The 143,552-nt window shown below is 44.7% G+C and overlaps 2 protein-coding genes and 1 pseudogene across 3 annotated transcripts; 2 read left to right on the forward strand and 1 right to left on the reverse strand.

Annotated features, from left to right (window-relative positions):
• Positions 1-23,422: 23,422 nt before the first annotated feature.
• Marchf6 (membrane associated ring-CH-type finger 6) lies at positions 23,423-87,224 on the forward strand. Of its 2 annotated transcripts, none has more exons than XM_057789595.1 (26): positions 23,423-23,667; positions 40,254-40,350; positions 41,326-41,399; positions 42,959-43,102; positions 45,482-45,554; positions 47,796-47,964; positions 51,330-51,519; positions 53,235-53,296; positions 53,995-54,027; positions 55,556-55,607; positions 56,593-56,651; positions 58,665-58,745; positions 58,970-59,038; positions 59,121-59,195; positions 60,168-60,302; positions 61,289-61,408; positions 61,593-61,693; positions 63,432-63,569; positions 65,592-65,793; positions 68,953-69,022; positions 73,043-73,239; positions 75,229-75,363; positions 76,715-76,804; positions 78,972-79,104; positions 81,004-81,139; positions 83,900-87,224. In XM_057789595.1, the coding sequence occupies exons 1-26, from the start codon at positions 23,649-23,651 to the stop codon at positions 83,988-83,990; spliced, it is 2,745 nt and encodes a 914-aa protein (XP_057645578.1). In that variant the 5' UTR covers positions 23,423-23,648; the 3' UTR covers positions 83,991-87,224. The 2 variants fall into 2 exon arrangements, with proteins under 2 accessions (XP_057645578.1, XP_057645579.1); XM_057789596.1 differs by having other exon boundaries at positions 73,058-73,239.
• A 2,066-nt stretch (positions 87,225-89,290) lies between these two features.
• On the forward strand, positions 89,291-97,835 carry Ropn1l (rhophilin associated tail protein 1 like). Its single transcript, XM_057790025.1, has 5 exons — positions 89,291-89,555; positions 91,342-91,465; positions 92,464-92,625; positions 97,057-97,232; positions 97,686-97,835. The coding sequence occupies exons 1-5, from the start codon at positions 89,425-89,427 to the stop codon at positions 97,747-97,749; spliced, it is 657 nt and encodes a 218-aa protein (XP_057646008.1). The 5' UTR covers positions 89,291-89,424; the 3' UTR covers positions 97,750-97,835.
• Positions 97,836-110,365: 12,530 nt separating this feature from the next.
• LOC130887670 (elongin-B-like) lies at positions 110,366-136,773 on the reverse strand (annotated as a pseudogene).
• Positions 136,774-143,552: the final 6,779 nt, after the last annotated feature.

The raw sequence follows: 143,552 nt of genomic DNA on the forward strand, positions 1-143,552 counted from the left end.
CATACAGTTGGGCAGAGAGGCGGCACACTAGGCGAAAGCTAGATTGTTGGTCCTGCTGCCGCGCGTCAGGCGGCAGAGCAGTGCCACAGGGAGCACTACAGAAAGGCTGCAGCCTTCCTCGCTCCACCGCTCTAGAGAGCACATTCCTCCCATCTCACCCAACCTGGGAACATAGCAAAGGGAATTTTAGGAACTACAGCTCAGTCTACGACAGGGGACGCATTGCCAAACTGCCGCACCATGGTGGATGCCTTAGCGGATCCTAACTCTCCCGGTGGGGGATTAGGAGGCGCAGTCTCCGGAAGGAGCTCAGAATAGTGTTAGTGCCCTGAAGACGGAACCAGAGTACAGAACCAGAAATAAGGTGGTGATAGCTCTACTGTACTACCTTATCTCAGGCTCGCGGCTGCCCCAGGGACGTCTGTTATGTAACTCACCCAGTTTAGCATGGTTTTGTTCTGTCTGACTCTATGCCTGGAGACAGATCAGGCATGCCCAAATGCTCTCCCGTACAGCTGGTTCACCTGCAAACAGAATCCTTCATGAGCTAGTCCGATGTGTCTGTAGTGGAATTACATACTGCCTTGAGACTTGCCTGAAATAGACAATAGGTATATTTTAGGGTTTTTTTTTTTTTTTTTGCTGTTATTTTGTTTTTGTTGTTCATTTTGTTTTGTTTGTTTTCTTTGTGTTTTTGAGACAGGGTCTCACTAGGTAGCCTAGATTGGCCTGGAACTCACTTTGTAGACCAAGCTGGCCTCGAACTCACAGAGATCCGCCTGCCTCTGCCTCCCGAGTGCTGGGATTAAAGGTGTGCGCCACCACCGCCGGGCAAAAGATTTATTTTTATTACGTATCTGAGTGTTTGTGTGTGTGCCATGTATGTGTGGATGCCCACAGAGAAGAGCATTGGATTTCCGGGAGCCGGGAATCACCGGAGTGGGTCCTGGGACTCGAACACAAGTCCTCCGGAGGAGGAGGGGCGAATGCTTTTAACCACTGGGCCATCTCTCCAAACCCAATGTCTTACTTTTAAACATCAGAATAACGAAAAGAAGCCACCAAGGTGTTACCACCTAGAATGACTGAAGTCCTGTCAGAGTCACCAATTCTTTCTGGGGCCGGCTGGGGGTGGGGGTAGGGGCTGTAACACCGGAAGTGGCTGCTTTCTGGCGTCAGCTGCTTCCTGTCAGGCTCCACTGGAAACCCATCCCACAGCGAATAGTTAATTAAAGTCAGTGCTGGTTCCTGGATGAGCTCTCCCAGTTGAGTGAGCACCAAGCTTTGGGGTCGAACTCCGCAGTTGCTGCAAGTTACTCTTGCAATGTTGATTTTTCATTAGGAAATAAGGAACCAAATTCCAGGGACGGATGAGTCCAAGCTGAGTTAACAAAGGAACAAGGGCAAAGTTAAACAAAACTGCTGACTGTGCCAGCCCCTGTGAAGACCACAGCCCTTGATCACAAGGTTAGAAAAAGAATTCCTTCTGAACCATCTCTCCAAAGAAAACTGAAACAAATCGGAAGCGGCACCTTCAGGGTATCTGGGGAAAGTACCTGAGGAGAGCACCCCCACTTCATCTGTTCCCACTTACAGGCTGCAGCTGAAGAGAGGGACTAGGAAGTGCCACCCCCACGTGCAGGACAGGCATGGGGGGGTGTTGCTTATTTCTCTCTCTCTTTCTCCACCTCACTTGTCACATTTCTATTTTAGGGAAATAGCTGCCATGCTTTCTTGGTGTGGCCCCGTGGGCTTATATGGCATAGCATGGGTCTGATTGCAACTCCTGCTCACACCTGAGATGCAGAGGCAGTATCACAGCCAGGCCTCCCTCTTCCAGAAGCAGAAACCTGACAGTCACAATATACAACAATGTTAACGGTTTCACCCCACTAAGATTGGGGCGAAATTTAGTGATTATCGGTCGGTATCTGAAGTAGGTACTGCTTTTACTAAACCTCCCCAGTGAAAGTGGCTTTGGAAATGGACAAGAGACTTTGCTGAGTGTGGCTGAGAGCCTTGGATAACCTCGGCAGACTTCCCGTGCTTGCAGGAAAGCAAGGCCTAGGCTCTGAGAAATGCAAGGATGGGCCTGGTGGTGGTGATACCTTTAATCCTAGAACTCAGAAAGTAGAGGCAGGCAAATCTCTGTGAGTTCAAGACCAGCCTGGTCTACAGAGCGAGCTCCAGGATAGCCAGATAGCCAGGGCTACATAGAGAAACCTGTCTCAAAAAACAAAAAAAAGAAAAGAAAAAGAAAAAGAAAAGAAAAGAAATGCAAGAATGGGCTGTTCTAAAGCAGCCACTACTGAGCAGTGCTATCTGCCACAGCCATGGGGACAGAAACAGATTACTGGGTGCTTTACTGGGGACATTTCAAATCAGAATGTTGGGATTTGCCTGTTTCCTCCAGTTGCTTCAAGTAAGATGCTGATGGGGACACTTCAGCAGAAAAAAACAGTTGGCACTGTACCTGGGGAGACCTGGACAAGTGTCTTCACCCCAGATGACAGACCAAAATAAGGCCATCACCAAAGTCTAACCTGGCAAGCCAATGAGTTTATTGGGTGAGAGGCCATTTATAGAATCAGAAATAACTCACAGGCAGCTGTGTCATGAGAAGCCCACCCCAGCATGAGTAACAGCTCATAAACACTGAGTGCTGAGCTCAGTGTACCACTTAGAGACAGCTCAACGGGTTGGAGAGTCCCTTGGGGCAACCAGTCTGGTCTGAGTCACTTCAGCAGTCCTTACTGCTTATCGGACTTGGGGGCTGATGAGCTGTGATGTGGTCAATTTCAGGGACTTCCTGGGAGTCTTTAGTTGTTTACTTGAGTCCGAAGAGCCTTCTTTAGAAGTCATTGGGTCTTAACAGAGGAAACTGTTACATAGCAGGAGCTGGGACTTTGGAAATCGTCAGCCTTCTCAGAAGCAAACTTTGCCCAAGTGTGAAATGGCTTCCAAGCAAAGATCAGATACAGGGGTGTGCCAGGAAAGCTGTCACCCAGAGATCTGTAGGTATGACCAAAAACTCCTGAAATCTAATATATATATATATATATATTATATATAATATATATATATAGCTCAGTAAGTAAAGTGCTTTCCTCCAGTCTAAAGACCTGACTTCAGACCTGAAGAACCCAGGTAAAGATCTGGGCTTGCCATATACCAGCCTGTAACTCCAGCCTTGTGGGAAGGGGAGTGGAGCCAGCAGAGCTGAACTGAGGAGTTTCCAGTTCTGTGAAAGACTCTGTCTCAAAAAATCAAGGTGGAGAGCCATCAAGGAAAGACACACACCATTGGCATTGGGCTCCCACATTCCGGTTCACACAGATACATGCACACCTGAACATACATGTGCACAGCACACACACACATACACACACACACTTCAGAAATACAAAAGGTGTCACCTCAGACAACCTTATTCAAACAAATGGTCCTTCACTGAGATTAAGAGCACACCTCCCAGACCAAGCAGTCAGTGCCCTGGTGGGGAACTCCTCCTCAATGCCCTCAGGGCTAATACCCTGCTCAGCACACACTGTTTCCAGAATTGGAACCCCACTAAGGGAGGGCATTACTCCTGACAGTCATTTATTTTTTGTAAATGTGACTTTCACCTTCATGCTCAGGCCCATTCCCCTCCCTCCATCTTCTTTCCCTCCTGTTAATCCATTGCTCTAGGAGAGGCCAGTACCAAGAGCCTCATGATGAAGAACCAAGGCAAAGGTCAGCACAGAGCTGAAGATTCTCTCCAATTGGTCACATGGCTATCTGGTGTAGGAGGTCCTTCTGTCTATGTGTTTCTTTCATTGGTTAATAAAGGAACTGCTCTGGGCCTATAGCAGAGCTGTAGGGGAACAGAGCTAGGTGGGGAAAACTAAACAAAATGCTGGGGAGAAGGAAGGTGGAGAGAGAGAAGCCATGGAGCCACCAGAGTCAGACATGCCAAATCTCTGCTGGTAAGCCACTGCCACGTGGTGATATACAGATTAATAGAAATGTGTTAAATTAACGTAAGAGTTATCCAACAAAAAGCTAGAGCTAATGGGCCAAACAGTGTTTTAATTAATACAGTTTCTGTGTGGTCATTTTGGTTCTGGGCAGCCAGGACAAACAAGTGGCTCCTCCTACAGCTATCCATTTGGGAAACAGATTCTTGGACCCTAGAAAAGCACCAGAAGATTGCACCCCTGGATATGTACTGAAGCCAACTTCCGGAGAAACTCTGAGTAAGAGCCACTAAGCTAGGGTACTCAGATTCCTGACACTACTAAGTGTTGGTGGGTAATGTTCATTTGTTGAGAACAAGATCTGTCTCAATGCAGCCCATGCTGACTTTGAACTTGCAATCTTCCTGCCTCACCCTCCTGTGGGCTGACCATAGTCATCTACCATCACGTCTGGCAGTATTGCTGTTAATTGCGGGTATCTGATGTGTTGGCAGCTGGGTCTTTGCCAACTTCAGCGTGTCCCTCTAGGGCTGGCTGATTCCTAGAGCTAGGATACTTTTCATGGACAACTAACCAATCCTGAATCAGATCTCAGGGCTCCTTTATCAAGTGCTACTGGGCTCTCCTACTCAGAACACTGACCACCAGCTCTTAACACCAAGGTCAGGTGCTAGACACCTAGAGATAGCCCTTATGTCTGGAACTCTCCAACCTCACTCAGATTCGCCAGCTTCACCCTGCCTTGCCCGCTTCTTCCCATGGAAACAAGAAAGGTGTTCTTTGGAGACATTATATCAGACACCAACGGTATTCGGAAAATCAGTAAGATATGCCTTAAAAACTTATCTTCCACCAAACTGCAAAAATCTTTAAAAATGCACAAATTTCTAGATTCACAGAGCCTACCTAAATCAAACCACTTGAGACAACAACTTCATTTTTCAGAGCAGTAATAAACATTATCTCTGCTAAACAAAGCCCAGACTTTGGAGGACTGACAGCTCAACTCTACCAGACTTTTAAAGAACTAATATCAAATGTTTATCAAACTACTCCATAAAATAGAAACAGGAAGAAGGCTACCATTCTCCACACAGGGCCAGATTTACCCTAACTCTAAAACAAAACACACACACACACACACACACACACACAAATTACAGGCAAGTCTTCCTGGTAAAAACAGATGCAAACGTTCTCAGTAAAATGCTTGCAAGCTGAAGTCAAGAACACATCAAAAAGATCATTCATCATGTTCAACGTGACTTCTTCCCAGTGATATAGAGATGTTTAACACATGTATATCAATAATGGTATACATCCCATAAATAAACGCAAGACAGAAATCCCACTATCATCTCAAAAATGATATAGAGATGGTTTAACGCATGTATATCAATAGTGGTTTATATCCCATAAATAAACTCAAGACAGAAATACCACTATCATCTCAAAGATGAAATAGAGATGGTTTAACGTGTGTATATCGATAATAGTATACATCCCATAAATAAAATCAAGACAGAAATCCCACTATCATCTCAAAGATGCAAAAAAAAAAAATAAAATAACTTCTGACAAAAGCCCAAATTTCTTCACCAAAAGCCCTCAAAAAAACTAGAAATAGAAGGACCGTGCCTCAACATGATAATGGCTTAAAAGAATGAACTTACATCCCAATTATACTAAATGGTAAAAATCAAAGCACTTTCACCCAAATCAGGAACAGACAATGGTGTCCACTTTCTCCACTCATATGCAATACGGAACTTGAGTTCTTAGCTAGAGCAACAATACTGGGGGGGGGGGGGGGAGGAGGGAGACAAATAGGAAACGAAAAAGCAGAAGTCTTTATGGGTAGATGATACATGAGAGACCCTAAAGACTCCTCTAGACAGCCCTTAGATCTGGCTAACACTTTCAGCAAAGGATACAAAAATAAATCAGTAGTCTTTCTATATACCAGTAACAAAGATGTTAATAATCAGTGAAGCTTGCTCTGTAGACCAGGCTGTGATGGGGAAAGCCTTGCTAACCAATAATCTTTAAGAGGTGGAAAACGTTCTAAGGTCCAGCTGAATGCATCAAGTTAATATTCTCTTGAGTCTGCTTGTTTTCTTTTTTCTTTTTTTTTAAATATTTATTTATTTATTATGTATACAATATTCTGTCTGTGTATATGCCTGCAAGCCAGAAGAGGGCACCAGACCTCATTACAGATGGTTGTGAGCCACCATGTGGTTGCTGGGAATTGAACTCAGGACCTTTGGAAGAGCAGGCAATGCTCTTAACCACTGAGCCATCTCTCCAGCCCTCTGCTTGTTTTCTTATGGGCCCACACGTTGAGAGCTTGGTCCTCAGTTTGGGGCACTACTGTGCAACTGTAGAGTTTGGTCAGCAGGGCAATTCTTTGGCAGTTGGTTATGCCCACTCCTGGTCTAACCTGCCTCTTAGTCCATACAATGTAACCAGCCACTGCCTTACACTTGGCCATCATGGGGAGCACCGTGCCCGCCTCCCTACTATGATGGACTGAAACTTCCAGAAAGTGACCCCAAATAGACCTTGAAATTGTTTCTGTCAGGCACGTTGATGACGAGAACACAAAGGAACAAACAAGTTTTCTATCCACACATGATCTATGCATAACTTCGTGCTCCAAATCACTGCCTGATTTTGTTCGTGTCTGTGGGATGGACATACACGGCCTGTGTGGGCTATAGAGCTGTGTTAAATCAAAAGAACCGAGTGGCAGAACTCTGAGCTCCGGTGCCAGAGTGAGAGCATCCCAGCTCTGCTCCTGAGTTTAACTCATGGCCTCATGAACGCGCATCTGTAAACCCGGTAGAAGTGCTGCCCACCACATGGAGACCTTCTGAGGACTAAATGACACAAAGTGCCCAGAGCATTGCCTGGCTCTTGATAAAGCTCCATAGATAGATGGCAGCCTCCGCGTTGTTTGAGAACCTCAGGGTCTCCATGCTGTTCAGTGCACGGGCTCACCCACACTGGACTGAACAGAAACAGAACTTGTCACTCTCTACCAAGGCTGCTCAGGGCCAAGCAATGGACTGGGCTCCACGCTTGTTCAAACAACAACTTTGGTGAACGGGCTGTAACAACAGCCCCCACCCCATTAAGTTGTGAGTGTGACAAGCTGCCTTGAAGAATTCCAACTTGCTAGACCACACAACTGCATAATCCAGTTTCCTAAAACACATTTAAATCTACCCACCCTTGTCTACCAGGATAATCATAACTAAGCACTACCAATTGGGTCAACAACGGACACTTATTTTCTTACAGTTATGGAGGACAGAAGTTCAAGATCAAAGTGCTGCCATAGTTTGTGTCTGGGGAGGTTTCCCTCCGGCCTCTCACACAGCTGCCTTCTGCATGTCCTCAGGTGACTTTTCTTCAGCACACCCGTGGAAAAAGAGAGACACCGTTTGCCTCTTTCTCTCCTTGGAAAGACAGTCATCCTTTTGTCCACAGGCCTCAGCCCATGACCTCATTTCGCCTTCGTTACCTCCCTCAAGGCTCTGCCTTCAAACTCAGTCTCAGTGAGGGGAACTTCTTCAACATTTGAGTTCAGGGACGAGGCATAATCCAAACATAACTATAGACCCGTCCTATCAAACAACAATGTGTAAGCCAAATAAACCCTTTCCCCCACAACTTGATTTTGGTCATGGTGTTTTATGGCAGCAATAGAAACCTAATTAAGACAAGCTGGAACCAAGATTGTGGTATATTGCTGTGCAGACCTAGGTGTGTTTTAGGTGGACTGTGGAAGGACTTTGGTACTTTGGGCTAAAAAAGCCTCTGAGTAGGGGCTGGAGAGATGGCTCAGCCGTTAAGAGCATTGCCTGCTCTTCCAGAGGGCCAATTCCCAGCAACCACATGGTGGCTCATAACCATCTGTAATGAGGTCTGGTGCCCTCTTCTGGCCTGCAGACATACACACAGACAGAACATTGCATACATAATAAATAAATAAATAAATAAATAAATAAATAAGCCTCTGAGTGTTGAGAGCTCAGTGAGCTGGTCTGTACGAGCTTGGAAGATACAAAGGTCGAGAGTAGTGCAGAAGATGGAGGCCTGGCTCGTGACGTTTCAGAGGGAAGTTTGAAGACTCGATGGAGTGGTTTGTTCTTTTGAACTAAGATTCTGTTGTTCTGGTGGAAACAAAGGCAGAGACCCACATCGGAGCTCTGGACTGAGCTCCTAAGATCCAGTTGAAGAGTGGAAGGAGTGAGAGTATGAGCAAGGAAGTCAAGACCATGAGGGGTTCACCCACTGAGACAGTTTGCTTGAGCTAATGGGAGCTCACCAACTCCAACTGGACTGGGAGTGAACGAGCATGGGATCAAACTAGTCCCTCTGAATGTGGTTGACAGCTGGAGCAGACTGAGGGGCCACTGGGATTTGTCTCTACTGCATGTACTGGCTTTTTGGGATCCTATTCTCCTTGGGTGTATACCTTGCTTAATCTAGTTGTAGTAGGGAGGGCCTTGGACTTTTCTCAGGGCAGGGTGCCTTGCCCTCTCTTAGGTTTGGAGGAGGATGGGGTGGGAAGGTGTGTAGAGGGAGTGGGAGGAGGGGAGGGTGTGTGAATTTGGGTTGGTATTTTTTTCAAAGAATGTTCTTTTTTAAAAAAAATATTTATTTATTATGGATACAATATTCTGTTTGCATATATGCCTGCAGGCTAGAAGAGGACATCAGACCTCATTACAGATGGTTGTGAGCCACCATGTGGTTGCTGGGAATCGAACTCGGGTCTTTTGAAAGAGCATGCAAAGTTCTTAACCGCTGAGCCATCTCTCCAGCCAAGTATTTATTTTAAGTAATAAAATAAAATAATAATAAAAAGAATAAAAAAGATTCTGTTGTTCTGGTCAGCTAGGACTGAAGATTCAGCACAATTAACAAAAGCCTGGCAAGGCTGAAGTGAAACCTTTGCATCACTGGCAATAGTGGATGCTGCTCAGCTGGAGCTAAGAAATTAGCTGTGATTGAGAAGAGGCCAGCATCACTAGGTGAAATCTTCTGGGAAGTGTTTCCTCAGGGTCAGCACACACAAGCTGTGTTCCAGAAGCAGTCAAAGCTGTACTTTGTGCTGGCAGCAGAACTTGGTAGTGCAAGTCACCCAGGTGCTTCTGGTTTTGAAGGCATGAAGGGGTCACGGAGAACAGTCGGGGCTTCGCACTGTGAGCATCCAGGAGAGGCCATTGGTAAAAGTGCAGCCCAGCTGCGGCAAGGGTCCTCAGCATTTTGGAGAAGCCAGTACCAAGGGATGACCACCAAGCAGTATCAGTAGGTGAAGTCAGCCAGAACCCAGAAGACAAGCAGTGCCTGCTGCAGAGGGCGGAGCTGGAGAAGCGACTCAAGCTCCTTGGAGGAGCCCAGAAGATCCTGAGTGGATCCCAGATAGTGGACATGGACTTATTTACACTATTGGAGTTTGGTTTTGCTTGACTCAGGTTGTAACTGTGCCCTGGTTCTTTCGTCTTGAAGAAGATATCTAATTTACTTATGATTTTTATAGAAGCTCACAATGGAAAGACTTTGACCTTTTAAAAGAGATTTTGAATTTTTAGAGAGATTGAATATTTTAAAGAGACTGAAATTTTAATGTTTGATTTTGCAAAGACTGTGGGACTTTTAAAGTTATTTTTATTTTTTAATGTGAGATCTTGGGGATGAATTAAGAAAGAAAATGTGTGGCTTAATGGTGATGTGTTTGTGTGTCAAGTTGACAAGGGGTCAGTTGGACCGGGTAGTGTAGTGCGACTCAAATTGGTCTTAATAATAAAAACCCGGAGTCAGACATGGAGAGTGAAGTCTGAAAGATAGAGAAGCAGAGCAGCAGCCACCAGAGGGACTTCTTACCTCCACTGATTCCTCAAACCACAGGGGTGCTCCTGTTCCTACGAATTCTCAGACTAAATGCCTGAGCTCCTGTCCACTCCTTTCTTATATTCCTCTTTCCACCCAGCCATATCTTGCCTGTCCCCACCTTCTTAGTGCTGGGATTAAAGGTGTGTGGCCACCACTGCCTGGACACTGTGTTAACTAGTGGCTTAGCTCCACACTCTGATCCTCAGGCAAGCTTTATTTGTTAGATCAAAAACAAAATATCACTACAGGGTAGACCCACAAACTGGAGTTATCTGTAAGGAGGGAATCTTAATTGAGAAAATGCCGCCATAAGAACTGGTTGTAAGGCATTTTCTTAATCTGTGATCAATAGGGGAGCTCATAGCGTATAGTGCCAACTCTGGGCTGATGGTCCTAGGTTCTAAAAGAAATCAGACTGAGCAAGCCAGGGGAAGCAAACCAGTAAGCAGCACCCCTCCATGGCCTTTGCATCAGCTCCTGCCTCCTGGTTCCTGCTCTGTTTGAGCTCCTGTCCTGACTTCCTTCAATGGCAAACAGTAATAAGGAAGTGTAAGCTGAATAAACCCTTTCCTCCCCAGCTTGCTTTTTGGTCATGGTGTTTTGTTGTAGCAACAGAAACCATGACTAAGACAGTTCTGTTTTTCTGGAAAACCCCTAAGTGACAGACAGAACAGAATTGAGCACTTTGTCACACACAGTTGTTCAGCTGATCCCAGTGCTAAGCATTTTAGCCTGTTGTCACCACGGCCTGCTGTGTACAAGTGGTCACACGTAGCTATTTTCCAAATGAGTATGATAAGGACAGCATCTTTCTTTCTTTTTATATTGTAAAAATCATTTTATTTCACAATTAGTCATGTAAATTAAACTATAACAAGCACAAAGAGTTTACAATCAATGCTTTGCCTCCAAAATGCTCTTATTTTGTATTGTAAGACAATGATTCTCTTTAGTTAATATTAAAAATATATTAATAATGAGGTTTGCAAATAATTTGATAACATCATATTTTTACTTTTCTTTGGATATATTTTTTCAACCTCTGATTATTGAAATAGTTTATGCTTATTATAAAAATTTGAAAATTGAAGTGTGAAGGCATAAGTCACAAACAATCCCACACCAGTTTGGAATTAAGGACAGCATCTTTCATATGTAGACTCTAGAAAAGCAGACTATGTAACAGAAAGGGAGCTATTAGAGGACAGAAGGTCGGAGGCAGACTGCACAGTGTGGGGGTGAGTGTGAGGAAAGCATGTTTGTATGAGAGTGCTGACAGGAAAACCAGGCACAGTGGCACATGCCTGCAATCCCAGTACATAGGAGGTTTGGAAGGAGAATTAGGAGTACACGGTCATCCCTAGCTACATAATGAATTGGAGGCCAGCCTGGGTTGTGTGACAACATGTCTCCAATAAATGTAATAATGAAAATCATCAATCTTTTGTAATTAATGTACAGTAAAAAAAGCATAATAAAAAGGGTATCCTTATTTAACACTCCCCAAACTACTAAGGTAAAGCCTTGACATATAAAGTCAGACATTAGAAATGGCTGTTTAATATTTCTGCTGATAGAGCAGTTTTGAAAACACTGCAGTTTTACGAATTAAAATGACAAAAGGTTTATATAGCTCTATTGATAATCACGCTGAATCAGAACCAACCTTAACAACTAATGGGTGATTCAACAAAGTGTTGTACATCTGTACAATGGAATACTCCTCAAACATAGAAGGAAACAAATTATTCCCATAGCCTACAACATGGCGAGTAGACATGAATGACAGATGCAGGCCTCGAAAGGCTTTAGCTGGCCTGTCCCATTCAGTGTTCTGGAAGCTGAAACTGGAGACGGAGCTCATGAGGTGTGACAGTTTCTACAATGTAATACATCGATGAGGCCCTGGGTTTGAGTCCAGAACTGCTTAAGTAAGCATGAGTGCACACTCCTGTAATCCCAGCCTTCAAGAGGTGGCGAGTACAGAAGGGTCAGAAGTTTAAGGTCACCCTCCATCATGAGTTTGAGTTCAGCCTGAGCTACATGAGATCTTGTTCACATCGTCTCTCTGGAGGCCTGGACTCAGAGCTTGCACGACATTGTTTCTGCAACATTTTATATAAAGTGACTTACAGAGCATTGGCAGAATAGTACACACTGCTACACTGTAAAGGAGTAGAAGATACAGGCACACCATTCTCTGGGCCCTAACTGTAACCTTCAGCTACCTTTCCCAGGAACGCCTAATACGTTACAAACAGTGAGCTCAATTTGCTCTTTTGTGTTTGTTTGGTTTGATTTTTTGAGACAGGGTTTCTCTGTAGCTTTGGAGCCTGTCCTGAAACTTGCTTTGTAGACCAGGCTGTCCTTGACCTCACAGAGATAAACCTGCCTCTGCCCTCAGAGTGCTGAAATTAAAGGCGTGTGCCATCACTGCTCAGCTTGTTTTATTAATTTTTTCAGACAGGGTTTCTCTATCATATAATTCTGGCTGTCCTGAAGCTTGTTAGGGACACTATCAGGCTGCTCTCCAACTCGCGGAGATTCACTGCCTCTGCCTCTCCAGTGCTGAGACTAAAGGTTTGCTCCATTAAGCTCTTAGCTCTAAAACTGTGAACTGGGTGAAATTAGGCTAAAATGTCTATATTTTGAATGGAAAATTTACATTCAGTGCAATTTTAATGGAATTAATCATTTAAAAAACATCACGAATTAGTTGTAGATGAACATGAGACATATTATTTCCTGTGGTTTTGTTTGTTTTTAACTATGTGCATACTTATTTTGTGTGTGCGCATGGTTGTACATAGGTTTGCTCGTGTGCATATGTGTGCATGTGTAGGTATCCAGGGATGGTACAACATGCATGAAGAGATCAGAGGGCAGCTTTCTGAAGCCAAGACTTGCCTCCCACCAAGTTGAGGCTCCTCTTATTTCTGCAGCCCCGCCTTCTCCCAGCTAGCTGCCCCCCTGCTGGGGTTATGGATGTAGGAATGTCTGGCTTCTTACATTGTTTTTGGGGACAGACTTGGCCTGAGTCCTCTCCTCAGGCCCACCTCTATTTTTGTTTTGTCGTTGTTTTAGATTAGCATGGAAAATAACACATTTCCTCATACATTTCTTACATGTTTAGTTGGGTTTTGTTGATTCCTCCCTCCATTCCCTATCTCTGTACCCCCATTCTGTCCCCTTTGTCCCCAGTACTTGCCTTTCCACCTTCCTGTCACATGTTCGGTTACCCTCCCTCCCAACACCCTTAAAACCTTTTTCTTTCCTCCTTCCTGCTTTCCTGACCTCTGCCCACACCACTCCACATAAATACACACATGTAACTAGAGCCATATATGAGAGTACATTGATGTCTTCCCAAGTTACCCTACTTAACATAGTATTTTCCAGTTATATTCATTTTCCTGCAAATTACATGTTTCTTTACAGCTGAATAAAATTCCATGGTGACTGTGCACCCCATTTTCATGGATTGAAGGACATCAAGAATTCCCTATTTTAAATGAGGCTTTTCATTATGAACTAATAAGAAACACCACAGGCTCCATTCACTACTTTAAAATATACTATTATCATGTAATTATGTAATCTCCTTGATTTCCTGATGTGTAAACATTGCCCAATATTGTAGAACAAAGCAAAGGATCCAATTCCAAGAAGGATGTGGTCAAACTTGAACTTTGTGCTGTGCTGGAGCTCAGCTATGGTGGCCCCCGGTGGGCAGTGCAGAGAAAGACCTGTATGATCTTTCCACACCGTGTTCAGACTTGTTGTCTCTCACACACCCCTATGCCCTGCCAAGCCACGCCAAACCAGAGCTCTAGCAATAAGAAGGCATGTTTGGATGGAGACCAGCTCCACAGTGATACCCAATCACCTCTGCAGCCTGGGCTCATTCCAAGAAATCCCTGGAAGAAGGTACAGAGCAGAAATACCACAGTTAGGAAACCAAAGGCTGGCCTGCGCAATGATTCACCCTTGCTAACCTCTTCATTTCAAAGCCTTTGTACTAACAGTTCTCTTTGGCCATGAACTTGGCCCTCAAAAACATTTAATGAAAATCAAGAACATAATCAAGGTTTTGGAATTTTGTACTCTCTGGCCTGCCATTCTATAGTTTAAGCCCAAAGTTTACCATATCCATTCATGGGACTTTTTTCCCTTCTGACTTTGAGTTAGGACCCTCACTAGAATCCTGATCCTTAGCCTGAGCCCACACCCTGAATGTTAGAGGAGACATGATGCCACCCTGAAATGCCAGTCTCTTGAGCCAGTGGAGAGTGCCTGGTACTTACTGACAGGCAGGCAAACAGAGCAAAGGAACATGAAAGAGAAAAGAGGAAAGGAGGAAGAAAAAGAGACAGGAGGCACAGGGCTTCTGTCCCCATGGCAGCTGAAGTTGAGGTGACACTGGCTGTCAGTGCCAAGCCTGGAGGGGCTGGCAAGTACAGTGTCTTGCTGGGCAAGGGGTAGGGGTGAGGGGTATATTGTAGAAAGAGCTCTCTTGGGCAGCTCCCAGCAAGGCAGATGGGAAAGGTTCTTCCCCAAACTGAGAACTTTGCAACCTCCTTCCAAACTCCAAGTCTCCTCCTGAAGCTAATTTCTCTCTTGATGCTCTTAAAGCTCTGTATTTCTGACTCTGCCTCCTGAGCATCCAATGTTTTAGGAAGCAACCCGAAGACAGGAGCCTTTATTTTGGTTCACAGTTTGAGACTAGAGTTCCTCCTGGAAGGGAAGGCATAGCAGCAACCTGTTGGTGGCATGAAGAGCAGGCAGAAGCGGGACGCGGGCACGGTTACACCTCTCAAGGCGTGTGACTTCCTCCCCAAGTAGTGCCATCAGCTAGAGACCAAGTTTCAAACACACAAGCTCATGGCTATTTGTTTACATTGCAAACATAAGAAGCAGGGTCAACTCATTCTGCAAGAGCTGAGAATGTCAGACCAGTTGTTCTTTCTCTGGAAAATGTAAACAAAAGCTCAGCAAAGCAATGTGACTCTCCTCACTCACCACCTTCCATGGTTATGCGTTTACCTCCTCCCCTTCATTGTCTCCTAGATAGCAGCCAGGTGAGACATACCCCCCCCCCCCCCGTGGTTCTCTACACCTCCAAGATCACCTGGTTATGAGCCGACCACCTGCCCAGGGAAAGTAAGTAGTACCCAAGACCTCCAGGTTGCCCTCTAAACTTTTTAGTGCATCATTGACTTTGTGCCTCGGTTTACCCTCTCTCTTCTCACTACTGCTATATGCATCAAATACTCAGACATAACTAAGTTTTAATGCACTTTGGTCTTCCTTCCCAAAAGCCTCTTTTCTGAGTTGCTGCAAATACACAGACTCCGTGGGAGATCGAGGCAAATATTATTTCAGCTGCTGAGCTCCTCCCCAGATCTGGCAGATCCCTTGGCAGAGCTGGCCTCTCTCAGGCACCCCTGTGAATTTCTCACTTCTAGCTGAAACATCTGGGATGGGTTGTGGCTACCAGTTGGGGTGTCTGTCTTCCTCCCACCCCAGAGGAGGAGGGGATGCTTATTCCCCTGGTGTTCTTCTGCTCCATCTCCTCTTTCTTGCATTCTGGGATATCTGTAGAAAAGCTCTCCTTAAATCCCAAGGAGGAAGTTATTGGTGCTCTGCAGGTCTGTAGTCTCCTCTTAGGCTACATTTAATTTTATTGAGTGTGTGTGTGTGTGTGTGTGCGCGCGTGCGCGCGCATGTTGTGGCCAAAGCATTCAGGAACTTGTGGAAGTTGGCGTTCCCTTTCACCTCATGGATCCTGGGGATCAAACATGGATCATCAGATTTGGCAGCAAGCACTCTTACCTGTTTGCTTTTGAAATTGCTCGCTTTTCCCCAAAGTCCCTCAAAGTAACTTACCACTTGACCTCAGCAAAGGTCAGAGGAACTAAAATCATAGCCACACCATCTCACATAATTATTGGGATTTTTCACAACAGCAAAAGAACAGAGGCCGGGCGGTGGTAGTGCACGCCTTTAATCCCAGCACTTGGGAGGCAGAGGCAGGTGGATCTCTGTGAGTTCGAGACTAGCCTGGTCTACAAGAGCTAGTTCCAGGACAGGCTCCAAAACCACAGAGAAACCCTGTCTCGAAAAACCAAAAAAAAAAAAAAAAAAAAAAAAAAAAAAAAAAAAAAAAGAACAGAAACAATCTGAGCATTCAATACCCGAGGACGACATGCACAAAATGGAGTGAATTAATATAACGGGCTATTATGTGGCAATAGAAGGAATGAAAGCTTATTCATGTGATACCACGGGTGGGCCTTGGAAGCATGTTACATAAAAAAAGGCTAGGTATGAAAGATCACATGCTCTCTGTCTTAGTTACTTTTCTATTGCTGTGAAGACACCGTGAACAACAAACTTGTAGAAGAAAGAGTTTATTGGGGTTTATGGTTTCAGATAGTGAGTCCATGACCATCGTGGCAGGCAGAACAGCAATAGACAGGCAGGCATGGAGCTGGAACAGAAACTGAGAACTTACATCATGGAGATATAACCACAAGGCAGCGATAGCTAACTGAGAAACCAAGCCCACCTTCAGGGACACACCTCCCGCAACAAGGCCACACCTCTTAATCCTTCCCTAACATTTCCAAATTGTGCATTCAATTATAGGAGCCATGGGGACCTTCTCATTCAAATCAACACAGTATCCAAAACAGTCCACTCTGCCGTCAGAAAGCGAATTAGCAGCTGTCAGTGACTGGAGGAGTGCGTGATTGCAGTGGGGATGGCTTTCTTCCAGGAAAATGGATAAGATGGATTGTGTCAGGGTTCCTCAACTGCTTTAATAAACGAAAGAACCAAACTGTATGCTTGCAGAAGAGTGAGTCAGACCCAAGAGGGCCTACAAGTGTTTGCAACTTATTGTCTAAGTCAAGAGAGCACAGGGAGACAACTCCAGGCTCTCCCTCCATCACCTCCCCTTTATTCCATGCTTCCTCCTTTCTCACCTCCGTGGTGAGGTAGCAGGGAGATTAGAGAAGGCTCCTGGGTCCACTGAAGGTCCTTGGGTGGGGGCAAAGGACCTGCAACTCTGCCATGTTCCCAGGCCCATGGTTTCCAACATTTAAGGAACTGTTTTCAAATTCTTGGTGCCAGCAAATCAGACTCTGGCACCTGTATTCCATCACTGTCAATCTTGGTAAAAGTTCAAGGATAGCTTGTTCCACATAGTCCATTCTAAGCTAGCCAGGGCTACATAGTGACACTCTGCTTTAAAAAAAGCAAGGATGCTGGTGAAATGACTTAGCAGGTGCAGACATTTGCTGCCAAGGCTGGCAACTAGAGTTTGATCTCTGGGATCCGCAGGGTGGAAGGAGACCGACAACTCCTACAAGTCATTCTCTGACCTCCACCTGTGAACGGTGGCATGGTCCTTCCCAACCCCACATTCAAACTAAATAAACAAAAATACAATAAAAATTATATACACACACATCGGGGGCTGGCTCAGCAGTTAAGTATTACTGTTGCAAAGGATCCAAGTTTGGTTTGCAGTACCCACATTGGGCATCACAGCCACCTGCAACTCCAGCTGTTAGGGGAGCAACACAACTGGCCTCTGTGCACATCTGCACTCACATATACAAACCCCCACCACTACATAATTAAAAACAAAGTAATCCTTAAAATATGTATATATACATTGAAGTATTTAGGGGTAAGAATGTATATTTATAATCTCTCAAATGGTTTTTAAAATAAATCGATTCATTATACAGACACTGAGAGAAACATTGGTAAAGAAAATGTGTCATAATAGTAACTTTTCGCTACTGTGGGAGAAATATCTGTAAGAATTTGTACTACAGGTTTCGATGTTCTTGTTAAGCTGGGAATTATTTCAAATGCAGAAGAGGATCAACGACTGAATCGATAGTCCTGTTGCTGAGATGAAGGGAACTGGGCTCAGCAGTGAGCACACATGCATGCGCACACACACACCTTACACACACACACCTTACTGAAAACATGTGGGGAATCTCACTGTCCTTGTGCCCACGAGTTAAGTCAGAAACAAAAGGTCTACATCTCCTTCTGGATATGTAAGTTTCAAACCAGGTGGAGCAGCAGCGTGTCATGGAAGTCATATTCCTGTTGAAGAGGTGGGCATGGGGAGGTAGGAGGAGATTCCTGGGGGAAGCTGGAGAAAAGGCGCTGCCCCGTTCCTCATCTGGATCTGATTGGTTGTAAATGATCAGGATGTGCACTCACGCTGTGCACTTGCTCTGCTCGTTCTTAACCTTCCTTTGAGAAGACTTAGATGGCTCTACCCCCACCCTAGCATGGAGCAATTGAATCCACACCCTCTTGAAAAATTGAGGTATTCATACACATTCAGTGGAGGTTGCATTTATCTTGTTATTTCGTTGCTGAGCAACACAGTCTGAGCTGCACAACCCAGTGAGGATAACCATTAAGAACCAACGTGGGGGGTATGCTAAAGAAAGGCTCAAAGAATGACAGGCGCGGAGGGTTCTCTGCCTCCCTTGTACTCTCAGGGGTGGGGGATTGGTTGGGCCCTTGAGCAATACAGACCCTGCAGAAGGCTTGGCCTCTACTGGCATGGGCTGCTCTCAGCCAGTCACTCTGCAGAGAGACTGCGTACTGCATCTATCACCATGGCAACCGCCTCCCTAGCACTGGGGCTAAAATGAGGCTCTGTGGGTGACCAACAGTGACTGGATTCTCCACTGACACAACGAACAAACTGATGAGTCACTGAAAGGAAGGGCTAATTCTCCGGCACCGTCATTCCTGCTGAAATGAGACAGACTGGAGGCTGGGGAAGAGCACTCCCGAGAGAGTCAGGTCAGGGTGGGCAAGACTCCAGCTATAAGACCTCAGAATTAGTCACTAAAATTAGGTAAAAATAAACAAAGGTCACCCCAAACGAGAGCAAGCAAAGACTATTCTGTAGAAAAGGAGTTCACCATTCCCATTTCTGTTTGGCAGAGACTAAAGGCAAGCAGAAAAGTGAAAAACCTTTGTAAAGAAAAAAAGAAAGCTGGGGTGGGTAGGGATGGGACGTGGCAAGAGGCAGACCATGTGAATGAGGTACAGGCTAACTAGAGTCAGGGCATTCCGTGTGGCAGGGTTGGGAGCACATTTGCCTTTCTCTGGCTGGTCCTGGAGCAGGAGCAGCAGCAGCCACATATGCAGTCAGAGCTACAGATTAAATCCTGACCTGGCTGTGTCAGGCTCCCTGCTGCAGAGAACGGAACATGGCTTTCTGAACTGGGCTGACAGAGTTCTATTGTTACAAATGGTCTGGCCAGCATCTGCTTCTTACATAAGCAGGTTCTCAGGGAATACCCAGTGTTAGAGATGGGTGCTCACAATCCAGTTAACAAAGAACTGGGGCATGTGCGAGGGTGGAGAGAAAGCTTGAGGACTTTCCTACTTGGAGACTCAAGAAAGCAATGGAAGAGGTGAGCTAGGGAGGAGGGCTCTTCTGATGTTAAAGGCGAGGTCGCTAATCCTCTGACAAAACAGGACCGACATGAAATAAATGTGGCCAGTTGGGCAGGACTTACAGGGTCTGGGTGCTCAAGGCTCTGTCTCAAGCTCCTTCCTTTTCTACCCCGACATGACTCTGTAAGAGTGAGAAAAGTTTTGGATATTGTTGTTATGATTCGGTGCGAGATTGGACCTTGGTGGGTAGGTCCAAACCACGGTGGGTGATGGACAAACATGCAGACATAGCTTCATGGGAGAAGGGAAGGGAGAGAGAAGAAAGGGAGTGCAGAGCAAGCCCCTGGGAAGAGAGAGACAGAGATGCGGAGAGAGGAAAAGGTAGGAGTACGTGGAGTTTTGCCTTTTAAGGGACAAGGAGAGATCACACAGCATGCCTGCCATGTGAGGGTTGATACACTGCCATGTTCCCAAGGGGTGGGGCCAAGTGTGCCTGGATGCTAAAAATTGTTGTTTGAATGAGATGTCCCCAGAAGTCTCAGGCATTTGGGTACTTGGTCCCAGTTGGTGGCTATCTGGGGACGATTAAGTGTGGCCTTGCTAGAGAAAGTATGTCACTGAGGGCAGGCTTTGAGGTTTCAAAGAACTGCTGTCATTTCAAGTAAGCTCTCTCTGCTTCCTGTTTGTAGTTTGGGATGTGAGCTTGACTGTTGCTAGAGGGTGGTGGCTGCCAGTCCGCTGCCACACTCCTCACCACAACAGTCATGTGCTTCACAGAACCCAGTTAAACACTTCCTTCTGGCACCTGGCCAAAGTGATTTATCACAGCGACCCTAACTGAGACAGGTAACACTTGGGAGACTCTGGAGACTCTCAACTGCAAGTTAAAGAATTTGAAACAGCACCTACTGTGAAGATTATGAACGAAGGAATTCATCGGAGGTTTGGACTCAGGGCATAGTGACTGTACCAGGTGGTGGGTGACCGAGGTGACCACAGCAGATACCTAACACTGTGTGCAGGGAGGCATGCATATTCAGGCTGGGTGAGACCATGTGCCTCTCCAGGGATGGGAAGGAGTTCCATGGGGGTGATTTCTATATCACATCCAGAAGAATTCATGTTTACTCTTGTCAGGAGCTTAGGGACCTCACAACCCAAGCTCATTTTTTTTTTTTCAAGACAGGGTCTCATTATTAGTCCTGAATGGTCTAGAACTCATTGTATAGACCAGGCTGGCTTCAAACTCAGAGATCTGCTTGCCTGTATCCCAAGGTGTGTGCCACTAGGCTTGGGCCCAAACTTGTTTTACCAAAAACTCATTGCCTGAGATTATTTGATCTCCAATGGCTGAGTCTGAGCTTTGGTCCATGCCAAGACTGACTCATGAACTTTGTTTTCAGGCATATTTCTAGCCTTCCCTCTTTCTACACCTGCATTTTCTGTTGCTGGGAAATCTGGCCACTTCACTCTTCACGTCTTTAATTGCGCAGTACGATAGATTGTCTAGCCACACCAGGTTTCTCTCTTTCACCTGCACACTCTTCTTGCCCTCCTTGCTTTTGGGTCTCACTTCAAGGAAGAGAAATGGAAAAGTAGACAGGAATGAAAGAAGGTGAGGAGAGGAGGGGAAGCCGAGTGGGAAGGGAAGAGTTTAAGGTAGCCCCATTATCACCCTCGGTCATCTGTTAACTGTCTTAACATCACAGCTGTGGTAAAGCTCTTGGCTCTTGCTGGACCTCTGCTTCTTCAGGAGAGCTCTGTGCCACTGTTGCAAGGTCACAGGTTGGAGACACACTCAAGTTCACGGCAAAAAACAGAGCTGAGGACGTCATGACAGTGAGAAGTTGCTAGTGCTAAACCAAACCCTGGAGTCAGGCAGAGTTGTGCCTTAATGCTGCTTCCTCTTTCCCTGTGTTAGCGACCTGCTGTGTATCTGATGGCTCATCTGGGAAACAGGCGTATTTACTTTGTGGAATCGCTATTGATATTCATTGGCCGTAATAGGGACTTTGGTAATTACTGTTATTATTCGTTTGCTATTGTCATAGTTCTTGCTCAAAAAATTACAGTGTATCTTCCCACATGTCCTGAGTCATCTTCTACCTTGGTGAGAGCCTCACGGCTCACTCTGTCCAATGGTAAGGCTGAAGCTTTAAAGCTGAGGGCTCTCAATGGCCTTGTATCCAGCCATATGGAAGAGGCTGGCTGGACAAGATGGAACCAGTGTGCACAGAAAGGCCAAGCTGGGGATGAGGAAGAAAGGCTGAGCCTAGCAGCCCTGGGGCCCAGCAAACTTCCTATCCTTGAAGTTCATATTGAGAGTGCTTTCCTCCTTTTAGCCTAAACATAGTTAAGTTTCAATCATGTCTGGCTAGGTCTGACTGATCTACACAATTTAACGGCACACAGTAGGAGCTAAACAAGTACTGTCTATTTCTTTCTTAAAAAATTTATTGTGTATAGTGTTCTGCCTGCGTGTATACCTGCAGGCCAGTAGAGGGCACCAGATCTCATTATGGACGGTTGTGAGACACCATATGGTTGCTGGGAATTGAACTTAGGACCTTTGGAAGCTGAGCCATCTCTCCAGCCCTAACTACTTCTATTTTTTTTTAATATTTATTTATTATGTATACAATATTTTGTCTGCATGTGTGCCTGCAGACCCCATTACAGATGGTTGTGAGCCACCATGTGGTTGCTGGGAATTGAACTCAGGACCTTTGGAAGAGCAGGCAATGCTGTTAACCTCTGAGCCATCTCTCCAGCCCTAACTACTTCTATTTTATCCACTGAAAAGGTACATAATTATGCATTGTATTGTTATGTGGAAGAGAAACCTGGTGAAAAGTTCTTTCCCTTGAGTTCCCAAGAGAAAACAGGAAATCGAAAGAAAGCCCTCCACTCTACGACCTAACACCATCCATGGTCAAGAGGTTCACACATCTGCCCTGAATACTACTAATAGTGCTTCCTTCAGTAAAACTTTCTCTCCAGAATCCTTCTTCCCATGCTGACAGGCTTGAGTCGGTTTTGTGTCCCTGGTCTCAGTGGGCTCAAAGTATGCTGCCATAGGCTTTACACGAACTGAATGCTTATTGAAATCACGTGGATCACGTGGGAATGGTACGGTTGGGAAAGAGCTGCCTTCGAATATAATTTTGCCTTTTTTTTGAGTTTTTAGTCAATGTCACCCCAGTTCTCAGGGTCAGCCTCTGCAAACAGTATATCTCCATTCTTGTGGCAGTAAGTTTGCCACAATACAGTAACACAGAAGACAAATCAATGACTTCATTCGAGCGTTGCTGCCTTTTTGAAGGGCTCATTTTCATTATTTTAAGCCTTACTCAGGTGAGGATCGAAAGAAGGGTCTTCCCAATTCCTCTCACAGAGAAAAGGTCTGTGTCTTGAATATTTAGGTTCTGTCGTCTGACTATTTAAGCGTTGAGGTCGGAGAGCCTTCTTTGCTTCTGGTCTGAGTATTTACTTAGAGAAAACGCAAAGGATAACGTGAGGAACGCTGGCCAAATGATATGAGCAGAGCCCAGTTTTCCATCATCCTTTCATTAGCAACCTAGCTCTGGCCAAGTAAGCGTTCCTAATAGTATCGCCACCGAGACCAATTCCGTTCGCGGCGAATTCCATTTCGGCATTCGGCTGAGAAGCGTCCTTTCCCATCAGTTGCATAAGCCTCCCCAGGGGAGATCTTAATAATCTTGGTGCTCATCGTTTTCAGAGACGCTTTCTTACGCCTTTTAAACGGAGCGCCGGAGCCACGCTACTGAGGAACCAAAATGCTTGTTCCAGGGCCCATGCAGCCCGTCCTGGGAGTCACGGTCGAGTACCCCACGCCGGGAGCCTTTGTCCCGGGACTCCCGCGCTCCTTTGTCCCGGGACACACGCCGCACGTCCACGCGACGCTGCCTCGGCTTCCATGCCCCAGTGCCGCGCAGCTCTCGACGATAGGACCACTCACCTCCTCCTCTCCCGCCGCCACCGCCGCCGCCCGCCGCGAGCGGGCCGAGTGGCGCGCCGGAAGTGACGCCTGGAGCCCCGGTACCCCGCCTTTTCCGCCGCGCGCCCCGCCCAGCCCGTCTCTCGGCCGCGCGCCCCTCCCCCTCCGCGGCGCTCGCTCTCTGTCAGCCGCTGTCCCTCTTCCCGGTCGCCCGCCGTCCGGCTTCGTCTCGCACCTGAGCGCACGCACCTGCCCGGCCCGCGTCCTCTTCCTCCTCCCCTGTCCGCCCCCATCCCGCCTTCCCCTCCTCGGGCCGAAGGCTCTGCCGGTCGCGGGCGCCTCCGCGGCTGCGTCACCGCCGCCCCCCAGACAAGATGGACACCGCCGAGGAAGGTGAGGCGGCGGCGCCCGCGCCCTTGCAGCGGCGCCCGCGCTCCAGTCGGGGCCGGGGTGCTCGCGGCGGCCGGCGTCCCCCGGGGGGCGGTTTGCTCGGCGGCTCGGCGGGCGCGCGGCTCGAGCCGGTCGTCCCGCGGGCTCGGGTCGGAAGGTGACCCTCTGCGCGCCCCCCGCCGGTTCCCTCGGCAGACGACCCGGGAGTGCCTGAACTTGGGTGTCCGAGAAGCGGGGGTGTCCGGGACGTGGGGTGCCTGAGACACGGAGGTGCCAGAAGTGGGGTGCCCGAGACGTTGGGGTGCCGGGATCTGACGGTGCCGGGCACCGGGGCCTCAGTCTCCGCCAACCCCGCCGCCCGCAGAGGAGGGGGCGGCGGTGCAGAGGCCGGGGGCGTTTTCCACTCCCCTCCCCCACTGTGGTTTTTTTTTTTTTTCCTTCTGTGTTCTGGTGTTTGCCGGTTGTCCTGGAGGCCCTACCTCTGTGCCACAGAACTTCTTTGTTGACTTTGAAAGTTCGCGGAAAATACACGGTCAGGTGATGACGGCCGAGGGGACTGAACTGGCCTGACCCCCCTGTTGTAACACCTTGCCCTCGGCTCACCTCACCCCAAAGTGCATCGCCCTGACCCGGGAGAGGCGAGGGCCCCGAGAGACCATTGGAGGGACAGCGGCTAATGTTTACGTTTCTCTTTTACCGCTTGACACCAGCGAGCCAGGGTCGGTTGGTTTGTGAGCGTGTGTCGTGGATGTGGTTGTTGGGAATGAGCGCAGAACACGAGAGGGACATGAGTGTAGAAAGTAGATGCCGCCCTGACGGTGGCGGGGTGTTTTCAAAGCGCTTTCACGTTTGTAGAGTCGCTGATTGATCAGCGGGTCTGTAGAGGAAATTATTGATCGTGTACTTACTTACCAGTGCGGATACTTACACTTCGGGTATGTTTTTGTTAGAACGAGTGTCTTTTTCCTGCCTAGTGGTTTATTTGGGCAACTTTCAATGCGGTTGAATCAAGCACTGTATTGAAGACATTAGAGTAATAAAAAGTTTCATGTTAATGTGATGAGTTGGTAAAACTTGATTTTTTAAAAATAGTCTTTCCTTAATAAAATTGTCTAGTTTACAAAACCTGCTCAGGAGCCTTCACTTTGAAGTTCCGACGGCCCGGGAGAGAATGAGTGTGTTAACCTTTCACGGCTGTGGGAATTTTGGCTTATTTTAATAGCTTGTTTAAGGTTCACCAAGTAGTAGGGGACAGTTGCCCCTGTTGTCATTGCTTGTCGCTGTCAGTTCGTTAGGCTACAGTGTGGCTCTTACGTGCAGTGAGTGAAGCTGGTTGCCATTGGAGACCACTTTTGGAAAGACTATAAATGAAACTCTTGAAGATTGACAGTCACCCAGGTTCATCTTGTAAGCGTACATCTCCGTAGATTTCACATCCTTTTAGTGAATATTCGGTGTTTGTCTCCCTATTCGTCCGTTTACCTACACGAGTGTTTTATTCATGTGTATGGACGGCCATAAGCTGCCGTGTGGTGCCGGGGCGCAGACCCCCGCCCTGTGAGAGCAAGTGCTCTTAACTGCTGTTCCACCTCTCTTGCTCCTTAAGTTTTAATTAATCTAGTAAGCCTTGAGTATATCACTTGCCTTGTACCGGCATGTTATACGAAATCCTGATTCTTCTCACCTGGGCACTTAGTACTTGCATAGACTTATGGTATGACCATTGTTATTAGTACTCAGAGATTGAGAAACTGAGTGTCTCTGGTGTCATGTAGTGCTTAAGGATACCCTTTTAAATATCGGGATAAAATAGAAGTGATTTTTAAAATTGATTTTTGATATCGTACTCAAAGTAACTAATACCGAGGAATCACAGTGTACTTCCCCTTAGTAAACACTGTATCTTGCCTCTCAATTCTGTCTACATGTTCAGGAAGGCAGAAACCTGCCATTGTTCTGGTGAAGAAGGAACTAAGGTTTAGTTTGACTAACTTTGCCAGGTTCACTCAGGTAGAAAACGGCAAGAGAAAGATTCACACGTGAGATGTCATACTTAGACATGTATCACCTGTTCTGCAGTGAGATTTCGTTTATATAGGGTGAATCAGTAGTATAAGTTAGCAAGACCTTTTCAGCTGTTCTGTGTAACTACTATTCGTGAAAGTTAATTTTGATATATTTTATTTATTTATTTGTCTGTATGTGGCAGTCAGAGGACAACCAATGGGAGTCCATTTTCTCCTTCCAGTAAGTGGGTTCCAGGAGTTGAACATCAGGTCACTTCAGCTGATGAGCCATCTCTCCAGGCACATGAAAGTGAAATTAATAGTTCTCATGTCTACTTTTGTAAAGTTTCAAGTTGGAAGTCTTTTCGAAATGTTGACAATTTAAATTTGACTTGAAATAGCTGGCGGGTAGTTTATGACATAAAGTGAAGGTGGCAGAAGCTTGTGAACAGCGGTGTACCTGCTTAGTTACTGCAGGGGATTTATTTTAAAAAGATTTATTTTTGGTTGAAGATTTATTATTTATTATTATGGGTGTTTTGACTGCAGGCATGTATATGTGTGTACACCACATGTATGCTATGCCATAGAGGCCAGAGGGCATTGGATCCCCTGGAACTGGAGTTTTGAATATCTGTAAGCTTCCCTGTGGGTACTGAGAACTGAACCCAGGTCCTCTGACAGAAGAGGCAGTTTATTGTTTTTTTTGTGTTTGGAAAGTATGACTTAACAGAGAGCAAATTATATTTTTTTACTACTTTTATTTATTCATTTACTTATTTAGAGCGTGTGTGTGTGTGTGTGTAAGTGGTCCCATTTCATGGTGCAATTAATGGTGGTTAGAGGACAGTTTGTGGGAGTTGATTCTCTTCTTTCAGTCTCTCCTTCAACCATGTGTGTCCTGTGTACCAAACTCAGATTGTTAGCTTTAGTAACAGGCACCTTTACCTGGTGAGCCAGCTCCATGACTTCACAAATTGATAGTTTATTTTTTATTTATTTTCAAGGTAGGGTTTATCTGTAACTTTGGGGCCTGTCCTGGAACTAGTACTTGTAGACCAGGCTGGCTTCGAACTCACAGAGATCCGCCTGCCTCCGCCTCCTGAGTGCTGGGATTAAATGTGTGCACCACCACTGCCTGGCACAAATTGATTATGTAAATACCGTTAGTAAGAGTGCATACTATATGGATGGAGAGAGGGCTCAGTCATGAAGAGTGCATACAGGGCTAGAGTAATGGCTTAATAGTTAAGGTCACTAGCTGCTCTTCCTGAGGACTTGAGATCTAGTCCCAGCACCCACATGTCAGCTCACAACTGTTTGTAACTTCAGTTCCAGAGAATTCATTGCTCTTTTCTGACCTTCAAGGGCACCAGGTATGCATTTGGTGAACAGACATATATCCAGGCAAAATATCTATATAAATTAAGAAAAAAAATTTAAAGTTTGTTCATTTTTATTCTTTCATATCCTTCTAGAGGACCCTAGTTTACTTCCCCGCCCCCTGTCAGGTGTCTCACAAGTGCGTCTAATGCCAGTTTCAAGGGAGCCAGCATACTCTCCTGGCCTCCAGGGCAAACCTCCCAACCCCCTTGCCCCTTGTATACCAACATACATAACAGATACACATACACATGAAGAAAAGAATAACTCTTTTTTAAAAATCTGTTAATACTATCTCCTATTTAAGGAAATGCTAATTTTTAAAAACCATTCTATGAAAAATGATTGTGGTGGGTAAATGATTCACCGCAGAAACTGGATGTTACTCTTAACAATAGCGTGTCGTATTCTTCTGAGAGACCATCTACAATGCTGTAATGCCCGGAATATTTGTATTTGCAGTAAATTGTTTATTTTATAATTTCTTCCTGTTCATAGTAAATGATTCCCTTTTTTTGGTTTTTTGAGACAGGGTTTCTCTGTGTAGCCCTGGCTGTCCTGACTAGCTGTATTGATCAGGCTGGTCTCGAACTCACAGAGTTCTGCCTGCCTCTGCCCTCCAAGTGCTCAGATTAAAGGCGTGCGCCACAACCGCCCAGCATAACTACCAGATTTTAAAGATTGCTAAAGGACTAAGTATATTGAATTATATTTTTGTCAAATCAGCAAGTTTTCAGTTCATTCACGTATTTGGCAAATGACTCATTATCTGTATATAGTTTGCAGGAATACAGGTGTGTTACATAAACTACTGGCATCACTTCTTTAAACTTCAGAGCTAGAGGAGAATTTAGCCATCTGTCTTCTTCCTTTTATGGGTCAGGAGTCTAATCCTGCAATGCACTGAGATTTTTAAATTTCAGAAAACCATTTCTATACTGTGCTCAAAGATACATTTTTTTTTCCTTAAAGGAAAAGTGCTACAGTGTTGGAATAGATGTTGCAATTAAGACCTCATGTCTGAAGCTCTCATAAAAATATTAAGTATTTTGCTACAGACGAATGCTATTATTTCAGCCTGATGATGCATTTTGTTTTCCATTTTGCTAAATAAATACTAGTGGACATAACACACATAACACACATTTATTTATCTTTTTGTGGGAAACTAAAAGTTTTGTGCTTTATGATGAAAAAATATGTATTTTTCTATGTGTGTATTTATTTGGATCTCTATAGCCCTAGCTGCCCTAGAACTCACTATGCTACACCAGGCTGTGTAGCATGATTTTTTTTTTTTAATATTTATTTATTATGTATACAAATTCTGTCTGTGTGTATGCCTGCAGGCCAGAAGAGGGCACCAGACCTCATTACAGATGGTTGCTGGGAATTGAACTCAGGACCTTTGGAAGAGCAGGCAATGCTCTTAACCTCTGAGCCATCTCTCCAGCCCCTGTAGCATGATTAATACAAACCCAGAGACAGATATTGGGGTTCCATCTGAAGGTCAGAAAAAACAAAACAGCCAGCCACTGACACTTACCTCTATCTCAGTCTGAAATGGCGATTCTGCCTCCAAGAATCCTCAGAATGAGATTGTCTCCTCCCCTCATATATTACTCTCTAGGGCTGGGGTTAAAAGCAAGCACCACTACCACCTGGTTTCTATGGCAAACTAGTATGGCTACTGGGATTAAAAGTGTGTGTCATCACTGCCTGGTCTGTAAGGCTGACTAATGGAACTGTTTTATTCTCTGATCTTCAGGCAAACTTTGTTTATTAAAATGGAAATGAAATATCACTACAAGGCTGACTGAGAGTTCCAAGCGCTGGCTGAGATCAGTGGCGTTCACCAGCATGTCTGGCCCTGGAAAATCCTCATTTTTGAAAGTATGAAGATGAACTGTATTGTGACTGATCACACTGTTTAACATTATGGCAAAAACTTGGAGTGGTTTAAGTTTAGGAGAAAGGCATTAAAAAAGATGGACTGATGTTAGAGTCAGACAGATAGATAGCTTCCTTTTTTAGAATGTTTCACCTGTTTCCAGACACGCCTGCTTCATCCTGTCCACAGACCTGTGAACCAAACATGCGTGCATTCGTCTGGCATATCTTTGAGTCCAGACAGTGGGTGTACTTGAATTAGGAAGGAAACAAATGGAGAAAGTTCTTTTTTCATAGAGCTTAAATCTAATTAATTTGGTAGGTGAGGAAGGGAAAACAAGTATCAAATAAACTATGTGGCATGTATAAATAGAAGATGCCATGTGTTGTTTAGAATAGCAAGCATGAGGGCAGAGCCTACAATTTTGACAGCAGAAGACATAATAGGGCATAGGAGGAATTGTCTATGCAAATGCTTTGTGGGTAGAGCAGGAATGGCCTCTAAGGTACAAGCATGCTCAGAATGTCAGGAAACCACTAGGAAGGCGTGTCTCTGGGGGGTGAATGAGCTTCGGGAGAACAGGTACATCATGAAGACATTTGGGGTGGTTGTCTAGGGGAAGTTCAGAGGGGCACCAATGAGGGACTGTCTGTAGCCCTAATAGGAGATAGGGCCTCTAGAAAAGTTCCCTTTAGCTAGAGCGGAGGTGACACACAAACTTTCTTGGTACTTTGTCACTGGTTACTTTCCCTGTGTAGACTTGTTTGGTACTAGGAGCGCACCCCGAATTTCTGGGAGCTAGAATATGACTAACTCATTTTGATCCAAGAAGCAGGGTGTTGGTGGGAAAGGTAATAAAAAAAAAAAAGTAAAACTGATTCCATTGTCTTTAGCTGACCAGGCTTTCCAAAGGATGCCTGCTGTATGGCTGAGCTGATTGGAATGCTGCCATGAATGCTGTGCTACCCAGAGGCTATTTCTCAGTTTCCTTTATCCTATTCTTCCCTTAAGGATGTGAAGAGCACTCATAGTGTTGAGGTCTTAGAGGGGAAGCTTCTTGTAAATGTCTATTGTATTTTAGTGGACCAGGGAAGTTTGGATTCAGATGGTGGGAGTGGAATGTACTAAAACAGGTCAGTATAACCCTTAACTCCGTAGTTGATAATGGCTTTAGTTTTCAGCTTGTCAACTACTGTGACAGTGCCATAGGCTGTGTGCTAACTGAGCACCATCCTGCCGGACAAAAGCTTTGCATGGAGGTGTTGACAGGTACTGTCCTCTCCTATGTGTGTTAATGTGGTCTCCATCCCACACTAACAACTACACTGTGACATAACCACCTCCTCTTCAAATCTAGTCATATCTGAGAGGTGTCTGGTGGGAGGGATAGAGCAGGCATACTCAATTCTTGAAGGCTCAGACATCAATGAAGCATTTTCTCTACCTTTTTGTTTGTTTGCTTGTTTTTTGTTGTCATTTTACACTCCCCCCCCCCCCCCCCTTCTGCAGGGTTTCTCTGTGTAGGCCCGGCTGTTCTGGAACTCTGTAGACCAGGCTGGCCTCAAACTCACAAAGATCCACCTGCATCTTCCTTCCAAGTGCTGGGATTAAAGGTGTGCACCATCACCATCTGGCCACATTTCCTCTACTTTTATTTATTATTGCTTAACCCCAGTATTGCAGCATTTCTTATTTTTCTGACCTTCCTTTACTCCTGCCACATGGTGTGTTCTGTAAAGGTGGTCATGGTGTACAACTGTTAAGAACTTGATTGTTGTCTTGCACACTGTTACATTTAACTTCATGGTATATAAAGTATATTATACTTTAAAAAGTTAAATTGTATTTCTGACATTCTAAATAGGGTGGCTAAAGTGATGTGATAACATGACCAAACAAGTGTTTCCCTTTGTCCCTGTGTAAGGTCCGAAGTGGGACTGTGGGAAAGTGATCAGTAAGCCACCCACAGTGTAGCAGTAGGCAGAAAGCACCCCTTTCCTCTTAAATGCCCACCAGCACCCCTTACCAACAGAACTGGACTGAAAAAGAAAGGGGTGCTAAAGGAGCTTCAGTGTTGTCAGGTAACTTAGGCTGAGAGTAGCTATTGCTTCTGCTGCTGACTCTTTCCCCCCAAGCTACTGGCAGAATCCCTGCCTAACCTCTTTAACAGGTTGGAGCCCTGTACCTGTAAATTAGCTGTCTCTGCCAGTTGTTCAGATTGGACTTGTACAGTTTCTTTCCTTCATCCTGCTTTCTGAAGTGCTTCTTATAGACAGAACTTTAACACGGTTTTAGTCTTTTTTTTAAATGTTTATTTATTTTATTATGTATACAATATTCTGTCTGTGTGTGTGCCTGCAGGCCAGAAGAGGGCACCAGACCTCATTACAGATGGTTGTGAGCCACCATGTGGTTGCTGGGAATTGAACTCAGGACCTTTGGAAGAGCAGGCAATGCTCTTAACCTCTGAGCCATCTCTCCAGCCCCCACAGTTTTAGTCTTTAAGGAGGCCAGAAAGTGTACTTTCCAGACTTCCAAGAATAACAGTAAAGGTTATTGTTTTGTAATGATAGTAATCTGAAAAGGTAATACATAGGGAATCAGAATCTTAATGTTTATTAAGTGAGGTGAATGTATGTGTTGGTTTCTAATGATAGTAATCTGGAAAGGTAATACATACACAAGGAATCAGAATTTTAATGTTTATTACCGTATGTGAGCTAAATGCATGGGAATGTGGAATCAGAGGACAGGTTTGTAGAGTCATTTCTTGTCCTCCAATTTTATGTGACTTTGGGGGTTGGCCAGGCTTATGCTTCAAATGCTATTACCAGCTGAGCTACTTGTAAGCCTGCTTCCCAATTTAAGTAATAAATAACATTTTCATAGGCAAAGAATTTGAGGATCATAGCCAAGGTTGAGACAGGGTATCATAGGCTTAGGTAGGTTGTCCTTAAAGTTTCTATGTGGGCTCATGTCTGTTGCCTCCACTTCCCAAGCGCTAGAATTTTTGTGCTATCATACTTAGCAAAAGTAAATTTTTAAAAATAGAATTTGAGCGGCTAAAGTATTTTCTTCTGTTATAATTGTAAAGTAGTAGCAAAAACTTTTGTTTCTCTTTTTTATTGAAAATAGATTTTTTAAAATATAATATATTCTGATTACAGTTTCCCCTTCCCCCAGATCCTTCCCATTCCTCTCCATCTCTCTTCCCATCCATATCCATACCCTTTCTGTCTCTACTTAGGAAAACAAGTGGGTATCTAAGGGATAATAATGAGATAAAACACAAACAAACCAACGGTAGAAAAATAGCCAAAGAAAAAGGATGGAAACACGTATAGACGCAGAGACACACTTGTTTGCACACACAGGTATCCCATGAAAACAAGCAAAGGACTTGTAAGGTGAAAAAAAAAAAGAAAAAGTCCCAACACAGCATTATGAGACAATGGCCCTCCAAAGTTGTCGAGTTCATTTTGTGTTGGCACTGGTGCCATGGGCCTACCTACCCTGAAGGGTGATTTGTTTCCCCAGGGAGACCCCCTTGGGGAAAACTTAATTTTTTATTTGCAAGTGGTTATCAGTTGTAGGTTAGGGATGGCGTGTCTGTCTGCTTCTCTCAGCTCTAGGACCCCTTCTGGTTCAGACCCTTGCAGGCCATGTGCATGCTGCCCCAATCTCGGTGAGTTCTTGTGTGTATCTATCATGCTGTGTGTAGAAGGCCTTGTTTCCTTGGTGTCCTCCACCCCCTCTGGATCTTAGCAAATTCTCTTCTAACCAATTATAATGGTACAAATTTTACATTTTATTTTTTAGGCTGTGACCTAAAGTTTTTATTTCTGCTTTGTTTAGTTAATCTACATTTTTCTGTGTGCACATACAGTTTTTTTTTAATATTTATTTATTCATTATGAGTACAATATTCTGTCTGTGTATATGCCTGCAGGCCAGAAGAGGGCACCAGAGATCATTACAGATGGTTGTGAGCCACCATGTGGTTGCTGGGAATTGAACTCAGGACCTTTGGAAGAGCAGGCAATGCTCTTAACCACTGAGCCATCTCTCCAGCCCCCTGCACATACAGTTTTAAATGAACTATATTCCATATAGTAAAAGTATACAATTTATATAGCTGTGTATAGACTAACTAAAAATATCCAGCATAATGTTTTCAGTCATACATTTTTAATATTTCTTTATTATGTTGAAGCTACAAATTGTGAACATTTTCCTGACAGATAAGAACAATGTATCTCCTCCAGGTGAAACTGTGTGGCTCGTGTTGCTGCTGCCTGCTCGGGGTGGCGTGTGAGAGTGACAGTGTGTGTGTACGCCTTCATCCCTGCTCCAAACCAGTGAGGAACGAGACCGCTTCCAGTGTAGGACGTGAGCAGTAGCTTCTCAAGTCATGGTCATCAAAATCAGGAAAAGTGAGAAACTCCCAGATCTGAGGAAACCCAAGGAGACATGACTGCTAAGTATATATGGAGAGTGTATGGAGTGAGTGTACAGGAAAAGAGCATCAGGTAAAGACAAAGGGATTCTGAATCAGCGATGGACTTCAATGATAATGTGTCAGTATTGGGTTATTAAATTAAAGAAGGTGTAACAAATCCTAATAAGAAATTAATAATAGATAGTACATGCTGAATTTTCTACAGTCTCATAATTTTTTGTAAGTCTGACTGTTCTTAAAATAGTCTATTAGTAATAATAGTAAATTCTGAAATCATCACATTTATCATTAACAGAAGAACTGAGAGCTCTTCAGATCATCTTACATAAAATAATTTTAAAGAAAAAAACAGGACTGGAGAAATGGCTCACTCAGTAGGTAAAGTACTTGATATGTAACTGTGAGGATAAATGGAGCTAGTGGAAAAGACACTTGGCTAAAATTTTATATTTTTAGCAATAAAGAGTGATGGTCAACTCTTGCATTAGAAGGTTTATACTTCATTATATAACTGGTAAAGAATTCTTAATTGCTGGTGGAAAACTGATACTTTAGAATCCCTTTAGTGTTTTCCTACTTGAGACCTTGCCTGTCCTTGTTTTTATACAATAAGAGTGACTTAAGGAAACAAATGGGTAGATCCAGTTCTGGTGTGTGTCAGTGTCAGGTTAATGACCTTGTGTCTAGGCTGAGTCACCCTCCATCTAGTGCTTCTGCACTGTTAATGCTGCCCACCCATTCCTCATTATTACCCAAGTTATCAGATCAGCTGTGATGCTATCACATGTGCAAAGATCTCTCACTTAATCATTATTGATGCTTGTGAGTCTGTTACCAGTTATTAGATGATTGCCTGTTCCCTTATTGTTGCTTAGCCTTTCCTGTTACCCTATGTGTGAGTGCACCCCCATTGATTTGTGCATGTAAGAACGGCTAGTGTATGTGGGGCACTCACTGTTCTTGGTGCTTGTTTGCTGTGGGTAAAGAGAAAGTTTTGTTTGTGAGTTTTGTTTACTCCACCTCCTTTCTCTTCTAATGCTCTCTTGACAGAAATGTTATATACTTTGTTGTAGTCACTAAGGTCTTTCAAGTATTCTCGCTATTGAGATTGAGAAGCTTCTATTGTCAAATCTTAAATTTACTATTTTTCCAGTAAATGTTTTTTTTTTGCTTATTTTATTCAAAAATTTACACTGTTTTTATCTTCTATGTCTCTGAAAACTTGATCTTTTATGTCTTTCAAATGTATTTGTTATTGTTGATGGAATAATTTTTTTTTCCTTTTTTCTTTTTTTTTTTTTCTCTGAGACAGGGTTTCTCTGTGTAACTTTGGAGCCTGTCCTGGCACTCTCTCTGTAGACTAGGCTGGCTTCAAACTCACAGAAATCTGCCTGCCTCAGTCTCCCAAGTGCTGGTATTAAAGCACCCGGCCAGAATCATTTTTATAATGGCTGCGATGTTAGCATGTATTGGTTGTGTTTTTTTCATTTAGGCTGGGGTTTTACTTATGTCTAGCATTAGTGATTTTTGAGTTGGATTGTAGATATTTTTGGTTGTGTGTAGCCTCTGGTTCTTATTAAAATGTTTGGGGGTTTGTTTTAAACAGGTCTTTTTTTTTTTTTTTTTTTTTTTTTTTTTATGATGTGCAGGTAGAAGAGGCACTGTGTCATTACCACCAGCTGGAAGTGAAAGTTCCTTCCTCCCCCTTTGATCCTTTTTGATGTTAGTCATGGGTGCTTTGTTTTTGTTGTTGCTCTTTAGGATATCCGGATCCCTGGTAGGCCCTCCCGATACCCACAGGGTGGAGAAAAGTGGTTCCTTATTTGTGAAAGCTGTAGTCAGAAGAAGTCTTTTTTTTTTTTTTTAAATCTTAGTGGGTTGTATACTTGTTAGGTGGTTGATGTTTTGTGGGCTTTCATTGGCAGAGGAAGGGCTAGGATCACATTCTTTTTCCTGTGGCATTTGTTTTGGGTGCAGTGGTAGATAGAAGTTGAATTAGATTGTTGACTTTTGGGAATGTTGAGGCAAATACTATTTAAGTTTTCTCTTTCTTCCCCTGATGGAACTATTGCAAATACAATTTATCCAGTGCAGTGCTTATTATGCTGAAAAGATAAAAAGATGGGTCAGTGAAATGGGAAAATTATTAGCATGAATTTTCTTGTATGCATTAAGTTTAACCACATACTAGAGCCTTCTTACAGTGTCCTATGACCACAAATATTATTTATATCCTGCTTTTTTATTGTTTCTATAAACAGTTAATAATTATGTGTAGGATTTCTTTGCATTTCCTTTGTCTTAGAATATAGTCTCTGAGGGATGTATGAATATATTGCTTGCTTTAATTTTTTAATTAAGATTTATTCATTTTATTTTGGTGTGTGTGCTTGAATAATTGTGTACCTGTGTGTGCCAGTACCCACAGAAGTGTCAGATGCCCTTGAACTGGAGTTAAGAGTTGTGAGCTGTCTTTACAAGAGTAGCAAATGCTTTTAGCCTCTGCATTCTCTCCAGCCCTTGCTGGTTGGTCTGTCTGTCTGTATTTCCCTCCCTCCCTTCCTTTCTTATTTTATTTATTTTTTTAGAGCTGTATCTGCTTATTATTGTGTGTGTATCTGTGGGCATGGGTGTGACTCACAGTGGAGGTCAAAGGACAACTTTGTGGAGTCTGTTCTTTTTTACATTTACATGGGGTACATCTGGCTTGCATAGCAAGTACTTTAACTTGCTGAACCATCTCACCGGTTCCATATTGCTATCTTAAAGTGTCTTAATTTTTTTTGTGATTAGTTATGATATATTCTTGAGTTTATTAATTTGTGTTTTTATTTAGGAATTGCTTATTTCCCATTTTGATATAACTTTGTTTGATAATTATAAAGTGATTTCCATGATTCTGAAACAAAATGAATGAACAGTCTACAATTACCTTACTTTTTTTCTCATAGAATTAGGAGGCCTTAATAACTTTATGTGTGTTTGTTTGGAAAGGATCATTACCATTATCTGACCCCTCCCACCTTCTTCAAAGAGCCAAAAAATGTTATCAGAATAATAGAATTAGTCTAACTATAGGAGGCCTTAATAACTTTATGTGTGTTTGTTTGGAAAGGATCATTACCATTATCTGACCCCTCCCACCTTCTTCAAAGAGCCAAAAAATGTTATCAGAATAATTGCTAATGAATGGCGGCTCTTAAAAACAAAGGTGCGTGTTGTTCACACACACAAGCGCTGCAGTGCCTGTGCTGAGGTCAGAGGATAGTGCTCAGGAGTTGATTTTTCCTTCACTCAACCGTATTAAAACTAATTTCTGCTGTTGTGCTGTGTACTCCAGGCTAGGTAGTCTGTGAGTTTTCAGGCAGTTCTCTCGCCTCCACTGCCATCTTGCTATACAGGTGCTAGGATTGCAGATGCAGGTGACTGCATGCAGCTTTTACTGAGTTCCAGAGGTCACAATCAGCTGTCAGACTTGTGAGTCATGCTGTTACCTGCTGAGCTGTCACCTTGGCCCTGCCTGGCTCTCAAACTTTTAAGGTTTTAACACAATGTTTATACTCTTAAAGACCTTGGAAGAACTTTGTTACATAAGGAAATAAAGTGGGGCCTGGAGAGATGGCTCAGCCGTTAAGAGCATTGCCTGCTCTTCCAAAGGTCCTGAGTTCAATTCCCAGCAACCACATGGTGGCTCACAACCATCTGTAATGAGGTCTGGTGCCCTCTTCTGGCCTTCAGGCATACACACAGAGAGAATATTGTATACATAATAAATATATTTTAAAAAGAAAATAAAATGGGACCATTTTTAATTTTACTTAAATACCATATTCATTATGATAATGCAATACTATTTTTCATAAAACTCTTATCTTCCAAATCCCCCAAATTGAGAAGAGTGGGTATATTTTATATTTCAATTTTTTTTGAGATGTCCCTTTATGTAGCCCTGATTCTCTTCAAGTGAGATCTGCCTGCCTCTGCCTCCTAAGTGCTAGAATTAAAGGAGGGTACCACCATTTCCAGTTTATATTTACAATTGTCTTTAATTGTAATAAAGTTAATAGAACAACAGCTGGATTTAAAAATACCTGTGGTAGCATCCAATATATTGTATCATGTGCCCTCTACAAACACCACTGTAAGCTGGATGTGGTGTTTTATGTCTATAATCCAAGCATTTGGAGACTGTCACAGGAGAGCACTGAGTTTAGGCTCAATCTGGGCTACAGATTAAGATCTTGTCTTAAAAGAAAAAAGAAAGAATGGGCTCACCAGTGACTTAAAAGAGAATATTCAGGATTTCTAAAAAGTAGTTCTGACTTTTTGTTCTCTAAATAAGAAAGGGACTACGGAACTCCAAGGATCCAGCTTCTCTGCTACACATTAGCGCTGGCTTGAGTTTGAGTTGGTTTTCTGTGTATGGCGTTATGTTTGTTGGTCTATCTCTGAGAAGGATGGAGACCTTCTGAAAAATCAGTGTCCTCGCCAGGTGTGTATTGGGCCTCCTAAGAAGATCTCCCTACCTCAGTCCTTCTCCTGCACAGGAGCACCCCTGGGGTTTACCATCACCTTGTCCCCAGCACAGCTTTCTCAGCACACAGAATTGTGTTGCCTTGAACTGATCAGCCATGTCCATATGCTTTATCACTCATGCTAGTCCTTGTCTCTTGCCAACCATAGTGTAACAGTGAGTTGCATCCTTGCTTTCCCAAAACCATACTTGGTAGCTGACCTGTTACCATGTTCCTCCCTGGAGGGTGCGTGATGTGGCAATCCATATTTATATTTATATGAGTCTGGCTTTGTTACTGCTCTTTTCTTTACATCTTGTTCCCATGGAGCATTCTCAAAGGAGGGCTGTTGATACAGGATCCATGTCTGGTACTGATCCACCTGTATCAACTCACACCTTCTCGTCCCCTTGGTTGATCTATAGTGATGAATGCCTCTGTCAATATTCAGTATGGTGGTGGTGTGTAGGACATTGGGCAGCATTCATCTCCTGCCTGGAAAACTGGTAACTTTAAAGCTAATCTGCATCCACAGCACTAGTGGTTCTGGTATTTGTAGATAACTTTGTTCAGCTGTAAACACCCATGCATGACCTTGTCACCTTTTTGTGTGGGTTGCACTTTGTGCTGTGGCAGTGACTAACCTGGAATGGAGGTGATGGGGAATCTTGGTTCATTTTCACAGTGGGGCCCTTGCTAAACTCACTCTCTCAAGAAGGCAGGGGTATGCATATTACTAACTCCAAGCAGGAAAGGGCAGTGAGTGCAGCCTCACTGAACTCTGCCAGAGACTGAGCTGTGAGATAGCTCTTCTGTGGGCAAGGAAGTGTGACTTTTCCATATTGGTGAAGAGACTTGTCTGGTTGATTGGTAACCAGAGAGAGTAATGTAGCGACCAATTAGGTTTTCCTGAATGTTTGGTGTCTCTTGGCTTGGATAAGCAGCATTTTGTCACTCAAGAATGAACAGCCAGCAAGTCTATAATGTTCGCAGGTGGCTAGAATTGGTGCACCGTAATGCTCTTCTTGTCTGTCTTCTAATCCAAAGGCTACTACAGGCTCTCTCAGTGAAGCAGGGATCAGAGTCGTAGCTGTTTTCCTTTGAGTGAGGAATTCATCTTAAGACAGGCAGCCAGAAACAAACATGTCTTTGCCCCTTTGAACATTGATACTTGCCCTTGGGATTAATTGGCACTTGGCGGTGAGGGATGGCTAAGAAGACTTAAGTAATAGCAGTAGTGAAATTTCAGTATATGGAACACAGAGGAGCTTTAGGAAATGAACAAGAGAGCACAAAGATCTCCCAAGGGTCTCCTCCATGTGGCTTGCAGGCTACAGCTATGGGAGGGCAGGACATGTGTGTGCTGCCTAGAGCCCTTTGGGATGCTTGTTCTGGGCTCCTTTAGCTCCTACTTAAAGAAGCTCCTGGTTCCCCTTTCCCTGTTAGGAGTCTGCTAGTCCTGAGGTACCTTCCTTGGGTCCTAGTGATGTGTGTTCACACAAGTGTGTGTGCTTATCTGTTTCTACTTTCATTCCTTGTATGTGAAGCAAGGAAAGAGAATGTACTGTGTGTTCCTCTGCTATTGCTGTCCTAAGACCTCAGATACAGTTTTTTTTAAAAAAATAATTATTTAAAAATTATTTTTCCTTTAATGTGTATGGGTATTTTGACTGCATGTACTATGCTCATGCCACTAGTGCTGGCAGAGAAAAGAAGAGGGTGTCAGGTCCCCTGAGACTGGAGTTACAGACAGTTGTGAGCTACAAGTGGATGTTAGAAATCAAACCCGAGTCTTTGGAAGAGCAGCCAGTGTGCCCTTCACCATCAAGCCATCTCTCCTCGCTGAAATTTAATAATTTTATTTTAAAAATAATTTTGAGGTTGGCATACAAAGCAGCGAGCTTCATTGATGCATTTTCATGTATGTCAGTGTATTTTGGATTCATTTTCCCCTTCCCTCTCAGATGTTTTTGTGGTGCTTAAACCCTTAGGACTAGATTTAGACTTTAAAAAGGTACACTGTAGGAACACTAATATTTGTGGCTAGGTGACCTGCTTCTTCTTATTTCATTGAGTGTTTGTTACATGAGGAAACTGTTTTTTGATATTTTCAGCTTTATATACAGCACTTTCTAAGGAACAGCTCATCTTTATGCATTTTGAAGGAATGTTCTTAGGATCTGTTATGTCCTTAATAAAAGTTCCATCACAATTTTTAGGTCTTCATCCTGTTGACTGATGTGATAGATTTCACCTTTAGCACAAAATATTCTTGTTTTGTTGATCTTATATAAAAATCATAACCAAAGGTAATTCCATTTTTCTTCTGTTATTAGATATATGTCGAGTGTGTCGGTCAGAAGGAACACCCGAGAAACCTCTTTATCATCCTTGTGTATGTACTGGCAGTATTAAATTTATTCATCAAGAATGGTAAGTCATTTGGAAAATTGTATAACTCTTAAATTCAATTTTGTCATCTCTAATAAAAGTGATCATTTCAGTGAACTTGACCTGTAATTCATTATATTTAAAACTTTTACTATAAAAATCTATAATAAAATTTATAGTTTGACTAAGCAATTACCCATAGTTAATACCAAACAATTTTGGTATGTTGTGGATATGCTAATGATAGGTTATTGTTTATTTCTAGCATTGAGAACTTGTTTTGCTCATGGAAAGAATTATGCTTTTCTGATTTCGAGTGACATAATTGTAGCTTATTCACTATTCTGTGCCAAGAACTGTCTTCTGTACTTTACATATCTTAAACTCCTTTTCTGGAACATTATTATATGGATGAAGAAATGGTATACTGGCAGGTTGAGTGATTTGTCCTAAGCACATATCCTTGCCAGGGGGAGAATGAGAAATTCAGACCTGGTTACCAGCTGTGAGCCTTGTGAGACCAGTATCAAAACTGATGCTAAACTAATTGTTAATTCGGTATTCGTTTAGCTCTGAAGAGGTTAGAATTTTGGCTAATTAAATATTTTTATTAATATATTGTATACTGATTTATATTATCTGTTTTTAAGTTTTATACTCTTAGAAGGCACATATAAAAAGTTAAAATATTTCATATTTGAAATACTGAAAACTATAAAAGGTCTATGATACAAAAATTTTAATAGCCGGGCGGTGGTGGCGCACGCCTTTAATCCCAGCACTCGGGAGGCAGAGGCAGGCGGATCTCTGTGAGTTCGAGACCAACATGGTCTACAAGAGCTAGTTCCAGGACAGGCTCCAAAACCACAGAGAAACCCTGTCTCGAAAAACCAAAAAAATAAATAAATAAAAAATAAATAAATAAACAAAAATTTTAATAAAAGCTCTAGTTTTCAATGAAATCTTAAAGTTGTTTTGTTTTTAATATTGTATTCATGATTGTATTTGTAATTACAGCTTAGTTCAATGGTTGAAACACAGTCGAAAAGAATACTGTGAATTATGCAAGCACAGATTTGCTTTCACACCAAGTAAGTTTGTTTGACATTTTCACTACAGTTTTCTTTTGTTATTTCTGGCAACAAAAGGTGCTTAAAGAATTTGAAAGCAATAATCTTCAACTTCATTGTCTTTAATAGTAATAGAAAAAAACTGTTGCACTTAGAAGGATATTTTAAAAATAATCTTTTAATTTAATATACTCATGCTTGTTTTGTATGCTGTTTTCTTTTTTCTATGTGTTTTTGCTTAGTTACAGACAAGTGTAAACATACACAGAGGTATTGTGAGTGCTTGTGAAAACCCATCACTTAGTTCTATTATTTTTCTTTTTTTTTTTCTTTTTTTGCTTTTTCAAGATAGGATTTCTTAGTAGCTACGCAATGTGTCCTGGAACTCATTCCATAGACCAGGCTGGCCTCAAACACACCTCGAACATTCATTCATCTCTGCCTCCTGAGAGCTGGGATTAAAGGCGTGCTCTGCCACTGCCTGGCAATTGTACTTATTTTTCAACTCACATGGCCTATCTCTTTTTAATCTGTGTTCTCCTTTCTTATTATAGTCTTTAATTTTTTTTTAGGCTGTCCTTTTTAAAAGAATCGTATGAGTTTTAATATTATCTATACATTCTCAGTATGTGTCAACATTTCTTCCTTTTAAGAAGCATTATTATCTCTGCAGAAACAGTGATGCTTTGAGTTCATCAGAGTCTAATGCCGTTCAGCTTGAACTCTGATTTGGAGCTGTGGTGAAGAGCGAGTCTTAGAGCAGTTTTTTCTTTCTGAAACCAGCTCTTTAAAATATCTGTGCAAGTACTTTCTGTCTGAGATACACCCCAGCCTTGTCTTTTTGGTTAGTCTAGTTTTAGTTATTTTTCCCGTCCCCGAGCTCTGTTTTATAAATTTTAGACCATTGGTTTTATATAACAATTCCTGTTTTTGCCCCATTGGAGAAAAGAGGTGTTTGAAAGACAATGCGTATTACTGCAGTAGAGAGTTTTAGTAAATAGCAGTTTTTACTGAAACAGTTGTAAAGATATTTTCTAAAATGTGGGACTATTCTCGAATGAATTACATTTCGCAAAGATGTCTGAATTTATTGTTTGAAAGTTAAAGTAAGATGTTAGAATTGGAGGAGGGTTGGCTGACACCTCATGAAATGACTGTCCCAGGCTTGTCGGGATGCTGTGTCTAAGCCTGCATTGGGGGGGTCTGAGATAACATACTTCAGATTGCTTTTGCACTTCTTACCTTTTCTTGATCCTTTATAGTTCGAGAAGCCAGATCATTGTATGGCTTACATGTTACATATGTGTAGACTGACTCTGCTTGAAATTCAAGGCTGTGTGAGCAGAGGAGGTTAGATTTCTTCCTGCTGCTTTTTCTCTGCTCAGTGGTCTTTTTTTGTTCATTTCCATATTTTAGTTGTGATTTGTATAGATGTCTTGTATAAATGTAGTATTATTGTAATGATTTGATTTTCAGTGCCTTATAGAAAAACACTTAAGCGCAGTATCTCTACTTTGTATTTATGAGTTAAATCATTTAAAAGTTCTCATGAAATCCTCCATATTTTTTTCCTCTTACAGTTTATTCTCCAGATATGCCATCACGGCTACCAATCCAAGACATATTTGCTGGACTGGTTACAAGTATTGGCACTGCAATACGATACTGGTTTCATTATACACTTGTGGCCTTTGCATGGTTAGGAGTTGTTCCTCTTACAGCATGTGAGTAGTCTTAACTCTTCTGGAGTTATTTAAACATTCTATAACTGTTTGCTATTTTAATTATGTTTCCTGATACTGTGAATGATGTTTGATTATTTATTTGTTTTATATTTTATATTTGGAAGACCTTGTTTAGGAAACGTCCTCACTGAGTTGTTTCTGGAGGAGGGAAGGGTGTTTTTCTTAAAGATAGAGCAGTATTGATAATCCATGAGTGGCAGAGTATATAGATAGGATTTTGTGGACTTTAGAACAAGCAAGGGTTTTAATACATGTAATTTACATCCTCTTCTCTCCTTAACTAAAGCTAGCTTGACTGCCTATGGAGATGAAAACCATAAGCACTGATGGAGAGTGACTTAGTGAGCTAGACAGAGCCAGTGAGCTCTCCTGCGGTATAACTCAGAGAGACAAGGTGGTTCTAGTGTGAGGCAAATGAGGAGATGTGGGAGCTGGAGCTGGCACTTTTAGCAACTGCATAGCTTGTTGTCCTACAAGAGAAGATTATTGGAGATGAGGAGTTGCTCATTTCTGTTAGCAAGGAGACCACAAGCCTAAATAGTCTCAAGTTTTCCAGAACCATGTAGGGTAGTGATGGTAGTAAGTGTATGGTGATGTTATACTCCCAGATTGTCCTACAGAGTGGAGAAAATCAGATATAAAATCAGCTCGTTGAATGCTAGAAGACAGTGTGTCAAGTTCCAAATATGACAGTTTTAAGTTCCTCAACCCCCCAAATATACTCAGTTGGAAGAACAGAATACAGATACTTCCTTAGACTTGTGTTCAGAATGTGTGCCACCTTAAACTTTTAAGTAATGCACACCTTAATTCTATCACTCTGGAAGCTGAAGCAGGAGGATCCCCAGTGGGAGGCCAGGTTGGTCTACAAGGAGAAGAAAAATTTTCAGTTAAGTGGAAGACAGCATGCCCTTCTGAAAATCAGCAGACTGTACAGCTGAGCACAAGTGAACGTTTGAATTCATTTCAACAAGCTTGGTTTCTGCCCTGACTTTGCATATACACATGTGCATCATATTATAATATATACTCTTACAGACTCTTCTTTTTTTTAATTTTTTTATTTAATGTATGAGTGCTTTATCTGCATGCACTTCTTTATGCCAGAAGAGGGCATCAAATTCCACTATAGTTGGCTGTGAGCCACCATGTGATTGCTGGTAATTGAACTCAGGACCTCTTAACCGCTAGCCATCTCTCCAGCCTCCATACTCTTCTTTATGATTCTGTTCCCCATCCCTCTTTCCTAGTACATGTCAGAGGTTTAAGGAGTCTTAATGCTGCTCAGCCCATTTACCTACTGACTGATGGTTTGTGAGTTTTACTTACTGTAAGCATGCTTGTTTCCTTTTATAGGTACCTAAGTAATTTCCATTATGGATACTCTTTACTATGCTGCCCTTTTGACTTGACCTGTAAAAGAAGCCATTGAACTCATGAAAATATCTGATGTAAGACTAAGGGCAGTGCTTAAACTAATGTGCCAGAAGTGTTCTGAAGGAAAACTTCAGTGTCTTCTTAGTCTTTGAAAAGCTGTAGTTTTTTTTTTGTTTGTTTGTTTGTTTTTTTTTTTTTTGGATTTTTTGAGACAGGGTTTCTCCGTAGCTTTTTGGTTCCTGTCCTGGAACTAGCTCTTGTAGACCAGGCTGGCCTCGAACTCCCAGAGATCTGCCTGCCTCTGCCTCCCGAGTGCTGGGATTAAAGGCGTGCGCCACCACCGCCGGGCTGAAAAGCTGTGGTCTTGTTAGCACATTCTCTCTAGAATTCTGCCTCTCTCACTAAAACCCATTCTATCTTTTCTGAATAAGAGGGCAAGGGATGGCAGTGAATTCTTATATCCTTGTGTTTACCCTCCATGTTTATAATTTAAGATATTCTTTGAGATCTTTTGAAACTGTCTTTCTGTATGTATGTGTGTATGTATGTATGCATGCATTTTTAAAGTCTTTTAAAAACAATTTTCTACTTGTGTGTTCTTGTACCATGGTGTGTGTAAAGGTCAGAACAACTTGGTGGAATGCTTGTCTCCCCAGATTTATATTGGTTTCCGGAGTTGAACAGAGGTTGCTCCCTCTTTACTGGTATATAGAGTGTGAAAACCACCTCCAGAAAGTTGTCTTCTGACATCCACACACACCATGGTATGTGGGTGCTTATACTCAGACAGTCATACACACACACATGCACACACGTACACATGAAAATAAAAAACCCAATATGATTCAGGCATACAAAGAATAAGAATGCTTATTTTCTTGGTGTCGGTAATGTTCCACTTTACCTCTGCTTCCTCGAGCCATGCACTTGTGTGAGTGTGGGATGCTAGTTGTGACTATGCCTTTGTGCCTTTGTTTGCAGGCCGCATCTACAAGTGCTTGTTTACTGGCTCCGTGAGCTCACTACTGACACTGCCGCTAGACATGCTGTCAACGTGAGTATTGGCTCTAAGAGTGAAGTTTAGGCAATGTAATGATGTTTTTCCTCTTGTATTTATTCTGTTTTGTTTGTTTTATTTTTTAAAGACAGGGTTTCTTTGTGGTATAATAGCCCTGACTGTCCTAGAACTTACTCTTTAGAACTGTCTGGCCTCGAACTCGCTGAGATCCACTTGTCTCTCCCTCCCAAGCACTAGGATTAAGGGTGTGTGTCACCACACCTAACCTATGTATTCTTATTACTTGAAAATTCACCTAAGAACAGCAATTCATTTTTTTCTTTTCTAACAGTTGTAGCTACAGTAGAAATTGGTATGTGTAAGTTCTGTTTCTTGAAAACAGAAGAATTTAAGGGAACTTTTTGTAATATTGGTAGGACATGTAAAAAAGACATTGTATGCAGTTTGAATTACATGCTGCTGAGTTTGTGTGCTGATAGAACTTGTTTGCTGTAGCTTTTCTCTTCCCGTGACATTAGCACCTTGTTGGGCCTGTGTTGGCATGTCCATTGACTAGCTTATGGGCTGCTTCCCTCAAAGGTCAGACTACTCACAGAAGAAGGCTAGGGCGGAACGAAAGCTCTACATATTCTCTATAGGTTGCAACTTGTTCCTGACAAAATTTTCCTGATGTCCCCATGTGGCAACAGTGTTGTGTGTAGTTGAGTTGGGTCATCTCCAGACAAACCATCTCATTTATACAAATGTAGAAATTCATGGTGTCAGACAGCTGCCATTTTGCTTACCATAATTTTGGAGGTCAAACTTTGTGTGGGCTTAGTAGGGCTTAGTTGGGAAGGTCATCTCTGATCTTTCCTGAGTCACACGTGTCTTTCCTGGAGCTGGATATGTCTGTCTGACATGCCGTACTTATTCACATGGCATTTCCTCTTCAGAAAGCTAATGGACGCTTCTCCCAAGAGGGACTTGGGCAGCGTTCTGAAACTGTAATAGCGGGAGCCCATAAGCCCTTTTCTAGGCTCTAGAACGTGGGCGTCTTCACCTCAGCTCTAGGCAGGCATGAAGCTCCTTCAGAACAAAAGCATTGAGAAAAGGGCTCTGAAGTTTGACTCCATTTAAAACTACAAAAAGCAGTTAGTTGTTTGGCAAGGAAGAAATGAAGAAGGATTATTTCAGCCCCACCTCATCCTTATTTTGATGGTATAGAAGTCCTTTAGTAAGGTTTGGAGATACTGCAGAGAGAGAGAGCTATTACAGTGTGGGGCCACTAAGCTGAGGTCTGTCAGACTCACCTTTCCTTCTCTTCACCAGGGACAAAAAAAGTAGTCAACTTTCTAACATCTGTTAGTATTTTTGAGTTATTCTCAAATTATTCTGAAATCACAGACATTGATAGTGAATGATAAGATTCTTCAGAAAAGAAGGAACAAAGGCTCCCAAGTGTTACAAATCTCACGTTACCATGTGTGGTTACTAAAGAACCACACTCTGCCTCTTTGAATTTATTTTGGTATTTTTGCAGCTAGCATTAAAGCTAGGTTTGTCATGTAGTGTGAGTTCCTACATCTGGTCCACGGTGTACTGAGTATCTTTCAGTCCTTTTCTTTTTTTGAGACAAGGTTTCTCTGTGTATCTTTGACTGCCCTGGAACTTACTCTGCAGACCAGGTTGCCCTTGAACTCACAGAGATCCACCTGCCCCTGCCTCCTGAGTGCTGAGATAAAAGGTGTGCACTACCACACCTGGCTCAGCCTTCTTTTCTTTACGTTGCCATATTTCCAGTCACTGAGGGGGCTTCCCTCCTTTTTTTTATTGAGTGTTTTCATTTATGTACTTCTATGTTAGTCACCCCTGTCAGTTAAGTATTAAAATTCTGTTAAAAGGATTGAGCAGAAGCAGAATTGTTCACCTAATTTAGTAAATTATATAAATGCAATTTGTTGAGTGTTTTGCTGGATTTTTTTTTCTTACACTCCTGTTTTGTTTTTTTGTTGTTGTTGTTGTTGTTTTTGTTTTTGGTTACGCTAAAAGGATAGGCTGTATAGTTAATAACTGTATATTTTGATGTTATTTTATATCTACTTAATGTAAGTATAGAGTAACAAAAGTATATAAATGAACATATTAGCTAGATTACAAGATAAAATTTCAATATCATTATGAATAGTCCTTGAGAAGCAACTGAATTTTACTGAAAAATTAAGATTTTTCTGGTTGTTTTTACAAGTGTTCTTTGGAGTGAATTGTGTCTAATTTTTTTTTTTTTTTTTTAAATAGGGAAAATTTGTTGGCGGATTGCTTGCAGGGATGTTTTGTGGTGACCTGCACACTTTGTGCATTCATCAGCCTGGTGTGGTTACGAGAGCAGATAGTCCATGGGGGAGCACCAATTTGGCTGGAGCATGCTGCTCCACCCTTCAATGCTGCTGGACACCACCAAAATGAGGTAAGCCCTTCACCTGAAATGGATCTTACTTGGGCACAATCTGAAAGTCATTCCACCCTCTATGATCCAAACCCATGACTTTCCCGTGCCTCATAACTGTGCTCATGCCACAGAAGAAGACAATAGGAACGTGTTGCAGGAGGGCCGCTTGTTCGTTCTCATCTGCCCAGAACCAAAATAATCACTCAGAAACTGTATTTATTAAATCACTGCTTGGTCAATCACTTAAGCATATTGCTAGCTAGCTCTTACATCTAGGATTAACCCATTTCTATTATTTTATATTTTACCATGAGGCTCATGGCCTCTCAACAAGGTTCTTGTGTCTTTCTCCTCTGGTGGCTCTATGGTGGCTCTATGGTGGCTCACTGACTCCGCCTTCTTCCTACCAGCATTCAGTTGTCTTCCCTGCCTAGCTCCATTCTACCCCTATCACAGGCCAAAGCTTTTTTTTTTTTATTCATTAACCAATAAAAGCAACACATATACAGAAGAACTTCCCACACCAGGAAGTTTGAGGGTTTAGGGGGGCTGTGGAAGTAAAAGAATGTTTCTCTGACTTAATGTTCTTGCTAGATTGGGCACAGTGCTAGAGAGAACACTAAAACCTCTTCCATTCTCTTTGCTTGGGTCAGCAGCTTAGCTTGGGCCTGGAAGGTAAGACTCTTCCTGTATATAACTGAGTGGTGGCTACACCTGTAATCTAGCACAGGAGGTAGGTGGGGCTTGGTGGGTTCCAAGATAGCCAGGGCTACATAGGAGAGAGGCCCTGTCTCTAAACACAAAGGCATGCACATGTGCATGAGATACAACTTCTTAGATCAGTTTCTGACATATTGCACGACATTGAGGAGTGTTCTACACCTATCCCAGCTTTTTATGTGAAGCACCTTATCTTTTCTGCTATGTGGGAAGAATTTTATCAAAAGTAGGAAACTTGGCCAGGTCACATGGCACAGTAGGAAGACGTGCTTACCACCCACACCTGATTAGTTCGGAGTTCCTAGAAGCCAAGTGCACAGAGAAAAGCTGTCCCGTCACTTCCATACGTGCTCTGTGGCGTGTACAGATGTGTATATGTGGACATGTGCGCACACAAAATTAAACTTAAAGAAGAAAAGAACTGTGTGCAGTTTTCTTATGAGTGACAATAACATGCTCACATACAAGGGTATTTGGCAGTCTGTTAATCAGAGGGCACAGCGAGAGGTTTTTAGTATCTTGCCTGGTGGGAAATTGTAGGGCCAAGAATGTCACACAGTTAACTGCTCTGTGAAGTGAAAGATTGACACTTCATATCCTTTTTTAGTGAGATAGTTGGTCACAAACTATTCATTAGTAACTAATCTTTGTTCCTATGATATGTTTTATAATATGTAGATTGAGTTTATCAAGCCTATAATCCTATTTACTATAGAGTGCACCTTTTCCTTGGAAAATTATATGTAGATGAATGCAGCATCACAAGCCGTAGCATACACCCTCTGTTCTGGGGATGGAACCCAGGGCCTTGAAAATACTGGGCAAGCATTCTGGTCTCAAACTCACATTCCTCTCCTTTCCCAGAGTGGTGGGTACCATCATGCCCATGAGGTGGTGCTGTGGGAGAAGGGTAGAGTCAGCACTGCTGCCAGTCTGCCTCATATTTTGAAGCATTTAATGTAGTTTTGCTTTAGAATTTTCATTAAATCCAAGGGAGTTGTTTTTTAAATAATTTATTTAAATTTATTTTATGTGTATTGATGTGAAGGTATAAGATTCTCTGGAACTGGAGTTACGGACAGTTGTGACCTGCCATGTGGATGCTAGGAATTAAACCCAGGTCCTTTGGAAGAATAGCCAGTGTTCTTAATCACCAAGCCATCTCTCCAGCTCCAGGAATTGTGTTTTAACTTAAGAATTAAATATAAGCCGGGCAGTGGTGGCGCACACCTTTAATCCCAGCACTTGGGAGGCAGAGGCAGGTGGATCTCTGTGAGTTCGAGACCAGCCTAGTCTACAAGAGCTAGTTCCAGGACAGGCTCCAAAACCACAGAGAAACCCTGTCTCGAAAAAACCAAAAAAAAAAAAAAAAAAAAAAAAAATGTCTTTGCATTTAGTTGGTAACAGAATTTTGATTTTTTTTTTTTTAATTTTCTGGAATTGAGAATTGAGTCCAAGGCTTCACATAGGCTAGGTAACTACCCTCCCATTGAGCCACATCTTCAAGCCTTTTATTTATTTATTTACTTTGAGACAAGAATCTGACCAAGTCCAGCAGCAGGCCTCAAGCTTAATGATTCTCCTGCTTCAAATCCACCCTTTCCTTATAGTCGCTGGAATTACCACTCTGAACCACCATGCTTGGCTTGGTGTCCCAGAAGAAGAGCCAGAAGAAAATGCATTTAGGAATTGATAAGGCCATATATGGAAAATCCTTGTCTTCAGCTCAAAATCAGTTACTCAAGTGTTAATAGCAGCAAATTAAGGTGTATATGTGTGTATACATATACATACATTTATTTAAGAATGTGTTTTCATGGGCTGGGGAGATGGTTCAGCGGTTAAGAGCATTGCCTGCTCTTCCAAAGGTTCTGAGTTCAATTCCCAGCAACCACACGGTGGTTCACAACCATCTGTAATGGGGTCTGGTGCCCTCTTCTAGCGTGCAGGCATACACACAGACAGAATATTGTATACATAATAAATAAATATTTTTTAAAAAATGTGTTTTCATCCCTAAGGGAGTTAGACACACTAGTCATATTTATAAAAGATTATGGATGATGTGTTTAAGATAGCCAGATTTATAAGCCCATTTTTTATAATGCTTTTTTTCTTACGTGTGTGTATGTGTGTACCCATGTTTACAAGTATGTACTCATGTGTACAAGTGTATTTGTGCATGTGTCCTTGTTGTGCATGTGAAGGCCAGAAGACAATCTTTGGTGTAAGTTCTTGTCCTCTACCTTATTGGAGATAGACAGGGTCTTAGATTCTCTGCTAGCTGGTCCATGAACTTCCTTCCATGTTGGAGCACAGGATTGCAGATGCTCAGCTGTGCCCAGCTTTACATGAGTTCTGGGAATCCAGTCAGGTCCTCACATTGGTGTGGCAAGTGCCTTGTCCACAGAAGCCACCTCCCCAGCCCTGTAGTGCTTTCTGAAGTGTGTCCTCTGAAAAGTGAGTTCACATTCTTAGGTACCAAGTTGGTCCTAAATTAGATACATTTTAAAGAGATGACTCTGAAAGGTACTTCTTTTTTTTAACTTTAGCGGGGTTGTCTTGTTTATTGGTTTTGTTTTTCTTGCAGGGTAAAGTATGATTTGAAATCAGAGTAAAACTCAGCCAAGTAGGTGAATTCCTGGACTTTTCTTTCATTTTAGGCTCCTGTAGGAGGAAATGGTGCTGAAAACGCTGCTGCTGATCAGCCAGCTAACCCAGCAGGAGAGAATGCGGTGCTGGGTGAGAACCCTGATGCCCAGGATGGTCAAGCAGAAGAGGAGGAGGAGGACAATGAGGAGGAAGATGATGCGGGTGTGGAAGATGCTGCTGATGCCAACAATGGAGCCCAAGGTAGTGGCTGCTCCATGCCCTCACTCACTCTTGAGGACTCCCTCATTCTTAACTTGCACTGAAGACAGAGAGAGTGGTGTTTTATGTCTTATGATGGGCCAGAGCTGTTATGACCGATTTCTGTTTTGACAAGCTAGCAGTTACAGGTAGACATGTACGTAAGTGTGCTTTCTGTGAAACAGAACATTTTGTGTATTACAGCCCTTTACACAGGACCTTTCTCCTCTCTGCCTTCCTCCCTCTCCATCTTTCCCTTTCTTTCTCCCTCTCCCTCTCTCTGTCCACTAGATGGATGGGGAAAACATAGTCTTATGTCACCAGGTCTATGTTTTGAAGAAGGAACTTGGTCTAGAATTTCCTGGGGTATTTGTTTGCTTTGTGTGTCTGTGTGTGTTTTCTTCTGCCTCCATGGGGTCACTGCACTTTTCAAATGAAGAAAACCCTGAAGTGTATACTGCAGGCCAGGTCCCACCTTTGGAAATCATCTTTGCATTTTCTGTCAGTGGGAACTTTGGAATGTGAAATGAGATCCAGATCTGTGTTCCATTGTTAGCTCGTTGCCTGTCTTCTTGTGTTTTCATTGAGTCCACCTTGCTTATGTCTGTGTTCATTGTAACAGACACTTGAGACAAAGTATCCAGTTGTGAACAAAATGCCTGCCTGCATTCTGGGAGGTTCTGGGCTAGAGAAGAGGTAGGAGATGTGTTAAGTGTATATGGGTTGCTCTAAAGATATGTGTCTTTAAATAAGGTTTCCCAGGAAGTTCAGAGTAAGTGACTTTTGGGCTGAGAACTGAAAGATAAGAAGAAACAAAATTCATAATGGGAGCAGTTGACTTTCCAAGGGAAAGATCCGAGGCTCTGAGACAACCTCTTTCTGTACTGCTGCCCAGGTGCTTGGCGGTCACCTGCCTGATTTAATCCCTGGCTGCTTTGCATACTGCTGCTACTGCTACTGCTGCTGCTTCTCCTTCTCCCCTTCCTCCCCCTCCTCCTTTTTTCTTCCTCTTCCTCCTCCTCCTCCTCTCCCTCCTCCTCCCTCTCACTCTCTCCCCTTTTCTTTTTGAGACAGGAGCTCACTGTGTAGTCCAGGCTGGCCCAGAACTTACAGATCGTCTGCTTCAGCCTCCCGAGTGGTAGGATTGCAGGCTTTGTACCACCTGATTTAGCTCATATATTTTAAATTTATATATTTATTTCTAATTATGTGTCTACATGTATGTCTGTGTGGGTTTGTGTTTGTGTGTTTTGTGCCCATGGAGGCCAGAAGAGGGTGATCCCCTAGAACTGGAGTTCCAGGGAGTTGCGAGCCACCTGACATGAGTAGCACTAGGAAATAAATTGGGTCTATTAGAACAGTCTGAATTCTTAATCACTGACAGGCCTGAGTTTTGTACTTTATCTTCTGCTAATTTGCTAATTCATTAGAAAGTTATCCCTTGACATCCTTCTTTTTCCTTAAATCTACCAGATTCATTTCTAACCCACAGCATTTAGATTTGCCTTTCATATAATCCTATTTATTAATTTTCTACCACAGTCTAGGATTGTCTTATTTTATGTTACTATTTATAAGTATTTATTTGTAGAACTTATAGCCTAGTAAGTAAATTATGTTTGATAAAATTTTAAACATGACTCAAGTTCTCAACTGATTGTAATTAAAAGTGGCTTTTATATCTGTCATTAATCTTGGCTTTGCAATTGCATTTCCAGATGACATGAACTGGAATGCTTTGGAGTGGGACCGGGCTGCAGAAGAGCTTACTTGGGAAAGAGTAAGAGCTTTCTCTGTCACATGTCCTCGTGTTGTAATCCTAAGGTTACACAAATTTCATAGTTAAATTTGAGGAAAACAGGTTAACCAGGATTTAATATCTACAAAAACCAAGTGATGCACAGCTGGGGTGAAGACAGTGGCAGTGAAGTCTGTTTTCTGCCTTGAGTACAGGCCTTGCTCTACAGGGCCACTTTGACCTTAAAATGTGGAGTTGGTGAAAATTCAGTAAAATGAAATAGGAAAATAAAATTAATTCTATAATGAAGTTATGGCTGGTTTTCCCTAATGTAAGAAACTCAGAATGGGTGTTTTTTCTTTTTGTAGTGTTAGACATAAACCCATGGCCTTGGAGATGCTAGGCAAGCATTCTGTCATTGGGCTTCACCTACCAGCTCTTTGACACAGATTCAGGCTCTGTCTCAATAGCTGCCTTAGCTTCCCTAGTGTTAGGAACACAGACATGCCTCTGTCTGCTCAGGATGGAAATTTCTAGAGGATATTTGCTATATGACCTAGGGTAAAAGGGGCCCAAAGTGTAATACTCAAATACACAGGGTTTTTTGTTTTGTTTTGTTTTTAACCTATGACTAGTAGGTTTAAAAAACTGTTTAGTGACCCTGATAGGAAAGCAATCTTCCTGCAAGAAAAGAAGGTCCTACTGCATCTTAAATTGATGCTCATTATCTTTTATTTTAGATGCTTGGACTTGATGGATCACTAGTTTTTCTGGTAAGTGGAAGTATTGCTTTGATAGAATTAGGAGTCGTTTTTGTTATCCATTGACTCTTAAATTCTTGGAGTATGCTTTTTAAGCTAAACGTCAAAACAACCCTTTAGCTTTTGATTATTTGATATTTGAAAGCATATTTTGTATGTTGACAATACTAGAAATATTTAAATATTTAAGATGTTATTTAAAAACAAATTTGCTAAATATTTGAAAAAAAATTCCAGAGTTAATAGCAGTTAAAAGAACTTGATGTTTGAAGTTGGGTCTTACATGTTTAATACCTGCACCACTGAGAACAAAAGCAGCCTTGTGTGTTCCTCAAGTGAGAGGCACAGTCTTATATGGAAGTCTGCCGTAGGAGTAGAGCTTACGTTTTCATGTTTTATTTTATGGTTTTTAATTTTTAGGTTCTTTATTTACTAGTGTATGTGAAGGCCAGAGTGTCGTTCTCCCCCCCACCCCCCCACCCCCGTTTTTTGAGACAGGTTTTCTCTGTGTAGCTCTGGAGCTGTCCTGGAACTTGCACTGTAGACCATGAACTTACAGGCATCTGCCTGTTTCTACCTCCTAAGTGCTGGGCTTAAAGCACTGCACTGCCTGGTGCAAAAGCAACAACTTAAAAGTAGATGGCTTTTGATAAGAGCTGGAGATAAGGCTCATCAATTGAGAACATGCACTGCTCTTTCCAAGGACCCAAGTGTGGGTCTTAGCTCCAGTGTCAGTTAACTTCCTTTAACTCCAGCTCTAGAGGACACTAACAGTTTGGGGCTCCGTGGTACCTGTACTAACGTGCGCCTACTCCTATGCAGACACAGACATACACACTACAGGATAATAAAGGCATGTCTTTAAAGGAGGGGTAGTTCTTTTAAGAAGTTTATTCTTTGAAGGAAACATGGTGTGTTTAGGTCACGTAAGGCACAATTATTTGTTATTTGGGGTTAGGGTTCGTGTGCAGCAGCAGAACCACCACAGGTGGAGGCATGGCGATAACAGGATGAGGAAGCATAGACTTGAGGGTTGCATGGTCCAGTGGCCCAGCAATGTTATAAGAACCCAGATAATATCTGTCTGTTGCTATTTACTCAGGTAACATCCTTTGCCTCGTTGGTATTTCATAAGAATGGCAGAAGTTGTTGAGGTCAAATAGGAAAGTTATTTGCAGCCTGACTTCACTCGTTATACAGTTTCAGGGGAATCAGAGGTAGAGGTGAATGAAATAGGATTCTGCTTTCAACAACGTTTTAAAGTTGATCAAGTTGTCAAAATGCTCAGGGTATAGTGGTGTGAGCCTGTAGTCCCAGCACTTGGGAGATAGAAGCAAGCAGATCTCTTGATCTGAGTTCAGAGCAAGCCTGGGGGTCCACAATGTGAGTTCCAGGACAGCCAGTACATTGAAAATCCCTGTCTCGAAAAGAAAAAGAAAAAAAAGATCAGTGTTATTTTCATATTAGCTATGACTAAGTGAAATTGTTCAATTGAGCATGAGATATCATTGATTGATCTTACTAATGCTTTCTCCTGTAGGAGCATGTGTTCTGGGTGGTGTCTTTAAACACATTGTTCATTCTTGTCTTTGGTAAGTTGTGCCTATGCGTTTAGTGTTTGTGGTATCATTATAGAAGTTTGGCTTTCTAGGAGTCTTGTTGCAGGTTTTTGTTTTGTGCTTTAGGAATATTAAGGAACATACAATGTGGATTTAGACCCCAGATCCCTATATATCCTCTATATATCCTCTGCCCTGTTTATCTATTAGTGTGTTTATTATTACCATGGAGAAATGAGAATTTATTCAGAACAAACTGAAATTTGACTAGAAAGGATTCAGGAAAAGAGAAGCATAACAATCTTTAATAAGAATTTAAGTGTACTTTGTCCATTTCTGCCCCCTGGATTTTTTCATTTTCTGTTCACATCAAGAAAGAAATCTGTGGGATGATATTTTAGTGTCATGGGGCTAGTGGGTCCTTATCCTTTCACCCAGTGACTACACCAGTCCTCTTCAGGTGTTGTAAAAATGCCACCTGATTCAAATTCTGGCATTTTCAAGATCTTTCTTGTCCAGCGTTTCTATAAAGAAGAGTTCATTTTCATCAGCAGGAACAATTCAGTTAGTGTGAAGTTGGTTCCCAGGAGATGCCAGGCAGGTGTCCTCTGAGTAGTTAGTGCAGAGGAAGGAGCTTGTGCACGAGTTCCTTCCCAGACATGAACTGTTTTTTTTCATATTGCTGCCTTTTTCCTTTGTCTTTGGTATTTGGAGCTTTGAATATTAAGAAGAGCTTGGTTTCTATTGTTCCCATCAATTTTGGTCATTTGGGTGGTTGTTTTTAGTTTTTAATGCTCATTTCAGCCCTTTTAAAATGCCAGTGACGACACCCTCTTCAGAGTGGTTTTGTGTCTTTATGATAGGGTCCTATTAGACCTTGATGTTTTATTGTGCCAGGTATAGTTTTTAGTTTTTCCTCCGAGAATTTTCTATTCTCAAAGAGGTTCCTGGTTCTTTTAGTGGAGATTATATTAAGAGTGCTCATTGTTTTATTGATAAGTTTTCTCCTCCCTTTTAGCATTTTGTCCTTACCACATCGGTCATTTCTCCCTTGTTGGTTTGGGATTTGAGGAACATGTGAGTATAATACTTTCAAAATTTTACTTCTACTAATTATCCCCAAGTTCGTTATTTTCTAAAGAATATTTTTATTTATTTATTTGTTTGTTTGTTTATTTATTTATTTATTTATTTATTTTTGAGATAGGGTTTCTCTGGGTAGCCCTGGCTGTGTTAGAACTCACTTTGTAGACCAGGCTGGCCTCAACTCAGAGATCTACCTGCTTCTGCCTCCCAAGTGTTGGGATTAAAGGTGTGCACCACCACTACCCAGCTGGGAATATTTTATGTGTATACATGCTTTGCTGGCATGTATGTACATCACATGTGTTGTGTGATATTTTGATTGTGTTCTGACAAAGCTTGCTTGGAGTTGGAGGAGTTAGCCACTAGTTGGCCAGAATTGACCACAGAGGTTTTGGAAGACTGAGGACAGATAGGAGAGGAAGTAGTAAGGCAGGGAGGAGAAGGCTCTGGCTCACTGTTTGGAGGAAGGAAAGAGCAGGTAGGGAGGACTGGGGCTTCTCTACTTCTCTATCTTTCAGGCTTTTCCTTCAATATCTGACCCCTGGATTTTTATTGATAAAGTATAATTAAGAGTATTCACACTGTGTTTTGTTGGATCCCGTGGAACTGAGGTTATGGATGCTCGTGAGCCATTGTACTGATGCTGAGAAGTGGACCCAGGTTTTCTGCAAGAGCAACAAGTGCTCTTAATATTGCTGAGCCATGTCTCCAACCCAATAAGGACTATTTTCAAGAATTCACTTCTCAATGTATCTTGTGCACAGGAACAGTTAGCCAGCACAGTCTTGTTCTTTCTGTTAAAAACTGAACAGGAAGTGGCATGCCAGTATGCTCGCCATCACAGGTAGGCTGTGCGTCTCACAGTACGGTAGTCCTGAGGCACACTGCAAGGCGCTTCTCATAGATGTGTGTCCTTTCTGTCCCTTTGCTCAGGTGGTCCAAAGTGAATTTTGAAAGATATCAGTATATCAATTTTCAGAAAGGGAATAGAAGACTCTCTTGGGGTAATGGACTATAGTATTTTCTCAAGAGTTTGCTGATCTTTTACATTTTGTCATTTCCTAATAATGCATAAATATTTGGATAGATTCTTGCTTTCCTTTTTTCTAAAACATTTTAATAGTTTAGACAAACACTCTAGTAACCTGGCGTCCACCAGCTCCTTAGCTGTAAAGGATGTTAACGTCTGACTCTGATAGCAATTAGATGATAATGGCATTGCCCATGAACAATACATCTTTTCTACTAAGGGGCTACCACAGCTAGAGGTCCAGAAGATCCGTGGAGTATGGCTACTTTTATGAGTTCGGAGGATTTCTCTTCTAAGGAGGACCTGAGTGGGGTCTTTTGTTCTTTTTGTGTGTGAGTTTAGAGATCACTTTGGAAATGTTCTGTTATCTGCTACTGCTCAGATACCTCTTACTGGTTGCTGATAAGAACCTAGAAGACTGAGATAAATAGTTTCAGCAGATACTGACTTTCTGAACTGTTTCTGCTTATTACCCGTAACTCAGGAAATGAAAAGATAGGAATGAGAAATGTTTGTCATTCTCCGAATTTTAGCTTTCTGCATGTCTCTAGAACAGTTATGGAGAGTAGAGAAACTTAAACAGTTACTTCTGGGGGTATGCGATGGTGTGGTCAGGGGTTACCCGACAAGTGGGCACCTTGAGCAGCGTGCTTGAGGTCAGCCCTTACCAAGTGCATCTTTGTGAGAATGAGGACTGGCTGCTGAGATTATGGTCTTATTGGGAGATTTCATTCTCTCTCTTATTTTGATTCTAAATAAAATGTTATTCGTTACTGTTTCTTTAGTCTTCAGTAGTTTTTAGGTCTGTATATGAGACTCTGGTTTACAGATACTTTATAAAGGAGATTTCAATTTTTAAATTATAAATATCTTGAATTAACAGTTTACTTTTTATCATTCAGATCACTTAATATGCTTAAAAACTGGGTTAACAACCATGAGGGAAAGCTTTATTTTATTCGTTTTATTTTCAGGTCCAAGCATCTCATTTTGAGGGTCTAATAACGACGATTGTTGGATATATACTTTTAGCAATAACACTGATAATTTGTCATGTATCCTTTAATGAGTGAGCTTGGAGTACAATGCTGTTCATACCAAGGAGTTCTCATTAACAAAAAAGCCGCTTTCCACTATGTCTGCATAAAGGTTAGTGTTTGTGAAGGGATGAGTGTAGGAAGAATTTGAAACAAATGAAATTTGTTACTACATCCATATAACCTGAAGAGTTTCTGTCTCCCACTCTCAAGTGTTCAGTCTCCTTGACTAGATGCTGCAGGCTTTGGCAACTCTTGTCAAGTTTCATAGGTCTCGACGCTTGCTGGGAGTCTGCTATATTGTGGTTAAGGTAATCCAGTTGTAAATTAGAGCCCAGAGTGGTTTGTCCTCCATTTGGTTGATACTGATGACTTTATTTCTGTTTAATTAAGGTTTCTTTGTTAGTTGTGGTAGAAATTGGAGTCTTCCCTCTCATTTGTGGCTGGTGGCTGGATATTTGTTCTCTGGTGAGTTGAGCACCACTGTCATAGAAGACATTCCTTTTAAAGAAAGTATTTGGTGATTTACTTATTCTTGGAATGTGACAATATTGAGTCTAAATGTCATTAGTTTGTCTTGTATTATTTAATGTTTTATATGTATTTGAATGTCAGGATATTTTAATTGGAGCTTTTATAATAACTATTGGAGAATTTTGTTAATAATTTTTCCCTCCTAAATTTTATACTAATGTTGCCCAGTTTTTAAAACTATGATACTAGATGTTAATGATCCCTAATTTTGATTTTTTAAAATATATGTAGAAAAACTGCTTTGAGATTGACATTTATTTCTTATTCTTTACTATTTAAAACATGTTGTGAATGCAGACCTATAACTAAGAAATCAAGATTTTATATAAAGAGAATAGTAGTAATACTAGGAAAGGGCTGAGAGCCTAGGTCAGTTGCCTAGGATACATGAAGTCCTGGTTCAGTCCCCAGCACCACATAAACTAAGTGTGATGGCGGTGTCTGTGATCGTAGCACTGAGGAGTAAGAGCCAGGAGGGTCAGAACTTCCAGGTTTCCTTCCGCTTTATAGCAAGTTCTAGGCCAGCCTAAGATACGTGAGACCCTATCATAGACAAAAAATGAACTAGTGAAACTAATTATTTATGCTTCATGGTTTTTTAATTGCATTATTTATTTTGAGTATTTGCTCATGTGATTGTGTGAGCACAGCTTGCAGTAGTCCACTTTCTTACCACGTGAGTCTCAGGGCTTGAACTCAAGTGCCTTTACCCACTGCCCATGCTCCAAGATTTTAAAGTATTATGTACTCTACATAGTTTGCGGCACTGTGAAATGGCACTAAGAGAACTCAAAACCAAAAACATTGACATTATGTACATTTGGTGAACTCACTCTAAGTGGTGGAAGTACTAAGCATTGCAAATGTAGGTGGCACAGATCTCTAACCTGTTGTGTTTTGACTCAGGAAATGTTTGATGCTACTCTGAAAGACAGAGAACTGAGCTTTCAGTCAGCTCCAGGAACTACGATGTTTCTGCATTGGCTGGTGGGAATGGTGTACGTGTTCTACTTTGCCTCCTTCATCCTGTTACTAAGAGAGGTAGGTCCTATAGGGATGTGTTGATGCTCTGTGTTTTTTAGACGGGCTTGGCTTTGACCACCAGTCAAAGGATGTTTTCTTGGTTTAGTTAGGACGTTTCTTAAACTAAACTAAACCATATTCTCTACTATTCTAAGAGGGAATAACTAATAGTAGAGTTTGGTTTGATTACTTTAAATTGACATTTATCTAAAAAAAAAAAACCAGAATTTTAAAAACATCAAGGCTGGTTTAAAACCCAAGTTCTTACTTGATATGCATCATACTTACCCTCTGTTGTAAACTCCTAAAAGTGGTTGTGATAATAAATTGATGAAATCCCCAATAGAGGTTTTATAGGATTTAAAATATCAAAATATTTGGAAAATGACATTTGAAGTACAGAATTACAGTGAGGATTCTTTATGATCCCAGGTCAGTTGCCAGATGGGTACCTTCACAGATCCTCTTCTAATTGGTTTAAAAATGAGAGGAGATTAGTGTTTCCTTAATATATATCTCAAGCTACAGATTCTATGCTGTAATAATGGGAAACAAAAGCACAGTTCCTCTTCTCTGTCTTGGAAATGAGTAAATCCTTTGAACAGATTAGCTTACTCTGCTCAGATGGTGACGGAGGAGAAAGCCTACAAAGCCAATGGGAATGAAATCATAGAGACTACATGTCATCTGTACTTTGTGAAAAGTTTGAGGAGGATGGGGGTGGCTCTGCATCCTTCCCCTAAATCATAACAGTGTAATAACGTTCATGTTTTATCTCAGTGATCTAGATTTCTTGGTAAATTGTTCTCAGTGAATGTTTTCTAGTTTATGACTAAAAGCATCAAAAGGTTATTAAAAGCACAGTAATTTGATAGAATTTCTGGCTGAGAAACTTCTTTTTTCATGACAGTTGTAATTCTTTAGGATATTATTCTTCTGTTAGTGTTCATGTGCATAGCTAACATAATGATTGAGTATCTGTCACACTTTAAATATGTCTATAGGTACTTCGACCTGGTGTCTTATGGTTTCTGAGGAATTTGAATGATCCAGATTTTAATCCAGTACAGGAAATGATCCACTTGCCCATTTACAGGCATCTCCGAAGATTTATCTTGTCAGTGGTGAGCAGGTCTTTTTATCTAAGCATACTACCTTTTTTTTTTTATACAGTGTTTTTGTTGTTTGTATTCTTTTAGATTGGGAGGGCTGGGAAGCATACTGACTATACTTGCCTAAGCCCATGGGACATGCTTACCACGTAGTGTGCTGGACTCACAGTAAGGCTATGCCTCTTTCTTACTGCAGATTGTCTTTGGCTCCATTGTGCTTCTGATGCTCTGGCTTCCTATACGTATTATTAAGAGTCTCTTGCCTAATTTTCTTCCCTACAATGTCATGCTCTACAGGTAAGGATTTTGTTGTTTTTGTGGTTATTTCAGGGATTGAACTCAGTGCTAGTATGTTAACCAAGTACCATACCACTGAGTGGTATTCCCAAACCCTATAGATAAATTTTTAAAACTTAGAAAAGCTGTAATGATATATCACTGTTGGAAATTTAATATTCAGATTACATTGAGCCTTTTGTGTGAGAGTTCCATTTTGCCATAGTCTTAGTCACATGCATGTTAGTAGTTACATTTTTCAAAGGAAGACTTGTTTTTGCATTTATTTAGAACATTTTACCACACTTAATGAAACTTAGTAGCATTGTTTTTCTTTGTGTACACCTTTAACTATGAACTAAGACTCAAGACTTTCATCCTTTTGGGTTTAAACTTTCCAGTGACTTCGTTACCCCATGACCTCGAGCTATGGGAATGAGATTGCTTCCTCAAATTCACTTCTGTCCTTTTAAGTCAGTTCCAGGCCCTTAAGACCTTGCACTAAACCAACTCATTTATCACTCAGTAGTTTCGTTTCTGTCTCCCTTTGTTCTCCATTTATAGCCCACCCCTATCCCTGCTGTTCCTAGATTTTCTGAAAGTTTGGTTATATTATTCCCCTGTTAAAAAGTTGTCAGTAGTTTCTCCATAGTAGAATAAAGGCTTTATTTAAAACAGATAAAATATATAGTATGCTTAATAATCATTGCTGCTCTAGGAAAAAGGAGAGAAAAGAATAGCAAATGTCCAGGATGGGGCTTTAATTTAGAAGGAGTAACTGGTAAGTCTGAGGTGACAGTTGAGGAAAGCCCTGACAGGAGGTGAGGAAGGGCTGTTGAACCAACCATATGGATCCCTTGAGACAGAGTCAGGTGGGTACAGTAGCACACAGGCCTATTTGATAGGCTAGTTTAGCTAAGAAAGAGAAATCAAAGTAGCTGACTGTGAAGTCAGAGAAGTCCTTGAAGCCAGCTCTTTGATCTTCTTTGGAGGCTGTAATAAGCACTTTTGCTATGAGGCTCACTCTGGCAACTCAGTGATAAGACATAGAGTGGGGATGATCAGGCTAGAAGCAGGAGGGTAGTCGGAGTATAATGTGGTGATCCCAGTGGAGATGGGAAGGTGATGGATGAAGGAGGTAGCGATGGAAGCTAAGAAGCAGAGTCAAAGGAGTCTAGCAGTGTGCACGTGAGGTGTAAAGAAGGAAGTCAGAAATCAGAAGTTCTGTTGTTAGCATGAGAAAGTAAGGTGGAGGTGAGAGTGGGAAGAGGTTAACAACGGTTCGGTTGGATGCTTGTTCTCAGCGTGGTAATGCACATCAGCGTGGAGCACCGAACTCCACTGTGGGTATACAAGTTAGCAGTCGGGAGAAATGTCAGGAGTAGGTGACGATGGCATTCAAGCCGGATGAGTCACAGTTGCACAAGGAATAAGCTTGGTTGAGAAAGAGGACAGAACTGGGCCCTCATATTTCTAGACTGGGGAAGCAGCTGGTTTGGAAACTGTTGAGGAAGATGTCAGGAAGAAGGGTGAGCAGCTCATAGTGCAAGTGAGCACTGTGGCATGACCATTGGTGGACACCAAGGGACCAGGAGCAGCTTTGGTGGAGTTTGAGAGGACAGTCTCACTGAGTTGAAGAGAGAGTGGGAGAAAAGCAGTAAAAACAATGAGTTCATTTGGCTTGGAGACCTGTTTAATTAGATGTTTTGTAAGTTAAAATGGAAGTAGGACTCATGTCGTAAACCTGTAACTGTTGCAGTGATGCTCCGGTGAGTGAGCTGTCCCTTGAGCTGCTCCTGCTGCAGGTTGTCTTGCCAGCATTGCTGGAGCAGGGACACACGAGGCAGTGGCTGAAGGGGCTTGTGCGTGCATGGACCGTTACTGCGGGATACTTGCTGTGAGTATGGCAGCTGACTCCATGTGTGTTGTCTGCCCATAACTTTTCTTTTTTCCATTTTGAGACATTCTTACCCAAGCTATAACCCTAGAGTCCCCATGCCCTAGTCTCCTTAGTGCTGAGAGCACATTTGCCACCATGGCCTATATTGTTTTATAACCTTTCTAAAAGAAGTGTGTTCTATGTTCCAATCAATAAAAAGTAGTTTTAGAGGCCAGAGAGATGACTCAGCAGTAAGAGTTCTTGCTGTTCTTCCAGAGAACCCAATTCATTCCCCAGAACTAGTGTTAGGCTATTCATAACTGTTGGTGAGTCCACATCTGGGAATCTGGTACCTTTTCTGGCCCTGTGGGCACCTACACACATGTGGCATATATACACATATGTATATATAAACTCTTATAAAACTCTAGGTTTATATGAAACAGTTGAGTGCTGTCTGCAGGTTGCCCTTTCAAGGAGGATGTGTGCACACTGTCCCCTGTTATGCAGACTCACTGCTGCACCTTTTGTGCTGTAGATGTGGCAAACAAAGGGTATTGGGGCCAAGCCAGCACAGTTAGACTACGTGGTGTGCTTATGTAGGAATCGACAGTTCCATCCACACACATTAACCTAAAAGTTAAAAAATGCAGTGTATTTAAAGACAAACTGGCTTTACTGTATTTTAGGGATTTTAACCAGGTAAAGTTTTCTAAGGTTTGATTTTTTTGTTTGTTTGTTACTTAGTTACTTTTTATGCTGCTGTGATAAAATACTCAACAGAAGCAGTTTAAGGGGGTGTGTTTGTTTTGGCTTACATTTTGAGGGTAGAATCCATTGTGGTGGGGTAGTCTTGGCAGCAGGAGCTTGAGGCATTTGCTCTTGTGTTTGCATTCAGGAAGTAGAGAGAAAGAAATGCTAGTCTACGGCTAGCTTTCCCTATTTATTCTGTTCGGGATCCTTGGCCTGCCCGGTGAATGGTATCATTCACTTTTAGGATGGGTTTTTCCCCCTTAGCCTAATATAGACATTTTCTCACTGGCATTCCAGAAGCCTGTCTCCTAGGTTCTGTCGTTAGTTAGGGTTCCCATTGCTGTGATAAAGCACCATGACCAAAAGCAACTTTGGGAAGAGAGGGTTTATTTCATCTTACACTTCCAGGTAGCAGTCCATCACTGAGGAAAGTCAGGGTGAGAACTCAACACAGGAATCTGTAGGCAAGAAGGATGCAGAGTCCATAAAGAGTCCGTTTACTGTCTTGATTCTTAAAGCTTTATTATCCTGTTCCTTATATTCCTCCCTCCCTCAAACCACCTACTCATGGATGGCACCTACTCCCTCCCACATCAATCGTTTGTGAATCAAGAATATGCACTATAGGCTTATGCACAGACCAGTCTGGTGGGGGCATATTCTTAATTTATTATGTTCCCTCTTCCCAGATGACTGTATGTAGCCTGTGTCAAGTTGTCATAAAACTGGTCAACACTATTGACTCTAGATCTTGTCAGGTTGATGATCGGGGTTAACCCCTCACAGCCATTTGTATTTATTCATCTGCATTTATTTATTGAATTTATTAGATAGGGGAGTTTCTGTGAAATAGTTGGCATACTGTGGTAAAATTACTGTGTGGTATAGACTTGGTTATATTTGATTAAACACCACCCTTCCCCCAGTGCTACTCTTGTCTGAATTGATTTGTAGCTTATACAGGAGACATAGCAATCATTTGGAAAGAAGAAAAGTTTTTCAGTCTGTGGAGCCTAATGCCAACTGTCAGTGTTTTCCTCTAAATAACTGGTTTCTTCCCAGGTGTTGAATGAAGAAACAAAATAGGTTGAATTTGTGGAGTGTCCCACAAGCTAGCTAACATAGTTTAGGGTTTAATTTGAAGCAGACACCAGCGTTTAGGCTAGATAGCAGGAGTAATGCTCTGTATGGAATCCACATACATGTTTTCTGTTCTTTAAGAAAATACATTATGCTTGTCATTGTCACTCTGACCTGAAATAAGGCTCACTGGTGTAACTTGTATAGGGACCTACATTCCTACTTACTGGGAGACCAGGAAGAAAACGAGAACAATGCAAATCAGCAGGTCAACAATAACCAGCCTGCTCGAAACAACAATGCTATTCCAGTTGGGGAGGGTCTGCATGCGGCCCACCAAGCCATACTCCAGCAGGGAGGACCTGTTGGCTTTCAGCCTTACCGCCGGCCTTTCAATTTCCCACTCAGGGTAAGTCTATACAGCCTGACTTCTGTAAATTAATCTTTTCTTTCAATTTTCTACTGAGAATTAATACTATTAAAATCATGGTTATTGAAAACAAACCTGTTTTTATTATATTCATTATATAGCTTAAATGTTCAAAATAGATTTATCAGATTTTGGAGATGGACACTGTGTGGAATTAGAATCCCATGGACATTAGCTCTTACTGTTTGAGAAAAAGAGACTGTAAATTAGAAGAAGCTAACATGATCGGTAACATTTCAGGTCTGTGTGTCAGGAACTGTAATGACATGTTAGTGCTTGTCTCTGGTTTAATCACCACTCATAGCTATTGATCAGAACAGAACTGTGTTTCTGAGTACAAAGCACAGTACAGTGAGCATGGAGCAAGCGTGTGTGGCCTTCAAGGCTCTTCACTCTGACTCCTGCCCATCCCAGACTGTTGAATGTCACAGCTTTCCTGGTCCCTCACCTCTCCTCTGCATATGCTGTCTCCTAAATACAGTTGTCTGCAGTTCCAGGTTACCATGTCCAGTGTTTGCTTAAGGACCTGCTGTATGTCAGATGTGGGCAGTCATCTCATGCTGATAGATAATGAAAGTGAAAATCAGCTTGGCTAAAAATGTGCCTGATTCATGGTCTTGAAGCTAGCAGTCATTCTGTGATTCAAAGTCTTGACAGAAATTTATCCTGATAATTAGTGCCATTTACATGCAGTTTGTTATATTTCAAATCCCTGTTCTTATTTTTCAATTACCTGTGGGTCATATGTAGCCATTGCCTAAGCACACCTTGAGTGTCTGTGATATTTTTGATCTGTGTTAGGGTTATAGAGATCATGCATGCTGTCTTTGCCCTGAAACCACTTTCAGACTACTTTGGGAGATTACAAAGTAAAACCAAAGAGTAGCAAATTTGAGTTCTCAGCATAGATGTTTCCTGAGGGCACTGTTGAATAGGGGCCATTGGTTTGTAGTACAAACCAATGCAGAAATCTTCATGTAGGAGGTGGTACCTAAGCTGTCTTTAATGCTAGGAGGACAAGTAGATCAAGAAATGGAAAGTAGGAAGGACATTCCAGCCATATGCGAGGAAAGGGCACATGGGGCATGTCAAGCGGAACTGCGGGTAACTGGTTGTGATTTAGAGGGTGGAGGTGTATGCAGAGGAGAGATGAGAGACAAAAGAAACTGACAGACAGGACTCTGGACTGGGCAGCAGCCGAGTGGAGAGTCTTGAATATCATGTATATACTAGTTGTCAATCATGATTTTATGCTTCCTGCCCCACTGAGAAACACATCTATTTAGATGCAGCAACTTATCCTAGAAAATGTTGCTTATAATGGTGAAGGAAACAAGGTCTTTAGTACCTTTGTCTGCGAATCCTAAAAGCAGGCCCCATAGTGAACACCTGTTTCACTTTTCCCTGGTCTCCACTCAGTCCTCTTGTTGAGTGGTGGCACACGCCTATAATCCTAGCACCGGGGAAGCAGAGACAGGTGGCTCTGTGAGTTCGAGACCAGCCTGGTCTACAGAGTGAATTCCAGGACAGACTGCAAAGCTACAGAGAAACTATGTTGAAAAACCACAAACCAAAAAAAAAAAAGAAAAAAAAAAGAAAAAAAGCCATCAATACAGAATCGCAGAATTGCTAAGGCTTTTTAGGCAGGCAAAGCTGTAGTGTTAATGAATTTTTTTTCTCGTCAAGAACTCTGCCCTCTGATCTTGGGGCTCATGTTCATGGTAAGGTAAGAAATGAACTAGAGTGCTGCCTTTCAGCCCACCAGCAAAGGGTCTCCTCTTCCCTGTGTGCTGTTGTTCCATTGTCACTTTCCAGGACAGTAGCCCCTGGCTATGTTATTTATTTATAGTTAAGAATAATGAAAATAAAATTTGAAATTCTGTTATTACACTGTGCTATTCACATGTCAGGAGTTCAAAAGCTGCATGTGGCCAGTGACTGCTGTTTGCTGGACAGGCAGAACTAGATGTTCCTATCACCACACAGAACATCTGATTGAATAGCACTGTTACTGAGTTTAGAAGGATAGGTATTTTAAATTTGTTATACTAAATTTTGGGTGAGTTTGTTTGGCTGAGTACAAATTTGTTTGCTTCTTTCTTGTGGGTGATGTAGGTGGGTCTTCTTTCTATGTGTTGCTTTCATTGGTTAATAAAGAAACTGCTTGACCTGATAGGTCAGAACATAGGTGGGTGGAGTAGACAGAACAGAATGCTGGGAAGGGAAGTGGGTTAGACGCCATGGAGCCAGCTGCCAGGTCAGACGTGTTGAATCTTTCCTGGTAAGCCACCGCCTCGTGGTGCTACACAGATTATTACAAATGGGTTAATCAAGATGTGAGAGTTAGCCAGTAAGAGGCTAGAGCTAATGGGCCAGGCAGTGTTTAAATGAATACAATGTTGTTATTTCGGGTGTAAAGCTAGCCATGTGGGAGCCGGGCGGACACAAAGCAGGCCTGCTCGCTTCCTCACTACGTGTGGGTATATCTGATTGTGTGAAAACAAACACTTATTTTCTGTAGGCTACTTCCCTCCCCTGAAAGCACAGGTGCAGACTGCCTACTCCCCTGAAAGCACAGGTGTAGACTTCCTCCCTCCCCTGAAAGCACCTGAAAGCACAGGTGCAGGCTGCCTCCCTCCCCTGAAAGCACCTGAAAGCACAGGTGCAGGCTGCCTCCCTCCCCTGAAATCACCTGAAAGCACAGGTGCAGGCTGCCTCCTCCCCCAAAATCACCTGAAAGCACAGGTGCAGGCTGCCTCTCTCTCCCAAAAGCACAGGTGCCGGCTGCTTCCTCCCCCAAAAGCACAGGTGCAGGCTGCCTCCTCCCCCGAAAGCACAGGTACAGGCTGCCTCCTCCCCCGAAAGCACGGGTGCAGGCTGCCTCCTCCCCCAAAAGCACAGGTGCAGGCTGCCTCCTCCCCCGAAAGCACAGGTGCAGGCTGCCTCCTTCCCTGAAAGCACAGATGCAGGCTGTCTCCTCCCTTCTTTCTTTCTCTCCTCAGTTCTGTGATTATAGGCAATGTGTTCCTGTGCCCAGTAGCATGCTTTTATAGAGGGAGTGTTATGTGAATGCTTTGAAGAGTATCAGAATCCAGTGAGGACAAGTGAACCACTTATTGACTTTGTTTTTTCTTACAGATATTTCTTCTGATTGTCTTCATGTGCATAACACTACTAATTGCCAGCCTCATTTGCCTTACTTTACCAGGTATGAGATTATCCTAGACTCAGCTATTAAATGTTAAGATTTTTTTTCTCAAAACAGGTTGTATCTTTTTTTTTTTTTTTTTTTTTTTTTTTTTTTGGTTTTTCGAGACAGGGTTTCTCTGTGGTTTTGGAGCCTGTCCTGGAACTAGCTCTTGTAGACCAGGCTGGTCTCGAACTCACAGAGATCCGCCTGCCTCTGCCTCCCGAGTGCTGGGATTAAAGGCATGCGCCACCACCGCCCGGCTCAAAACAGGTTGTATCTTATAGAGAAGAGATTTATCATCAAATAGAAACTGGAAATAGACCTAATGTTTGGTTTACAGGCTATTGATCCCTTAGGGGTACTTCATAGGTTCACAAGTTCCAGAAACAGTTATTGTAGTAAGAAGCCACTTGTTCGTTCCTAGCTGCCCAGACTTGAAATAACCACACAGAAACTGTATTAATTAAATCACTGCTTGGCCAATCACTTTAGGGCATTGCTAGCTAGCTCTTGCATCTAGAATTAACCCATTTCCATTATTTTATCTTTTACCATGAGACTTGTGGCCTACGTGCAAGGTTCCAGCTGGTGACTCCATGGCTTCTTCTTGACTCTGCTTTCTTTCTCCCAGCATTCAGTTTAGTTTTCCCCACCTACCTCTGTTCTGCCATGCCAGGCAGGCAAGACAGATTCTGTATTAACCAATAGTATTCACAGCATACAGAGGGGAATTCTACATCACCTTCCCCTTCCTGTCTAAATAAAAAGGTTTTAACAGTAAAATTACATATAACAAAACAGGTATCAAACAAGAATTACAGTTACAATAATTATCTACTTTATCTTTTATCATAACTAAGGAAATCTATTATTATAACTATTTTTGAACTCCATTAAAGACTCCAGAAGGCTATAATATTACCTAAGTAAACAGGAAGTGCATTGTAAGTAACTTCCAAAACTCTAGAATTGACAGAGACATCTTGCTACCTGGACAGTCACGCAATGTTTTTCTGTACCATTGGGGTATCCATCTTTAGCCTATAGGCCCACAATATCTGGCAGACTTTCCCATGAAGCAGGAAATTTCAAAGGCAGTTATGCAGTTTGTCTTCTGTGTTCTGCAGAATGTCTGGCAGACTCTTTTATGAAGCAGGAACTCCGAAGGACTGTCTCACCTTCTCTAGACAACTTCAGCAGTCATTTCTCTGTGGGTCCTGCATGTCCAGTTCATCAAGCAGTCCAGGCAAAAGCAGTTTCTTGCCCACATAGCTAGCAAACTCCATAAGGAGCCTCTTCGATGTCCATCTTCCTCTTTAATTAATTGGTACTGCCAGGAGCATATGTGTCTCATTGTCATGAAAAGTCATAAGTTATTAAAACATTTTAAATGCCATATTCTGGAAGTTACTTACAATGCACTTCCTGTTTACATAGATAATATTGTATCCTTCTGGAGTCTTTGATGGAGTTGAAAAATAATTATAATCATAGATTTCCATTTAAATGCTTGGCATCCCGAAAGAGCAAAAGTTTGTTCTAGCAGCATGGCCCAGGAAGCTGCTGTTTTAAACCATGCAGGATTTTTTTTTCTGCTACTGCTGAGTCAGGAAGACCTCTCTTAAAGGAGTTGTGGCCAGCAAACAAAGCCCATCTGGGGGAAAAAATATGGCTAAACTTTGTTTTGTAGTGTCTAGAATTTCTTTCCAAATCCTCTCAGGTTTTATGTGGATTTAGCTAGCACACCATGTTGTTGTTGGAGGCCAATTGTTTATTCCCAGCTGCCCAGACCCCTGAAATAATCACTCATAAACTATATTATTTAAATCACTGCTTGACCAAACACTTAAGCATATTGCTAGCTAGCTCTTACATCTATAATTAACCCATTTCCATTATTTTATATTTTACCATGAGGCTTGTGTCCTACTGGCAAGGTTCCAGCTGGTGGCTTGTGTTTTTCTCCTCTGGTGGCTCCATGGCTCCTTGCACTCCATGGAGTCTAGTCGACTCCGCCTTCTTTCTCCCAGCATTCAGTTTAGTTTTCCCCACCTACCTCTATTCTGCCCTGCCAGGCCCAAGACAGATTGTTTATTAATCAATGGTATTTACAGCGTACAGAGGGGAATCGCACATCACCTTATGGGTTTACTCCAGAGGGTGGCATTACAGCCTTTTAGTTTTCATGGTCCCACACTGTGGGTTTTCAAAGTCATTCGTGAGATTTAAGACATTTTCCCAGTCAGTATGGAAAGAACTTTAGAAGTTAGACTGTTTTCTCTACTCTGGGATTGATAAATGTTGTTCTTCTCTGGCATTAATTGTTAGAAATGTCAACAAAACAGTATTTCTTCATCTAACAAGTGAGCTGCTCTGGTTGGATACAGTAGCTTGTCGTCCTCTCCAGAGGATCAGCCTTCAGTGGGATGGAGTGTATAAAGCCAGTGACAAATCATAGAAGAGTTTGTCCTGTTGCTTATGCCCCGTCAGGACATTCAAATCATGCTGATAGTTGTTATCTACTAAATGGTATATTGAGTAAGTCTTGATTGTAATACTCACTTAATAATTTATATGTCAAATTTGCTTTAAAATTTGTTCCTTGAGTTGTTAAAAGTTTGGGAAAGAACAACTAGGGACGTTAATATTACTTTAAAGCAAAGTTTCTAAAAAAAATTTTTTTAATTTGAAGAAATTACGATTTTTACCTTCATTTGGTTAAAAGAGACATTTTACTATTTCTACATGGAGACTTTAAAAAGATTTTTATTGGTTCTTTGAGAACTTTGTTTTGGTTTTTCGAGATAGGGTTTCTCTGTAGCTCTAGCTATTCTGAAACTTGCTTTGTAGACCAGACTGCCTCTGCCTCCCAAGTACTGGGATTAAAGGCATGTGCCACCACTGCCCAACACTACACAGTGGTCAGCCCGCCAGGTGCCACTACCCTTAAAGAAAACCGATTCTTCCCTAGTAGCCTCAGCTGTTCCTTAGGTAGGGGTAGGGCTCATGCCCTTCTTCCTACTCCATGCTAGAAGTTGATTGGCTTGATCTTGTTGAGATCATGTGCAGTTAGTTGGTGAGTGCAGTGGTCCTGTTGTCCCGTATTGACATTTTCTGTTCCCTCTTCCTCAATGAACTCTGACCTGTGGGGAATGGCACGGGAATGCATGAGTGATACAGATGTCCTCTTGGCTAATACTTGAAGACTTCTGACCTTGTAAGACTTTAAGCATCCCTGTCCTTAGATGTCCTTAGACTTAGTATTAGGAAGGCAGTACATAGTAAAACACCAGAGATCGTGTTCCTCTCTCAAGCTTTATTGAGAACAAGTTATGTACATATAGTTAAGGAATTCTGTAAGATATACTTGAGCAGATAACTATATGACTGTACCATGGAGTTTATTCCAAACCTCTCTTCGCTGCGCCTGTGCCTCACACTTGAGATCCCAGCACTCAGGAAGTTGAGGCAGGAAAATTGCTTTTGAGTTTGAGACCACCTTTGACTATAGTGTCAAACCCTGTCTCAAAACGAAGGAAAAAGCACAAAACTAATAACATTTAGAAAGATCTTAGTTCTGTGTATTGTTCTATTTTGGTATTGATTTTTAAAGAAAGTTTATACAGTTTTCTTTGATACTGTGTCTTGAAATGTTACTGTGCCTGCCGCATTCTTTTAACAAGCTGAGTTTTCTGTGCAAATGAATGGATCCTTTGAAAGAAAATTAACCTAAATCATTTAGTGTTTACAGCACAAATAATAGAAAATTTCTGTCTTTATTTTAATAATTATAGTTGGTAATAAAAATAATGTAAGCACCAATGCTCATAACTTCTCAGGCTAGGAGAAATTAGTAAATGGCACGGCACACCAGGGTTTATATTCTGGGGGAATCAGCTCATTGACTGTATTTGGGGTATTTCTTAGTCAAGTAATTCTGTTTTCTAGAGAACTGTTTTTGTTTATTCTGATGTGAAAATGTTTGTAGAATGTCAAGATTACAGTTCTCTTTACCTAGCCATGTGTCTCATTTGTCAGCCTTTCTATTTTCAGTATTTGCTGGTCGTTGGTTAATGTCATTTTGGACGGGGACTGCCAAAATCCATGAGCTGTACACGGCTGCTTGTGGTCTCTATGTATGTTGGCTGACCATAAGGGCAGTGACGGTGCTGGTAGCCTGGATGCCCCAGGGACGCAGAGTGATTTTCCAGAAGGTTAAGGAGTGGTCCCTCATGGTAGGTTTCTGTAATAAGATATTGATCCTATCTGGTGGTAATGAATACTTTAACAGTTGCTTCCCATTGTCTTCTCTTGTGTCACTGGTTTTCAGGAGAGTTTATCTTTTCATCAGAAGGAGTATTCCTCTAAGAGAGTAGCCTTCCGTTTCACCTAAACCACAGTTCTTTACCCAGATGCACTTGAGTTAACAGAAGACTGTGCTGCTAAGTGATCTTGTGAGATAATTAAGAATTACAGAATATGCTTTTGGAGATGTGAATGCACAAGTAATGGAAGTCATTCTCAAAACCCTGATTGCACAGAGACAGACAGATTCTTTTCTGAGTGTGGGGAATAATTCTTGTACACACCATTGGCTGGGCTAGTAAATACGGTAGGGCACTTCTTTGCCTGGTCATCTGGGTAATTAGCTCTCATTTTTGATCTGAGTTTATATTTTGCTTTCTCTTAGAGTTTATGCATTTATATTTATGCTGAAATCATTTTTAATATTTTATAGTTTTACTTGTTATTTGCACATACTATGTGTATATGAGTATATTCTAATCAGACTATAGCATATTTCACTTTTCCATCATTGTACAATTACTGTATTTTGATAAAATACATGTGTGTAGTGAGGTATTGTTGATTATTGTAGGTTATGAGTGGAGGGAGTTAACTGCTCCTTATTCCTTAGGGTAATGAGCAACTTATCAATATTTAATACAGAACCCAGCTAACTGTAGTTTTATTTGGTAGTCTATCATATCTTCACATGTAAAGAGGTAGTATGTATTCCACAAATACTGTGCTTGGCATATATTAGAATATTTTTATCCACTGAAGCCACCTTATGAAAAGGTCACCCAAACCCAAAGTCACTTTAAGACTGATTTTATTGCAAGTATTTTCTAGTTCCTTTTGTCAATATTTTCTTATTTTGCTACTTAATCCAGATCTAAAGCTCTGTTGTGAATGCACTAGCCATAGTTGTTAATGTATTGAAAAGATAGGCATCATTTCTTCACCTGAAAGCCAGACTATTTTAGTGGGGTCAGTCTGATTGGTTTGATGAATAAGTTTAACTGGAGTCAGGATAAACCACCAGTTCACCCGAAGACTCACAGATCAGCTTATGAGTTAGGTAGCTGTTGGATCAGGGTTTTGGCAAATCAGTAGACTTTTGCAGACAATAAAAGTCAAGTACAGAGCTGGGTGGTGGTTGTGCATGCCTTTAATCCCAGCACTCAGGAGGCAGAGGTAGGCAGATCTCTGTGAGTTCGAGACCCCAAAGCTACAGAGAAAGCCTGTCTCGAAAAACCAAAAAAGAAAAAAGGAAAAAAAAAAAGGCAAGTACAGAGAAGGATATTTTGAAGAAAACATCAAAGTCATCTTGTTTATTGAATATAACAGTAGATGAAATTTTTGGGAAAGTATGTTTTATAGCAACAATCCATAATAGCAATAGGTTTTGTTGCAGCTAGAGCTCTGCATTCGTGCACTCTAGCAAGGTCACTTAATGGGTTTGGGGATGACTAGGCTGATAAAACTCTTGCCTGACAAGCTGGGGTACCCAGATAACGTGCCGGGTAGGGTGACATGTTCTTGTAATCTCAGTGATGAAGAGGCAGAAACAGGAGGACTTGCTGGTTGAGTTCCCAGACTGACCAACCTAACCTAATCGATGAGTTCTGTGCCAGTGAGACACTTTTCACAAAGGAGGGGTGTGACATTTGAGATTTTCCTCTGATTTCAATTGTGTTTGTATAGTTGGGGTACAGGTGTACCCAGCACATGTATATATATGCATTAGAAAAAGAAACTCCACTGAAATATCTAACATAAAAATGTGTGTATATGTTGTTTAAAATAGTATAATTTTACAAAATAGTATAATTTGCCCCGTTGGACATCAGGCCAAAGAGGGAACAAACATTACAGTGACTGAAGTTTGTTAGAACAGAGTCTCCTTTGTAATAACTAGGTGTCCTGTTTCCTGCTAGATAATGAAGACTCTGATAGTTGCTGTGCTGCTGGCTGGGGTTGTCCCACTGCTCCTGGGGCTCCTGTTTGAGCTGGTTATTGTTGCTCCTCTGAGGGTCCCTCTTGATCAGACTCCCCTTTTCTACCCTTGGCAGGTATGTGTGTTTTCCTTGTGATTGTTGCTAATAGTTTGGGATAAAAAAAAAAAAATCTTGATTATTTTAGTTTATGCAGTTTGTTTAGGAAGATTGTTTTCCTATTCTAGGAACCCTTGTAAAGTTGCTAAAATAATTCACTTTAAAATGTGAAGGCCTCATAAATCCTTCCCTCAGAATACTTTGGGGATTAAAATGTTGCTCTTCACTGAGCTTGCTGTGTAGGACTCACATATATGAAGAACTGATCTGTGCCTATGCCATGGGATGCCCTTGTTCCTGTCTCCCTGAAATAAATAATGAAATTAAGAAAAAAAATTTAAGGGAGTATTTCATATTGTGGTAAGGATTTATGGTTCTAAGTGGGGACTAGTGCTTGTAGGGTCTGGTGTACGTTGTTTAAAATGCCTCGATGGGGTGGCAGGCATTGGTAGTCACTGGCCAGTTGAAGGGGAGAGGCTGGAGGCAGGGTACCATGAGGACCCTGGTTTCAGTAGTACTGGGAATGGAAGACATCCTGTTCTGGTAATAGTTCAGGAAAACCACAAATGCCTGAGCTTGCGAGCCTTTGGAGTAATTTCTTAGGTCTAAAATGTTTTATTATGGAGTAAGTTAGCTCAGTCCATACCAGTAACACAGGAAAAGCAACAAGAATGGTTGTTAAAATAATAGCATTTGTTTTACTTGCTTGCTGGTAAATGCATTTACTTAATGCTCAAACTTCTATATTCTCTCGAGAAAAAAATGTTAGGTTTCTAAAGGAGCTTTTACATATTATTCCCCGTCCCTTGTATTTTGAGAGTTTTGTACAATGTATTTGATCATTTAATCATATTCATCCCTTCCCTCCACTCTTCCCAGATTCATTTCCCCTTTCCTTACTGGCTTTCAACTTGGTTCCTTTGGGAAGAAAAGTATTTTTAATCCAAAAAATATGTGCTGCCCATAGATACTCATGGGAGTGTGACTTTTTCCCACCGGCAAAGGATTTCTTTTTTGCGGCAAGGTGGGGAGGCGTCTAAGATGTGGGTTTTTTTTTTTGTTTTGTTTTTGTTTGTTTGTTTGTTTTGTTTTGTTTTGTTTTTGTGTGTGTGTGTGACAGTCCTGGCTGTCTTGAAACTCACTCAAGGCTGGCCTTGAACTCACAGAGATCCGCCTGCTTCTGCCTCCCTTTTGGTCAACTAAAACTCTTAAAGAAAAGTCTTTCTTCCCAAAAGCTGTCAGCTGTCAGTTGCTTAACTAAACGTTCCCAGTTCTGTGCAGTTCCATTCTGAAACTGAACAGCATTGTGTAGGCTTATGTCAAAGTCAGTGAAGATGTGTTAAGTGTTCTTGGTTTCTTCTAACTGTAGGATTGGGCACTGGGAGTGCTACATGCCAAAATTATCGCAGCTATAACTCTGATGGGTCCTCAGTGGTGGCTGAAAACTGTCATTGAACAGGTAAGCCAGTTCAGAGAAATATATTGAAGTGGGCTGTGGTTGTATTTAGCTAATGGAGTTTAGTTTCCATGACTCTGCTTTTCTGAGCTCTCTGTTTTCATTAATGTGCATCTATAGTTTGTTTTTTAAGTGTGTGTGTGTACCTATGTAGAACAACTTTTGGGTTTTCAAGGGTTGCATAGCAAGTGCTTTTACCCACTATGCCAACTTGCCGGTCTCTTTTTCTTTTCTTTTCTTTTCTTTTCTTTCTTTCTTTTTTTAAGAGTTTTGCTTTCTGATGTATAGTTGTTAAAATATGCCTTGAGAATGAATAATTATTAAAGAAGTAGCTTTGAATTCTAGCTGATGTAGTTTTATTTATTTTTTTAAGAAAGACTAACAAAATTTTAGAGAACTGATAAGCCAAAAAGAAGGGATTTTGAGACTGCAGGCAGGCTTTTGGGAAAAGAGAAAAAAATGATAAAAAGCTGGTTAATAGCCATGTCTGCTGTTGTATTCCTGCACTTGAGATGTCAAAGGCCGGAGGATAATGCTCAAGGTCATCCTCAATTATATAGCAAGTTTAGGGGCAGCCTGAGCCACATGAGGCCCTGTTTCAAAAAGCTGGGGAGAGTGTATAATGAGGTTTATCAGGGTTCTTTGCTATGGTCCTTTCTAGGCCTGCAGGTTCAGGATGTCTCTAGCTGACATTTGCCCTCAATAGTGTGGGGTTAGGAGGGTGACCCGGCTTTTATGTAAAGAGAGAGGAAGGATTGGGTGCTTCCATTCCAGTTGCCTTCCAGTTGCCTCTTGCTTAACACCATCCTTATACCAAAAATGTCAAGGCACTTACTCCGCTTTCACTCATTATGGCGGGTTTTTGTCAGTCACCATAACCCACCTGAAGGTTAGCCAGTAAACTAAGATACCTATAACTGTCTAAAGCGGAGACATTTCACTACAGACATTCTGATGAAACTTGGCGTTCGGACTTCTTAGCCTGTCCTGACAAAAGTAAGATACTACTCAATAACAGATAGGGCCGGGCTGCTTAGGAGTACTCTGATTGCATAGCATCTAAGACTGCCGCTGTACTAGGGAGCTGTCAGAAAACTTGGTTATCATGGTGCTAAACTTGAGAAAAGTAGGTTGTATTTTTGAACACTAATCAGTAGGAAGCACAGTAATTCATATCAGAAAGATGTCTTCCATCTGAATAGCCTAAATAGAGATTTTAGTACTTGCTTCTTTAAACTTTAGTTATCTGGAAAATGTACTCAAGGATAACTCAACTTTTTCATTCTTAGGAAATTGCTAGGCAGGTAGTCTTACAGCTCTGCAGCAGTTTTAAGACTCACTTCTTCCTGGTGTATAGAAATTGAAGACAGTAGTTCTCTCTGGCCAGCATACATGAAGATCAAGCTCTTGATTCTCATACCAAGAGTAGGGCCAGGAAATAGTACATCAGAAGGCCACTCTGTGTGTGCCTGTGGCAGCATATCCCTTCAAGGAGAAACAGGAGCCTGTCTACTACAATGTCTCCCAGTTGAAACTCTCTGCCTTCTGCACAGATGCCTAGAAATAGGGGTTTGTTTTTTTTTTTTTTTTTGTAGTTGGGAGCTATGAAACCTTGTTTGTGGGATCCCTTTGTCTGTTGTACTTTAGAGTCAGGGGGTGGGACAAGGGGACACAGATGCGAAGCAGTAATGCAGGCTGACTGAGAAGCACTGGGATGCCTGCTCCGTAGTGATGGTGCATGTGGGTTGCCTTACTGGGAGGTGGGCCGTGTCTTTAGAGGCTTAAGCCTGCTTGTTCCTCAGATCTTGGAGTAAGGACTTGAGTTGGGCCACATCCTAGCTTCTAAGAAGCTATGAAGCCAAGAGAAAAAAATAAAGACAGTTCTGTCTTATCCCTCTGTCTACAATAGTGTTTTTCATTTTCATGGTTTCGCACTTTCATCCATTTCTCTAATCCCCGCAGATCATAGTAGCATTTTCCAAAGATAAGTAGTGTTTCCTGGGGGCCACAGCACTCATGTGAAGGCCAGAAGACAAGCTGGGAGAGGCAGTTCTCTCCTGATGTCATGTGGGTCCGGGGGATCAAACTCAGGATTTTTGGCTTGTTGGCAACCACCTTTATCTTCTGAACATTTCAGTGTCCTACACCCTATTACTTTTCCACTTTTCAGGTTTATGCAAATGGCATTCGGAACATCGACCTTCATTATATCATTCGTAAGCTGGCGGCTCCAGTGATCTCTGTGCTCTTACTTTCCCTGTGTGTACCATATGTCATAGCTTCTGGTGTGGTTCCTCTTCTAGGTGGGTAATGCTCCTTTTATTAGACACTAAAATACTAACGTTAAACAAAAGTTAGCTTGTTGCTGTTTTGGCTGTTTAGAATATCCTACTGGCTATTTTTTTATGTTTGTTTATTGAGGTACATTACAGTCTCCCCATTGATAGTATGTAGATTTGAGAATTACTATTTGAAGCTGGATGGTGATGGCACACACCTTTAATCTCAACACTCGGGAGGCAGAGACTGGCGGATCTCTGTAAGTTTGAGGCCAGCCTGTTCTACAAGAGTGAGCTCCAGCACATCCAAGGCTAAACAGAGAAACCCTTTCTGGAAACACACACACACACACACACACACACAATATTACTGTTTGATTTCCGTACCTAACCTTTTCATATATGGATTAGAAATTTCATTGGAGACATGGGATAGGTGCCGAATAACCCAAGCACTTGGGAGACTGAAGCTTGAAGATCTTAAGTTTGAAACCAGTTTGTACTAACATCAAGATCCTGTCTGCATGAAAGGGGAAAAGTAAATTTTATTATACCTCTTGGGAAAATAAAAGGAGTAACAGTAGTAAATGAATAGTAAAGCACTTATTGGCACTGTCTTGGTGGTTACATTGTTACTGTTATTATTCTTCAGTGTGTGTGTGTGTGTGTGTGTGTGTGTGTGTGTGTGTTAGGGGAAGCCAGAGAACAGCTCTGGATATTGTTACTTAGATAACAATAAGGAGTTGTTTTGAAACGGGGTCTTTCATGTTCTGGAGCTCACTTATTAGGCAAGGTGGCTAGCCACTGAACCCAAGATCTGTCTGTTTCTACCTCTGCAGCAGTGTTACTACAAATTTCCCATGTGAGTTTAGGAGTCAGACCCAGGTTCTCCACTATCTAATCCATCTCACCACCCTGGGCTATTGTTCTTAGAAGACCTCTTGGAGGTTTTATCAGCTTCAATTTAGAGATGAGGAAATTGAAGGTCATAGAGATTGAGCATCTTCCCTAAATTGTGGATTTTAAGGAATGGAGTAGAAGGACATTCAAGCTACACTGGGTTCTTTTTTTTTTTTAAATATTTATTTATTATGTATACAATATTCTGTCTGTGTGTATTTCTGCTGGCCAGAAGAGGGCACCAGACCTCATTACAGATGGTTGTGAGCCACCATGTGGTTGCTGGGAATTGAACTCTGGACCTCTGGAAGAGCAGGCAATGCTCTTAACCTCTGAGCCATCTCTCCAGCCCCCTACACTGGGTTCTAGAGTACATGGGTGAGCCAGCTGTGAGACTTCCTTCAGAATACTTCCTCTGGTTTTATAGTTTCCCTTATTCCAAAGGAAAGTTAAAACTCTTTAGCTGGAATTTGAAAAGGAAGTATTTTAATGTTATAAAATGAATGCTTGTTTGATTATGTGTTGTGTTTGGGATTGTGCAAAGGGGGCGGGAAGACTCAGGTAGTCAGACTGCCTTTGAACTTGCTGTGTAGGTGGGGAGGACCTGGGTCTCCTGCTTCTGTCTCCCTATCACAGGGATTCTATGTGTGTCCCATTATGCCTGGTTTGTGGAGTGCTGCTATGAGACCTAGCTGGTCAACCACTGTACCAATGCCGTTTTTAAATGGTGATATAGCTGAAATATATAGATGACACCACCAACTGCTTGTGGAATCCAGGATGTCTGCATTTGCTGAAACCTGTGCAACACCTACCTGCTCTCAAGTTATCTCACAGAAGAGAAGCAGATGTTAGTGTATGGCTCACTGCCTGTGTGCAGTCTGCAAGTCGGTCAGCATTTGTGAATTTCTCTGTTGTACTCAGGTTCCTCTTCCTAGGGAAAGGCCTAACCTCTTCTTACTCCACAGGCTCCTTAGTCCATTTCTTTTACTTTAATAAAATTATCTTTGCTTGGTTTACCAGGTGTTACTGCGGAAATGCAGAACTTAGTCCACCGGCGGATTTACCCGTTTTTACTGATGGTCGTTGTGTTGATGGGGATCCTGTCCTTCCAGGTCCGCCAGTTTAAGCGCCTTTATGAACACATTAAAAATGACAAGTAAGTTAAGAATTCTGTTCCTCTAGCCACTCTCTTTTTTTTTTTAAAGATTTGTTTATTATATATGGAGTATTCCATCTGTATGAATGCCTGCAGGCCAGAAGAGGGCACCAGATCTCATTACAGATGGTTGTGAGCCACCATGTGGTTGCTGGGAATTGAACCCAGGACCTCTGGAAGAGCAGCCAGTGCTCTTAACCTCTGAGCCGTCTCTCCAGCCCCCTTCTAGCTACTCTTAAGGTGGTGTCATTTTGTGGCATGATAAATCATATGAGAAAAATGAAGTGCTACTTTGTAGCATCAACAGGGTTTGCTAACAGATTGAGTGCGTGGAGTTTTTATGGCTGGAAATAGGGCATCCTGAGGAGGGTAAAACTGGGGAACTTCTGTAAACAGACTGCACTTTCATTTACCAGCCGCACAGATCCGAGTAATCACACAGAAACTATTAATTACGACACTGTGGTCAAAGAGTTAGGCGTATTCCTAGCTAGCCCTTATATCTTAAATTAACCCATTTCTATTAATCTGTGTATCACCACGAGGCTATGACTTAAATATTCTGTCATCTTTTTCCATCAGCGGCTACATGGAGTCTCTTTGACTCCTTCTGCTCTCTCTTATCTCTGTTCAGATTTCCCATCTGGCTTTACTTTGCTAAGCCATTGGCCAAAACAGCTTTATTTATCAACCAATAAAAGCATCAAATATACAGAAGGACATCCCACATCAAACTTCCCTGGCTTGAGAGAAGTCTGAGTCCTATCATGTGTCTTACAAAGAAAGCAAGTTCATAACTGCCTGTGCCCGTTTGTCTGGAGCCATCACAACAGTATTAATAGTGCTGCCCTTCATTTGTGCATGCCCTGCTTGAGACAGATTCCATAGCACCCTCCCTATTCTGAGGTTACCTAAGAGAAATGTTTTCATGGAGGATAAGGCTTCTCTAAAAATGTAGTGACAATAAAGATACATGTACTGGCAGGTGAGTCGAAGAGGATGGTGTTAATGTGGTCAGTTTTTAATCACTGCTTTGGTAGAGGAGGACTGCAGAATTTTTCCTACCTCCTCTTCATTCTGGAGTCGTCCTCCCCATCCTCACGTCAACCCTTTTCAGTCTTCCCAGCTCTGTGCCCACCCGTCTCTTAGGTGGTTGTTAGTTTTTATCAGCAGACAGAATACTGTTTCGTCATAGCATTTCCAGGCATCGTTTTTGTTTCTTTCCCTTTTCCCCTTAGTCCTCCCTTTTCCCTCCTGTAACCACTTTCTGGTTTTGTGTCACTGAGGAAAAGTTCCCACGTTTTATTTCCTATTGCATGGCCCAGTGCCCTCTTTAGCATGTGTTGTTTGTCTGTGTATTTACCGCTCAGCATAGCTTGATGTGCTGTAGGAGTGCAGAGAGAGGAGAGAGGAGAGAGGAGAGAGGACTTAGGGTACAGGAGGGAAGTTGAAAGAGTGGAACATGAGTTCAGAATTTTGTTTCTGTCATTGAATCAGTTTGGGTTTTGGGCAAATTACCATCACTTAATCTGTATATGCTTGTATTTCTTTGCCCCCATTCTTGGCATATCCTGATACATGTGATGATGTGTGTTGGGTACAGTTCCATGGATTCTGTCAGATAGCACCAGCGTTTAGGAAATTTATAAAATCCTCAGTTTCAAAAGCCACTGCTTTGTTGGGCACCAGTCGGCTAAGGAATGGTTAATGTCAAGAAAAGAACTAGCTGTGAGGAAAGGCATTAAGATGCTGAGATCATGTACACAGAGCAGTAAGACTTGTGGGCATTATAACCGGTGATCTACGCAGAAGCTGAGTGATGTCTTATTCTCGTGTGCATTGACAGAAAAGTGATGCACGAAGTGGTTAGAAACAGAGGTAGCCGCATGGAGCTACCTCTAACCATGTGCCAAGTCTTTGTCATGGCTTTGTGTGTTTTCCTAGCTTCAAAATAATCACATGGCATGGCATTACCATTCTTGTTATTAAAAATAAACTGGGGTCCCAGCCGTCTCTTCTGACAGCTTATTACATGCAGGCTCCATTTTCCACTAGTCTCAGCACGCACGTGTATGGCTTTCCCGGCCCACCCAGGTCTGTATTGAAGCCTCCAGTGGGTGCCTCCACATATGTGTTCCCATCTCTGACAACTTGCTGCTATTTGACTTTGTCACCTGCCATCACAGGTGTGGGTACCCAGGACATCTGCTTACTCAGCCTTCTTTGCAGCTTCTCTGTCCTGCTGGGGAGTAGGGGTTGTCAGTCTTCTTTTGGAGGTTCTCCAGCCTCGCTACCATGTACCTCACTATTAGATGCCCCCTGTTTGCCATCGCCTCTTCCCTTTTCACAGCATGTAAGTCAGCAGCACTCTTGTGTTCATTCTCATGACTCGGTCTCACCAGCACCTTTGACCCTTCTGAAATTGGCCCTTCATTGCCCCCTTGATCTAGAACCAGAGTTTTTCAGGTCCTGCTTTTTCCACTTCCCAGCCCTTTGCCCATCATATTCGTAGTCTGCTTCCTAAAGTCTAGAATGCTAAGGTGGCTTATATAGTGTGAACCCTAAGAAACTGTAAAAAAGAAATGCCTTCTTGTGGAACAAGTGTCTGCAGTCAGGAGGACCTCTAACCTCCCCAAGTGCAAGAAAGGCTCCACCTGCACACCACGAGCATGTTCCCACAGACCACCCCTCACAGCAAGCCTTGCTCCTAGTAATGTGTGAGTTGTACAGGAAAGTAACCAGCCTGTTTTTGCATTCTAGGTACCTTGTGGGGCAGCGCCTGGTAAACTATGAACGCAAATCTGGCAAGCAAGGCCCATCCACGCCACCTCCACAGTCGTCCCAGGAATAAACTGCTTATCTCAGCTCCTTGACCTTCTCCTTGCCTTCCCATGTCCTTTTTTTGTGGACTTCTCACTTTGGAGATTCTCCCCATGATCTCTCAGCATTGTTTTTAAGTTAAACATACTTGACTTGTGTCCTCAGCGTTCAGAGAGTGGCCCATCTGGCACTGCTGCTCCTCCCTGCATCTGCGACATCACTGCTGTCCGAGATCTGTACATGTGTAAATAGGAGTTCCTCGATGCCCTAAACCTTGGATTAAACAGAATGTGCATTGTACATCTTTAACAAATGTATATTAATTTATTAAATCTAGTTGTCACTTTATTTTGGACCTGCTGTGATCGACAGGAAAATGTGCCACAGAGCAGTAGTGCATAGGCGAGACTGAGTGACATCCCGTGGAGCACAGTTCACGGTGTTGCCAGCACTTCTCACCGGGTCACTGCGTCCTGGCCTTGGCTGGTCAGTCCTTACCAGGAGCTGCATAGCGGTGGAGTCTGGTAAGGGGCATGGACAGAGTGCCTCACAGACAGCCATGTGTGGAAGTTATTCCCTGTAACACCAAAGCTGTTGTACGTTTTCTACTGCCCAATTGTTTTCATGTGTCTGTGTTTGTAATATTGTATAGTATGTTGTGCTAGATGAGGAAATTATTTTTAATTTTGATAATTTACTATTCCTAATGATTAGCATTGGGAGTTGGGGTTTTGTGCTTGTTAGGGGCATGTCTGTACTTAGAAAGATAAACTATCAGTGAAGATTTTCATTAGTTTCTTCCCCTTCATACAGCTCTTTCTTTCTGTCAGCAGTGGCCAAAAGTGTCATGCCAGGTGAGCAGCCTTAGGGGATACCATCATACAAACAGCATGCATGTGAGGCATTGTGACAGGCCGGAGGCTCACATTGGGCCGTGTTGTGGGACTTGGAACACCCACCATGGTGCTGGTGTGCTGCCAGCCGTTTTCAAAGCCGTTTGTTTGTGGTAAACTGCAAATAAAACTATGTTTTATTTGTGGAAAGGAAGCGGACTGAGCTGGTATTTTTCCGTAGGAAGGATCGCATTGGAGACGTGCTGTGAATCGTAGAGAAGAGAATGCTCAACCTAGCTCCCCTAGCCAAAGCCCACATTTGAAATTTAAAAGAATAGGATGGTTGGTCCGCCATCCAAGTGTTTAATGGTGAAGGTGTACTGTGAGGGTAGTGGTAGGAGCTTTCCTAGGCTGTAAAGGAATTCCACAGAGTATTAAAACCCGCAGGTGGAGTTTTTTGTTTTTCCCCCTCTCTTTTTAAGTACAAAAGCCAAACATAAGCTACCAAAATTAAGAACAATGTGTTCAGCTTTTGTTGTTTTTTTTTATTCACCAAGTGATAAGCAAGTACTTTGTTTTAAAACGCAGTATATTTAAAACAAGAACAGTGCTCACCATGGGATCCAGTGTTAACACTGTCTGTCACTTTATAGCAGTTCTTTCTCTGGTGCATAAAGTAGGGTCCCTCTAGCAAACCCACCTTCACTTACAGACTCAGTCCTGCTATAAAGAATTAGCATTTTATGATGTGCTGCCACCTGTCATGGGATAGGACTATAAAACTGAATCTTTTGGGGAGAAAGATGTCACTGAATTGGGCATATAATATTATTTATGTTTCATTTTTATTTTTTAAAGAATGTATGGAGCTACCACAAAAAAGTTAAAAGTTATTAATCCTCCACAATTTTAAATGAACCTTGTTTGAAAAACAAACACAAGCAGTACAGGTTACCAGCATTTGCCCCATATTACTGGCAGGAGACTCTGTCCTCTTACTGAGGAATTCCTCCAAGGTTTTCAGTTGTGTTGTGTCCTGTGGCTTTCAGTTAAATATATTCTCAAGGATTTATCGTGAATAACGTTTGCTAGGGTGGCATGCATATATACAAACATTAAAACCCTCAGTTCAGAAACTGTGTTTCTATTTGCTGCCTGTTTTTACAGGGAATTTAAAGAGTTCTGCTTCATTTTGAATTGGGCTAATCCAGTCTTCAAGGAAGTTTACTAGAAAAGACCTTTGTGCTTTATTATTTGTAATTTGAAGACAAATCACCAATTGGGATTAGTTTTACATGACCAGTTATTAGATGGTCAGTTTGAAACATGTAGTTGTTCATTATTAGCAAATTATGGGTTGATTTTTAAATGACAAGGTACTAATAGTCTAGGTGAAAGCAGAAGAAAATGCCAATGTAAACTTTGTATGTAGCCAACCTTAAAGTTCTGTGTTTTTGGTCGTGGCCTCCACCCCCGACTCCCATGCTCTAGGGGAAAGAAGGAGATAGGACATCTCTATTCCAGATGCGAACAAGTAATCTTTATTTCAACATTTGGTTTGATTAGTACTACTATGAAATCTTCGATTGTCCTTCTCCTCACATAAGTAACAAAGTAACTTTCCTCTGATGAGTTTATCTAGTAGTCAAAGTCTATTCTTAAATTTAGGTTGGCCTGATGAATTTTTAAGACAAACACAAAAGATGCATTTGGCTGCTTCGACACTGCTGTGTTTGCAGACACAGGAGCTGGTGCCCTTATGCAAGAACTCTGGCCCTCGTCACGGTGCTGCAAAGTAGCTTCTTCCTTTCCTCTCCAGGATGGAGAGTATTAGGCTAGTTCCTGGGATGCCTCACTTTTACATTGTGACGTTCAAAGTTCTTGTCTAAAACAGTTCTAGAATCTTAACAGTTCAGTCATTATCAAGGGAAAAGATGGAAACAAAGTACCACTGAAGTATTGTGAAGACCTCATTTATGACGGGGCTGGAGCTGCCCCATCCACACTGTTTGCCCTGTCAGTCGGATGTTTTGTTTTGTTTTCAGCGTACTGCTGTGTCAAATCTTCAAACAAACAGCTGTCATGAGTAAGGGCTTCTTTCAAATACTCTCCAACAATAGCTTTGGCATTAGTATAAAGATAGGCAGTATACAAGGTATGTGTGTTTCCATTCCTGTGTGTTTGTATGAGTGCCTCATTTTGTAATCATGACAGTCCCTTGTACCTTAGATGGAAATGAACGGCTAAGACCTAGGAGTGTCTGTTTTAGGCGTGAGATAGAACACTCGGTGATGTGGGATGTCAGTTTTCTATTACCGCAAACACCTCACCCAGACTGATTTTATGTATATATATTCAAAAATGCTCCCTTTTTTATGTGGTCATTTGTTGCCTCTGAGTTAAAGAGAACAGAATTGAATAAAGTGAATGTTAGTTGTAGCCTTGTTTTCTTTTCGGTTGTGTGTTTTTACTCTGAACCTGAGTGCAGAGCATTCTCCTGGGATGAGTGATGCCTCTCCGCTTGTGCCCCAGGCTGAACTGCCCCCTTCCTTCGTCTTCATGCCGTGAGCCTTCTTTGGGATGGAGACCATGCTAAGGACGTGTCAGAAACCATGTACCAGAGAATGAAAGGGTTACATGACTTTTTCTCCTTTACGGTAAAAAGATCTTTTGATTTTAGGGGCCATTTTTATTTTTTTTTTAAGTTTTTAAAAAATATTTATTTATTTATTATGTATACAATATTCTGTCTGTGTGTATGCCTGCAGGCCAGAAGAGGGCACTAGACCCCATTACAGATGGTTGTGAGCCACCGTGTGGTTGCTGGGAATTGAACTCAGAACCTTAAAAGGCAATACTCTTAACCTCTGAGCCATCTCTCCAGCCCTGATGTTTTTATTTCTAAGTTCAAAAACTTTTTTTTCAAAAACATTCAACATTTTCCTTCTTTCCACCCAGTTAGATACATTGTTACTTAATGTGGGAGTGGTGAAAAAAATGCTCTTTGGCTCACAGACATCTTTTAATCTGTGAAGCTGTAAGTTCATCAAAGGAAATCAGTACTCAGAAAATTGGCCATTAATTCTTACCTACTCATTTCAAACAGAGTGTGTCAAGAGACCAAGAAATTAGTCTCTTAGGGAAGATGTCTGACTTCAAGGACCAGTGAAGAACAGTGACAAAGATGGGAGGGGCTCGTCAGATGCCTGGGCCAGCACACAGGGAGACTGCTGGGACCTCACTGCTTCCTCTGGAGAATCTATAACACACAGCCCACAGAGGGGCACGTCAGTTGCCGGGGCCAGCACACAGGCAGACTGCTGGGACCTCACCGCTTCCTCCAGAGAATCTATAGCTCTTTGCATCAGTTTACAGTGTTCATTTATGAATCCTTTTCTTTGCCTATATAGTAGTACCTATATTCATTTGTTGTTTAGGACACCCTTGGAGGAGGAGCTTCTTGCTCAGGAACCACACACTTGTTCTTAGCTTAGGAGGTGAGTTCCTTGCAGCTGTCTGTGGGTCTGGTAAAGAACACACTCCCATAGGTAGACAGTGAATTCTTCACAGGGGTGCATAGATGCTGAGAAAACTGAAGTAATTGGATGTTGGTTACACAATGAGAAGCAAACTGATAAACCGATTGACACCACAGGTAAGGTAATCAAGGGCAAAGTGAGGTAGCCCTAAGCAAGGCCCAAAACGGCAACTTCTGGAGGAAAATGATTTTTTGAAGGTCAGTCGTGAGCTAGGCACACTTTTTGTTTTTGTTTTTTAAGATATATTCATTTAAGGAAAAAAATTGTCAAAATTTAAACCTCTAAGAGACTTCACTAAGAATAAGAAGAACAAGTACCTTGGTGTTCAGATTGTTCTACGGCATTTCCAGCTTTATGGGTCATGTGCCTAATTTTTTGTGGTGGTGGTGTGGGCTGGGGACAGACTGGTTGCCCAGGCTGGTCTCCCAACTCAGCCCTGCCCGAGCCTGAGTCACTGAAACCACGCTGTGTGCCAGTCTCCACGGACATTTTCATTTATTCCTCATACTCAGGCTTAAGTTCCTTTGTAGGACAAATATATTATTAGCTATATTAGCAGTGTAGCCAAGGCATCAGGAAATTCTGTAGTCCCCAGATATGTGAGCATTTCTGTCAACGCTGAGAGTTCTTAATCATTCTATCAACGTAAATGGTTTTTACCAAAACTGTTTTATTTTGGAAAAGTGTATTCATGTGGGGGACGCGGTGCATGTGGACCAGATGGAGCCTAGTCCACAGCAAGAGGTGCCAAGCCAAGGCCCTGGTTTCAGAAGACAGTTGATGACCTCCTGGGATTCAAACTGGCTCAACCTGTGTTTTAGGAAAACAGCGCTCTACCCTATGCAGGGGTGGTCACTTAAACCAGGGCTGGTATCCTCAGCTCGTCAAGACTGTGCGCCTGCGCAGTTCAGGTTGCCTGGATACCTCACGCCACAAGCGCGCGCGCTCTTGGGCGAAGGGCGGTTGGGCCTCAGTTCCCCCAGGAGCAGGCGGAGGAGCCGGTGAGAAACGGAGCCCGGCCGCAGCGCTGACTCCTGCCTCTCCTCCCCGCAGCACACCGGACGCCTGAGCGCCGGTGCGGTCGCCAAGAGCGATGCCGCTGCCCGACACCATGTTCTGCGCGCAGCAGATTCACATTCCCCCGGAGCTGCCCGACATCCTGAAGCAGTTCACCAAGGCTGCCATCCGCACGCAGCCGGTGGACGTTCTGCAGTGGTCAGCGGGGTAAGCGCTGGCTGAGAACCTCACTCGGTTACCGAGTACAGACGCCTCAGTTCTGAGTGTAGACTAAAGACTGAGTTAAAAATCAGCTACAGGGGCGTTTATAAATAAAACCGCCTAGAACAGTGTGCTTATGCCGCCTCCTCCCCAGGATGAGGTGTGCAAAGGCTGTCATCCACGAAAATTGGACAGCACAGCTCACAGCGAGCAAACATTAACACCCTAGTAACAGAAACATAAACCTTAGCTGGGACTAGACCATTATAATCTTACTACTTTTGGTTTTTACAAGAGAGTTCTTTGCCACTTCTAAAATCACCCCTTAGAGGAACAAAAGTCTTAGCAGTGTAGGCAGAATTGACACTAAGGGGCCAACAGAGAGGGTTTCTTCTGGTCTACTGTCTCCACTGTCCGTGTCCGCCTATGTGACAGATTTAGACAGTGTTTGGTGGCTCATACATACCATACCTGTTGCCCTGGTGTTTTAAGTTCATTTTGCTGTTCTTTTGTTTTGCTGGCTACAAGTTCTTCGGTTAACAACTGTAGCCCAAGACCCTGTTCGGTACCCCTGGACAAACCTGTTGTGAGATCACTCTTGAATGGTTGCCCCGAGCTATTTCTGTGTTTGCCTTCCAGCCAGGGCATTTTCAGTGACCTTGAAAGAAACAATTGAGGGGGAAGGACCTGGCAACGAGGGGAAAGTGGAAAGTAGGTGACCACAGTATGCCCAAGTGTTTAATGTCGAATACCTCAGAAAACAGCTGTTAAAAAGTGAATAGCCTTAGGCGCGGGGCGCCCAGAGAGGTGACAGCTTTAAAAGTAGTTGCTTGCTTTTCCCTAAGGACCTGAATTAAACCCCTAGCACCCTGTCACACCGCTCACAGAGGTCTGTAGCTCCGGCTCCAGGACATCTGCACTCCTGTGCCCCGACCCACATGTAGATTACCTATACTAAAAATAAAGGTCTTCTTTAAAAAGTGAAGTAGCACAACATTGGGGTGTGGTCCCTTTGTCCACGTTTTCAAAGCTCTCGGAGGAAGTGGAACAATGAGCAACAATGAGATAACGGTACAGTGAGGTCCCCCTGGCTCCCACCCAAGTTCTCTGTCACTTGGTGCTTCCGGGAGCCTCAGATATCAATCGTCATGCTTGCTTTGCTGATAGGGAAACCAGGGCACACATTAAAGGATTTCTCAGCAGAGGTACCTGCAGTGGTATTTTGTTTGTCCTCTAACTAAACTTGCTTGAGGATCAGAGTGTGGAGCGGGCCACTAGTTAGCCATAGAGGCTAGGCAGTGGTTGTCATGGCATTTCACTTGTATTTTAATAAATAAAGCTTGCCTGAAGGCCAGCCTCTTACAGACCAGGTGGTGGTGGCTCACATCTTTAATCCTAGTTCTTGGGAGTCACACGCCTTTAATCCCAGCGCTAGGGCAGTAGAGACGGGAAGCATAGCAGAGGGGAGTATATACAGGAAGGAGGAGATGGGAGCTCAAGGCATTCATTCAGCCTGAGGAGTCCCAGAGACAAGATTGCCCGTTCGGTCTGAGGATTGAGTAGAAGTAGGAACTAGCAGCTGGCTGCTCTGCTTCTCAGATCTTTCAGCATTTACTCCTATATCAGACTCGAGGTTCTTATCATCAAGACCAATTAGAGATGGCACTACAGGTACCAAGACTTCAGTGTTTGCAGCTGGCCTTGGGAGCTCTGAGCACGTTTGCTGGGTGTCTCTGCGTACCTTGGGTGCTCCCTGCGTATTGATGCTCTTCAGCGATGTCTCTTATTCCAGGTACTTTTCAGCCCTGTCTAGAGGAGACCCACTTCCTGTAAAGGACAGAATTGAAATGCCTGTGGCCACTCAGAAGACCGACACAGGCCTGACCCAGGGGCTCCTGAAAGTCCTGCACAAGCAGGTGGGTGACCCCCTTGACTGCCTGTGCTTCGGGTACCGCGCTGTGCCCCTTGCAACATTGGGACAGCTGCCTCTTGTCCCAAGGCCTGTCCTGCCACATTTAAAGAACCCCAATTGCTAGCTTTTCATGTATAGATGTTACTTTCATTTGGTGAATGTGTGTTGGGCGTGTGTGTGGATATGTTTGTGTGTGTGCAGATACATGGGCTGTGTGTGTACCAGAGATCACACACCCACACATTTGTTTCATACTTTAGTTTTTTGAGACAGGAACTTGCCATATAGTCCAGGATATCCTCAAACTTGAGGTGACCCTCCTGTCTCAGCTTTCTGGGTGGGAGGACTGCAGATGTGCATTCTTCTCTGGGTTTGAAGTTCCTTTTTTACCGGGAAATAATGTGGACAGTAGGAAACATGTGCTTCATGTCTGCATGTTCACGTCAGGAGGTCAGGGTAGAGCTGTTTTCTTCATTGTCCCTCCCCTCCCCCTCTTCTCCTCTTCCCTCTCCTCCCCTTCTCTCCCCTCTCCTCTCCTTAATGCCTTCCTCCTTTCCTGTGTGTGTGTGTGTGCACACATGTGCATGCATACTTGATTGTCTGTCCATGAGTGTGCACAAGTCTGCAGTGTGTTTACCAGAAGTCAGCTCACATATCTTCCTGTATATTCTCCACCTTATTTTTTGAGACAGGGTCTCTCACTAAACCTAGAGCACAATGTTTCAGGCTCACAAACCCAGAGGATGTGACACCAGATTTTAAAGTATATGCCACCGCACCCAGCTTTTCGATGGGTGTTTGAGTGGCAAGCACTTCTCCACTGAGCCATCCTCTAGCTGCCCCCCTTCCCCCCTTTCATCACCAGGTGGATGCAATCCCCCATCTATAGCCCATACCCCCTCCGCGTGCACATAGGGGTTACCCAGCCTTCAGAAGCATCATTTTAGTTTCACGTGCTTTTCCTGCTTACACTAAACGTGTCATATTGTGTCTCCTAAACAGTGTAGCCACAAACAATACGTGGAATTATCCGATCTTGAGAAGAAGTGGAAAAATTTGTGCCTGCCGGTAGAAAAGTTCAGAGCTCTCCTGGAGCTGGACCCGTGTGAAGACAAGATCGAGTGGATAAAGTTTCTAGCGCTTGGCTGCAGCTCCCTGGGTGGCGTATGTACCTTAAATAGCATCCAATATTATAATTATTATCTTATAATCTGTGTAATTAATTATATGCCTGGCTTAAAAATAATTTGGGTCAAAAAATACTTGGGTTTAAGTAGCTACAGAAAACATTTTGATTACTTTATTAACATTCTCGGAAAAAAATCAAATTTTTCTGGAAATGATGTTTTTCCAGACTTAGTTATGTGATGAAGACCTCAATTCAAAAGATGTTAAGAATGGAGCAAACACATGGATAGTCTTGGAATGTATCTAGGTTTCCAAATGGGGTGTACAAATGAGTTCTTTTATTAAACAGTATGGTTTTGAAATCTGGTAACATGTCTTCATCTGTGGAAAGAGACATTAAATTCCATTGCATTTGACCTATTATCCAGTATTGATAAGTAGTAGATACAGTGTAACTGTCCTGCCGTTACAATGTAACTCCAGCAGTTTAGGACTAAGACAGCAGGATGGTTGAGGATCACTGGATTCATGAGCCTGGGGACTTGGGCATGAGTTGGAAGGGTGTGGGCAGAGCTTCCTTGGGAGACCCCAGTGTGATCAGCGTGTGGTGAAGTGAAGGGTGACTTGGTGTTTGTGAAGAAAGGGACTTCAGGAGTGGCAGCAGCCTTCTGCTGGCTGGATGAGCATGTTGCACTGCTCCTTCAGTCTCTGCACTCCTCGTTATATAACTGCACGTGATTCATAATCCTTGTTTAATGTCCATCATCTTTAAAAAGGGTCTTTATTTAATTTTTTATTAATTTTTACATTTGTATGTGTGTGGGTTGGGGGTTGTAAAGATGAATGAGTGCCTCTGGAGGCCAGAATAGGGTGCTGGATCCCTTGTTACCCTTCTGACATGGTGCTGGGAACTGAGCTCAGGTCTTCTGGAAGGGCACTTAACCTGCAATTGCTTCTGTTCCCTTCTTCCCCAGCTTTGCTCCACGTGCAAGTTTCTTATTCTGTTTCACTTTGTAAAAAGTTTCTCTGCATAGAATTGCCCAGCATCAACTTGAAGGGGAACACAAGTATCTCACAATAGCTCCGAATTGGGTATAATAAAGGGTTCTTTATTTAAAGAGGAACTCACAGATCACAGGGGGGAACAGGAACTGAATCCAACATCCAGGTGTGAAAACGGGGTGGGGGAATGCTGCACCTTTTTGGTACCCAAGGCCATGCCCAACCTGGTCCAGCCTCTTAAAGGCCACTGACTGAAGGAGGTTCCCCGTCAGCTCCCCCTTTTGTCTAAATAAGAGGGTTTTAAACCAAATACAAAACTATATACAATAAGAACAGATATCAAGTATAAAAATTAGAATTACAACCAGCATAAACAATATTAAGCATGAAACATATGTTAACTGTTTTAATAATTATTTTATTTTAAGGAGTCTAAGTCTTGTATTAGAAATGGCTTGGCTAAGTCATGAGAAGAAGGTAACTATGACTATCTAGTCTTCAATCCCATTAAAGTCCTGGGAAGGGAAATAATATTACTTGAGTAGGCAGGAAGTACAATCAGGTGTTTTTTGTTTTGTTTTGTTTTGTTTTTTGTGGTTTTTCGAGACAGGGTTTCTCTGTGGTTTTGGAGCCTGTCCTGGAACTAGCTCTTGTAGACCAGGCTGGTCTCGAACTCACAGAGATCCGCCTGCCTCTGCCTCCCGAGTGCTGGGATTAAAGGCGTGTGCCACCACACCAAGTGGCTTTTAAAATGTACAGTAAATGACAGACAACTGGCTACATGGGCAATCACCCAAAGTCTCATTTGCAATGTTGGAGCAGCCAACTTTGACTAAGGCCTAGAGTGACTGACAGACCATTTTTATTTTTATTTATTTTTTTTTCTTTTTTTTCAGACCATTTTTAGAGGCAGGAAAAAATTTAAAGCTGTCTTACCCTATTTTGGCAAGGTTTGACAGTCTTTTTTCTTGTATCCTGCTTGTCCTGTCTGGACATTGTGCATTTTGTCGGTGGTCGAGGCATGAGCAGTTCTTTGCCCAAAGGCCAGTTTTGCCAAGAAGTCCTCACAAAGGCTGTGCTGCCCAGTGGGAATTCCCTGGAAAGACAAAGCCAGATGTGATTGATTATTAGAGAAACTGTGTCACTGGGCTCATCAGGAACTCCGAAATTAACATTTTCAGAGCATGGAATTAATATCTAACATTTGGAGTTGATTTTGATGGCATATGTCTCTAAAAATGGCATGAAAATTTGATATTAACATGAGAATTAACAATGAGAAACAGATAATTCATGATTTATGATAATTCTGTCCCACCTCTCCAGTCATGAAAATAAATCCGAGTGACACTAGGTGGCACCATTTTGTAAAGAATGGAGCTTCATCAAAACCCAAGTTCCTGTTTTTTTCTGTCACCCTACGCTTCCTTCCTGTCCCCTAACCTAGGTGACTTTTTGGCACTGACCTTGCTGCTTGCCTTAATTCTCTGGGGTACCAGATACCATAGAGGTGCTAGAGTGCTAGAGTGCCGCTGGGAGCGCGGAGCCTTTCCTGTACAGGGGTCGGCTCCGCCCTGCCCTGCCCCACCCCACACTGTGGAGAGTGAGCTCTGTCTCAGTGTGGGCTGTGCTTGCAGGGAGGTACCCAAGCCCCACATGGTCACTAGCGCACTGACAGTACCACGGCTGCCCGTGCAGGCCCCACGTGTGCAGCCTGTGTTGCCTCTGTGGCCTGGACGTACACTGAGAACTCGTTAGGGTTCTCAAGAGAGACCATCTCATCGTCTGCTTTGCAAACACTACCTTCCAAAAGGAGCTGGTGGGCGTGCTGGGTGCTATTCTATCCCAGAGCCTGTCAAGAGGCATCGAAAGGGAGCAGGCAGATGCTGGCTCCTGGCTTGAGATGCTGTTCATCGTGGTAGGCAAGGCGTGTGCTCCAGTGGCAGGCTCAGAAAGCTGAGACTTGAGGCTCAAACTGAGCCCTCTTGGCAGCCCACTTCCTCTAGCTCAGTCCCACCTCCTAAGGGTCCTACAGGCTCCTGAAATGGCAGCACCCGCTGGGGATCCAGTGCCACACAAGAAGTGAGTAGTAGCGGCTTCCTGCCTGCTCACGTGTCCCTTTGGATGCCGCCGTAGTGTCACTGAGATCCTTCTAAGTTCTGCGCTTGCTGGGTTCTGCGTAGCATACACTCTGCCCTTAAGCTTCTCTTAGGAGCCATTCTAGTCCAACTAGAACTAAGGTTCTCTCAAGGAACAGAGACCTGAAGCCTTCTGTGAGAGTGAGGTCAAAACCTGAGCAGCAGGGGCATTGAGGACACACAGGGCCATCTGCCCTGGCATGTGCCCTCTGCGCTGCTGGTCATGCCCTCTTCTGGTGAGCACTGGTTCTCAGTGTCCCTAAGCGTCATGCAGAGTGTTTTTCTGGATCCGGTGGGGTCGCAGTGACTAAAGTTTGTGTTTAAATGGCGCTGGACTCCCGACCCAGAGCCACATGGACAAGGTCCATGATTAAAGGTGGTGTATTCATTGTCTTAGGGTTTCACGACTGAAAAGCAAGATGTGGCGGGAAGGCTTTATTGAGCCTGCACTTCGACAGTTGCTGCTCGTTATTGATGGAAGTCGGGATAGGAACTGAAACAGGAACCTGGAGACGGGCTGATGTGGAGGTCATGGAGGGTGCTGCTTACTGGCTTGCTTCCTGTGACTTACTCAGCCTCCTTTCTTATAGAACCCAGGACCAGCAGCCCAGAGAGGGCACCATCCACCAAAGGCTGGGCCCTCCGCCATTGACCTCTAATTGAGAAATGCCTTACAGCTGGATCTCAGGGAGGAATGTCCTCAACGGAGGCTCCTTCCTCTCTGATGACTCTGGCTTGTCAGAAAACCAGCCAGTATACTTACCTTGTCTATGGCAGTCATTTCCATTTTGATATTGTTATTCATAACGTGGGTGACCCGAGGTCTGTGCCAGGAGGGGTGCCAGCAGGTGACCCAAGACGGGTGGGTTCCCTTGGCGGGCAGGAGACACACAGATATGCCATGCAGAGAGAGCCTGGGTGCCGAGTTTATTTAGTGAGTAATGGGAATAGCATAAGAGTAACGGGTTATGAAGCAGGGGAGGGAGAAGGGGAAGAGAGGTAGGCAGAAGGGCAAAGAGAGAGAGAACAGGCTGTCCTCCCAGGAAGGGGGGGGCTGGGAGTGGGTGGGGCTTGTCTCTTAAAGGGACAGGATACCCAGGTGACAGGCCAGGTCAGCAGATTACAACAGGTATAAAATCCACGAATTCACTGTGTCTGGTCAGTTGCATCCTAGTCAAGCCTTCCTTCCTGCTTTATGCTGTGGAAGCTGTGCTTCCACTGAGATCTTCTCCCCAAGATGGAGAGCACACTTGGGTTTCTGTTACTGGTGTTGCCTTTAAGTCTCTGTGACCCCAAGAGTGACTGCCCTATCACATTTCCTGCCTAGACACTGAACACCGCCATGAAGAATGTCTGTGAGATCCTCACTGCTGACCCAGAGGGTGGGCCTGCTCAGATTCCATTTGATACTTTTTCCTACATCTACCAGTACTTGAGTTCACTGGACCCAGAACTCCTGGCCTCGGAGACGGAGACCTATCTTGCCACTTTAAGAGAGAAGTCGTAAGTACAGTTCTTTGTGGGTTCAGGTGGGCTGAGTTGGAGAATCCACCTCTTTACTGAGAATGTGTCCCTGGTGGAAGGAAGGCAAAGATGCTCGCCTTGATTCCAGCAGTGTCGAAGAGGAGCAGCCTCTCAGAGATTATCGGTAACGAAGAGTTGCTGTGGGAGGCATGGGACAGTTACAATGGTCACTGCCTGTCACGAGAACCGCAGTGTGTTCTGAGCAACTTTTGCCCGCTTGCTAACATAAGAGTGGCTCCTAGCACTGATGTTTTACCTAGAAAAAAAAAATCTACTCTTGTACAAGTAAATAGAGCTGTTCTGCTCAGCTGTTGCTTGTTGGCAGGAGTCTGTGGTGAGGCATCTCAAGGGCCCAGTGCTTGAGATAACCTTGTCAGCTACATGGTACCCTGTTAAATGACATTTCTAATGACATCTCCATCTGTTTTCCAGAGAATCTAGGAAGAATGGCATGATAGGACTTTCGGACTTCTTTGTTGCAAAAAAGACAGTATAGGAAGCCTTGAAGAGAAAGCTCTGAAGACCATTAATACAGAGAAGAGCACATTTAATGTAGTGCCTTTGAAGACCTTGGCGCCAAATACAGCCTGTCATTAGCCACGTCTGTGTGTGTGTGGCTCTTTCTCGGTGGAACTGTAATGTGGCAGGTGCTCACGGGACCGTGTAGTGACTGCTTCTCACTGTGTCTTGGGAGGGCCGTACAGGTGACAACCTCAAAGTGGCAGGGGAGTGCAGGGAAGGAAATGGAGTGGGAACTTTTAAGTGTCTAGCCCTTTTGGAATGCACAGACACTTGCTCCCCAATGCCGAGACTCCCCTGGAAGTTGGGCCTTAAACATTTTCTAATCTGGATGAGATGTGATCATTTTGAAAGCTATAACCCTGAAGAGCTGGCTCAAGAAACAACAGAGTTGGAGTGGGGCTGGGGTAGAAGAAAAGAGAGAGACATTAGTTCTGTTTGGGGGATGTACCTCAGTGGTAGGATGCTAAAGCACAAAGATCCGGGTCCCCCACCCCACCCCACACCACCCGACCCTCGCTGAGAAGGCAAACACTGGAAGAGTCTCCTCTGCTGTCGAACGTCACACAGAGAACACTAGCCAAAAGTCTAAAAGCAAGCCTTCTCAGCTGATATAAGATTGTCTCAAAAATGCACACGTGTGTGTCTGTGCATGTGTGAACGTGTTCTCTGGGGCCAGAAGAGGGCATCAGATCCTTGGCACTGGAGTTACAGGTGATTATGAGCTTGTTTTCTGAGGACAGAGAGGGCATCAGATCTTTGGCACTGGGGTTACAGGGGATTGTGAGCGTGTTCTCTGGGGACAGAGAGGGCATCAGATCTTTGGCACTGGGGTTACAGGGGATTGTGAGCTGCCCGCTGTGGGTGCTGGGACTCATCCTCCGGGTCTGCCCTTCTTCACCTCTGAGCCACGTCCCCAGCCTGACATGGTTTTTATGGAGCTCTCCTGTGATCGAGTCACCTTTCCCTGCTCCTTCTGTGCAACCAACAGATCTCAAAGCCAAAGACCGGGTTTATTTGTTTGTTTGAGTCAGGGTCAAATCCTCAAACTCACTATGTAGCCAAGGGTGACCCTGAACTTTGGATCCTCCTATCCCCACTTTATAAATAACAATGTAACACTAAATGTGAGGTGAAATCTTTGGCGGGACAGATGAGTCCCCCCGAGTCATGTGGGCCCTGTCAGTTGTTGTTCTGACCCCACCACGGTGGCCGAGCCCCTCCCTCACAAATGCCCTCCTGTTAAGACCCGCTCTTGAGAGGTGGGACAGGATGCGAACAGTCGCTATTTTCAGTCTGTACTAGATTGTTCCTTCGGCCTCTTTTTCCCAGATACCACTTCCCTGACCCATGCTGTGCCTGTCTCATGCTGACTTCATGGCCTACAGTGTCATGAGCTCAGTTCTGTGCCCCAGGTCTTCCAGGCAAGGCTGCCCAGCTCGAGTCACTTTTCTGGCTTGCATTTCCAGACTGACTCAGCCCTAGCCAGCACTGGGCCTGGGCCCTAGCTGGTTTCCTAGCACATGGCTATGAGCCTTGGCCCTGGAGCTCCCGGGATCCAGTGCTCGTGTGGGTCTCCTCAAGTTGACTTGTCCCTTGGCCGTGACACAGGAGGAAGCACGACCCCCTCTGTCACCTCAGTGTCTAATTCAATGCCAGCCCAGCGTCAGGGTTGGCCTGGTCCTGTGGGTCACCCACCCCTGACCTGGACGATGACTTCATATGTGCACAGGCCTGGTCAGTTACTAGGTACCTCATAAACATGGTTTAGAGAACAGCTGTGAGACCCGAGACTGGACAACTCAGAGAGAAAACCAGAGAGAAATCCACGGGGTCTGGGCAGGTCCCTCAGAGCACAACGTCCAGGCTTGCTTTTATTCACACTGCATAGTGAGCCATAACCACAGGAAAGCTAGCCCTGGGTGACAGAAGGGTAGTACCCAACTCAAAGCGATTTCCAGTGGGGAGCTCCAGAGGAGGAAACAGGACGACCTTAATGGAAACCAGTGTAAGGTAGTGCGTTTCTGTTTTTAAGCTGAGAAAATGGGGCCCTGAGAGCTATTGTCATCCCCCCCCCCCCGTTTTGACACAGGATCTGTATCTCTGAATGGTGTGGAACTATAGACCAGGGTAGCCTTGAACTAACTTATATGTAGACCAGGCTAGCCTGGAACTTACTTTTATCCTCCTGCCTCTGCCTCCCATGCACATCTCACCATACCTGGCGAGTTCAGTTAAAGTTTGTTCCTCCAGAACTGGGCTTTGTTTGGCTCTCTAGAAGGTTCTAGAGTGTGGTTTCTGGAAGGCTCAAGAGCTGTAGCTAGGTTCCTTGTGGTGGTGGTGAGTTGGTGGCACATGTAAGAGGGAGGACATCAGGGTGACAGGAATCTGAAGCAGCTGGTCATGTCCACAGCAAACACAGATGGGATGGATGTACGCATGCTTACTCGGATAGCTCTCCAGGACCCAAATCCAGAGACAGTGCCGCACCCCACAGGACACCTCATCTCCCCCACAGGACACCTGGGCTCTTCCACGGGACAGCTGGGCTCTTCCATGGGACACTTGGGCTCCCCCACAGGACACAAGACACCTGGGCTCCCCTACAGGACACTGGATTTTCTCACATCAGCTAATATAATTAAGACATCCCCCACAGACATTCCTAAAGACCAGCTTGAACTAGATCATCCCTTGTGGAAACTTTCCAGGTGATGTTTAGTTGAGAGAACAAGCTAGCCATTACAGATGACTTCACAGAGTTAGTCCTCAGAATACCAGGGCGATCATAACTGTCGTTTCCTGTGTTGTTTTGGTCAGAGGATCTAGGTACATCGTTGCACAGGCTGCTCACAAGCTCTTCCTCCTTTTGGGTCGGCTACCCTGGTGCTGGGACAGCAGGTACGCTGAGAGATTTGCCATAAAATGAAGCTACAATATATGCTTCTCTCTTGCTCCTCCTTCATGCTGGGATACAGCCAGGAGACCCTTGGCCCAGAACCAGAAACCAAACAAACCTTTTCTCTAGTAAAGGGCTAGCTTGGGGCATTTTGTTACAGCAACAGGTGGCAAACCTGGAGTTAGCAATTGAGCAGAAGCTGCATCTCAGCCTGGAATTACAGGAAAGCTTCTACTGGTGGGGGCGATGGAAAGGCTGCGCGCCTGGCTATCTCTTCCTTCAGGGCTCCTCTTCTGTGGTTTCCTGTGGCTGCTGTGACAAGTTGGAAATAGAGGGATTTATCCTCACACAATTTGAGGCCCATGTTCAAGATCAAGCTGTGGGCCACTGTGTTTCCTGTGAAGGAGGCGAGGATGCGTGCCTCCTCAGCTGCCGGCAGCTCCAGGTGTCCTGGGGCTTCCCTCCTCGGCCTCCATTTCCTCTATGTGTCCCTTGCCACAGCGGTCAGGACCTCTCTGAACGACAGAATGGTCCTGTCACTATTTTAAAGACATTTTTATTACGTGTGTGTGTGCATGCATGTGTAAACATCACAGGATAAACAGCATAAGTCAGTTCTCTTCTGCCGTGTGGGTCCTGGAGATGGAACTCAGGTCGTCAGCCTTGGTGGCAGGCACCATGACCCACTGATTCATCTCTCTGAACCTCATCTCTTGATTAACCCTTTTCTAAAGACAACAGTCATGGGATCCGGGGGTCAGGATATATACACATCCCTTTGGGGGATACTCCCCAATACACTACTCTCCTCCTTAACTGTACTTTAACCTTTAGAATAACAGACTTCCTCTTTTCCTCCAGCCCTGAAGCAGCGGACTGCCTATTGGAGATCCCTTGGACAGCATGCCAATAGACATGGTGTCTGGATACGTCAGCCCATTCCGTCTTCTCCCTTCCCTTCTAAAATGGGCTCCTCTCGGAAGGACTCGTTTGCTTCAGGGAATGTGCTAAAAATATAGCCCGGCAGAGTCATGTATGGTAAGATACCAAAAGTAATGATTGTATGAAGAGACATGTTTCTAGATATGGGGGGTACGTCACCCACATGGGTCCAGAGGAAGAGGAAGAGAGGAAAGAGCTGTGATCTGGACAGTAGTAGATCACTCCTCGGTGGCGGGTTCCTGAGAGTGGTGAGGAGGGCCAGGGGAAGAGAAGATGGAGAAGACTGGCAAGTTTGGGGTCAGGAGGTCTTGCAGAAGTTGATGGCCCATGCAAGCAAATTTGTTAAGAAATGCAGCATCTTCCATACAGTTTTCCTGGAAGAAATGGGACAGTGTCAGCAAAAGCTATTATTCAACGGGACAGTCAGGAAGAAGCTAATCAAACGGTGCTGCACCAAGAGAACACAGGATCCCTCACGGGTGTAGAGACCAAACACACAACAGCTTTGGGACTGTAGCCATAGGACCTTAGGGTGGGAAGCGTTGGGTGCTCAGGGTCCAGAGCTACAGCTCCCCCGGGACCCTGGCCCCAGGGCATTAAGGGCCTTACCAAGCATATTCCTGGATGTAGACAAGGAGATAAATTCCTCCTCCATGCATCATGGCTTCGGGAAAAGCCCCAGACCGCCCTAGCCCTCAACAGAGTGAGCCATGTCCAGTCTTCAAGGAAGGAGAGGGGCAAGATAAGGACACTAAGGCAGCTTAGCGGTGGGGTGGTTTTTTTTTTTTGTTGTTGTTGTTGTCCTTTTTTTTTGTGTGTGTGTGTTGTGTGTGGCTTTTTGGAGAGAGGGTTTCTCTGTAGCTTTGGAGCCTGTCCTGGAACTACCTCTTGTAGACCAGGCTGGTCTCAAACTCACCTGCCTCTGTCTCAAACTCTGTCTCAAACTTGCCTGCCTCTGCCTCCCAAGTGCTGGGATTAAAGGCGTGCGCCACCACCGCCCGGCATGGTGGGATGTTTGAATGATTTCAGTGGGCACTGGGATCCAAGCGTGGTCCCTGGAGCTGAGGTGGTGGAAGGCAGAGAACGTGGGCTGGTCTCCCAGTGCCTGATCGGCAAAGAAGATAGCTGGGGTGTGGTCCATGCCTGTGATCACAGCACTCGGAGTCGGAGGCTGGCGGGTGTGAGTTCCAGGCCTACTGGCCTATATACTGAGACTCCGGTGGGGAGAAGGAGGTATCAGAAAATGAGAAAGCAGAGTCCATTGCAAGAAGGAGACAGTCTTCCTGTGTAATGGCTTCCTATGAGCCTGGGGCTCCTCCTTGCTGGCTTCTAACCAGACCTGTGAGATTCTGTAACCTGGCCCAGGAGAGGGCTGCTCTTCTGGTCATGAGAAGTCAGCAGAGGTGACCTCATTCATTGGCTGTCAGGGGCCTGAAGACCAAACAGACACTTCCTGAACCGGGGGCATGGGTTGCATGGTGCCCACAGGACCGGCTTGTGAATACAGTCTGATTGGTGGAGTTTAGGATGACGCTTGATTCTGTCTGTCTTTTCTAGAGCTGACAGTGTGGGCAACAGAAACCTACTTCCTCTCCTCACTGAGGCTGCCCACGGGTCCCAGAACTGCTAGCCTGCCGGGCTCAGGTCCACTTGTAGCACAGTATGTCTGGGCTGGGGAGGCAGGTTTGGATATCAGCTTTGTAGATCTGAGTGAGAACCAGCCAATAGCCTCCAGGATGAAAGTCTGGACAAGAAGGGACTTGCATCTATTTAAAGAAAAACAAAACAAACAAAAAACCCAAAACTATGACAGGGCACAGTGGTACATGCATTTTATCCCAGCAGATCTCAGTAAGTTTGAGGCTAGCCTGATCTATATATTAAGACCCTGTCTCAAAAATAAAGGAGAGAGAGAGAGAGGTATTGAGTAATAAGACATCCATCCACGCTAGAACTTGTTGGCATGGTTAAGTCAGCACCTAGTAGTTGTGCATCCTAAAGGCTTTTACCTGTGAGGATGGATTATAGCAATGGTATCCTTAGAGCTGGAAGTCACATTCTGGGACCATTTGCTTGGGCAGCCATAGGAAAGTACCACAGCCTGGGTGGTACAGACGACAGAAACCGGCTCCTCATTTCTAGAGGCCAGGAAGTTCCTAAAGTTGAGAAGGTCTAGTTTTCATGATGCTAAAACTTTTTCTGGGGAAATTGGAACAAAAATTTGGCTCCCAACCCCCAGTTGGGATGTGAACTGTCAGCAGACTGAAGTATGATTCCACCCAGCTCAGCTTGGAGTATCAGTGAGTTTGCTGGGTTACTTTCAGGAGTGCGGGAAGCGGAAGCTGCGTCCCAAGAGCTCCCTGCCTGACTTCCAGGCTACTTGGCCAATTGGAGTCTCCTATCCCCAGCAATTACTATTGCTTTATATAACCCTGAGGAGGGGCCTGCTGAGTCCTGTAAGTTTCAGGGACTCTGTGCCTTGTAAGTCTCTTACTTCATGGGAGTCTCAGGAGTCTCTCTCACGTTTCAATTCTGCCATCTTGGCTTCTCTGTGTTTCCTCTGCACACTCTGCCCTGCTTTCCTCTTAGCAAGAGTCATGCTGGATCAAGGATCTATCCCGATGACTTCTTCTGAATGTCACAACCTTTAAAGCCCTTCTGTGCACATATGGTCACATTTTAAGGCATTGGGGGTTAGGACTTTCAGCACATAAATTTGGAAAGGAACACAAATGAGCCAATATCACATTCCTTTGTTCTTAACTCTCCCAAATTGTTTTGATCTAGCAAATTAGGTCATGAACTGCTAACAAAAAGAAAGACATAATCCTGGTGTCTTAGGGTTTCTATTGCTGTGAAGAGACACCATGACTTTGGCAGCTCTTATAAAGGAAAAGAGTTAACTGGAGTGGCTCCCAGTTTCAGAGGTTTAGCCCATTGTGATCATGGTTGGACATGGTTGTTGGGGGCTGCAGACCTCTGGCCCCTTGACTTTCTTTGCCTGCCTCAGACCCTTTGCCTGCTGGAGTGAACTGAGCAAAACAACTTGTTTACCTGTGTCTACAGCTGCTCTGAGCACAAGACCCTGATGACAGGGGAGTGATTTTTGGTGAGGCCTGCAGCTGAAAGATCCTGAGATCTGGGGCATAGCTATCAGTTAAGGATCCCTATATAAGCTTCCCTGGAGCACAATAAAGTTGTCATCCTTGTATCAAGGATGACCTGTGTCCCCATGTCTTTGTCTGTCTGTGTGCATGTGTTTTTAAATCTCCAGGCTCTTGCCTTAGGCTCACATGCTGTAGCGATAGCACAGTGTGGGCTGGCTTTACACATGGTGTCATGCAGGCAGAGATGGTGCTGGAGAAGGAGCTGAGAGTTTACACAACAGGAAATGGTCTGAGACACTGAATAAGGCTGGAGCATTATATGAGACCTTAAAGCCCACCCTTACAGTAACACACTAACTCTAAGAAGGCCACACCCACTCCAACAAAGCCACACCTCCTATTTGTGTCGCTCCCTATAAGCCTATGGGGCCAATTACGTCCAAACCACCACCACTGGCCTTTGTCTAGTTCACACTACCCGAACACATGCATCGTCTCAGAATGGTGACCAACCCTCAAGCTCTGTTTCTGAGAGTAAATCTTGTCAGCCAGTTGATCCATGAGAGGCAAGAAGGAAGTCTGATTCAACATGGCTCACTGTGGATGTTCAAACTTCGAGAGTCTGACATTGGGTAGTTTATTTTAGGCATGTTTAAGCACAGTGCGCTGTGGAAAAAAACCTTTCCTGGTAACAATTAACTCGATCCCATGTTAGATAAAGCTTAGACATGACTACATAGAAACTCTTTGTAAAGTACACATGACATCATCCATAAAAATGGATTCTATAGATTGACAAGCTCATGATAAGGGTTTAGGGGGACATCTGGTATGCTCTCAGTCACACAGATAGTACAAAGGTCACCAGGCTATCAACTATGTCAGTCCCTAGTCTGACATAGAAAATAAAGGCTATACATCTCTTTCTTTGAAGAGCCAGCCTGTGTGTTTGACATCCCTGTTTCCCTAGTGCTTATCCATGATCACAAGGACCTCTGCGTCTCCTACGCTCTGGCTCATCTGGTGATGTGAGCTCTCTGCCTCCCATCGCTCCTACTTCTTCATCCTTGCCAGAGTCAGACCGTGCCAGGGCCACCATGCCCTTGAACTTCCAAGCCTGTGAGCTAAAGAAGCCCCCTTCCTTTACAAAAGTTACCCCACTTCAGATAGTTTACTATAGCAACGACAACGACAAAAAAGAGCAAATACACATGGCTTTGAAAAAAATCTCACTAATATCTCTGAGATGCAGTGAGGGATGAGGAATTGGAAAGCCAGAAGTGACACATGTGTGTGTATGTGTGTGTTGCGTGGGGCGGGGTTGGTATGCCTGTTTATGCATGTGTGTGTTTGCCCCTGCAGACACATGTAGAGGCCAGAGGTTAATGTCAGGTGTCTTCCTAAATTTCGTCTCCACGTTATTTTCCAGGGTTTCTTCCAAACACCAAAGCTCACTATTTTGGTTAGTCTGGGAACCTAGCTCCTGGGATCTCTGTCTCCACGCCCTTTTCCCCTAATGTCGAGGCTACAGGCATGTGCATGAGCTTGGGCATGCTCAGCTGTTTTCATGTAGGTGCTGAGGATCCAAATTGAGGTTCTCATGTTTGCACAGTAAACAGTTTACCCACTGAGCTCTCACCAAGCCCACTTTTTGTGTTTTTGAGACAGGGTCTTAGCATAGCCCAAGCCACACTTAAAGTTCAGTCATCCTCTTGCCGCAGCCTCCTGAGTGCTTGGGTGCTGGACTGCAGGCATGCATACTATACATCAGATGCAAAATCTCTTAAGGTTTCAGTCTTATGCCTCTGAAGACTCAGTCTGTCTGTCTGTCTGTCTCTCTGTGAACATCTATTGATATCTATCTATCTGCTCTCTAAGGAAATATTGAGCATCATTTTTTTTCTCTTTTATAGGTATTTATGGCATGTAAAAAAAGGCAGAGTGAAGAAGGGATGACTGGAAACATGTGATCACCTGGTGTGACGGCATGGTGGTGTGAATATAACATGCAATCACCTGGTGTGAAGGGTGCTGAGGAGGGGCAGGCCCAAGCATCTGCTACTGCAATGATTTACATGCAACCTCTCATTTAGTTCCTGATCAGCTGTTATTTCCTGTCACTTGGTAGCACACTTGGGATTTCTGGTAAAGTGGAAAAATCTGACTTACAAATGGTTTTCAAATGTACTCAGATTTTTTATCTCAATTTAGCAATTAATGGGGATGAATATATAAATTAATCATTCAAGCAGAATGAGTCTGCTTCTTCAGTAATTTGCAACCAGTCATTCTTTTCCAGAGTCTCACCATTTCCACAGGCCCTTGAGACACTTGCAGGTCTGCCCCAGTGTCTGGGAACTGAGCTGGGCTCAGAGCCCTTGAAGCAGAACCCAAACTTTCTCACCTGCTCTGCAGGGCTGGCTCTCCTCTCTCGGGAATGGATTCCCCATAGATCTCCCAGGGGCAAGCCACCAAAGAGTTTACTGTCTTTCCAGGGAAGAAGAGGGACACTCAGGCTTCCTGCCCCAGATTCAGGCGCACCCTCCTAGCCCACACGTCTGTCCCTCTCTAGTATCTACACGAGCCAGCATTTCTGGCATCTGCCCCCTCTCTGCCCTGCCATGAAATCAGAAGACCCAACAGGTAAAATACATTGAGCAATGTGACAGTTGATGCCAGTCTTCCTAGAGATCTCTAGAGGGTGGCTGTGCCCAGCCCGCCAGGAGGGAGTCAACTTGGAGCCAGCTGACCTCAGATGGAGAAGAGCTTCTTCTGGGCTGCTGTCCCAGTCAGCCACCACCCCAGCGCCAACCTCATGTTCAGAGAAACACAGAAGTAGCAGGGACATGGCCAGGTGGACAAGAGAGTGCATGCCAGGTGCCTGGGCGACGTTCCCGAGGGAAGCCTGGAAACCGGAAAGACACTTGTGCTGGGACAGCACCTGGGCTTGGGCGAAAATACATTTCCCTAGCACCTGTTATGGGCTGGATCCTGTGTCAAGTGAGAGCCTTGCATCCCACTGAGTTCTCACGCTCAGAAAGAGGCTCCTGCCACCCATGTTTTATGGATAAATTCCCAGCTCCTTGTCCGAGGTTAGTTAAAATGGGGATGGGATGGTAAGACTATAAACCTGGGGAGCCTGCTTTCAAAATCAAAGAAGAGAAAGGTGACTCCTGGGAAGGGGGCGATGACAGGATGGGGTAGGGATTATTTCTTGATTTCTAGTCAGAATCGTGTGTAGAACAGCCTGCTTGTGAGGAACCCTTGAATAGAATTTGAGAGGAAGGTTTCATGGAAGATTGTTCACCAAGTGTGGGGGAGGTGTCTTGGTTCGTTTTCATTGCTATAACAATTCCACAGACCAGATTGCTTACAAAGCATGCAGACGTATCCCTCTCAGCCTGGGATCCAAGGTGGTGCCTGCTTACTGAGGGAGACCTCCCCAGGGTCCCAAGTCTTCACAAGAGCTTTGCCTAGCAAAGGGCCTCAAACAGCCCCCTTGGCACCCACCAGCTTCCTCAGCAACTGCTGAGCTTGGCCCTTGACCCTGCTTTTCCCTTGTCTTGTTCTCATGATCCATGTTATGTACGGGTTTGTGCTTCGAATAGAATCACACATCAGTCTGAAAAAGACTTTGAAAGCAGCTAAAGAAAACGCAGGCAGAGGAACAAAAGAGGATCGTTGGTTGTGCAAAGTTGTGTTTGAGATGCCTGCAGAAACGGGATGCTGTCAGGGCCTCTTTCTCTTCTCCTGATGCTCACCAGCACAGCACGGGCAGCTTCAGACACACCCTCTGTCTCTAACTGGCAGACAATATTGAAGGTGTGGGGCTGGAGAGATGGCTCAGAGGTTAAGAGCACTGGCTGCTCTTCCAGAGGACTTGAGTTCAATTCCCAGCACCCACATGGTGGCTCACAACCATCGATAATGGTGCCCTCTTCTGGCGTACAGACAGAACACTGTGTGATAATAAATAAATAAATCTTTAAAGAAATATTGAAGGTGTGGGGGCAGGGCAAAGGGCTTCAAGGTGGGATACTGGCTTCACAACTAAGTGTGGGGCTCAGGAAGGGGGATTCAGTCCACCTTTGTCATCATTTGTAGTCTGCAGAAGACAATGGAACATGTAGTCTGTGTAGTCTGCAGAAGACAATGGAACATGTAGTCTGTGTAGACAGAGCAAGCAGGCTAAGCTGCTGTATGAGTCACGTGGTTATGTAATGTCGTTGTGCCTTAAAGCACACGGCTGGCTCTCTCTCTTGGGACCCCTGGACAAGGGCTTCTTGATGGTGAGGCTCCTGTGCAGCACGGGTCCTTCAGGGAAGTAGGTGCCTCCATTCTCCTACACAGCTGGTTTCTCTTTTACTCTTTGGTGGCCTGCCACCCAGCTCCCAAATTAATATACGGAGATTTATTCTTACTTATGATGACCAGCCTTAGCTTGGCTTGTTTCTAGCCAGCTTCTCTAACTTAAATTACCCCGTTTCTCTTTATGTTTTGTCTCTGGGCTTTTTACCATTCTTTATTCTAAATATCTTCCTCTCTTTCTTGCTCCGCAGCTGGTTGTGTGACTGGGTGTCTGGTCCCTGGCATCTTCCTCTTTTCTTTTTCTTGCTCCTCCCTCTTTTCTTCTTCCAAGCCTAGATTTCTCCTGTGTATTCTCTGCCTGCCAGCTCTGCCTATTTCTCTCTCCTGCCCAGCTATTGACCATTCAGCTCTCTATTCGACCAATCAGGTGTTTTAGACAGGCAAAGTAACACAGCTTCATGGAGTTAAACAAATGCAACATAAAAGAATGCAGCACATCTTTGCACCATTAAACAAATAATCCACAGCATAAACGAATATAACACATCTTAAACTAATATTCCACAACACTCTTGCTTTGCCATTCTGAGACTGTCTCCTCTCTACGTGGTTACAGTCCACAGGAGGAGGAAGGAGTTGGAAGAGGAAAACACAGGAAGAGGGAGCAGCTGGAAGAGTTAGAGCACACAGTAATGTCTTAAAATCCAAATTCAGAAATGCTGCTTGTCCCCTCCATTGGCTTTCCAGTGGGGACCGAGGCAGGTTGAGTCATGTGACCATGCTGACATGCCCAGCCTGCTGGGCAATGGGATCTCCAGCAGAGCAGCCCCATGCCAGCCAGGCTGTATTACGTGGCTGACAGCGTCAACATCCGCCACCCCATTCCATCTCTTCCTCCCCGAATCACAAAGCAAGGGTCCAGGTGCACACCCCACAGACAGTCCAGTAACAGCCTGGGCTTGGTGGGAAACCCGTGCCCCATCATCTGGTTTTAACATTTTTAGAATTAAGACCAATAGAGCTTGAGAAAAACAAACCAACTTTCTGTGCTGCAAAGTCGGAAGTGTTGAGGAGATGAGGAAAACAGTCCCTGTACATCTGCTAGGGAATACAGAGTTTTCCTCCCACATAACAAATTAGAAACCATCTGAGACTCGAGAAATCCGAGCTCAGGTTTCCTGGGTCTGTTTGCATATGGAACAATGGTAGAAAGTTCAGGAAACGATGAGTCAGTTTTGAAGAACTTTTGGACACGAAGCGGGGAGGCGGCTGGAGGTTTTCAGTGCTTATGTGGAAGACCAATGCGGGGTGTAAGGACCCAAATAATGCCTGCAGAGTCACACAGTACATCGGCTATACTCTGGATCCGAGTTAATGTCTGTCCACAGGTGCCGCTGGGAGATGATGAAACCTGGAGGAGGTGGGGCCTGTGCGGAGGTGGGGCCTGTGGGGAGGGCGGTCCTTAAGTCATCGGGTTGAAGCCCCGTCCTTGATAGCTTTTACTCGCTAGCTATGAATTAAGCAGCTTTAGCTTCACGCTCTTGGATAATGGCTTCTGCCCCTAGCAGAAGTTTCAAAGCAAAAGGTTTGCTCAGTCATTGAGTAGAACCCTCAAATCATGAGCTGAAACGAACCTCCTCACTTTGTAAGTTTGTGATTTCAGGTGTTTTGTGTAGCTAGAAATATTCTCCGTCCTGTTGGTCCCCCTGGATTGGTTTCTCTCAGCCTGCCTGTTACCGAATAACCACTCTGAGGCTTATTATCAGTTACAATCGCTGGGCCAGTGGATTAGGCTATTATTTTTTTTAAATATTTATTTATTTATTATGTATACAATATTCTGTCTGTGTGTATGCCTGCAGGCCAGAAGAGGGCACCAGACCCCATTACAGATGGTTGTGAGCCACCATGTGGTTGCTGGGAATTGAACTCAGGACCTTTGGAAGAGGAGGCAATGCTCTTAACCTCTGAGCCATCTCTCCAGCCCATGGATTAGGCTATTATTGACTATCTCTAGCTATAAATTAACCTGTTTCTATTAGTTTATTTTTACTGTGAGGCTCGTGGTTTGTTGAATCACATCTTGCTTCCTGGCCGGCTACATGGCATCTCTCTGACTCTGCCCTCTCTCTCCCTGTGTCTTTGTTTGGACTTCCCACCTAGCTATATTTTTCCCTGTCCATTGGCTGAAACAGCCAATAAAACACACATTTGCAGCATACAGAAGGGCGTCCCACATCGGTTTCGTCATAGTCTCAGGGAGCCGACTGACACACCATCTAAGGAAAGTCAGTGTTTCAGGCACCATGGTAAGACTTTGAAAATACTAATCTCCCTAAACTTCTTAAAAATGTTTTTACATGAGACTGTTGTGGCTACTGGAGCTGGGGAACTGGAGGCAGAATGTGAGCGATAACTGACCCAATGCTACAAAGCCAGCCGGAGTGGATTTAAGACTCCAAGTCAGACAATTTGGTTGCTGGAGTCCGGCAAGTGTTCTCTGTAGAACTATCAGAAAATAGTTTAGGCTTTGCAGATCGCTTGTCCCCATTAACTCTGTGGCAATGAAGAGCGCACCTGTGTCCAACTTTATTGCTGAGGCTGGAGAGACAAGAGGCTAAGAGTGGACGCTGCTCTTGCAGAGGACCAGGGTTCAGTCCCCACTACCTACATGGTGACCCACCACCATCTATAACTTCAGTTCCAGATGACCCAAGGTTCTCCTCTGGCCTCCAGGGTCACCCGGTACCCAAGTGGTGCACTTACACAATGGAGGCAAAACGTTTAGACACATACTATAAAAATAAACCTAAGAAACCCTTCATTGTCCAACACCAAAGTTACAAGTTCACATAAGTTTGCAGCATTAAGTGTTATGCCCCATCCTTCCAGTTATTTAAATATGTCCAGTATCATTCTTACCTCACTGTTTATACTTACCTCCCACCCTGTGAACTTTAGGTAACTGACTCGGATGCTCTTTAATGTTTTTAGAGACGTCTCCTGACATAATAATATCTGAGCACTGATGGTCCCAGACGCCATCTAGGCGCTGTGCCCCTTCCCCTGGGAGGTAGGTCCTGCTCCTGTCATTCCCGCTAAATAACACGACTGTGCACAGCATTACATGGGACAGGGTCATGCAGTCGTCACGAAGGGGCTTAGCCGGGCACTCACAGGGCCTGAGGATGTGGGATGATGCTCAACTGATCAGTCTCCTAGAAGTGAATGACAGAGGGCATCCACCATTATGCCTTGGCAAGAGGGTGTTTATCCTGGTACTCTTGGGACCCAGGCTGAGAGCGACCCCACTGTGGAGGGAGCCCTGTCATAGCCAGGCTGAGAGCAAGCCCACTGCGGAGGGAGCCCTGGTCAGACAGGAGCTGCTCATGGCGTCGCCTCGCTGGGGCTTTCTGTTCTCCTGCTCAGGTGACTCTCCTTCCAGAGCAGTGTGTGGCTGCCTGGCCGTGCCGGATGGGGATGAACATAGAGGCCTGGGTTATGAACATGAGGCCTGGGTTATGCTGGCCTCGTGACGGTGCCTTGCTGGGCCCTGGCATCCATATTTCCTGGGATGGGACAGGTGGAAGTGAGGGAGGGGACCTGGCTGCTTCCAGCAGGCTGCATTCTCTATACCATACATGAGTATTTTCGGGTCTCGCAGACGCTGCCGTGACTGCATCTGCTCCTGCAGACGGAAAGCAGCTGCCAGCACTGGGAAGATGAACAGGAAGACTATTAGTGCGACTGCTCAGTCACAGCCTCTGGAGCTGCCTCTGAGCACTCTGACCTCAGCCCCTGTCCCATACCAGCGTCCAGGGGCTGCAGCACCTGACTACCCGGGGCTGGTGATAGGGCTCAGCTTTGAAATAGCACGGGGCTAGAAAGCCAGAGTGGGTGCTGCTGGGTTGTCTTTCTCCCAGGGTCCCGAGGATGAGTCCTTCCCTGCTTCTAGGTTCTGCTGGCCTCTGGCAGTCCTGGTAGTCCTGGGCTTATGGATGCCTCACTTGCATCCCCGCCTCCCTCTTCATCTTCATCCTGCATCTCTCGTAAGATGCTCACCTTACCACAGAGCGCCATCTTAACCACACCAGCAAAGACTCTGTTTGCAAGTGGGGCCTTGTGCAGAGATCCTGGCAGGGTATAAAACTGCAGCAGCCAAAGCGGCAGGATGTAATCCAGTGCTCACTTCTGCATATATGTTGGATTCCTCCCTGCACCCCATTCTGACAGAGTCTCGCTATATAGCCTTGGCTAGCCTGGAACTCACCATGTAGACCAGGATGGCCATGAACTCACAGAGCTCCTGAACTCCACATGCCTCTACCTCTCGAGAACTGGGATTAAAGGCATGCACCACCATGTCCCATTAGGTTGTTGAGTTTCTTTTAATTTTTTATGTATGGACATAGGTGAGAGGCCATGTTTTGGGAGATGGTTCTTTCCTGCTACCATGTGGGCTTTCTGGAACGAACTACTATGTGTCGATAGATGTATGAAACCTGCCTTCTTCTACAGCCTGCATAGTCTACAGAGTGTCCCCTCATCCCCCAGCTTCTCAAACTTGGCATCTTCACATCTTGGACAGTTGTCTCAATTATTAAACACCAAAACTTTTTAAAAAAATCAGAAAAACATTTAATTAGTCAAAAGTTTTTAAAATAAGTATTAAAAAAAATCCTTCCAAACGGCAAATTCAAAACAAAACTAAAACAACTAACTGAATAACTAGATGGGCTTTACGAGTGTCTGAGGCGTGAACCAGTCTTTGGAGTGTGCAATGATAGCGCCTTCTGCTTCTGGGAATACAAGCCAAGGTGGGGCTGCCTTGTAGAAGCCAAGACCCTGCCATGCAGACACTTCAGAGTCTAGTCCATCTTCTCGGAGTCGGAAAACCCTAGTGCCGGGCCCTGGTCATATCTGTTGTGACTCTCCTTCATTAAATACGTCTCCAGGATTAAGATGGGGTTTGTGCTCCATTTGGATGGTCCTGCAGTTTCCAGCAAGCCTTATCAACTGCTGCTTGGACAAGATGGCTTGGCAGAGCTATAAATGGAGGTGGAGGAAGGGCCTGTGGCATCGACACCCACAGGCTTCTCTTTGCCAGCAGAAGAACATTCAGGGAGGCATAGCTGTCTTCGGGGAACCTCATGGAGAGTAGAACAGAGGTGGCCAAGGTGGAAAGACGGCACAGCCCTGCTGATTCTACGGCCACCCTGCCTGCCTCTCCTGACTTAGGAGAGAGGAAGCTCCTGCCTCACTATTTCCTCCTGGTGGCTGTATGACTCATCCTGCAGGAGAGGCTGGGAATTATCATCTAGAGAAAGACATCCTAGCCCAAGTAGGGGAGGTGCTAAAAATAGAGCTTCCCAAATCCCTCCAAGAGCAAATAAATGAATAAATAAATGAATTGGCCGTAAACAAATAGAGCCACTTCTGCTGAGTTTTCTTTTCCTTTGACTGTCCCCAGAGCTACAACGTACACAAATATGTATCTTGATAGACTCTTTCATTAATTAAAAAAAATCAGTTTCTCGCCCCCAACTGTGTGTGAAGTAATCAATACAGGACCATTATAGAGGTTGGGGGTAGCTTCTGATAAAATCACCCAGGGCAAACCTTTCTGTTCTAGAAAAATCCCTAGACTCTGCAGGGAGCACAGCCTGTGATGGTTAGCTTTTCACTGACTTGACACAATCCAGAATCGCCTTGAAAGAGTTCTGAGGAAGGATTCTCTAAATCAGGTTAGACTGTGGGATTTTCTGTGGAGGAGGGCAGTTGTCTTCATTTCAAATCACCACCCCTGACCCCAACTCATTAGAAAGGTAGCCTTTGCCTGTCTGAAGATGCCTACATGAGTCATGTACCCACTGAAGCCAGAGGACAGTCTTCTCCTGCTCTCTGGTTGCTGGAACAAAGTAGCTCACACACTAGGACCAAGATTTATGACTTCAGGGGTCATAGTGGACAGGAAAGATTTGCAGAGAGCAGAGGAGAAATGGGAATGAAAGGTAGTGGGTGGGGTACAGAAAGATCCAGAGTCCCCAAATATTCTACAGAGTAGGCCCCCAAGGCCCTACTTTCTCTGACTGTCTACAACAGTCCCTTTGGGGCCACCAATCATGTCAGAACCATAACGCTGGGCTGGAGGACTCAACGCCAATCATCGGTGGCCTTTGTAGCATGACAGGTCCTTCTTGGTTCAGGACAGTCAGAAGGAAGAGGTGTGTGCCCGGTGACATATCCTTAGCTCTGTCACCCAGGATCTCAGTGAGGGCTAGTGAGACAGTGCAGTGGGTCAACCCACCTGCCACCAAGTCTGAGCCCTGACCCCCACGTGGTAGATGGAGCACAAACTCCTGACCTTCACACACGTGCTGTGGTATGGAGCATACATACGCACCTTGAATAAGTAAATAGAACATTCAAAAATTGTTTAAATCACGGAGGGGGGTTCATCAGATGTCCCTTGCACGGCTGAACGGTTTCTTCTGTCTTGGAAGCCTAGGGATGCCACTCAGGTGGTAGTAACAGGACCTGTTTAAGGCCCAGGCGACCGTCAGAGAGCGGTGGTGGGATGAGATGTCCCCTGTAGTCTTGGGCTTTTGAACACTGGGTCCCAGGTCGATAGCATGATTTGGACAGGTGTAGGAGGTGTGGGCTTGCTGGAGGAAACATACCCTGGGGGCAGACTTTGCAGCTTTAGAGATTTGTGCCTTTTCCAGTTTGTTCTGATCTCACTAGCAGTTCAAGAGGTAGAACCTCAAGTGTTCACTATGGAGGGGGCACACAGTGTGATGGAGAAGAAACCAGAAAATATTAACTTTCTATCCTCATTCGGGAGCCGTGTATCCTACAGTGCAACCGCACTCCTCGTCTAATCTGCCACTCTTGACCTCCTTTCTAAGTGCTTGGACTTTATCTCCACTCATTCCTGTTCTCCCAGCCACGTGTGTACATTATAGCTAGGACCTGTACATGGGGGAAACACGGGATTCTTGACTTTCTGAGTTTAGGTCACCTTGCTTAGGTTTTTTTTTTGTTGTTGTTGTTCTGGGAACTGAACCCAGATCTTCTGGAAGAGCAGCCAGTGCTCTTAATCAATGAGTCATCTTTCCAGCCTTGTCACCTTGCTTACTTATACTTTCTAGGTCCGTTCATCTTTCCTAGACGTTTTATGCTTTCATTGTTCTTTACAGAAAATATGTATAGTTGAAAGATATCCCATGCATATATAGACCACATTTTCATTACCTATTTTTCCGTTGATGGACAGCTTGGTTGGTTCCATTTCCTTGCTCTCATGACTAGAGTAGCAATAATCATGGATGTACAAATATCTCCACAGTAGGGGATGGAAATCTCTGGGTATGCGCCCAGGAGTGGAACGGCTGGGTCATATGGGAGTTCTATTTTTAATCTTTTGAGCAATCTCCAAACTGGCTTCCGCGTTGGCTGTATTAATGTGCACTCCCACCAAGAGTGAAAAAAGGTTCTTTCCCTCTCCATAGCCTCGCTGTTGTTTGCTGTTAGATGTCTTGACGTCTTGGCTGGGCTTAGGTTAAGTGGGACCTCAAAATAGCTTTCATTTACACTGTCCTGGCAACGAAGAAGGTTGATCACTTTTGAAAATACTTCTGGGCTATTTGCACTTCTTCATTTCTTGAATTAGCCCATTTGTTGATTGGCAGTTTTGTTTCCTTGGTGTTCAGGCTAGAGTAGTAAGTTCTGCGTGTTAACTCTCTGTCTGGAGCATAGCTGTTCGTGACTCTGCTGTCCTGTGGGCTGCAGGCTCTGTGGGCTGTTTCTCCTGCTGTACAGATAAGGCAGCCTCATCTACCGCTTCTTGGCGGTAGTCCCCATGCTCTGTGTGTGTGTGTGTGGGGGGGGGGTCCTGTCAGGTTCTTGCTGACACTGAAGATTCTCCTTGTTTTCCTCTAGTAGCCTCAGACTTTAAATTGAGGTCCTTGTCCCACTTCAGATTTAGCACCCCTCCTTTTCTTTCTCCTTTTTTGAGACCAGGTCTCACTATGTATCTCTGACTGGTCTAGACCTTGCTATGTAGACCAGGCTAGCCCTTGAACCCAGCGATCAAGCTGCTTCCATCTTCCGAGTTCTGTTACTAATGGCACATGCCACACCACAGGTGGCTTCTGAGTTGATTTTTGTATAAGATGAGGATCTGATTTTATTCTTCTGCATGGGGATTTCCACTTTTGCCAGCATGACTTGTATCTTTTCCCACTATATGTTTTTGTTACCACTGTGAAAAATTAGATGGCCATAGCCTTCTAATCTCCACTCTTCCATTCCATTGGTCAACCTGTTTTTAATGTCAGTACCAGGCTAGCATTGTCCCTAGAGCACTGCAAATATAACGTGAAGTCAGGTATTGTGCTACCTCCAGCTGCGAGCTTTCTCTTTAGGATTGCTTTGACTATTCGGGGGTTTTCTTTAAAACAAGCAGTGGAATGAATAATTTTATTTTGTTCTCCCAAACTGGTATAACCTACTTCATAGTAGTTCACTTACTTTTTATAAAAATTAAGCTTTTAAGTAGTAAATATACTGAAGAAAAATTTGAAAATGCAGCCCAGTATCCTTCCGCTTATGAAACTATCTCTTTTTAACTGTGTGTGCAGGTGTGGGCTTGCATTGTGCAGTTACGCTTAGTGGCCAGAAGAGGGCGTCATAACCCTTAGAGCTGGAGTTACAGGCGGTTGTGAGCTGCCTGCTGTGGGTGCAGGCACTAAACTCTGGTCATCTGCAAGAGGAGCAGGTGTTCTTAACCACCGAGCAATCTCCAGCCACTACTTTATGAAAGTATTTAAAAAAATAAATCATGTAGTAGAGCATGGCTTTTCTTGAAGTGCACGTCCGCAAGCATCTATTACAACACAGTTTGTTCACATACACTGGTTCAAAAGCCTCAAGGAGAGTTTGGATGCTCCGTGTGTGTTGTGTTAGAGACCTTATGGGATTCCAAAACTGCTGTGGCTACAGGCTCTCAGGTGCACAGAGAAGCAGAGGAAACACAGATGCAGTTGACTGCCATGCGACAGCACAGTGCACTGCCCGGGTGCAGATGCCGTGGCATCCAGAGGGAACCCGGGTCCAGAACCGCACTGCAGGCACTCACAGGACATGGGCCACGTTGGGAGCTTAAGGTCCTGTCTCCACCACGGCAGTCACTGAAAGACTTCCACGATGGGAAGGCGCTGGAACTTTTTTAGTGGCAAATGACAAATCAGGTTCAAAGCGGTTCAGCCTGAAAGGGCGATGCTTTCCGACTCTGGCAAGCTCTTAATTCCTGAGCCTTCAGGACTAGAACACGCATCGGGGAGGAAGTGAAGACTTCCTCAGACGTCAACTTTGATCTGTGGCTTGTCTGATATGGGCACAGCTCCTGGGGGTGTACAGGAAACTGCTGAAGAGAAGAAAACCGGGGTGGCTCACCTTGAGACGGGGCGTGCTTATCGACGTCATTGCAGCTTCCAAGTCCCTCAAACAGACCCATTCAAGCTCAGTGTAAGCAGCTCCACACACCGTGAATGGGCTAGCTTCAGCCACCTGGCAGCGCTGGGTCAGTCACCACACATATTCCAATACAGAGGCATGTCTGAATCACGTGACCTCCGTGTGACTCGCATGGAGCGACAGAGGGGGTGGAGTGGCTTGCGGTGAGGAAGAGGCCCTGCCCCACCCAGAAGGGAACGTTTCTAGAGGAAAGGGCAGCGCTCTCTTTCTTTTTTGAGAACAACAGATATGGGTGTGGGAAGGGCCTGACCCTGATGGTCTGCGTCGATTACTGGGCAGGCAGCCAGGTGGAGATGCTGGGCCCGCTCTATGCTGGGCAAGCCCACAAGCTCCATGAGTAGGCACAGAAATGTTCCTCAACTTTAACTCCGGCACTCTTACCCCACCCTGAGCAAGTATAACAGCCCAAGCCTTTTCAGAATGGCTGAGACCCAAAATAGACGAAGCTCCAAGAAGATAAATAAACCGAATGAACACCGCTTGGCTTCCAAACGACATGCTGGTTCCTAGGCAGCCTGCGCTCGCCTGCTGGGAGAAAAAAGAGCAGAGTGTAAGGAGGAGGGGAGGGGCAGACCCTGCAGCTGTTTCTGTAAGCTCCTCTCCCTGGGGTGGGCCCGGGGTCTTAGGGGGAAATGGAGACTTCTTCAGCAGTTCCGGAGCAGCCTTTGAATCTGCTTCCAACTCTAGGTGATGCTAATGGTCCTGGTGCCCAAAGGAATGAGAATTAGAGACTAGAATCATCCAGGCTGAAGGAGAGATGATATAAAAAGTTGTGAGCCAGGAGCATGGAAGCCACCAAGATGGGCAACCCTCATGGTTCCCAGCAAGACAGGCAGAGAGGGGCTGGTGAGCCAACTTAGTAGGGAGACCCGCTTGAGCCTTGGCCAGTCTGAACTCTCCGAGTTCACCCGCTGGACACACAGAGAGCTTGTATTAGCATTCAAAGGAAATGAGGGCAGATCTTCTCTCAATTGGTTCTGGGATCAGCGCCCAATGAACTCAGCGGGGGTCCTCCTTGGGGAGCCTGAGAAGGCCAAGGGGTACAGGTTTCCTTCTGAGCCCACATGCCAGCTTGATCTGGCAATGAAGGACAGTGGTCCTTACCTCCTCTTCCCTAAGCCACACAAGGCTCTCCTGATACGCAGGTTTTACTTCCTGGGTACTGTAGCTGGTCCTTAGATGACCAGGACTCCACAGACATTGTCACAGAGCTTTTGCTCTAGACTCCCTAGAGCTCTCTGGTCTTTATGATCTCCACAGAAAGAATTCAGCTGAGATCCCCGGACTGCAGCATAGCAAGTGGACAGGGTTTATTACAAGCAAAACGGTGTCATAGACAACGGCAGACCACTGGGTAGGAACCGAGATGGAGATGGGAGACAGCGGGGATGCGACAGTTAGGGACCCACCACTGTCCTCACTCAAGGTGACAACCTTCAGGAAGGCACAGAGATGCCACATTATTGCCACGTTTCAGATTTATCTCTGAGCAAGGAGCTTAGTTTGGTCACCCACCTCCACCTGCTGATGTGATTCTAAACAATTTCCGGCCATTTCCAAAAACTGGGGTCCAGACTAGGGAAGTAAAGGCTCACTGTTGCGCCTTGAAAAGGAGGCTGACCTCAGGGCCACCAGCTTCTGGCTAACCATGGCATTCCAGTCCTGCAGGCTCTGAAACAGGAAGAGGTGTGGCTTTGGGCCCAGGCCTTTTCCTCTGATTTTTGTCATCTCACGATATGCCTGCACTGAGAGCCGAAGGATGCCCATATTTCTCCCCACACTGGGCGGAATGTGGTTGATGCTTCTGAGAGCAAGCGGTCCACATCTTCCCAGAGAGTACCCTGTTCTTTTCTCCATACCTCTCCCGACACCAGCTCCCAAGGGCTGTTGAACACAGAGCCTTGCATATGGTAGGCCAGTGATCACTTAGCTACACCCAGGTCTCTGTGCTTCTTCAGCCACTGTTCCTGCTGCCCTTTATGTTCTCTCTCTCTCTCTCTCTCTCTCTCTCTCTCTCTCTCTCTCTCGTTAAGATTAAACCCAGGAACTTTGTGCAAACTAAGCCAGTGTTCTCCTCCCCCATCTAGGTATTTTTTAACCTAAGAGGTAAGAAGAGAGCATCATTTGATTATATTTTGTAATTTGTTTTTTTTTTTAATCCCTGTGTCTGCTCTTTCCTCTCCCTGTTGTTTTGGACTTTGTGTCTGGTTAAATGTACCAGGGTGAGGGACCTTTGTACATGGCCTGAGGTCATCAATTTTCAGGGAAATAGGAGTCTTTTGGGAGGATGAGTGAGCAGCAGCAAGACTACTTTTGCGTGGATGGCCATTTGGATTAAGTCGTGGCAGAGGCTTTGTATGGAGCACGTCGCTCAAGCTTGCCCGTGTGTCCATCCCATGGCTGGACAAACCGGTCTCTGAAAAGAGCAGGCAGAAGGAAGCCTGGAGCTGAGATCCCTATCTTCCCTCCCTCCTGTTGCCAGTGGTAGGAGGGAGGAGGGACCTGGAGACAAGCAGGGTGTGGGGGGGAAGGAGGAAGAGAGGAAGGGGAAGGGAGAGGGAAGATGGGAGGAAGTTGGCATTGCTGTTGAGGGGTCTGCCTCTTGGTGCATCCTGCTCACGTCCAGAGGCCTTCACTTCTCCTTCCCTTCTCCAGAATGTTTCTCCTTTCTTTTTTTTTTTTTTAAAGATTTATTTATTTATTATGTATACAGTGTTCTGCCTGTGTGCATACCTGCACCCCAGAAGGGGGCACCAGATCTCATTACAGATGGTTGTGAGCCACCATGTGGTTGCTGGGAATTGAACTCAGGACCTCTGGAAGAACAGTCAATGTTCTTAACCGCTGAGCCATCTCTCCAGCCCCCATGTTTCTCCTTTCTTTATCTAAGCACAGGGGCTTGTGTATTAGCCCGTTTGGACCATCATAATCAGCCCACATGGTGGGCACCTCAAGCCACAGAAACACATCTCCTTTAGATCCAGAAGGTGATGGTTTGAGATGACCAGGTGTCAGCAGATGTAGGCTCCTGCGCCATCTCTCCTTGACTTGAAGATGTCCGACTTCACACCGTGTCCTCACCTGGGTTGTCCTCTTAGGACACCTACCATATAAGCTTAGGGCCCCACCCTAGCCCATACCCTAACCCCCCATTTTAGCAGAACTACCTCCCTGAAGACTTGATCCAATCACATTCTGAGGTCCCAGGACATGGGGCCTCAGCATACAAGCATGGAGGGAACATGGTCCATCTTTAGTGGTGTAGTGTGTGTCCCTGTTTTTCACCTCGCCAGCTGTGGAAACGTGTGGAAGGACTGCCTGATACAGTGCCGGCCAACTAGTTAAATAACTCCTTTGTGCATATCAAACATTTTGCTGTTGATCTGCAACTTGCATTCAGCCAGCATTCTGTGTTTTGGGCTGCTGCATGGCACCTCGCCTTCCCATGAGCCTCTTCGTTCATTTGCACAGGTATGGGACAGACACAAGGAGAAGGGAAAGAACTGGAAACCAGAGGAGTGTGTGGAGTCTGGGAGGCCCTCAAGGGCCCTCACAGTCATCAAGACACCCACAGGCAGGGTGGTCTGGAGGTCAGAGCACTCATTAAAGGATTCCTAAGAGGTACCTTCTGTTTCCTCCTGGGTCTCAAGTCTCTGTCAGATGGGAAACATTACATAATACCAAAAGGGATTTCTCTGAGCTTCCCTGAATGATCCGACTTCCAGTTGCACAAACACATTACATCAGCCATGACTGTAACCCAGCACTCAGGATGCAGATGTAGAGGAGGGCCAGAAACCTGAGGCCAACCTGATCTACATAGCAAACCCCAGGCCAGCCAGGACTACATGGGGGGGGGGGGTTCCAAAACCAGAAAAAAAATATCCTCCAGGAAAACAAAATGATCTCTTCAAATAACCAAACAACCACCATCCTCCAAAACATCCCATCATCCATGTTAGGAGATGAAAATCTAGCGCCCAATCCCATAACTGCAACTCTGTAAGCCATTGAACAACTCAGGAAAAGTTTAAGAGGGATTTGGAGACCCAGAAGGGGGCCAAGCATATCTGAACTGATTTGTGTCTCTTTACACAGTTTCTTTATTCTCTGCTCTGGACAGTTCTACCTTAAGGCAGCAGAGTCATCAGCAAGAAAGGGGGCATGCCCTCATTGGTGTGACTCAGTCAGCGCTCACCTGCACCCTTCCAACACCTGCCTCCACCTCAGCTCCCCAGCTGGCCTCAGGCAAGCCCCTTCCTGCACTGAGCTCCCTCTGTGAACTCCCCATCACAGCAGAGCCCAGCAACAGGCCACTCGCCCATGTACTGAGATCTCTGACATCATGAGGCACCACAAACCTTCTTCTTTTTAAGGTGGGTATCTCACGTATTTTGCTATTGTGAAGGGAAGCCCTATTCTCTTATGCTCTTATTTCTGTCTCGTCTCATGACTAACCGGCCCTAAGTCATTGTACCAGGAACAAGCAGAGAGATGGTTCTGTCCCTTCACTTTTCCTTCGGCATAACCCTTGCACGAACAATCATAGATTCAGAACAGCAAATTCTCACAAACCGAATACACAAGTAACATCCTAAGAAACAGAACACTACCGCCTCCCCTGCCCCGCCAATCTCATAATCCCTGGACTCCAGATCCCAAAGGACCCTTTGTTACTACTCAACCCCAGAGGTCAAGAGGTCACCACTGCTCTGTCTACCCTGGCACCCTGTGCCTTCAGGGGATGAAGGGTGTGATCTCTTCGGTGTCTGGGTGTCTCAGTGTGGTGCTCCTGAGCTGCTGTAGCACCAGCATGCGGAGCTGGGGATGGCTCTGCTTTCCTGTGGGGTAGAACCCGCTGTCCTGACACTGTACAGCCTGCTCACCCACCTCCTGCAGTGATCACAGGGCTCACTCGGGGTTTCCAGCAGCTGCCAGCAATGCTGTGCTCTGAAGTCTGACTGCATCATCCAGTGAGTACGTACACACACACACACACACACTTCTCACTGGCAGTCCTGGGGTGGATGTGGCGGTGTGCAGTGTGGGTGTGCATAGCTTTTGGAAAACTTGCAGAGTTTCAAGGTAATTATATCTGTCAAAGATTTCCACAGCTCTTATTGTTACACATATAAAACCCACTTAAGGCCACATGAATACATTAAGATGCAGCTTTTTGTTTTGTTTTTTAGGGTTTTTTTTGTTGGTGTTGTTTTGTTGGTGGTGATGTTTTAAAATGACGTAATCCAGGCTGGCCTTGAACTCATGATTCCCCTGCCTTAATTTCTGAGTGCTGATATTTGTGCAGCCACAGAGTTTATGGGTTGAGTTGTGTCCCCTCTAAGCTTATGCGTTGGCACTCCAGGCTCAGAGACCTCAGAGCTGCCTTATAAAAAATAGGGTTACTGAATGGGGGTACCAGTTCTTTAAGTTGGGAAAAGGCCACACTGGAAAAGGTATCTCTCCCTGAAGGGGCAGACAGCTACACAAAGTGGAACCCATGCCATTCCTCTACAAGCAAAGGAATGCAGAGCATCGTCTCCAAGTCACCTGCAGCCAACAGAAAGGCCTGGAGCAGACCCGTGGGGTGCAGGACTCTAAGGTCAGACATGCCACTCAGCGAGGGAAGCCCTGTGAGCAGGGCTCAGGGTAGCAATTCCTGCAGAAAGATGTCTGCTGACTAGACACCCAACGGGCCTGGGGAGTCCGGTTAGACATTGTGTTTTCAGGAGGTTTTCCTTTTGAATCTCCTTCCAGAAAATTTGAATCTCCTGCACCATTTGTCATCTTTCTAAACACTTCCAGAGAAGGCTAACAAATGACTCAGAGGACGATGGAAAACTGGTTGGTGGTGGTCAGCCCACTATCGCTACTCACCTGGCTTGGACAAGAGGGCCTAGGCTGATCACAGGCACCCGCATTGGCAGACTGGACCTCACACCACACACACACATACACACACACACACACGCACACGCACACACATGGGCACATACATACCCTCCAATAAAAACAAATAAACCTTTAAACATTATAAGCACCCACTCTTACTTCGTAGGCCAAGTTCACCTGATACGGCTGTGAGGAATGAAGTCAGGCCAGGTTGGAGGGGCCATGGCACAAAGGAGACTGTGACAATTTTATTGAGAACAATCAGATTTTTAATACTTTTATCAGAAACAGAACATAATGGCCATCTCCAGAATCAAACAGTTGTAGCCCCAGGAAACAATGCTGCATGCAAGCTATCCAGGGCCAGCATTTTAATGTCGGAGACCCATTGTCCTGTCAAACCTTCATGCTTCCCTGACTATCGAGGGAACACACGGAGAAACACAAAGTGACCTGAAAGCTTCACTGCCTGAGGGAATGCATGGGTCTCTCAGGGTCTGGGAAGCTCCTGATCTCAAGGCTGTCAAGTGAACTTCATGATTTCCTGCCTCCCTCCCCCCCCAATCCATAGTTCAACATTAAATACTTTTGTAGTCTTCCATGGAATTTCATTTACTTCATCAGTTACTTCATCCCAAACTGCTCACTGCTATTAAGACCAAGATGCTCAGCAGGGTTTTGTCAAAGGGACACAGCAAGGATCACCTGAGAAGAAAGGAACGTCCATCATCCATCGGTTGAGAAATTGCCTCCATTAAATTGGCCTGTAGGCAAGCCTATGGGAGGTGGTCTTAAAAGTGATTGATGCGGGGAGGACCCACCCCACTGTGGGCAGGGGTGAGGTGTGTAAGAAAGGCTGAACAAACTAGAAGGAACAGGCTGGTGAGCAATGTTCTTCCGTGGCCTTTGTTTAGGTTCCTGCCCCCCTCATGATAGACTGTGGCCTGTAAGGCAGATAAACCCTTCCTCCCCACGTGGCTACTTTTGTTCATAGTGTCTATCACGACAGTAGAAGGCAAACCTAAGCAACCATATTCCATTCCTTTGGGTGCCTGATGACTGACAGCTGGCTAAGTGCTCACCCTAGGCATGGGATTATGGAGTGAGCGAAATAAGAAAAGCCCTACGTGTGTCACACTTGCTGAGCATCAGCACTTTCCCCTGGGCTGCCCCTGACTTCCTGTCTCTACAGCTGGACCTGGACAGTCTTTGTGGTCATTTCAAATTGGTTGAGTGACATTTATTCTAATGGACATCTTAAGAGACTTGATGTGCTTAGCAAAAGCCATCTGTCTGATGAAATCAGCCTAGTGGCATCAGAACAGCTGGACTATATCCTCGACTCTGAGATAACGGCGCTGGGCAGGGGGAATCTGGGTCAGCAGGACACAGGTTAGCAGAGCTTGTGGAGGCCATCGGGGAGCAGAGGTATCGGAAGACACAGTCTCAGTTCCAGGAAGGAAGGGAGGGAATGAGGAAGAGGCAGAGAAGAGGAGAGGAGTGAGGGGGAAGGAGAGGGAAGATGGAGGGATGGAGGAGGAAGGAAAGGAGGGCAGGAAGAGGAGGGAGGAAAAATGAGATGGAAGAGGAAAGTGAGGGGAGAAGAAAAGGAGGGAAGAGAAGAGGAAGGAGGAAGAGAGAAGGAGGGGGAAGATAAGAGGAAGGGGGAAGAGAGAAGGAAAGGAAAGAGAAGGGGAAGGGAGGAAAGACAAGGTTTACTTGCCAGCGTCTAAAAGAGACGGAATGAGTTGTCTGGGCAACAGTATGAGGCCGTGTGCTCCGTGTCTATCGTCTGCTGGGAGCAGAACTAGGCAGCAGGTGTGTATTTTGCTCATTTAAAACTTTTCTTCCAAAGTGAAAACCCACACAGCCTCCCATGGAAACATCTCAGAGTAAGGAGAGCTGTTGCGGCAGAGAAAAGCATGTGTGGAGGGCTGTGGGCAATCAGTGCTAGCACCCATTGGGTCCATGTGAGACATGGGCTAGCAGCTAGGCTCTGCGGAATGGATCTGAATCTGGGTCCCTCCACAGTCCGTCAGATCTGGACCTGCAGCCTAGCTTCCTAGAGAGCAAACCTTTCCTGGGGCTGCTGTGACAAAAGACCAAGACCAAGAGTGGCTTGAGGTGGCAGAAACAAATTCTTTCCATTTTGGAGGACAGGAGTTCAAAGCTCAGGCTTTTGCAGGGGCTTGCTCTCCAAAGGTTCCAGAAAAGAAAAGGGCAACCAGCTTGTTTAGTTTGCCCAAGATTAGTTTCTGTAGTGAAGCCCTCACACGGAGGACAGGTGGCCTCCCTCCTCAGCAGACAGATGGACAAGAGCCGTGCCTGCCTAATCTGCTTTGGCTCCTGTCTCCTTGTTCATATTTAGCACCTCGTTGAGGATATACAGCCAACAGGTGTTTGCTCAGTGAATGTCCCTCATCAGAGAGTGAACAATTGCTTCTAATATTACCGGTGTTATCAATACATAGGGCAGATTGGACTCGTAGTTTGGTCCAAGGCATGATAGAAGTTTCGCGCTAGTATACCGAGCCAAGTCATCAAGCAGAGTGCCTGGAGCGTGTCCTGCTTGCCTCAGAGAGTGTGCACAAGTGTCTGGGTCCCTCACGTACTCATGGTCTCATTGCCGGGCCCCAAGTTACAGGAGTCATGGCCAACAGCAGGATGGATTCACCGGGCTAACCCTCATGGAAGCCTTGTTCGCCACCTGGGTTTCCCTGGGCAGAGATCTTCTGCATATGCCTCTGGAATTATCTGACGGAAAGCAAGCTCTCCGTAATAAGAGACCCAAAAGAGCCTATCCCGGGCTCCCGCAGATGCGTCATCCCCCAGATGTGAATGGAAGCTTCCCGGGAAAGTTGTCACATTGGCGCTGAAGGGCTTCCAGGCGGACTGACTACTGAGAACTCTGGGATCGTAGAGTTGGAATATTGCAAGGCCAGAGCCAAGTTATCTTGGTCTTTAGCCGTTAGTCTTTTAGCGGCCCATTCTGTGTCTGAGCCGCTGTTCCTGTGACTATCAGTGAAGCCTAGGACGCCTTGAGAGGCTTGCAGCAGGGACGCTGATCTCTCTGCTGTAACTTGCCCACCTGGCGCTGCCACTGAAGTACCAAGTAAATCTGCTCAGGTGTGGCTTTCTTTGGTCCACGTTCCTGCAGTTGCTCATACTCAGCTTCGTAATAAGACATTTCTTCTTTCCTTTGGAACAAAGACTCTGCTTCGCGTCAGTAGTCAACACACATCTTTTTCTCGGAATAAGTCTTAGCCGGGCGCATAACCCCCAAATCTGTCTGCTCAGTCCTCCCAGAGACTCACCAAACCCAGGACTCCAATGCCCAGTCAGTAGAGGCCCGTGGAGCTGCTTGCTGCTCCGGGACACCACCACCCCTGAGGCCCAGCCCTCTCCACTCTTACACACCTTATCACTGATTCACGGGCTAGCCCTCCTGGAGAATGTGGCAGAAAGCATGGCGCCTAAGGCGATGGAGAGGGAGGTGAGCTGATCTCAGAGCTGACTGCTCTCAGGAATCTCTGGGATGAGTACACTCAAACTGCTTATGTGAGGAGTCAAGACCCCAGGGTCCCCCAGAGTCCCTGCAGCTCCTCAGTCTTTCATAGGTGACCAGAGTTTGTGCCACAGTCCAAAGGCACATAATAAACACCTCTTTTGCACTAGCGTTAGTATTTTTGTATGTATAAATGGATGAGTAGAATTATGGGCAGAAATGTCAATAAAATGGTCACGAAATAGGTCTGAAGAAATTCCAGCTTGCTGGAAATTTTAAAAAGTAATCTGTTTTCCAGGACAGCCTAGTCTACAGAGCAAGTTCTAGGACACAGAGAAGCCCTGTCTCATAAAACCATTTTTTTTTTTTTAAAAAAAGGTTAACCGTAGTTCCAGGACAGGCTCCAAAACCACAGAGAAACCCTGTCTCGAAACCCCCCCCCCCAAAAAAAAAAAAAGGTTAACCGGGCAGTGCAGGGACCAGAGCTGAGGGCCTCCAAGAAGGCCTGCAGGCCTGTGGTCTGGTGAATTAGTGATGGTACTAGGAGCAGACATGGGGAAAGAACAGCTTTTCAACAAATATGAGAGTTTCTGTTCCACTAAACTGGATCAAGATCTAAATGCAAAATTCATGATGTTACATTTGGCTTCTAAGATAAGGCACCAAAATCCCAAACACAAGACAGAAAGCCTTGATAAAACTGCAATTTAAACTTAATCTTCAGCAACCCACAGAATGGGAGGGAAGATTTGTAAATCATTGATCAGGGAAGAATCTGATGCCTGGAAAAATATACATATGCTGGACTTGCTCAACTCAGCAATAATCAGAACTCAATGTAGAAATGGGCAAAGGGCGTCATCAGAGAAATGCAAATCAAAATAACTCTGAGATTCCATCTTAGACCTGTAAGAATGGCCAAGATCAAAAACACTGATGACAACTTATGCTAGAGAGGTTGTGGGGGAAAAGGGAACACTTTTGCATTGCTGGTGGGAATGCAAGCTGGTACAACCCCTTTGGATGTCAGTGTGGCGATTTCTCAGAAAATCAGGAAAAAACCTTCCTCAAGATCCAGCAATACCACTTTTGGGTATATATCCAAAGGATGCTCAATTGTGCCACAAGGACATGTGCTCAATTATGTCCACAGCAGCATTGTTTGTCGTGAACATTGTTAGCCAGAACCTGGAAACAACCTAAATGCCCCTCGACTAAAGAATGGATAAGGAAAATGTGGTATATTTACATAATGGAGTACTACACAGCAGAAAAAATATGACATCTTGAAATTTGCAGGCAAATGGATGGAGCTAGAAAACATCATATTGAGTGAGGTAACCCAGACCCAGAAAGACAATTATCACATGTACTCACTCCTAAGTGTCTTTTAGACATAAAGCAAAGAAAACTAGCCTACAAATCACAATCCCAGAGAACTTAAACAATGCAGACACTAAAAGAGACTTACATAGACCGAATCTACATGGGTAGTAGAAAAAGACAAGAGCTGAGTAAATTGGGAGCATGGGGATCATGGGAGAGGGTTGAAGGGGAGGGGAGAGACAGGGAGGGGAACAGAGAAAAATGTAGAGCTCAATAAAATCAATAAACAAATATCAAAATAAAAAAGAAAGAAAGACATGGGCAAAGGGAAAAAGCTGGAGTTGGGTGTGGGCGGGTCTTGTGCCTAAAATCTCAGCACTTGGTTGGCTGAGATAGGAATGCAGGAGGCAAGCCTGGGCTACATAGATGCCTTAAGACTCAACAGGGCTTCATAGCCAAATTCTGTCTCGGTGGGGGGGGGGGGCGGGAGGCAGAGAAGAAGAGGAAGAGGAGGAGAGAAGAAAAGAGAAAAGAAAAAGGAAGGGAAATATGGAAATGAGGGGCAAAGGACTCATATAAACTTTTTAAAAAACTTATTTGTGAGTTTTCTTCCATATTTAAAGAAAGAAAGTGGCCCAGCCAGTTGGTCTTTCAGAAGGGCCCAAATTCAAATTTAAGGGACTGGAGAGATGGCTCATTGGTTAAGAGCAGTTATTGCTCTCCCAGAGGACCCTGGTTTGATTCTTGGCACTCATATCGTGGCTCACGAGCCTCCATAGCTCTGGTTCCTGGGGATCCTATGCCCTCTTCTGGTATTTGTGGGCTCCAGGCACCTAAGTGGTTTATGGACATACTTGCAGACAAATCACTCATACACATAAAATGGAAATAAATTAGTCTGTAGAACACCACTTGTTCAAGCTGGTGCATTTCTGTGGGAAGGCTGCTGTCAGACTAAAATTTAGGAGGATGCACAGCATTGGGGGGGACGCACACTCCTGAGGACAGAGGAAGCAGTGTTAGAGATGTGAACCTTTCTCACACGGCTTGAGCACTTGAGGAGAAGGGAGCCTTGGAGCAGGGAGACTCCTTCCTTCCCCTCTGCCTGCCAGCTGTCCTTGGAGTATGACCCTTGGTTCTTGACTCTTGACCTATTGGGACTGCTGTGTGCACAACCAGCAGTGTCTTCACACAGCGCCTGCCTCTCACCACGAAGGAACTCAGGCCCCAGCCAAAAGAACCTGCACCATTTTCTTTATGCTGCTGAGGAGGACCCCGATTTCCTAACGTGCTACAGTTTCCTTCGGTGTTCATGTGTGTGGGCAACATGCCACAGAAGCAGGGTGAGGATCAGAGGATACTTTGTAGGAGTTTGTTCTCTTTTTGTTGTGTGGGTTCTGGGGATTGAACCTGGGCTGTGGGACTCGGCAGCAGATGCCTTTACTCTCACCCCCTCCTCCTCCTTAGCATTGATAGTGACTTGTCCTTGGTTAGTGGGCAAGTGACAAATCAGATGCCCAAGTTTTTAAAAAGGACTGGGACCTGGCCTGAGCAACTGTCACCTGCATGGCTTCTGGAGACAAACGATGACCTATCTGGTGGGCAGTGAAGGCTTCCACCCACCTTAGACTGTTTTCTAATGTGACAAATACCACAGGACCAGCAGTTTATAAAGAATGAAGACTTATTTAGTTCAGGGCTCTTGGGCTGAGAGTCCAAGGACATGGTGCCAGCATCTGCTGAGGCCTTCAGCAAGCACACGGCACAGGGTCTCACTTGGGAGACAGAGCTTCAGGTGTTGGCTCAAGCCACTACCTGTCCTGTATCTATTGAAGGCATTAAGTCTGTCTTGGACAACCCCATCACCCCCGTGGATATATGCTACTCTAATTGTTCCCATGGGGCCCAAATCTAAGTGTCATCAGGACATGAACTTGGGGACACTTTAAATTACAGCATCATCTGGGCAGGTACTCTCAGGCTCTGGTGTTGCAGAGTCAGAGAAGTTTCAAAGCCGTCTGACCCAGGAGAGAACACTTTGGAAGCTCAGGTGCAGCTTGGTTGTCTTCAAATCCAACTGCAGGACAGACTCAGGAACAGCTTGGGGAGGGAGCCCTTGCTGGGAGTGATTGGGTTTCCCCTTGTTTCCAGTGACCTCCAGAAGTTTGCCCCATTAACATGACTGAAGTGAGCAGGTGATAGCTTTCACCCCTCAGGTGGCTCTGGTGAAAAGGCTGATCAGGTTAAAGTGCTGTCTACCCAAGCCTGATGACCTAAGTTCAATGCCAATATCCACACGGTCTGACTCCAAGCTGTCTTTTAACCTCTCCTGCGGGTGGTGGTGGTGTGTGAACTCACCCCCTCAAAATAAGTGGATAAAATATAATAAAAAACAAAAGGCAAATGTATCTCAGTTGGTAAAGAGCTTGCCTAGCATACACAAGGGCCAAGTTCAGGCCCTAGTACCACACTACCTATGTATGGGACACCCATCTGTGATTAGTACTTGCAAGTGGAAGGCAAGAAGACCAGATGTTCAAGGTCATCTTTGGATAATTTGAAGCCAGCCTGGGCTACATGAGACCTTGTTAAGTGGTGCGGGAGAATTGTCTGTATTCCGTCAATCATGTTTTAAATAAATGCTGATTGGCCAGGCAGGAAGTATAGATGGGAAAACCAGACAGGAAGTAGAAATGATATAATGAGAACAGGAGAATTCTGGGAAGGAGGAAGTTGATTCCTCCCACTCCTGCCCAGACCACAGAAGCACCAGGATGTGAGCTGCCCCACTAAAAAAAGGTACTGAGCCACTTGGCTAACATAGATCAGAAAAATGGGTTAATCAAGATGTGAGAGTTAGCCAGTGAGAGGCTAGAGCTAATGGGCCAATCAGCTTTATAACTTACAGAGATCTTTGTGTGATTTTCTTTGGGACTAAACAGTTGTGGGGTACTGGGCAGGACAAAAATCCCAACAACAAACAGGCCTGGCCCCTTCATGTTACAGTCAAGAAAGGAGGGAAGAAAAAGGAATGAAGAAGGGAGGGAGGGAGGGAGGGAGGGAGGGAGGGAGGGAGGAAGGGTGGGTGGGTGCTGTTTTCTCTCTATCTCTGGAACTTAGACTGGCAGTATGACAGAAGTGCTGCTTGGTGACTCCAAGGCCAAGGTCAGAACAGTTCTGAGGCTCTGTTGCCCCTCGGTGTGGTCCTCAGGACTCTCCTGCTTGGAGCGTTCTTCCTTCTGAACTTGGGGGAGGAAGGCAGGTGCAGGGTTTCACACAGGGGCTTGGGAAACCCCACCTTTGGATCAGCCCCACTCGGGTGCTGAGAGTAAAGGAGACTGCTACGCTCAGCCCTTGTCACCCTCACTTTTTCTGCTGGGACCCCGGTGATCCCACTGTGCCTCACCCAAAGGCTGTACCCTTGACCCCTGGAACCCGTGGACAGGTGATCTCATTCTTGCCTCTGGGAATTGTTGTGCATGGTCATCATGTAACACAGGCAGAGGGCACAATTCAGCATGGGGCACTGTTAGCTGAGGGAACTCTAGGAACAGGACCTTGGTGAGATGGGGTCCTCCTGTAGGGCCACAGTACCTGGCTTCAGTCCTTAGTTCTGTAGCCTCAGAAGAGTGACCTGACCTCTCTGTGCCTTGGATGTATTTCTCTGTGCAGTTAGGACAGTAGTCTGCCACGCACCGTGCCCCCATGTCTGTGCTCTGTGCGCTGGCACCCAGTTGGCGAGCTTCGGGCAAGGGGGCTGGAGGTTAAAATACATAGACACACACAGACAGAGAGACAGTGACACGGGTCACCCTTGAATTCCCCAAGAATGCCCCCTTTATTGTGTTCAGGGGCAGATTATAGAGAGATAGCCACGCCCCAGCCAAACCCACCAGAAACCACTCTCCTGCCATCAGGAACTCCTGGAGGTCTCGTGCTCAGAGCAGCTGTAGGCACTCAGATCAGGGGGTTACACAGGATCTGGGGTCTCACTGCTCCCGACAGTAGTTGCCTCCAGCTGTGCAGCTTACAGTGTCCATGCACAAACAGCTCATTGGAAGTGCGGTTAGTGTTTTCTGCCGTTGGTGACCAGCAAGGCTAGCCAGGGACTGACCACAGGAGGATTTAGTAATGCCAGCTTCAGGGCCCTTGTACATGTCTTTGTCCCACGGGGAGACAGTTGAGAAAGACAGGCTATGTTTCTCTGCTTCTTGCTGACCCAGTGTTCCCTTTACACTGGAAGAGTTGTGGGGCGTCTGCCAAGAGGCCTGGTGGAGCTGGGGGACAGTGCCTCTCCAGAGGGAGGGAAGCCAGGAATTGAGAAGACAGTGAGGTTGGTTTGGGTGCACATTAATTTAGTTGTTTGTGTACATGAGAGTCTGTAGTGTGTTCAGAGAGACGTGTGGCCCTAGCAAAACAGAGGTGATGCCTCTGACAGATATTTGAGAGTCTGCAGGGTAGGCTGGGTGTCAGGGCATCCAATGACAACCACCAAGCTGTCACCAAAGTTTCCTCCTAGACAGTGGTTGGGAACATATGTGGTGGGCTTAGAACAATCTAGACTGTTCCCAGGGTCCTGCTGCCCCTCAGATCACCTGCTAAGACAGGGGCTCTCTCCCACCTCCTGCACCTACCTGCAGGGCAGGTATCAGAAGGTTTGGAACCCCATGCCCCGTGCAGACGCATGCGTGTGTCTCTTAGAGTCTGTTAACTCTCTCCCGGTTGATCTCACACGTCCTGGGCAGGTGAGTGGCCTCCAGCTTTCATCCTTACTTTTTCTGGTCCCCAAATGGCAACAGTTCTCTCCTGTGGCTGGGTTCTCCACTGCAACACAGCCTGGAGAGGCAGGCGATCCTCGGTTATACAAGACAACCGAGCCAGGGGAGGCGGCGAGCAGTTTTCAGAACCTTGGAATTACTTTTATGAAAACCCCTACTTATGATAAACTCTTATTGCACAGCAAATCTGTATGAGCCATCTGCCTCTATTAAAGACCATGATTTGATGGCTGTCCCATAAAAGACGATGGTGACAGCTACTGCCCCAGCAGAAAGGAGATTATATTATAATCACTCTGGGCTCCCGAATGGTCAAGCCTCACTTTGCCCACCATTGCACTTACTGGGTTCTTAATAAGGGGGTGAACGAATAACTGGATAAAGGCACAGGCAGTTATGAGAACCTAATTAAAATCTTTCCAATTTAAACCTCTCAGCTGGAAGCAGCTGGGATTACAAACGCCACCCTTGCATGACTGCGCTGGCTTAGCCCCTGGCTTTGTAGATTGGAAAGGAAGGCACACCTGGCGGGCCTGCCATCCTTTGTATTGTAGGGTTGGGTTGGCCCCCGCTCCCAAGAACCCCTCCCCGACGAGCCTCTGTATATGATTGGCAGTTGTCACAACTGGTGGAGACCGTGAGGATCTTGGAATTGGCCTCTGACATTACAGAAAACTAAGACAACCGAGTAGCCTTTGTCTTTGGCAACCACAGACCCTGTGGCAGCTTGTCCTGGGAGGGCCACCATTGTTGGCCTTTCTGGTCATTGACCCTATTTGTGGCATCCCTGGACTTAGCAGGCACCTTCTGCTCTAGCCTAATTGATGGTGCTGGTCAAGGCCCCTGTCAGGAGTGTGAGGAATCTTCTGCTTTGCTATCTTCATCACCTTGTTCCATTTCCACGGCAACCTTGAGAGCAAGGTCTTAATCTCCCTCTTTCATACATTGGAACCCCCAAATTTAGAGTGGGTGAGTAACTTTTCTGAAGTCTCACAGCAGGTGGGACAGATTGGCCTCCCAGCTCTCCCATGGCACCAGCTCGCTGCCTTGCATGGCTGCACCCGACTCACAAGTTCTTAATGGTCAGTGAAGGTTGGGTAACTATGGAGGTCGGTTCCCTCCCTCTTGTCTCCTTCTCCTCTATCTTCTCCTTCCATCTTTCTTCTGTTTTTCCTGTGGGGTTAACTTTATAACCTTGCCTTTGTTGCATGAATTTAGGGCACTGCCCTGGACTGTTAGAGAACTCGTCACTTAGGAGCTATTGAAAGAGACAGTAATGGATGCGAAGCTATGATGATTCCACTAATCCCGTGTTCATGAGAAACCCACCCAGGGCCATCTGTCTAATGCTCTCATCAGAAAGGAAAATAACAGCTATGATTAAGCCATTCCAAGGGCAGTTACAGGTTCGCCTTTCTTGTAGGTGATGTGCAGAGACCATCCCGAGGTCAGAGATTTGGATATGCAAAGGAGTGAGCACTCCCTCAACCTGAAACACATTTTAATTAGCGTTGTTCCCACCCAAAGCCTCCCAAAGGCTGCGCTGTAGCCAAGTGAATGAATCTGTAGGATGTGTGTAGGAAGGCTGAGAACACATCAGAGCTTCGCATGTCCCAACCTGCACCTCCTTATGTCACCCACTCACGTGGCATCCATGAGCAAGCAGTGGCGGAGACTAGATCCTGCTGTGGGTGACTTGTGCCCACCACTCCCTGCTGAAGTCAGGGGGTAAAAGGTTGATCTGTAGGTAAATGGCATGAGATTGTGTTAGACTAGGGTGGGCCTGATGCAGTATGCCTGCTACCCTTCTAGAAAGGGGATGCTTGCACACACACACACACACACACACACACACACACACACACACACAAGGATGCAGGGTAAAGGGAGAGGCAGAGGTTGGAGTGGACAAACCAACGCTAACAAGTGAAAAAGTAACACTATTCTGATCTCAACGTGTGATGGGTGACAGTGGGATTAATCCAGTTTTAGGTTAAAAAAAAGTGTGTATATGGATAATAGATTCATTGCAGTGTTGAGAGCCTCAGAATGATGCCTCCTTACAAGCTTGAGAAAATTTCTAGGTAGTGCACTGTGCATCTTATAGTGATATAATCAGTCAGTTTAAGCCATGGTGGCACAGATTTGTTTTGACAACCAAATCTTTTTTATTTATTTATTTATTATGTATACAATATCCTGTCTGTGTGTATGTCTGCAGGCCAGAAGAGGGCACCAGACCTCATTACAGATGGTTGTGAGCCACCTTGTGGTTGCCGGGAATTGAACTCAGAACCTTTGGAAGAGCAGACAATGCTCTTAACCACTGAGCCATCTCTCCAGCCCCAACCAAATCTTTTTTATTAGGGGACTGGGGCTTGCCTGCACAGCTTGCTCATTGGCACAGCCTCCAGAATCCTGTGGCTTCATCACATCTGGAAGCTCTGGAGGATTGGAGAAGGGCTCATAGTGCAGGGCTTCGAAGGCCTCATCTGCTCAGAACCCAGTCCACTGTGACTGGCTGGCTAGTCACACTCCCCAGAGTTTTTCCATCATCAAGGAGCTGACCATCCTTGGACGGCCACTACTCATCAGCAGCCACTTGAGGAGAGCCTTGATGACTTGCTTCAGCTTAACATGATGCTGGAATTCTCAGTGTCTGTGAAGATGGTGGTCTTATGTGCCGGACTGTGAGAAATTCATCCATCCTGGTGGCTACTTCTGGCTCCAAGTATCTGATGGTACAGGTGTGCATTCCCAGCGCTCAAGAGGCTGAGGCAAGCTGGGCGGTGGTGGTGCACGCCTTTAATCCCAGCACTTGGAAAGCAGAGGCAGGCGGATCTCTGTGAGTTCGAGACCAGCCTGGTCTACAAGAGCTAGTTCCAGGACAGGCTCCAAAACCACAGAGAAACCTTGTCTCGAAAAAAACAAAAAAAAAAACCAAAAAACAACAACAACAACAAAAAAAAGAGGCTGAGTCAGGAGCATCATGACCCAAGAACAATTGGGATTACATGATGAGACCCCTTATCAAAGAAATAAATGAAAATGATAAATAAAGATAAACATTTCTAGAAGGAAGTTGTCTTTTGGTTAGGCAAGGACAGGAGATCCCCCAGGGGAGGAAGCCCCAGGTAGCGCCCCCCAGAAGATGCTGTGAAGGACCTCATTGGTCTTGGCCTTTATGTGACTTAATTTTCACTACCCCTTCTCTTCTGGCTGCTGGCTTTATGTTGCCCCGATACAGGGAGAGGAAAGCTGGTTGATTTCTTGTCTGGACCTGGGATGTAGCTGTTACTGCTTGTATGCCATTGAATGGCATCCCCCAATGTCCTGGCCTCTTGTAACTGGACCTGGGATGTAGCTGTTACTGCTTGTATTCCATTGAATGGCACCCCCCAATTTCCTGGCTTCTTGTAACTGAGAAGGTCCTCATTTGGAATAGGGTCTTTGGTTAAAATGATATTGTACTGGAATAGGGTGGCTTCTAACACAATATGACTAGTGATCTTAAGACATGTCTTGAAGATAGTCAGGTGAAGCTACCAACGAATAGAGAGAAAGGGCCTATATAGCAAAGACAGGAATGGCGATGACCTGGCTGGTGTGTCCACAGGGAGCACAGAGGTGTGACACTGAGGTCAGCCTTGTGGAAGGAGGCCAGGGACGGGGTCTTCCCATTGTCATTCTGCAGGGTTCAGTGTCATTGATATTTGGAGTTCTAGTGTCCACTGCCCAGAGAACATATAAGTTGGCTGTTCCCAAGACACCAGCTTGTGATATTTTGTTCTGGCATCCACAGGATATGAGTACACCAAGTCAAGGCCAGGAACCTCTGCTTGCTACCCCAGCTCAAAAAGATTGTCTAGACAAGGATGTTGCCGAGGAGCTGCGGGGGCTCATGGTGACGCCAAGCTAAAAGAAGCAAACCCCTGCCCCAGATCAAGCAGGGCAGGGACAATGCCCAGCATTTGGAGAACGAGTCTGTTCTGGTTGGGTTTTTTTAGTTGCTTGTTTGTTTTAAAACAGGGTCTCCCAAATCACTACACAGGGACCAAGAACAGAAACCATGACTGAAGGGGTCCAGGCCAACTCGGCAGCCTCTTCCTGGGTCAGCGGAGGAAAGGGCAACAGATTGTGTGAACATGGTTAGTTCTGGTGCCCAGATGCAGAGCACAGTCCCCATGGCAGCCACTCCCCAGTGCCCCTGCTTCCCAGCCTCCCCTGCAGTTCACCGCCTGTATGGTTCGAGCATGCGCAGTCTCCCACCCTGGCCGGATGATCTCGATGTGCTGAGGAGAGGCCTCCTCTCTGGCTGCTTAGTGTCCCCTCAGAACTGGAGCGGAGGGAGATTAGGGGTTGCTAATTTGGGACCAGGACTGATGCGCTATAAAAAGCAAGGAGGCTTTGGGATCTGCAAGCCGTTTTAGAAATGCATCCCACACACAGAAAGGATGAAGTCAGTGGGATTTGTCTCTCTCTGCACCTTTCCTCCTTAAGATCCTCCCAGCACCTTCCCTGAACCCTTCACACCTTCACTGATGTCCCTGCTACAGAAGATCTGGATGGAGGGGTCAGAGGTGACACACTCAGGCTTCTCAGTCCAAGGCCAGCACAATCTGGGGACCCAGAAACACGGGAGGAAGTTTGAAGGGGCTTGAAGGAGGGCTGGCCCTACTGTGATGTCCCCACCGGGAACATTGGCATGTCAAAAAAAAATCTTTAAGTTTTGTAGAAGAATTGTGAGTGGGGCTCTCTAGTGGGACCCTGAGAAAATCACCCTGAATTCTTGACAGTGGCATTTTACCAATCTATGATGTTCACCTCCTCTGCTGCCTCTCTCTCTCTCTGTCTCTCTGTGTCTCTCTGTCTGTCTCTGTCTCTCTCTCTCTCTGCAGCTGAAACATCATAGCTGTCTCCTCTCAGAGTCAGAGAGAGGTTGTAAACCCGATTGGAAGGGTATTTCTCTCTGTCCATCAGAGTATCACATGGACTTTGGAGGGACAAGGCCATCTGACTTTCCAGGGAAGTCAGTTTATTTCAGCTCCAGGGCAGCCAGCAGGTCGCTTAAGCCCTGACCTTGACATAGCCAATTCCAGGTCCTCTGAAGGAAATGTGTAACATAGTTTTTTGTTTTGTATTTTTTAGATTAACCCCAAACTGTGTTTTTTCTTCTCCTGTCCATCACAGTATACTTGGCATGTAAGGTGAACATTCTTTTCTGGAAGGTTACTAGCTGTAAAGAGACCCCGGTGAGCTCAGTATTAAATTCCAGGATGATTGTTTGGGGACATAATATCTGCTGCGTGGCTACTGAGAGCAATTCTGAAACACACTCAGGATGGCAGGAAGAGGAGCCAGATCTCAGAAGAGCCACAGCCCTGATCGTATGTCACCACTTGACTCAGCAGGGAACCCCCGGGTGGGGACCTCAGTGTGGTGGGACCAACAGCCTCTGATGGCCCTCTTGAGGTTGCTGCTGCTCCTGTTCCTCTCTGACATGGGCCCGGGCAGTTATAGGGTGGGAGCAGGAAGTGGTAGCACCAGGGACATTCCAGCACAGGCAGATGTTTTGCGGGTGTCTTTGTCTTCTGATATTTTGTCTTGGGGACCAAAGGCAGTGTAAGGCTGTCCATTAACAAAGACATCCTTAACCCAGTCTTCATGGAGAGTGGTGGACATGACCAGGGTGAGATGCTTGGCTCTGTGAAAAGGCTGTCTTATGGCAACCTACTCTCCTGGTCTCTAAAGTACACTGACTTCTATGCTTCATACGCTCTGTGGTATCACACGATACTGTACAGTAACAAACACAGAGATGCAGACCAGTGCGAGAGCACTCTCCTGGCGTGTGTGAGTGAGGCACTGGGCTGAATTCTCTGCATCATTGAAACAAAAGAAATCAAATATAGGATAATAAGAAAATAGTATGATGTATGTGTACTACCTTTTGTATATAATGTTAGGGTGCAATGGTTATAATGTTTCAATTTATATAGGATAGCATGACTTATGGATTTTACTGGTGTCTTTATTTCTTTCCTTGTGGCTGTGATAAAATATCCTGGTGAAGGCACTTACGGGAGAAGAATTTGCTTTGGCTTGTGGTTCCATACTTCAGAGCATCGTGGCAGGGAGCCGCAGCGACAAGGGCCTGAGGGAGCTGGTCTTGTTACATCCACAGTCAAGAACAGAGCCGCAGATGCACTCAGTGTTGGCGTTCTGCTCAGCGTCTCCTCATCTCCACAGCCTGGAATCCCTGTCTAGGAAATGGTGCCACTCACAGTGGGCATTTCTTCCCATGTAATCAAGATAAACCCCCACAGACACACCTGGAGGCCCATCTCCTAGGTGACTCTAACTACCACCAAACTGACAATCAGCAACGATGTGACAATACAGTACCCTAGTCACTGACTTCTTTTTATTTTTTTTTATTTTTTATTTTCAAGACAGGGTTTCTCTGTAGCTTTTGGTTCCTGTCCTGGAACTAGCTCTTCTAGACCAGGCTGGCCTCGAACTCACAGAGATCTGCCTGCCTCTGCCTCCCAAGTGCTAGGATTAAAGGCGTGTGCCACCACCGCCCGGCTTTGACTTCTTTATAATAATTTATTTTATTCAAAATACTGAGAAGATGAGCATTCCGACACACAACCAACATAAACGTATTAGCTAAGTAGAAGTATTTTCGTGACTAAGCCTTAAGAATTCTGTCTGGCCGGGCGGTGGTGGCGCACGCCTTTAATCCCAGCACTTGGGAGGCAGAGGTAGGCGGATCTCTGTGAGTTCGAGACCAGCCTGGTCTACAAGAGCTAGTTCCAGGACAGGCTCCAAAGCCACAGAGAAACCCTATCTCGAAAAACCAAAAAAAAAAAAAAAAAAAAAAAAAAAAAAAAGAATTCTGTCTGCATGCCCAGCTCCCAGCATGTCTCTCCATGAACAGTCTCATTCCACATGGTTCGTAGCTCTAGGTGGAAAGTGGCTGCCACTCAAAGTGCAGCTCTGAGGCTTCTGACCCCTGACTTGTGGGCAGTGACATCCAAAGCGTATGTCCTGGCAGAGATGAGGAAACACGCCCTTCTACAAGTTATCTCTCCTCGGGATCAAGCAGGAAAGATGCTTTCTTGAGAAGCAGCAGGGGCTGCGGAGGGAGTCTCCAAAGTTAGACATCACTTTCACGGGCTACTTTCTAAGGAGCCAATCAACCGTGTTGCCAAGCTAATGACGGTCTAAAACGCTTCTTATGCTTCCAGCTGCCCCTTTGGAGGAGCCTGCTCCCAGCACCCCCTCATGCCCCACTCACACACAACCTCTGATCCAATCACAAGTTCTGGCTCTAGACCTCAAGGACGCAGCTTTTTCTGTGTTCATCTCCATCCCCCAGACTTTTCATTTCTTAAGTTTAAATACATGTGTACCCCAGTCTGACCTCATTATAATTTTGTTTGCCAGCTCTAATTGAGGCTGACCCCACCCTCACATTTGAGCATGTGCTTCGGAGCTGATCTCCCTTGCAGTTAGAGGAATGTCCATGAACAGGGGACACCCTTGTTCGTTACGTGTGTGAATGTGTGTCTGTGTGAGGTCAGGGACACAGGAGTGCAGTCGCCATGAGAGGCTAGAAGAGGGGATCGATTGTATCCCCTTGAGCTGGAGTTGCAAGTGGTTGTGAGCTGCCTGATGTGGGTGCTGGGAACTGAACTTGGGTCCTCTGTGAGCACAATATGAGCTCTCAGCCTCTGAGCTATCCCTTCCCCAGTGATATCTTAATTTCCACTCATTTCAACTTCCTAAAGTGTGCTTCACAGACCCTTCTGGGCGCTGGCATTCTTAAACTGATAAGAGGAGGTCTGCTTCTGCTTTCAGATCGGATGTTATTCAGTAAAATACCCGTGTCACTGGTCATGGTCTCCTGAACCCTGGCAGCCTTCATTGCCTTTGCCAAGGCTCTCTGTGAGGGCCTGGTGTCGCAATCCTCTGAAGGGATGTTGTCTCTTGTCGATCGCTGCCTGGTTCATGAGCTACAAGGAACAGAAAGCAGGACACAGCCATCTCTGCCAGGGTTTCTTTCCTCTTCTTTTTTACATAGATTCTTATGTAATCCAGCACCTGCTCTGTACAGGGCCGTCATAGCCTTCCCTATATTAACTATGAGTTCCACACTCACTTGTCACAGCCACCCACATTGTCACGCCCTTTCTCTGTCATGTACATATGGCCACAGTTCTAGGAACACACACGCACAACCATACTTGAACGCTTACACTGTGTCTCTCTTGGTCTCGCTGTTTGTGTCTCTGTCTCTCTGTCTCTCTCTCTTGTAGCTCTGTCTCTCTGTCTCTCTCTCTCATACACACACTCCTTCCTCCTGGGGTCTTCTATGCAGGACTGTATTGGAGTATGAATGTGCCCAGTGCATGCTTGAGTGAGCGTGAAAGAATGTGGGTGAGCAAGTGTGGTTGAGTGTGCACATTTGAGAGGGATAGAACAAGGGCGGGAGAACACATGTGTGCATGTGTAAGTGTGTGACTCTCCAGCAGGCACTGACACCCTTGGATGAACGGGCACCTCTGTGAGGGATCAGGCTTCTTGCTCAAGGCTCTGTGGGCCTCTGACCTTGGTGGCATCTGCAGGTGCCCCATAGCCCTAGGGTGAGTCTGAGCTACACGCTCCATCTAGGACACCCTGGTGCTAAGATGGGAACGAACTTCTTGCTAGAAGAACATACTGTACAAGGTGGAAGAGGAACAAATAGAAGCTCCCACGCCTCCCACGCCCAGGGCTGCGGCAGGCGGAGGGAGGGTGACTGACGGCTGAGTTTTAGGCAGATGTGGGAGCAACCCCAGCCAAGGCTCCATCACTCGGAGGCTTAATTAATGCTCTTCCTCATTATTTGATGTCAGTCTCCTTCCAATGAGCCGCTGCAAGCATCACTGTAGGATCACTCTGGGTTCCCTACCCCCTACACTAGCAACCATGCATTTAAAAATAGCCGGGTAAAATTCAACCCAGAGCAGGACACATTTGACAATAAGCTTGGGGTGGTTTTATAAAGCATGTATATATAGAATTTAACAGGATGAATGTTGATCATTGCTTCCACAGGACAGACTAGCTCATGGGGATGTGGCTGGGGTTCAGGCAACTGCTGTCAAGACTTCAGCCTACTCCCCTGTGTTGAGGAGCCCACCATCTCCACACCCCAAGGTGTGCATCCTCCCTGACCATATGCCGCCTGTTCCCCCGCTTCCTGTGATGCCCACAGCCTCATCTCACAGAACTTGCACCATAGCCTGGCCCTGCCACTTGACTCTGTCTGCTGCGGGTGGGTGGGCTCTCAAGCTAGTGAGCTATGGAGGGCTGGCATGGGGAGCTCTGCCCAGCCAGGGAAGGGCTTTGCTGCCAGTGCCTTGGTTTTGAAAGTTCCTGTGGCAGGAACAGAAATGAAAACTGAGACATCATCCAAGGGCAGAGCAGGGGCTGGGA

Source organism: Chionomys nivalis, chromosome 15 (assembly GCF_950005125.1).
Source record: "Chionomys nivalis chromosome 15, mChiNiv1.1, whole genome shotgun sequence".
Taxonomy (NCBI): Eukaryota; Metazoa; Chordata; class Mammalia; order Rodentia; family Cricetidae; genus Chionomys; species Chionomys nivalis.

Bases quoted from the DNA above. Each gene is read 5' to 3' on its own strand.
- Ropn1l (XM_057790025.1), top strand. From the start codon at position 89,425: ATGCCGCTGCCCGACACCATGTTCTGCGCGCAGCAGATTCACATTCCC. The intron at 89,556-91,341 runs GTAAGCGCTGGC...CTCTTATTCCAG, and splicing joins GTTCTGCAGTGGTCAGCGGG to GTACTTTTCAGCCCTGTCTA. The intron at 97,233-97,685 runs GTAAGTACAGTT...TCTGTTTTCCAG, and splicing joins GCCACTTTAAGAGAGAAGTC to AGAATCTAGGAAGAATGGCA.
- Marchf6 (XM_057789595.1), top strand. The intron at 61,694-63,431 runs GTAAGGATTTTG...TAACTGTTGCAG, and splicing joins TACAATGTCATGCTCTACAG to TGATGCTCCGGTGAGTGAGC. The intron at 65,794-68,952 runs GTAAGTCTATAC...TTTTTCTTACAG, and splicing joins CTTTCAATTTCCCACTCAGG to ATATTTCTTCTGATTGTCTT.